The sequence below is a fragment of the Cibotium barometz genome, chromosome 9, assembly GCF_041138505.1.
Source record: "Cibotium barometz isolate CiBa-2024 chromosome 9, ASM4113850v1, whole genome shotgun sequence".
In the NCBI taxonomy this organism is placed as follows: Eukaryota; Viridiplantae; Streptophyta; class Polypodiopsida; order Cyatheales; family Cibotiaceae; genus Cibotium; species Cibotium barometz.
Genome location: NC_141054.1, coordinates 44185818 through 44329996, shown reverse-complemented (window position 1 = coordinate 44329996; position 144179 = coordinate 44185818). Strand labels below are relative to the sequence as shown.

At 39.0% G+C, this 144179-nt stretch overlaps 1 protein-coding gene across 2 annotated transcripts; it reads left to right on the top strand.

Moving 5' to 3' along the window:
- Positions 1-118437: 118437 nt before the first annotated feature.
- Positions 118438-121988, top strand: LOC147635611 (uncharacterized). Of its 2 annotated transcripts, none has more exons than XM_086802215.1 (4): positions 118438-119310; positions 119577-119753; positions 120252-120381; positions 120670-121988. In XM_086802215.1, exons 2-4 carry the CDS (start codon positions 119621-119623, stop codon positions 121883-121885), a joined length of 1479 nt encoding a protein of 492 aa, XP_086658341.1. In that variant the 5' UTR covers positions 118438-119310; positions 119577-119620; the 3' UTR covers positions 121886-121988. The 2 variants fall into 2 exon arrangements, with proteins under 2 accessions (XP_086658341.1, XP_086658342.1); XM_086802216.1 differs by having other exon boundaries at positions 118507-118838.
- Positions 121989-144179: the final 22191 nt, after the last annotated feature.

Genomic DNA, 144179 nt, shown 5'->3' with positions numbered 1-144179 from the left:
GAAAAAAATACTCAATTTGCAATAAACTAATAATGTCCACAAAATTGGTTACAATGAGAGGTCTTATGCCTCTTGTGTTAAATCTTTGACTTTCTCTAGAAGATTTTTTTTGGTTTGTTCTCGTAGATGACTCGACTTTTTCAAGGTAAAACCATAAACAAGAACTTCCACATCCTCCATGCTTAGGCTATCCACGCGACGTTGACTACGATTTGCTTTCTTTCCCTTTTTATCTACTCGAATCATCTCTGGATAATATTTTCTTGATAATGCATCATCTCCATTGACCTTGTACCAGTGGACCTCAATTGAGCTTACTTTTCCATTTTCCTCAAGGACTTTAAGTACCTTTGCCAACCAAAAAGGACATCCGCTTTCATCATCTGTTGCTAACACTGCAATCATTGCACCTATAGTGAGCTCCTCAATATTTCCTTCCCACATTTCCTTCTCTTGCAACCATCCTTGACTAGTCCTTCTAGCACCAACATATGCTTCGCGAGTCTCCCCATGCACCAATGTTTGCAATTCTTCAGGCAATTCTGTTTGTTGATTTGGAATTTGAATATTATCATCACGGTCTTCAAGTTATTGTACCCTCCAAAGAAAGGGCTCCAGATTCATCAGTGATCTTGAATTGCTTTGAACTTCCTCAATCAAGATTTCTTGCTCATGAAAAAATGTATTCCACCATCCAAGTGAGCAAGCTGGAAAATACACGTGCTGATTGTATGGTCTCTTTAATTTCTATCAAACATTGCTGATAATTGATGGCTCACTTTTCTTTTTGAGCTTTTGCTACTTCAATGCTTGATGCCAAAAGCATTTTTGCTGCCTGAAGAATTTTGTTTTCTGGGACACTGAGTAAAAGCTTCAAACCATCTTGAGGATGCCATGCCTCTGAGTTAGAGTACTTCTTACACCCCAAACGTGTTTCAGCTTCTTTTTCTTTTATTTTGAATTGATGTTGGAAACTATGGTCATTAAGCTGAGCGAATGCAGGGCTTGCAAAATCTCCACTTGTTGCTAAAATCATAGGTGCCTTTCAAAACATGAATTTTTGGCGCAAGATCATAAGCTTCTTTAAGAATTGTGCACACCTATGGAAGGTCAAATGCACTTTTCTTAGCAAGTTTGACTAAAAACCTGCTAAACATCTGATCAATTTGATCATGCGTGTGACCCACCAACAAAAATCCAAGTTTGACCTTTTTGAAAACTTTCTGCTGCACCAACATACTCAAATAAGCAAGCACTATTTGATTTTTGTTTTCCCTTGCCGTATTATCTAGCTGCACATAAAGTGTGTCAGGTAATTCTCCCTTGCCGTATTATCTAGCTGCACATAAAGTGTGTCAGGTAATTCTCCTTGCCATTCACTTACTATTTTTTGAATTATGGTTATGGTCAAGTGAGGGTCGTTATGTAAATTTTATAAAAACTTTTGACGTCATGATGTCGTTAAAGATGAGGGCTCCAACAACGTGTAGTTGTATGAAATTCTCTTCCTTCAAATTCTTTGGAGCACGCATAAAATGGGGTATCAACGTCTTCTTTTGATCCATTCCATCTATGACTACTCCCAAATACATTTCTTTCTGCTCAAGGCACTTCTTTCGATGCTTTGCTAGCTTTTGATGCTCTGTACTTTGTTGTTCTCGACGATGAGCTTTAAGTGCTTGTAGAATAGGACCTGAAAACTCAAACCAATGTAAAGCTAGTTTAAATTATACCACTTGGAATTCTCATTCTAAATTAAAACGTACAAAAAACACAAATCAAACATACCTTTTTCTTCAAATACATCTCTTTTGGCTTTGAGCTCTGCACAAATTTGACAAACCCCCATTCTAGTTTTCTTGGGAATTTTCACATCAGCAAAATATTGTCTCCAAACTCTAAGAAATGAAGTTAATGAAAGAAATGACATGTTCCTTCCTTTCAACATTTCCACGTAGAGGTTGTAAACTTCTCCCTTTGTAAAATTATTAGGCAAATGGGTGAATTTTGAATTTGGCATACGCTCACCATTGTAAGTGACAAATCGTTCCATCCAGCTCTTAAGAAAACACAGCTGAGGAGTGTCACGTGTACTAGTATCGTGAATCTTCTTCCACCCATTGCAACCGCTTTAAGATCTTTTGCATCCGTTGATTGCTTAAACAAAACACTTGAAGAAAACACTTTCGACACACAATCGTGCCGGAAACTGTATATTTTATCTTCTCTCCAGACCTTAATAAAAAACCATGTAATGCTGTATTCTGTTGAGCACGTTTTAAAGCAAAGAAGTTTTCACGTTCCTGCTTAATTTTTATGAATCCAAGTATCCTCAAGTAGTTTTTTTTACAGCAATACACCCTACATGCCTCTCTAATGCATTGCGATGCACAAACTTGTCTTTTCTTCTTCGAATAGGCTGAACTAATGATGGAGAAATTGGAACATCGGTATCAGAATTTGATAAATTAGCAAATAGTGGGCTTGTAACATCATCATCTCACTAATAGATTGGCTCAGACTTTTAGGAGTGAGTACGGATACAGGCACTTGAAAAGAGCAAAACGAGCTTGAGATAGAATTTTGTTGCCCTACCATGACTGCGAACTTCAAACCTCTAAGTTTCTCTAAAAAACAATGGTCTAAGCTACAAAGTGGAGTGTAATCTCAAATCCAATAACTTACTTTTAATGGTTGTATTCAAAAATAATAATATTAATTCAAATATTAAAAATTATTAATTATTATAAAAAATGGGACTTAAAAGATGAGAGGAAGTCCTTTTTAGACACACATTCCAAGGGTCTCCCGCTAAGAGAGCCACAAGAGCGTTTTTTTGAATTTGGAGCATTTTTCTTGAGTTTAATTATGTAAGGTATGCATTTTCTTGATTACTTTGTTATTTGCTACAATTTTGAATTTTTCTTTCATTGCCATTTGGTTCAAAGTTTGCTACGAGGAAATTATGGCTAGGAAGAAAAACAAAAACATTATCTAAGGAGGTAAGTGATTTCAAAAATAGACTTTTTTTAAAAAGATATTTTTTTGAAAGAATTGTTTGTCTTTTAAATACACAAAAATACCAAAAAGAAGATTTCATATGTAAATTAAGAAAAAAAGAGATTGAAAAAATAATATTTTATAAAATAAAGATTTAACCAATAATTTTTAAAAATTATAATGACTTCATTTTTTAAAAAGCTAATTCTTGTGTTGTATTCTGGAATACAACACAAAAATCGATAAGTTGCCATGTTTCTTGTGTATTAAGTAGTTTGTATTCTAAAATACAAAGCTTGAAGTCACATTTTTAAAAATTTAAACACTTATGCACTTTGAGGTTGTATTCCAGAATCCATTGCTTGTAGTACAAGTTGTATTTTGGAATACAACTTCTCTCAACACTTGAGTTGTATTCCAGAATATGAAGCTTTAACAAGCTGTATTCAAAAATACAATTTTTCTCTATACTTGAGATTGTATTCCAGAATACACAGCTTCAACAAGCTATATTCTAGAATACAACTTCTCTCTATGCACTTGAGTTATATTCCAGAATACACAGCTTCAGCAAGCTGTGTACTGGAATATAACTTCTCTCTACATTTGAGTTATATTCTAGAATACAGAGCTTCAATAAGCTATATTTTGGAATACAACTTCTTTCTACACGATTTGTATTCCAGAATACACAGCTTCATCAAGGTGTATTCTGGAATACAACTTCTCTCTACACTTGAGTTGTATTCCAGAATACACGGCTTCGGCAAGCTGTGTCCTACAATAACCCAAACTCAATGTAAACCATTAGAATAGACCTTCATGCAAAAAGGATTTGCTTTTTATCTAATTTTAGAAGACATGCAAAGAAAGCAAAAGCTCTCGAGTTTGCATCGCGGTAAAAAATAGCAAACTATAGTTTTAACATAAAAAATGGAGGAGGAGCGACCCGAGAGTATTTGGAACAAGTGTCCTAAGGTTTTACCCCCCTTTTGAAGCCAACGGAGCGGTGAGAATCTCCATCAGAGCAACATAGCAGAAGATAGATTTTGGGGGTAAATTTTTCTCAAATTGTGTTCAAGAAAGAGGTTCTGTAAGTACTTTGGTGATAAAAAGGGTCCTAATTGTTTTGGGTTTGATCTATTCATCTCTTAGTGCTTTCTCCTCTCTTTTATATCTCTGTATTGTGTTTTGAAGCTTCTTGTGAGTTGTATTCTGGAATACACAGCTCTAGAAAGTCATTTGTTGAAATTCAATTACAAAACACATCTTTGGAGGAAAACAACATGTTGTATTCTAGAATACATCTCTCTCTCCCTCTCTTTATCTCTAGTGTGCTGAGGAGCTCTCTCTCTTACATTCCTATCTCATGTTTGCTTACATAGCTAGGTCCGTTCTTGCATGGAGGTTAACACACACACTCTCTCTCTCTCTCTTTCTCTCTATGCCTATTTGTTCTCTTTCACTTTTTGTCTTTCTTGTTTGTTTGCCCTACACACACGTTTGCTAATCTTAAATGTTGTTTCACTTAACAAATCATATTTTTTCATGAGAAATATGATTTTGTCTCTGTTTGTTTATCTTAGCAATGAGATAATGATTTTTTATTGTCTTGTTTAGGATTAAGATGGCCTCACCAATACGTGATGCTCGAACTTGTAAGAAGCAAAAGAAAAGTAATCAAGCAACTACATCTGTCCCTGTGGGTGGCTCAGGACGTTCAGGAGTCTTGACACCTTCCTGAACTCAACCTGCTCCAATTAGTCCTCACTTTCAGGCACCTCGAGTGACTATGACTCTTCCAAACCCTGATAGGCATCCAAGTGAGCCAAGAAAACAACTTAAGCACCTCACCAGTTTTTCCAGAGTTACAAGATCAACCACCATCAAGCAGAATGGTTTTAGCTACTCATGGACTTCCTCCATCATCTCAAGGAAGTACACCTTTAACTCAATATCAACAGAAAAAGTCTTCAAGCACATCTAAGCTACAACTCTTTGGAGTAGTGCAAGAGGTAAAGCACGAGAAGGATTTGCTTGGACAATTCACTTTGGCATGGTAGGTAAGCACAAGACAATCGTTGAGCCAAACACACCTTTCCTTTCTATTTGCTGAAGAAAAAAGAGACTACTCTGAAAATACAAAGTATTTAACTTATGGTCGCATCGTTGAAGTCAAAGAAAGTATTTAACTTATGGTCGCATCATTGAAGTCAAAGAAAGTATATCTCGTGGGATCATTCATCATCTGGTAGACAACAACAAAGGGAAGTTTCTTGCAGTTAGAGTTTTCTCTGCAAATTTTCAGCTTGAAGAGATGAATCCTGTTTCTACCTAGCAAGAGTTTAAAGATGCAATGATTACTTGTAAACGGGTATGGATGTCTTTCTCTTGACCTTTTTTTTCATTAGTGTTAAAAAATTTTCTTATCTTTGTTGTGTATTCTGGAATATGTAGAGAGCTGTTATTCTTTTTCAAGTTTGTTTGAGTCATGTCTTTCCAGCTCATATATTGGAATATGTAGAGGTCTAGTCAACTCTAGTTTGCATGTATTCTAATATACATGAAGTTTGTCTAGTCTAGTTTGTATATATTCTAGTGTACGCGTAGTTCATAAAACTTCTTGTCTTTGTGTATTCTAGAATACGTTGAGAACTATTCTTTATTTTTTAGTCTATTTAATTATTATCTTTCTAGCTCATATCTTGAAACACTTAGAGGTCTAGTCAAGTCTAGTTTGCATGTATTCTAGTATACAAGAAGTTTGTCTACTCTAGTATATGCTAGAATGCATTCTAGTATACAAGAAGTTTGTCTTGTTTAGTTTGAATGAATTTTAGCAAGAAGGAAGTTTGGCTTACTTTTTATGTCTAGTTTAATGAGTTTACCATGTATTCTAGTATACAGAGAGATGGTTATAGTGTTCTTACTTTTGCATAAGTTACGCTTTGGTTCTTACTTTTAGGTTCACTCTATCAAGTCTTCAAATCCTCTTCTACTTAGAATGATTTTTTTTAAAAAATGTAGTCTTTTTCTGAAGCATTTCAAGAGCATCATGACAATTTGTACAATACAAACCACTCCACTGATGATTCTGATTATGAAGAGAATGAAGGTACAGACATAGATGACTCAGAGGAAGATGTTGAAGTTCTTGAAGAGACTTCTGGGTCAAAGTCTCAAGATGTGAGTGATACTTTGCTTTCTAGACCTGGAGCTCCAAAGTCTGATCCTTCAGAATCTTCTGGTCTTAATACCATAAGAAATAAAGCCAAAAGGTTTCATATGGTTGATGAGAGACCCTTAATTTTACTAGTGTCTAACATAGAACGTCCTCCATTGGATCCTGTTTCAAATAAGAGACCACTAGAAGTTCGAACCATTGTCCCTGGACATGTGAGTAATCTTAAAGTAATAAAATGAAGGAGAAACCAACAACAACAAATGTTTTACCCCTTCTTGTTCTTGTGGATAAGTCTTCTTGTGTTAACAAAATCAATCAATATAAATACTTTATCTTGGGGAGAACTCACTCTCTCATTGTTGCTAAAAAAGAGTTATATGCTGAGTATCCTCATGTAGAGAGCTATAAGACAGTCCTAGCATGGGGCTATGCTGGGTTAAGTGATGATGATGCAAAGCTACTTGCCCTTGATCACAACATTGATTTCGAGATGCGACTATCCATGTCTTTCTTACAAAAGATAAGATTTTTTCACACAACGAGTGGATCAATCATATTCAGCAAGGTCATAAAGTTGATGAAGATTTCAAAATCAAGCTTTGTGAGCAAGTTGGCCTTGTCACAAAGAAGTCAAGCAAAGCTGGACACTCTGGAAAAATAAATGTTCGAAGTCATGACAATTTCTTTCACTTGGCCTTTCGTGATGGAGAGATATGGGATCTACAAGAAGAAATTTTCAAGCTTTGGGAGGAAGGTAAAATTAAAGGGCAAAAAGTAAAGCTCCCACACCTAGAAGTCAAAAGGGCAAAGGAACAGGGAATGAGGACACTTTGAAGCCAATTCCTGAAGAAATGCGTATCACAAATTGGCGAGCAATGCAAGGAATATGAGAGAAAAATATTATCATACCCATCTTGGCACGAGTGAAAGGAGGTTCTTTGACACTCGATGAAATGGCAAAGGAATTAGAACAGTACGTTGCTAATTCTTCTTTTTTAATCTACTTATTTTATTTCATCTAAAGTTGTTTTTTCATTTTGTGTTTTTTTTGAAATAGGCAAAAGACTTTCTTGTACATGCAAAGAATCATGATTGAAAAACTTAATTGTAAGGATTGGAATGAGATTCAAATGTTTCATCCTATCACTAGTCAGCCACAAGCTCCTTAGAGCGTTTCATTTATCTTTTCAAAAATGCGGTAAGTAAACTACATATTTGAATAGATTTTTTTTAATTTGAGTATTTTTGAAGGTTTTGTAAAAATTTAGATCAAATATTTCAAAAAATTGATTTTGATTTTTGTAATCCAGTCAATGTGTATTCTAGAATACATTTAATGTTTACTTATTTTTATTTTAACAAGTCTCGAGCACCTCGTGCTCCCATAAAGAGCATTCCTCAGAGTTTAGCAACATTTGAGTCACGCAAGGGCAGAGCGGAAGAGATTAGAAGAGGCACAAACTTTGGAGACCATTCAAGAGGCAAATATTTTCATTTTTGATGATGTGTCTGCAGCAGAACCAGTTCAATATTTTGTTCATGAAGGCAAAGTAGAGAACATGGAATCGTTTGTGACTGCACAACATTTTACTTTAGCCATTGCTGATGCTCTGTATGGATTTAAGGCACCACACTCAATACACGACGAAGTAAAGTACGGTGTAAGTGCATATAAAAGAGTCATTGACACTTTCAAGAAGGTCACAATGGCTGAATCATGGGCATTGGTAATTTTTCATGCTCATGATCAAATCTCTGCTGCAGAGAAAGCATTCGTTGACAATCAAATGGTCCATCAGCTATGCATATGGTATGTTAAATTTCAAGGATTCTTTTGCAAGTTATAAAAGCTTAAGTTAAAGCCTAACTTTTTCTTTTGTAGGACAAAGCCTAACATCAAAGGCTATAAGCTTGATAGACTTTCTTTTGTAGGACAGAGCCTAACATCAAAGGCTATAAGCTTGATAGACTTTCTTTTGCTGCCGAGTTTGCTACCATTGGTTTCTGGTCTCCTGTGGGTTTTGAACAGTAAAGGAAATTTTAATTTTGCTTCAAAACCTAACCGAACAAATATTTTTGATAGACCAGGCGTGTGTCGAAAGCTTAGGGATCTTTCTGGTGATTCAAATGAGATCATGAATCCTTATCAAAAACCACAACTTTTGATGATGGATTTAATTGAGCTTCTATCTTTAAAAGGAGAGTGGATCATGGATCTTTTTGCGAGGACAGGTAATCATGCAACCTTAACTTTTTACATATTTTATATTGCTCATTTAAGTGAGCTTTACCATGTTGATTCTTTTTTTCTTAGGAACAATCACTATTAGTGCTCTTAAAAAAGGAAGGAATCTTGTTGCTGTTGTTGAGCTAGATCCAGTTCAAGTTCATTTTATTCAACAAACGAGTCACTGCAATGAAAGAATTACCGGATGAGTTTCAAGAGGTTGGAATGAAAAACATGGCAGCAAACCCAAGAGTGGTGGATGCGTCTGGAGAACCTCAGCCTCCCTTTGGACCTGATGATGAAATGCAGTTTGCAGATCTTGAGCCTTATGAAGATCCACATACTGTGGATATTGATATTCCTCTTACAGAGTCAACACCACTCATTGTAGGACGCGAGCAAATTGATGAAGAAGTTAGTCATGATGAAGAGGAGGAATTTCCTGTGCTAGAATAGATTTTGACACTTGTAGTTTCAAACAAATTTTGGTATTTAAATCCTTATTGGGGGTGTTCAAGGATTTCTAGGTTTTGAGAGTGTTTTGAACAACGTTTGTTTGTATTCAAAACTAGCATCACAAATCTTTTTGAGGAGCTTGCGTTTTGAGATTGGTTCAAAAAATTGGTCAAATGTTGTCACTATTGAATTATTTATAGGAATTGGAGTTGGGCAATCCATACTACGATGTCCAAATCCTTGACAGTTATAGCATTTCACTCTCTTGTTCAAGGGTGGAACTTTTGAAGTTGAAATCCAGGGGATTGAGTTTTGGGAAAAGGACATTTCTTCCATTCTGGAACTTCCCATATCTTGGGTTTGACCCTGATGTCGCTTAGGCAGAGGAAGGTTGGAATCATCTTCGGGGAATAAAAACCTTTTGGAAGGTGATGGTGCTAGCTTTGGAGGGACTTTGACATCAAAGGCTTTGGCGAAATCCTTCGCCATCCGAACTACTTCGGCCATGGAAATAGGTTTGGCATTCTTGACTAAAGTATCCAATGGCTCGTTCATTCCCCAAATGAACCTAGCCATTAGCTGCTCTTCATCCAATTGAGGGGAATATTTAAGGAGAAGAGCAAAAGCCTGATGGTACTCTTCAATTGTCCGGCTTTCCTGCTTTAGTTCCAAGAACTCATTCATCTTAGTTTCAAGAAAGCCTGGGGGACAAAACCTCTTTCTGAGGTAAGCCTTGAGATCGGTCCAGGTTTGGGTATTTTGGTTGAGATGGTTTGTCTCGCAGTGATTCCTCCACGCAACCTTGGCCGTTTCCACAATCTTTAACCTGGCGAGAGCCATCTTGCTTCTCTCATTGTAGCCAGTTACATCAAACTATTCCTCCATGGCCTCAATCCACTTTTCTACAACTTCACCTAACTGTTCCCCTTCACCCTTGAAGGGACCAGGCTGCAGAGTTTTACAAACATCAAGGTCGAGCTCTTCTTCATCGAGTTGGGGGTTAACATTTCTACCACGACGACCTCGATCCATGTTCCTATCAATACAAAAATTCTTGTTAAGTTTCTTTATTTATAATTCAATCCGATTTTTGATTCAACGGATTCTGGGGTTCTTTAAATAGGTCGGCTCCCCACATAATCATGGGGTAAAGATACTCATATAGAATGCATTATCAAATAACAATTCATTCAAAATATCTCATTCATGTCTTTAACACAATAATGGTCCATCAGACTGAATTTTTCCATCTGAACAGTCCTCCATGGGGATTTCAATTTTTTAGATTTTTAATTTATCAACCCTTAACTTGATCCACTGATCAAAAGTTAACAGTAGTAATCTGCCAGCACAATCCACTAATCTTCGTGACTTGCTGAAGTTATTAACCTCATTCCAGTTATGAACATCATCACAGGGACTCGTCCCATTCATCCTCATTGTGGTTTTGCTCGGCTTATTACATTTCAACCAAATTTTAGGAATCATCATTTTTCAATTAGAATCCAAATCAACTCATCAGTTCACAACCAGAATTTAAAAATCATATCAACCACATTCGAATTCATCATCTGGATAGTATTAATACTTATAATTTCAAGTCTTAGATTTACTCATATATATACTGTCATATATATATACTGCCAGTAAAGAGCTGCAGTTATACCCTCGTTATATACGGGTAGTCACGGTCCTTGGAATTATAAGGTAAAGACCATCATGTCTAGGCCAAGCAAGTCAGGGATTCCATGCAATTGTGGTACTTCCATCTGAAGACCCAATTACTAATTTATGAATTTCAGTTCAAATAACAATTATTATGAATTTCATCACACAATTCTGACCTTATACTGCTACTTCATAAATTTTTGACATTTTTGGCTTTTTGGTTGATCCTCATTAGCCAATTCGCTCTGATACCAATTGTAAGATCACTGTCCCCACCGCGCAACGGATTCGGGGTGCCAGCACAGCGGAAGTAGCACAGCTTGCGCGGGGCAGGGTCCCACACTCGGGGCCTCGTCTAACTACGCATATCCAGACAGGTGACTAATTCCTCGGTTCTGAACTCGGAAAAACTTCCCTTGCCCGAAAAGCACAGGCGATTCCTCCAGGATAAAATTTTACTCTAACGTAGTCAAGGTCATTACTGACCAAACTGATCCGACCGAACCTAAAGTCACTTGGTCAGATCAAGGAAGAACTTGAACTTGGATCATAGAGACCAACGCTTTTTTCCTCATTGAGAGGCACAGCCGTTGATTCTTTTCCATAGAATAATTTTGTCAGGAATTTACTTCATCTATCAAACTAAACAGAAATTGAGTCTCGATTTACGGATCCATCAGTCCAGCCTAACCCCATCCAGTCCCAAGGGTTAGCCAACCCCCCAACCACTGTAGCGATGGGATCCAATTAGGAATTTGGTTAGGTTTTATCCCGGGTACCAGGGAAAAGAGTTCCCAGGTCCCCGGATGTTCATGCAAACATAAAACTAGTCACACCACTTACACACCCAATATGAAATTGCCTTTTTCTCAGCATCAGCTATCTTTAAAACAATCCTTTAATGAAACCATTGTATCACTAATCACAATCCTCCAAAATATCCGGTTGAATCTTAATTTCCAATCATTCCTTCATCGGAGTATCTATGGCATCATTGGCAACCAGAACGCTACCACCTGTCCACTCAGGGGCCTTTTCAATAGTTCCTAGCTCATAGTACCCGGCAAAATAATCACTTATAAAATCAAAATGGAATCTCTGTTGAAGACCAGCAAGATCAACCAACAGATCCATATAAAAGAGCCATGGACTCATCCGTTGAGGACCAGCAAGGTCAATCAACCAGATCCATGCCCGGTTTCAGAAAACAACTCTTACTCCTTGTTCCAATATCTTCCACGACGCACGTGTGGGTATCTTTGGCGACCCATAGCCCGAGCACCGTATGGTCAGCACCCTCTAGGATTCTTCGTAGGTCACCTAGCGCTTCACTCATAGGCTGCTTCCTTGGTCCCTCATCCACCATACCGGCGGAAGCTCACCATTTAAATCGAACCGACGCTGGTTAAGACCTCGGCCGACCATGCTACGCGAGACGTCCTCCGTTGACTCTCCGTCAGTTGTTGCAACTTTATCAGTTAGGTCTCCACGACCTTAATCACAAGACGGTCAAAATGCTTCCCCAGCATTCTTGACATAAAACATTCATTTACAAACAGGTCACAAATACAGTTTCTATAATGAACTCTCGTCTTTCCACATTATCCCTCATCAGTCCACATTACTTATTCCCTATGTGTACTCATTCTCATCCAATCACATTCATTTACAAACAGGTCACAAATACAGTTTCTATAATGAACTCTCGTCTTTCCACATTATCCCTCATCAGTCCACATTACTTATTCCCTATGTGTACTCATTCTCATCCAATCACATTACTTATTCCCTATGTGTACTCATTCTCATCCAATCACATCAGTCCACATTACTTATTCCCTATGTGTACTCATTCTCATCAGTCCACATTACTTATTCCCTATGTGTACTCATTCTCATCCAATCACATCATTTTCCATCTCATCACATCAGATTCATTCATATCACATATCATTTATTCACATCCTAATTCACATGTCATCACATCTCATCCATTCACGCATATCGACGTCACATCATTTCACATACACATTCGCATTCATTATTCCATATACACATCCACATTCGTACATCCATATCCATACATCCACTTCCACATCCGCATTCATACATACACATCCATATCCACATCCATACATCCACATCCACATTCATACATCCACATCCAGATCCATACATCCATTTCCACATCCACATCCATATCCATACATCCATTTTCACATCCACATTCATACATCCATATCCACATCCACATTCATACATCCACATCCACATTCACATTCATACATCCATATCCACATTCACATTCATACATCCACATCCACATCTACATTCATACATCCACATCCACATTCACATTCATACATCCATATCCACATTCACATTCATACATCCACATCTACATTCATACATCCATTTTCATATCCACATTCATACATCCATATCCACATCCACATTCATATATCCACATCCCCATTCACATTCATCCATTTCCACATCCACATTCATACATCCATTTCCACATCCACATTCATACATCCATTTCCACATCCACATCTACATCCGTACATCCATATCCACATCATCGATTCATCCATCTACATCAACCCACATCATTCACACATCAAACCACATCATCCATACATCAATCTACATCAATCCACATCACTCACACATCAAACCACATCATCCATACATCCATCTACATTAATCTACATCATTCACACATCAAACCACATCATCCATACATCCATCTACATTAATCTACATCATTCTCACATCAAGCCACATCATCCATACATCTATCTACATTAATCTACATCATTCTCACATCAAGCCACATCATCCATACATTAATCTACATCATTCTCACATCAAGCCACACCATCCATACATCCATCTACATCATTCTCACATCAAGCCACATCATCCATACATCCATCTACGTTAATCTACATCATTAAACCACATCATCCATACATCCATCTACATTAATCCGATTCCTATCACATCTCATCACATCTATTTATAGAATGTAAGAGAATTCTAATTTTTTGATATAAAGATTCTTTACACATCTAATTAGGCATAAAGATAACTTTAGTAGGAATAACACTTTTATAAAAATCCTTTCATGCTGCATAAATTCAATTTTAAGGAAAATAACACTTTCGAATTAAAAATAAACCTTTTATGCATTTTACTATGCATAAATTCCATTTTAATGAGAATAACACTTTCAAAATAAAAATAAATATTTTATGCATCTATCTATGCATAAATTCAATTTCAATGAAAATAATTACTTTCAAAATAAAAATAAATCTTTTATGCATCTTTCTATGCATAAAATCAAAATTGATAAGAATAACTCTTTTAGAATAAAAATAAAATTCTTCATGCATCTATTTATGCATAAAATCAAAATTGATGAAAATAACTCTTTTGAATTAAAAATAAATTCTTTATGCATCTACTTATGCATAAAATCAAAATTGATGAAAATAACTCTTTTGAATTAAAAATAAATTCTTTATGCATATTTCTATTCATAAAATCAAAATTTATGAAAATAACTCTTTTGAATTAAAAATAAAATTCTTTATGCATCCTTCTATGCATAAAATCCAATTTTGATGAAAGTCACACTTTTATAATAAAACAATTTCTTTTATGCATCTAATTTATGCATAAAATCCATTTATGATGAAAATCACACTTTTAATATAAAAAAATCTTTTATGCATATGTTTATGCATACAAGTCATTTATGATAAAAATCACTCTTTTAATATAAAAGAATTTCTTTTATGCATCCATTTATGCATAAAAATCATTTATGATGAAAATCACACTTTAAATATAAAAAAATCTTTTATGCATATGCATACAAATCATTTATGATAAAATCACTCTTTTAATATAAAAAATCTTTTATGCATATGTTTATGCATACAAATCATTTATGATGAAAATCATTTATGCATACAAATCATTTATGATGAAAATCACTCTTTTAATATAAAAGAATTTCTTTTATGCATAAAAATCATTTATGATGAAAATCACTCTTTTATATAATCAAAATAATAATTTCAATATGCTTCCTTCTATGCATAGAATTTAATTCTAAAGAAAGTTTAATGAATATTTTTAGTATGCATTTTTCTATATTTAGGATGAAAAATAACACTTTAAGAATACATATACGATGGGAATTATTCTTTTTGAATAATGAAAGGTAAAACTTATTTTACATAATTTTTATAAAATTTCGCCATAACCTCCTTTGTATGGCTGACCATTTTTCAAATTTTAACTCTCTAAAATCAATTAGAATTTCACCAAGAGTATTTAAATCATTCTAATGTAAACATTTTCTACTTATTTAAGAGAAACATTATGAAAAACTTGATTTTATCCAATAATCATTTATCTAGGATAAAGAATGGTTGGATTTACTAAAGAAGTGTGAGATCCCATTGCCCCCCTCCGCGCATCGGCGGCGGCGGCTGACAGCGAAAGCAGCCCCCTCATGTGCGGGGCAGGGTTTCTCACTCGGGGCCTCGCCCACGAATGTGTGGGCACGAGACTAGGCTGGTGGTCACTCCGAAAACCGAAACTGGGAAAATTTCCCATGCCCGGAAAGCGAGGACGATTCCACCTTTTTGAATTTTCTTAACGAATTTTTCTAACGAGATCAAATCTAAACTATCCTTCACCTGAATAAACCAGATAGAAGGAAACTATCGCTGATATAGTTTGATCATTTGAGTAATTTCAACGCTTTTTTCTTAATCAAGATCAGGCACAGCCGTTGATCCACTCAATTAAGAAATTTATCAGGGAATTAACTAGCTACTTGAATCCTAGCGTAATCTTAAGATTTCTCAGTTTGATTATTAAAACTCCACTGATTCTAGCCTAACCCCATTCGGCCCATGGGTTAGCCACCACCCTGCCCCCACTGGAATCGGTAGATCCAAACAAGTACTCACCCACCCATAATTGAAGTGCCTTTCTTAACTTTAGCTTTAGAAAATAGATACGCACACACTCCTCTTTAAAACTTTAATATAAAAATAATCCATTGACAAAACAGATATGACCACAGATTTCATAATTCAAAATTTCCATTCAATCCCTTGTTTCACAAAAATAGTACCAATCTGGACTCTCCGTTGCAGCAATGAGATCCAGTAAACAGATTACAATAATCATTTCGTCAACATACATATATATATCTTCCTCGACATATGAATGGGTGTCCTAAGCACCGCGAGTCTGGTCAGAACCCTCTAGGATCCTCCTTAGGTGTCCTGGCACTTCACTCAGGGACCGCTTCGTCGGCCCGGCCCATCGTACCGGAAGCACACCATTTTTCACCATACCCAGGCTGGTCAAGACCTGGGCAGGTTTTTGCCGTGTGAGCTGTCCCTCGAACACTCCCCGCCAGCTGTTGCAACCGAACTTCCCTTAGATAAACATATATGCCAAATGCTCCCTCCACCAGCATTCTGGCGTAAGACAGTCCTTTAAGAAAACATGGTTTCTATGCAAGTTTTCAGTTTTGATTTTGTTTGAAAACTATGAATAATCTTAAATTCGTATCCAAATACTTCTAGATCCAGGTCTGAATTCCAAACAGAATTCCTTGAATTCTGTTAACTTGATCCTCAGATCAAAATCAAAAGTCTTAACTTAGTTTCAGATTCGGTGGGGGATTTGAGTACATTTTTCCTGAACTGGGCACATCGTCATTGATTGAATTTGACAAAGAAATTAGGTCTTGGTCAATAGTCTGAATCAGAGTTTGGGTCTAGAAAGGTTCTTCCTAAACTATCTTTCTCGAAATGTACTATTTCAATTTCTCTTTTTCTAAATTTCGTTCGACGAATTTTTGCTTACAGATTTCTAAAACATGAATTTCTTATGAGGAATAAAATAATCATTTATCTCAATCTCCGACTTCGATAGTTTATTTGAATTTTCTCATTACTATCTTAGTGAATATGAAACGGTAGTATTTCTTCTCATAGATTATCTACTTATTCATTTTTCTAATTTTTACGAAAAATAAACAGAGGATTAAGGAGAACCCTTATTTAATTTATAAAGATTCTATATGCATCTAATTATGCATAAAATCCAATTTTGATGATGAAAGTCACACTTTTATCATCATAAAAATCATTTATGATGAAAATCACTCTTTTAATATGAAAGAATTTCTTTTATGCATCCATTCATGCACAAAAATCATTTATGATGAAAATCACACTTTTAATATAAAAGGATAGGTTGAAGGTTGGGACTGCTTTGTGGTGGGAAGACTATGGTTCAGATGGGCCTGAGCTGCAACACTTGGCTATCCGCATTCTCAGCCAAGCTGTAAGCTCCTCTTGTTTGGAGTAGCTTTGGAGTTCTTACAACCATATTGCATCAAAGAAGAGGAACCCCCTTGGTGTAGAAAAGGCCAATGATCTTGTCTTTGTAAGTGAAAACTTGTGAATGCTTTGCAAGGATGTGACTGCAAAGGCAGATCCCTTTACTCAGTGGGAGATGGAGCGGGAGGAGGGAAATGCAGCCGTTGGATAGGGCGACTACCTTAGGAATGATGCGAATGAATGTGAATGGATGTAGGAGTGATGCGAATGAATGTCCATGTAGGAATGATGCGAATGAATGTGAATGTGAATGTGAATGGATGTAGGAATGATGCGAATGAATGCGAATGTGAATGTGAATGGATGCGAATGAATAATAATGATAAAAGTAACACTTTTATGATTAAAAATCTTTTATGCATCCTCTTATGCATAAAAATCAATAATGATAAAAGTAACACTTTTATAATAAAAATAAATTTCTTTTATGCATCCTCTTATGCATAAAAATCAATAAAGATAAAAGTAACACTTTTATAATAAAAATAAATTTCTTTTATGCATCCTTCTATGCATAAAAATCAATATAATGATAAAAGTAACACTTTTATAATAAAAATAAATATCTTTCATGCATCCTCTTATGCATAAAAATCAATAATGATAAAAGTGTTACTTTTATCATTATTGATTTTTATGCATAAGAGGATGCATAAAAGAAATTTTTTTATTATAAAAGTGTTACTTTTATCATATTTGATTTTCATGCATAAAAGTATGCATAAAAGATTATTTTTTTATTATACTTTTATCATTATTGATTTTTATGCATAAGAGGATGCATAAAAGAAATTTATTTTTATTACAAAAGTGTTACTTTTATCATTATTGATTTTTATGCATAAGAGGATGCATGAAAGAAATTTATTTTTATTATAAAAGTGTTAATGATAAAAGTAACACTTCTATAATAAAAAATATTCTTTTATGCATACTTTTATGCATAAAAATCAACGTGATGAAAGTAACTCTTTTGTAATAAACAAATATACTTTTATGCATTATTTTATGCATAAAAAGTCCATAATGAAGAAAGTAACACTTTCATAATAAAGAAATTATCAATAAGTATCTTTCCTAGAATTTAATTCTATTGAAAATCATTCTTTTATAAAAATTAATCAATATGCATCTTTCTATGCATGAATGAAAATAACACTTTTAGAATGCTCTAATGATGGGGATTACTCTTTTTGATTAATAAAAGATGAATTTTATTTCATAATTTTTCAAAAAATTTTGCCATAACCTCCTTTGTATGGCTGACCATTTTTTAATTTTTAACTCATTAAAACTAATTAGAAGTTCACCAAGAGTATTTAAACCATTCTAGTGTAGACATTTTCTACTTATTTAAGAGAACATTATGAAAAACTTGATTTTATCCAATAATCAATCATCTAGGATAAAGAATGGTTGGATTTACTAAACCATCTTTCTTTTTCTGAAAGAGAACTGGCGCACCCCAAGGTGAAACACCGGGTCTAACAAACCCTTGTTCTAACAGCTCCTTGAGTTCAATGGCTTCAGGAACTGGCATTTTGTACGTGTGCAGGGCTACTGGCTAAGCTCGGGGGTCAATTCAATCACATGATCTACTTTCCGAATTGGAGGCATTTCAGTTAGCTCTGCTGGGAATAGATCATCAAATTCATTTAACCATTTTGGTTCTTTAGCCTTAAGCTTTGAGTCTACTGGGTTCATTTTGACAACAAAAATTTGCTGCTTCTTTCTAAGTCCTTTCAGCAACCTAGAAGCTTTTACTAATTGAAGATCTGGGGATCCGAAAACTCCAGTTCCTTGAACTTTGTTCCCATGAAAGTCAGAAGGAAATGGTTCCATTGTGACAGTGTATGTCAGCTTGATTTTTATGGAGCCAATCCATTCCAAGGATCCCGTCAAAGACTCCCAGAGGTAAGACTTTGAACTGACAGTCAGTCACATTACCATCTAGATTGAACTGGATAAGATCTGTCTCATGGTGAGTGAAAAGAATCTTCCCACTGGCCAATTCAACTTGCATAGGTTTCCCTGATTTTTGTTCTAAGACTAGCTTATGCAAGCATCTAGGGGAAATGAATGAATGAGAACTACCTGAATCAATCAAAAGATTAAAAGGCTTACCCTGATACTCTGCTGGAGTATGGATGAGTGAGAACTGTTAGCTCCTTGGTTTTCAATTGCAGCATAGATCTGCCCTCTTTCCTCTTCTACTACATCTGAAATTGTGACTGCTCTGGCTATTGCAGTCTGAGGAGGAACTCTTTCTCTTTGGTTGCCCTAGTTCTGGGAAGGAGTTCTGAGGTAGCTCTGGACAGAGGCAGATGGCTGAGCTGGAGTTCTTCTGGGGTTTCCCTGGCTTGGGCGAGACGGACCCTGATTGGACTGGTATGAAGGGGTTGGTCTCTGAACTCGGGGTCCTTGACTTCCTTGTCCCCTTAACATGGCAGGGGTCGGGCAGTCTTTCAACTGGTGACCAAACCCTTGGCATCCAAAACATCGGTTTTCACTTCTGAGCATATCCCTCTGATTTCTTGAAAGAGGTGGGGCTCCTGAGAAAGTATTCTGGGGAAACGGTCTTCCTTCACTTCGAAATCTTCCTACATCCTGATTCTGATTCGGGCCTTGCTGTCTCTTCGAGGGTGGAAAGTTTGAAGTACTTCCCTAGGCTTGGAATCTTTTAAAGTTAGAGGGTGTAGGCTTTGGCGGGACCTTTACTACAAAGGCTTTGGCAAAATCCTTTGCCATTCTTACGGCTTCAGCCATGGACACTGGTTTGGCATTTTTGACTAGTGTGTCCAAGGGTTCATTCATTCCCCGAATGAACCTGGCCATGAGTTGCTCTTCATCTAGAGGTGGTGAATATTTGACTAGAAGAGCAAAGGCCTGGTGATATTCCTCGATGGTTCCATGTACCGCTTTTTACTCATCAATGTGAAAAATGTATGGCATAACATAAAATCAAATGAAGTTATAAAATGTAATAATATTGATAACACCTTCACAAATAAGCAATGTTTAAGATCATAAATCTACTTAAATCATAGCAAATGTCCACAATAGAAAAACTGAGATAATTTCCATAATGTTTGAAGCTGTAATAGTAAAAAGAGATTCTTAGTCATAATAAACAAAGCCAAGAAACCTAGAGTGATCATAACAAATGTCTACAATAATGAAACTCAGATAATGTCCATAATGTTCTAAGCTATAAGTGCAAGAGGAGCTTCTGAATCTAAATAAGCAAACACAAGAATCAAAACATGGAATGATGTTCCAAAGAAGAAGGCATCAATGGTATTCTAGGTTGTTTAACTTTGTTCTAAATCTGTAAAAGAAATATGTATGTTAGTTAGAGGAAGTTATATTTCAATGCACATTAGTGGGAATAACTTTACTTAAGCTTGGAAATACTTATGACCTTAGCAAAGTAGGGTTCTAGTAGGGGCTTGTAAATATGCTCATCCTTCTCTAACAATATCACATTGCGATTCATATATGCTATTGCAAGACAAGTGTCTGAGTTCCAGAGAAAAAATCCACAATAGTATTCCCATGCTTACTGAACAATGAAATGATATACTTGCAGAACGTATGGCCTCTCTGGCAACCATCTCTCCAAGAAGAGCCCTTTCTTTTGACCAAATCTTCAGGAGGAACTCTGGTGATACAATAAATTATCATTTAAAATAAAACTACATGATGAACATAAAGATAATGATAACTAAGTACATACATGTTGAAACGAATTCAAAATTAAACAAATACTTGACAGAAATAAAGATAATTGAAACTAAATACTTACATTTCATGAATGAGTTCATGCTTCACATCAAGTTCCTCGCTAAGGTTCAAGTCTTTAACTTGATCACTATGAATTGAGAATACATTTTTTGGTGAAGAAGAGTGTACAAATGCAGATAAGATAAGGCATGTCACCTGTGTTACACATTTATTAAGATAATGAAAATAAAGTATTATATGAAATTAGCTTATATGTAGACTTCTATGCAGAAAGGTTAGCTTTGTTGCCATTAGTCCCTTTTTTCTTCCCACCACTAGTGGTGTACACTTCACAACCTGGCAATGCATCACTACAAAACCTTGAATTGAGGCACAATGCTCCACCTTTGTAGCCTCCTCCATTGTGTATAGGCATGCAAAGAAGCCAGCATCATAGAGACAAAAATCAGCAAATTTAAAGGTCGAGGTATATAGACTATCATCAACTAGATTCCAAGATGGAATCTTATTTATGGAACAACCCTCTACAACAATGTTAGATGGGAAGTCACCAAATATTCGCTCAACACAATGATCCACCATCTTCCCTTTCACCTTGCCTTTAGTACAAATTATATTCAACGCTTACATAATTCCACTCATGATGGTGGAGTGTTGCTTCTAGTTATGAACATCCAAAGCAAGATCTACAATGATTGCAACATTAAAGGCAAATATAAGTCTTGTCATAATTTTAAATGTTAGCATTGCTAGGTCACGTAGGGATCTTCATTTGTGATATGTATGGAGAGTCAACTCACCTTTTGGTTCCAAAATGTCTATTGGTGGATCTCCAACGTTCTCAATCTCCTCTCCACCAATGCTACTACTCCCTGCTTGTCTTACTTCCCTCTTGCTTACCTACAAGGCTTGTTCTACAAGTTGTCTTCCTCCTAGGTTCATAGGTGGCGTGAGTAATGTGGTTGCCGATGTGAAGTAGATTGGGCATGGGATGTAATGGGAGTATTCTAAACATACAACACACATGAAAAACACATGTTACATCATGTAATTATATTATAGCACACAAAAGACAAACAATTCTCAATTACCTCATCTATAATCTCAAGTTGTGCTCGTAGAAGTAATACAAACTTATGTTGTTGATATAGATTCATCTCTTCATCTGGTGCTATATTTCTTTCCATGTCCAACCACCATGGACAATGATCTCTCTCAATGCTAGAAATAGCTTGTGTTTTGTTGAGATTCAAGCTCGATGTCGTGAGCCAGCTATGCTATGTGCTGGCATGTTAGGTAGGAACATCAGTGAGACATAAATGACCACGTCCAGCTGGTCATAGTGTGTGGACATTAGCTAGGGTTAGATGTGTGTGGACACAACTCATAGTGTGTTGTGTGTATTATGGATTATGGCTTTATGCATTGTGTGAGAAGGGAGATGGCTTCCCTCTATGGTTAGGGTTTGCAATATACATTCGGGTTTGCTCCTGTGTGTGTGTCTCCTCTCCCTCTACCGCTTTTTCAACATGGTATCAGAGCCTTGTGCTGTCTATTAGGGTTTAAGAGTGAGTGAGAGAAGAGGGAGAAGAAGAAGCTGTGAAGAGAAGCTGTGAAGCTTGCCATTGGAGTTGTGAAGCTTGGAGCACACCTATTACTATCAGATCTGAGAGCTTGGCCTACCGGGTAAGGTCTTCTAAACATCCTTGAGCGGATTGCAGGTGATTTAGGCAAAAACAAAGCAAACTAGAGCAAATCAAAGTAAAGAAAAATTCTGGTTTTTTGGAAGCTTTCCATTAAAGCTTGGAAGCACTGATGTATGGTGAAATAGATGTAAATCTGGCAAAAGACACATGTATCTGACAAGGAGGAATGTATTGGCAACTCCTATGCAAGCCCTACTGTGATTTTGGAGCAATTTACATGCATTTGAATGAGTGAAAAATTTTGGTTTTTGAGCTCTCACAAAACAGAGAAAAGCAACTCAAAAATTGATGCATTTGGAGCATGTTTTTGGAAAAAATCAAGGCATTGACTGGTTGCACACATACCTAAGTGTGTTGGGCACTTATTTAACTCATCAATTAGCAACTCAAGCACTCCCAAAACCCTCAGGAGCAGGCGGCACATTCTGGACAGTAGAAACAGGGCAGTTTTTGACTATTTTGCAAGGTGGAGGATCAAAATCAACTCCGGTGCTTGATATATTTCAAAATTGGTTTAGCAATTGGTTGCTACACACACTAGAGAAGAATGCTACATGGTTGGTTTGATCAATTATGCCTAATTGAGCTAGGAATGAGCTGATTGCAGAGAAACATAGTGATTTTAATCGAGCAATTAATCCTTGGTCTTAAACAATTGGACAAATTCCTCTTACATGGAGTTAGTGGACACTATTGCTAAGCTAATGAATGCCTGGTTTCTCAATTTGGACAAATATTGAAGAATTTAGAGCAAAATTACTACTGGTTTTTCTGGTTTTTCCCAAAACAGAGAAAGGGGTTTTCAAAAATTGATATGTACACATGTCAAATGTTGTTGATACTCTACATTGAGGTTGTTTAGGTGTCAATGCAAGTTACCCATACTTGATTGAACCACTACATTGTGATTTGGAGCCTTGGAAGGCGCATCAAATCAGGGTATCTTGGACTGTGTGAGCCAGTTCATTTTGGATGCATACAAGTTGATTTTCTACATCTTCATCTATGGCAGTACATCATGAGCTTGAGAGGGGCTGTTGAGATTCAAGCTCGATGTCAGTGTGAGCCAGCTATGCTATGTGCTGGCATGTTAGGTAGGAACATGTGTGAGACATAAATGACCGTGTCCAGCTGGTCATAGTGTGTGGACATTAGCTAGGGTTAGATGTGTGTGGACACAACTCATAGTGTGTTGTGTGTATTATGGATTATGGCTTTATGCATTGTGTGAGAAGGGAGATGGCTTCCCTCTATGGTTAGGGTTTGCAATATACATTAGGGTTTGCTCTTATGTGTGTGTCTCCTCTCCCTCTACCGCTTTTTCAACATGGTATCAGAGCCTTGTGCTGTCTATTAGGGTTTATGAGTGAGTGAGAGAAGAGGGAGAAGAAGAAGCTGTGAAGAGAAGCTGTGAAGCTTGCCATTGGAGCTGTGAAGCTTGGAGCACACTGATTACTATCAAATCTGAGAGCTTGGCCTATCGGGTAAGGTCTTCTAAACATCCTTGAGCGGATTGCAGGTGATTCAGGCAAAAACAAAGCAAACTAGAGCAAATCAAAGTAAAGAAAAATTCTGGTTTTTTGGAAGCTTTCCATTAAAGCTTGGAAGCACTGATGTATGGTGAAATAGATGTAAATCTGGCAAAAGACACATGTATCTGACAAGGAGGAATGTATTGGAAACTCCTATGCAAGCCCTACTGTGATTTTGGAGCAATTTACATGCATTTGAATGAGTGAAAAATTTTGGTTTTTGAGCTCTCACAAAACAGAGAAAAGCAATTGAAAAATTGATGCATTTGGAGCATGTTTTTGAAAAAAATCAAGGCATTGACTGGTTGCACACATACCTAAGTGTGTTGGGCAATTATTTAACTCATCAATTAGCAACTCAAGCACTCCCAAAACCCTCAGGAGCAGGCGGCGCATTCTGGATAGCAGAAACAGGGCAGTTTTTGACTATTTTGCAAGGTGGAGGATCAAAATCAACTCCGGTGCTTGATATATTTCAAAATTGGTTTAGCAATTGGTTGCTACACACACTAGAGAAGAATGCTACATGGTTGGTTTGATCAATTATGCCTAATTGAGCTAGGAATGAGCTGATTACAGAGAAACAGAGTGATTTTAATCGAGCAATTAATCCTTGGTCTTAAACAATTGGACAAATTCCTCTTACATGGAGTTAGTGGACACTATTGCTAAGCTAATGAATGCCTGGTTTCTCAATTTGGACAAATATTGAAGAATTTAGAGCAAAATTACTATTGGTTTTTTTGGTTTTTCCCAAAACAGAGAAAGGGGTTTTCAAAAATTGATATGTACACATGTCAGATGGTGTTGATACTCTACATTGAGGTTGTTTAGGTGTCAATGCAAGTTACCCATACTTGATTGAACCACTACATTGTGATTTGGAGCCTTGGAAGGCGCATCAAATCAGGGTATCTTGGACTGCATGAGCCAGTTCATTTTGGATGCATACAGGTTGATTTTCTACATCTTCATCTATGGCAGTACATCATGAGCTTGAGAGGGGCTATTGAGATTCAAGCTTGATGTCAATGTGAGCCAACTATGCTATGTGCTGGCATGTTAGGTAGGAACATGTGTGAGACATAAATGACCGCGTCCAGCTGGTCATAGTGTGTGGACATTAGCTAGGGTTAGATGTGTGTGGACACAACTCATAGTGTGTTGTGTGTATTATGGATTATGGCTTTATGCATTGTGTGAGAAGGGAGATGGCTTCCCTCTATGGTTAGGGTTTGCAATATACATTAGGATTTGCTCCTGTGTGTGTGTCTCCTCTCCCTCTACCGCTTTTTCAACATGTTTAGGTGTAACAAGAATGAGAAAAAGTTACAGTTGACTATGGTATTACAAGAACTCAAAGGATACACACTTACTCTTCCCAATTGCAAGTCTTTATACATATATGAATGGTGTATCATTGCAGGCCCATATGGTTTCTAGTAGAGGTATTCTCTCAATTGAACCCACACTTACAAGCTTAAGAAGCCACCTGCTGCTTATTACATAAGCTGATTTCAATAAGTGTCATTAATGATTAATTTAAGAGGTCAAAAAGTATATAGGAAGTAGTTCACCTATAAATAACACGTTGTGTAGCCTTGTGAATATTGGGTTGATGCTCGATGTCATTGTTGAATCTAATGCTTCCTTGATGGATCTTGAAAGCCTTTTTAAAGTAATTTCTTTGATTGGTAATGACATAATCTGTGTACACATTGTCATTAGGAAGCCTCACTCTATCTACATTATGTATGTCATGCACCAAAGATACCCCCAATTTGGAAATTTGAAGCCAATAAACAAACATGTGCAACCAATCTCGTATCTTCCTCTTGTCATTAGGTAAGTACTCCAAGGTGCGTTTAAGAGATTGGGAATTGTCAAGCATCCCCACAAGAAAGGATTTATCTTCATCTTTAATGCAAGCAGCAACAATCATGTTCAATTTCTCCTCTGTGGCAATGTGTTTGCTTGGTGAGAACCTAGACCAATAATTAAAATCTAGTTCAAGAAGGGTGATATGTTGGAGAAACAGGCTCCTAGGGGTTGCACCATTGAGGCTATGGTGGAAGCCTACTTTGCTTGGTTATCAGATTTCTTGGGCGAAAACATCTTTTGTATTTGAGGATGATATATGGGAGTTGATTTGTAACTTGCTTAACAGAGGGTGATAAATTAGCTGTTATTGGTAGCCTAGTGTAAGGCTGAAAGGATGTAATGCTTTTTAAGTTATATATATATATATATATATATATATATATATATATATATAAACCACAAGGTGAAGGGATAGAAGAAATCTTAGAATTGAAGAGAAAACGTCATTTTGCATTCTTCCATGGCAGTTGTTTCCCCTTATAAGCTCAAAATTTGGATCAGAGATGTTTTATATTGAAGATGTCAATAATAGGACCAGGCTCAGGGGTGGACATTGTGGATCAAGTGGATGCTGATGGTGATGGTGATTTGTGACACTCTTGGGTTTGCTTTGATCACGTTCATAGAATTGAGGGATGGCATACGATGGCCGCACATGTGTAGTATGACCCCTTGTGAGTACTTTCATTTTTAGCAACCTTCACTAATCAATAGTTTCCTTGCACACTTATCTCATATTTTAATTTATGGAGTCAGTAAACAAGCTATTCTAAGCCCTCTGGACTCTTTTTTGTTTTATATCGCTTGGTTCTGACCCCATTGTCATAATGTTTCTTGTGGGGTCAGTACCAAGCGATTCGAAGCCCTGTGGTGGTGATTAAAAAACAGGTAGAGGGAGAGGAGACACACACACAAGAGCAAACCCTAATGTATTAGTCAAACCTCAACCATAGAGGGAAGCCATGTCCCATCTCACACAATGCATTAAGCCATAATCCAAAAGCTACAACACACTACATGTGTTGTGTCCACACACACAGCTAACCCTAGCTACTGTCCACACTCTATGACCAGCTGGACGCGGTCATTTATGTCTCACACATGTTACTACCTAACATGCCAGCACATAGTGCAACTGGCACAAGCTGACATCGAGCTTGAATCTCAATAGCCCCTCTTAAGCTCATGATGTACTGTCATAGATGAAGATGTAGATGAGCTTGGGCTCTCAACACTCCCCCTCAAACTCATCCCATGTACTCCCAACAAACTACAGAAGTACTCAAACTTCTCCCTGCTAAGTGGCTTTGTAAATATGTCGGCCACCTGCTCTTCAGTCTTCACATACTGTAAATCCACTGTACCATTCTCTCTGACGACAAAATGATAGTGGACCTCTATATGTTTAGTCCGCGCATGAAAGGCTGGATTCTTGGCCAACTGTATGTTTCTCATGTTGTCACAACGAATGACAACCTTGCCATCAATAGGCTCACCCAAATTAGCCAAGAGACTCTTTAACCATAATCCTTCACATGTAGCTATGGCTGCACCCCTGTATTTAGCCTCTATACTAGATAAAGCAACAGTAGGTTGCTTCTTACTGCTCCAGCTCACCACTGCTTCCAAATGTAAAGGCATAACCACTAGTAGACCTCCTGTCATACAAGCTACCTGCCCAATATGCGTCTGTGTAGCCATGTACATCCAAGCCTTTACCATGCTCATAAAGAAGACCAGAATGTGCAGTGGTCTTTACATAGCGCATAATGCATCTCACTGCATCCAAATGAGGTTTTCTGGGGCTTTGCATAAATTGGCTTACTAGCCCCACAACATAACTGAGATCCATTCATGTGATAGTCATGTAAATAAGACTTCCAACCATCTTCCTATACATAGATGGATCATCCAACTCTTCACCAAAATCAGCCCACAGCTTCACATTCTGCTCCAAAGGTGTACTCATTGGCTTACACCCTGTCATCCCATATTTTGCCAACATATCCAATGCATGTTGGCGTTGCACTAACCATGTCCCTGCATGGTCTTTGATCACTTCAATGGCAAGAAAATATCTCAATTCACCCAGGTCTTTCATATCAAACTGCCCACTCAATGCCTTCTTGACATGCATAACATAGCATGATCTCCTGTGACAATCAAGTCATCCACATAGATGACAAGTAAGACAATCCCATGATCTGTTTTCTTCACATAGAGTGAAGAATCTGCTGAAGAAACCTGAAATCCAAGGGAGATAAGATATCGGCTTATCTTATCACTCCAAGCAAGAGGTGCTTGCTTCAAACCATATAATGCTTTCTTTAACCTGCATACATGAGTGGGGTACCTCGGGTGTACATATCCTTCTGGCTATGCCATATAAACTTCCTCTTGTAAATCACCATTTAGAAATGCATTTTTCACATCCATTTGATGCATTTCCCAACCATTTGCTGTAGCCATAGCGATGAATGCTCTCATTGTTCCCATCTTTGCAACTGGACTAAATGTTTTATCATAGTCCAAGCCTTGGGTTTGTGCATAACCCTTAGCTACTAGCCGCGCTTTATGGCGCTCAATGGAACCATCTGATTTGCATTTCACCTTATAAACCCATTTGCAACCAATGACATTTTTGCCTTGTGGTAAGGCAACCAAATCCCAAGTTTCATTATGGACCAATGCATCCATCTCAACATCCATTGCCTTCTCCCATATATGCTTTCCCAATAGCTTTTGTATAGCATGTAGGTTCCACAGGCAAAGAGGTCATATATGCATAATGCATAGCAAAGTCACAATATGTCAACCTGTCAACTGTATACCTGACCCTATCCGCAATGCATGCGGATCACTTTGAACACCTGTCACTCTAGCATGTGGAGGCACATATCTATCCTGCCTGTGCGTAAAACTGGTATGCCAAGTTCCTCATCCAAACTTTATGAACTTAACGACTCATAAACTTTAATTCCAATTCCTTCAACCTTCTTTTTCCCTTTATCCACAGCACTACTCCCAGTGCTCACACTCTCATGTCTCAAGTGTCCTATGACCATGGATGTATAGTACTACTCTCAAACTTTGGTGGCCCAGACATAGAAATAGAACTTGTTTGTGGCAAGTTCACTTGCATATCAGCATCAATGGAATCAATGACACCCTCATCCTTTGCCTTGTACCAACTAGGAAGTTCATCAAACACCATATCTCGTGAGATAACCACTTGCCTAGTATGTGGATTGTAACATTTATATGCCTTTTGCAATTGTTGGATATGATAACTAAGCTATGAAGATTGATCAAAACATACGCAAGGTGGATCAAAGATTGTACAAGACATCATAAATATGAGGAGAGACAAAAACTGGTATATGTAGAAAATTGCTTTGAGATTAACACAACAAGACTCTAATTATGATTAGACATGAACCAAACTTATATAATCACTTGATCACGACTTGTACCTTATTTAGAGACTCCTCTATCCTATTTTTAGTTGCATGAGTTGCATGAGTTGCATGAACAACATGCACCAACCATTTGTAGGCTTTACACACCAACCACCACTGACCACTAGCCTATCAACCACATATCAAATTGGACTAAGGAGTTGGGATTAAATTTATCCAACAATCCTCCCTTAAGACCAACTTCTTACAAGAACATGAACAAGACTAACATACCTCCTTGACACAATGAGTAAGAGTCCCCCCTTAACAACAACATAGGGTAGTGTACTCTCCTCTACAACTCGTCAAGTTGGAACAACATGTCTTGACTCAACCACATACATGACATAATTTAAAAAGCATACTCATCATCTACATCTTTTATACTATGACTAGAACAAAGATTTGTTTCTTCCTGTTGGTTGACTTCTTCAATCACATGTGCCTTTGCTAGCTTTTGATCTTTTTGGTAGCACTTTGAGGATGGATGATTCATCTTTCCACAATACTCACAAGGATGTTTGGAGAAACAATCCTTAGTAAGATGATTTGTACGACCACAAATAGTACACTTCTTCTTTGCCGATGTCGTAGTAGTAATAGCATATGCATAAGGATCTATCACATCCTTTGTAATCTTCTTGTCTTCATCCTGCAAAGAATTTATGATACTTTCCAAAGAAGGGACTAGTTCCTTCTCTTTAAGTACCGTCACAATTTGTCTAAAGCTTGAAGGTAAGCTTTTAAGCAGGATAGCAATAGCATCTTCTTCTGGAACAGGAGATTTAACATAAACCAATTGTGTCATTAAGCTCTTCAACATGTTAATCAAAGCTGCTAAATTTTCATTACTCTCCATGGTTAGATCAAAGAGTTGCATCTTCAAACTGATCTTGGAATGCTTTGCCTTTGCACCAAAAGTAAGTTCTAATAATTTCCAAGCTTTCATAGCTGACTCAACATCATCAATATAATGAATAAAATCATCTTCTCAAGCAGTAATGATAATACCAAGTGCTTGCTCATCTTTTGCTTGAAGTGCAGCCATTGTAGCTCTTGTAAAATTGCAGCAGAAATACCTGCTTCATCTTTGTGAGATCCCGGTCTCCACCACACAACAGATTCGGGGTACTAGCAGCGGAAGTAGCACATCGTGCGAGCGCGGGTAAGGGTCTCACACTCGGGGCCTCGCCCACGGATATCCGGACAAGAGACTAATCCGTCGGTTTGTCCAAAATCGAAACCGGAAAAACTCCCTTTACCCGGAAAGCACGGGCGATTCCACCAGATAACTTTGTACTCTAACGTAGTCAAGATCATTACCGATCACGCTGATCCGACTGCACCTATAAAGATACTCGGTCGGATCAAGGAAGAAACTTGCACTTGGATCATTGGGATCAACGCTTTTTTTCCCCATCAAGAGGCACAGCCGTTGATTCCTATCCATAGAACAATTACTATCCGAGATTTACTTTATCTATCGTAATAACAGAAATTAAAATCTCGATTTACGGATCCATCAGTCCAGCCTAACCCCATCCGATCCCATGGGTTAGCCAACCGCCCAACCACTGTAGTGATGGAATCCAATTTGGAATTTGGTTAGGTTTTGTCCCGGGTACCAAGGAAAAGAGTTCCAAGGCCCCCTAGCCGGAAGTTCATGCAAACATAAAACTAGTCATACCACTTACACACCCAATATGAAATTGCCTTTTTCTTAGCATCAACTAGCTTTAAAACAATCCTTTAATAAAACCATTATGTCACTGATGACAATCCTCAAAGTCTCTGGTTGAATCCTTATTTCCAGTCATTCTTTCATCAGTATACTTATGGCATCATTGGCAACCAGAACGCTCACCACCTGTTCTCTCAGGGGCCTTTTCCATGGTTCCTAGCTCATAGTAACAGGCAATATATTCATATAATAGAATGGAATCTCCGTGGAAGATCAGCAAGATCAACCCACAGATCCATATAAAAGAGCCATGGACTCATCTGTTGAGGACCAGCAAGGTCAATCAACCAGATCCATGCCCGGTTTCAGAAAACAACTCTTACTCCTTATTCCAATATCTTCCACGACGCACGTGTGGGTATCTTCGGCGACCCAGAGCCCGAGCACCGTATGGTCAGCACCCTCTAGGATCCTTCGCAGGTGACCTAGCGCTTCACTCATAGGCCGCTTCCTTGGTCCCTCATCCACCGTACCGGAAGCTCACCATTTAAATCGAGCCGAGGCTGGTCAAGACGTCGATCGACCTTGCTACGCGAGACGTCCTCCATTGACTCTCCGTCAGCAGTTGCAACTTTATCAGTTCAGTCTTCATGACCTTAATCCTCAAGACGGTCAAAATGCTTCTCCAGCATTCTTGACATAAAACAGTCATTTACAAACAGTCACAAATACAGTTTCTATAACGAACTCTTGTCTTTCCATATTATCCACTCTCGGACCACATTACTTATTCCACATTCCATTCAGTGTGTACTCGTTCTCATCCATTCACTCATATAGACTACATTATCTCACATACATCTTCATATTCATTATTCTACATAATATCCATGTTCGTACGTCCACATCATACATCCAATTTCACATTCATACATACGCATCTACATGCATACATCCACATCTACATTCATACATCCATACCTCCATTTCCACATCCACACATCCACATTCATATTCATACATCCACATTCACATGCATACATCCATTTTCACATCCTCATTCATACATCCACATTCACATACATACATCCACATCTGTATCTACATCCATACATTCACATCCACCTCTTCATTCACAATCACATCCATACATCCACATCTACATACATACATCCACATCTACATACATACATCCATACATCCACATCTACATACATACATCCATTTTCACATCCTCATTCATACATACACATCCACATACATACATACACATCCGTATCTACATCCATACATCCACATCCACATCAACATTCACATTCATACATATACATCTACATGTATACATCCACATCACATTCATACAACCATATTACATCCATTCTCATCCTAACACATCCCATATACATCTTAACACATCCTAACTCATCTTAACACATTCTATCACATCTCATACACATCTTATCACATCTTTTTACATCTCATACACCTCTTATAACATCCTATCACTTTCCATACGCATCTTATCAAATCTTATCACATCTCATACACATCTTATCACATCTTTTTACATCTCATACACCTCTTATCACATCCTATTACTTTCCATACGCATCTTATCAATTCTTATCACATCCCATACACCTCTTATCACATCCTATCACTTTCCATACGCATCTTATCAATTCTTATCACATCTCATACACCTCTTATCACATCTTATCACGTTTCATATCTTAAAAAAAAAAAAAAAGAGAATTCTTATATTTGATATAAGATTTCTCTACACATTTATTTATACATAAATTCCATTTAAGGAGACTAACACTTTCGAATTTAAAATCAATCTTTTATGCATCTTCTTATGCATAAATTCAATTTGGTAGGAAATTACACTTTTAGAATAAAAGAATTTCTCTTATGCATCTAAGTTAAGCATAAAATCCATTTATGAGGAAAATCACACTTTTAGTATAAAAAGAATATCTTTTATGCATACCTATATGCATGAAATCCAATATGATAAAAGTAACACTCTTACAATAAAATAATCAACTTTTATGCATACCTCTATGCATGAAATTCAATTATGATAAAAGTCACACTTTTATAATAAAATAATCAACTTTTATGCATACCTCTATGCATGAAATCCAATATGATAAAAGTAACACTTTTGATATAAAAATTTTCCTTTATGCATACTTCTATGCATGAAAATTAAAAATGATAAAAGTAACACTTTTGATATAAAAAATTTTCCTTTATGCATACTTCTATGCATGAAAATTAAAAATGATAAAAGTAACACTTTTGATATAAAAAATTTTCCTTTATGCATACTTCTATGCATGAAAATTAAAAATGATAAAAGTAACACTTTTGATATAAAATTTTTTCCTTTATGCATACTTCTATGCATGAAAATTAAAAATGATAAAAGTAACACTTTTGATATAAAAATTTATCCTTTATGCATACTTCTATGCATGAAAATAAAAATGATAAAAATAACACTTTTGATATAAAAATTTATCCTTTATGCATACTTCTATGCATGAAAATAAAAATGATAAAAATAACACTTTTGATATAAAAATTTATCCATTATGCATACTTCTATGCATGAAAATAAAAATGGTAAAAATAACACTTTTGATATAAAAATTTATCCTTTATGCATACTTCTATGCATGAAAATAAAAATGAAAAAAATAACACTTTTGATATAAAAATTTATCCATTATGCATACTTCTATGCATGAAAATAAAAATGGTAAAAATAACACTTTTGATATAAAAATTTATCCATTATGCATACTTCTATGCATGAAATAAAAATGGTAAAAATAACACTTTTGATATAAAAACTTATCCTTTATGCATGATATTAAAATTTAATTTCTCCATGATTGTAATGAAATTCTTTCAATTAATCTAGGATGATAATTCCTAGAATATGGTAGGAAGTCCTCTTTTTATGCTTTGAATGAGATTATTTTATGCATAATTTTTATAAAAATTTTGCCATAGCTCCGCTGCTATGACTGATAAATCTCAATTTTTCTAAGGGATAATGCTTATCAATAAGGAAATAATTAAAATGATCTCTAATTGGATTATTAATCCATAATGGATTGAATCATCAATATACATAAACTAAAAGCATAGAAAAAAGCCATTAATTTGGCCTTAAGTATAGCTTAATCTTGGGTTAAGGAAAAGCTTTATGAAAAGCTTGACTTGGATTGAGAACGGGTCATGAGTATGACCATTTCTTGAGTGAGAGAGAGAATTTACATAAAAATCATTAGAATTTAAACATAAATGAAAATTAACTTCAGTAGCATTTATTAAATTATGTAACTCTTCACTACTATTCAAACTTCAATAGCATTTAAAAAACCATACCAATTAAACTTCTCAAGCTTGAGAGGGGTTGAGAAGAGAGAAACATTGAGAAATTATAGAAAGATTAATATTCACTAATTACCTTACAACTTGCTTGATTCTTTGTTCACGGTAGAGGCCCCCAACCAATCAATTGGTTAAGTATGTTGATGGAGCCACTAATGGGGATTGAAGAAAGAGGGAAGCTCCAAAAACTAGTGAATTATTAAATGAATTCACAGTTCTTGGCTTAGGTGGAGTAGAGTAACGATGCATAAACACTATATCTTTTTCAACAAGGGGGAGGCTTCTATTTATAGGAAAAATTGAGCTCCTAACCAAACAAACTGATTCTAGAATTTTCTAAATCAGTTTGGTCAATATTTGACCATTTTTAGGTCAGTTAAGCTAACTTTTTGGAACTAGACTTAAATGAGGAGAGAGGAGAGATGAAATATCTCAATTTTTATGAGTTTAAAACTCATTCAAGCATGTGAAATATGCACCTCCTTTAAAGAACTCCCTTTCCTTACATATGTGTCATAATGGAATCATTTTAATATTGCTCATAGTTTTTTACTAATAAACCTTGTACATTTTCAACTCTTCATCTTATGTGAAATATGCACCTCCTTTAAAGAACTCCCCTTCCTTACATATGTGTCATAATGGAATCATTTTAATATTGCTCATAGTTTTTTACTAATAAACCTTGTACATTTTCAACTCTTCATCTTATGTGAAATATGCACCTCCTTTAAAGAACTCCCCTTCCTTACATATGTGTCATAATGGAATCATTTTAATATTGCTCATAGTTTTTTACTAATAAACCTTGTACATTTTCAACTCTTCATCTTATGTGAGCATTTACTCATTTTTGGGTATCTTCTTTTACAAATTGGATTTATCTTCTCCCTACACATGGATTGATGCTATTGGCCCATAGGAACCTTAATTGGACCATAATCCAAAAATTTCTGAAAATCTAGACCCTTAGGCTAAGGTCCTTTATACCCATTTTTAAAAATTTCTGAAAATCTAGACCCTTAGGCTAAGATCCTTTATACCCATTTCCAATTAATTCCAATTGCACATTGGAAAGTTCTTTTTGAATTTCTGTTTCAGGGGAACTTATTTTAATAAGATGAGATAATTTTCTATCCAAAAATATTAAAAATTTGAATATTCTCTCTCTAGGTTAAAACAGTTAGAAACAAGTCTTTTATATTTCTGAAGAGGGATTGATTACAGGGGAAGATGCTGGACATTTTGAGAGGCTGGGGAGGAATCTTACATTCTCTCCCACTTGAAAAACGCGAGATGCCCTCATCTCGCAAACTGGGGGTAATTTCGCAAGATGCACAAGTATGAGACTGAGAGAAAATTTTTTAATTAAGATTAACCACCAATAAAAAAAAAGTCTCAAGAGAGCAAGATTCAAGATAAGAACAAGATTTAAACTTTATTCATTCTCGGAACTTATACAGTAAAGATAGAAGAACTCTTTACACTTCCATAAGCCCGTCCATCATATGATCACAAAAGCAGCACTCACAAGCTGCACAAGTATAAGGTAACTCATCTATGGGAATAATTCTGTTGGTTATTGCCGCACCTATCTCAGTGGTATGAGGTGATCTAACAAAAGGACCTCTGAGAGGCAAGCCAAAAACGGGGTAAAGGCATATCTTCTCATGAGGAAGAAAACACGCCAGTAAGAAGACCCGCTCAGAAAACCCAAGATGCCTTGATCTCATGACGCAGTAGTATCGGGGACCCAAACCCAAAGCTTCAATAACCATGGCCAAGCGGACATTATTACGAAAGTGCTGCTGATCCCAGGGTGTTACCCTAGTTATGTCTTGATAGGTCCGCCATTTTGTCTGCGCTACAGAAGTTTCCAAGTGAGGGAAAAGTGAGCGCTCATACTGTTCTATAAAATCTTTTTTCACAGACTCCCTTGCGTCTTGAAGGTGAGAAATCATCATGGATAAAACTAATTCTTGTTGCCAAGCCATGAAGGAGATTAAGAAATAAAGAAGATCGATGGAAGTAAGATTACTGTGAACGACAAGTAAAAGTTACGACTTATATAAAGGAAGGAGCTAGCGTAACTTAGAAGCCAACGGTAACTTGCCACTGAAGTTTTACCGTCTTTCCATGATTTGGGTTTGGCACATTTTTCTATAGAAGGCATTCAGAACTTTGAGATGAGGAGATAAAAGAAGTTCGTAAGCTAAATCACCTGCTTTCTTTGGTCCACAATATCTGGGAGATAACTTCTTATACTTCCCAAGAGATAAAGAACTTCTTTTGGCCGTACTCGAGACCAAAACCTTGATATCCAAAACATCGATTCTCACTTCTGAACTCATTGTTCTGAATCCTTAAAACAGGTGGGACTCTTGAGAAGTATTCAGGAAAAAGGTTCTTCCTTTTTTAAACAGAATCTTTCTTTTATTTTAGAGAGAGAATAATTATAAGATCAGAAAGGGGGATTCTTACTCCTGTATACCTCTAAGGCTGGGGGAGGAATCTTACATTCTACCCCACTTAAAAGGTGCAAGATGTCCTCATCTCGTAAGTAGAGGACAACTCTTTTGCTTAAGATCCAATTTATTCTGGGGTTCCTTATATTCCGGTCAACCCAACAGAATATGGGGATAAATATCCCTTATATAGAACTCATCATTAAATAACAATTCATTCAGATCATATCATTCATATCTTTAACACGATAATGGTCCATTAGACCGAAAAATTTCCTTCTGAACATTCCTCCACAGAATTTAAGTTAAGCAAGTTCTCAATTTGTCATCCCTTAACTTGATCTACCGTCTCAAGTATTAACAGTAGCAATTTGACAGCACAATCCACTAATCTCATAGTGATTTGCTGAATCATTTTCATCATTTATCATTACAGGGACTCGTCCCAATCATCCACATTGTGGTTTCGCTCAGCTTTTTACATTTCAACCCATTTTCAGGGATCATCATTTTTCAATCAGAATCCAAATCAATTCATCAGTTCCCAAACAGAATTAAAAATCATATCAACCACATTCAAAATCATCATCTGGATAGCATTAATGCTTATAATTTCAAGTCTTAGATTTACTCGTATATACTGTCGGTAAAGAGCTGCAGTTATACCCTCGGTATATACGGATAGTCATGATACTCGAAACTATAAGGTAAATACCATCATGTCTAGGTCTCAAGCAAGTCAAGGTTCCATACACTTGCGGTACTTCCAATTGAAGACCCAATTACTAATTTACGAATTTCAATTTGAATTAACAATTTGTATGAATTATATGAAACAATTACAACCTTTTTGTGCGTCTTGATAAACTTTTGACATAATTGGCTCCTCAGTTGATCTTATTGGAGGTCTATGACTTAAGTCTGATAAATAGATTTTTCTTTATCCGATCGTCCGTAAAAAAAAACATTTGTATATTTATATACAAGTTGCAATAATTACATAGAGTGGCTCGGCTCCAAAATTCAAAATCTCTTCGAGAGACGCATAAGACGACGGTACTGGGCCATAGTCATGCCCTGTTACATAAGTTCTCTAACTGCGAAGGGAGTTATTATTTTCTCCTTAGGGATAAATCGACTAAGGAGTCTATAAATTCGACATGAAAGTCTGAAATTTCGAGGTGTCGAATGATATAGAATGACACCATGCACCATTTTCAGCTTTAACAGGATCATAGTCAATGAGAGATTCTGCCACAGCATTGTACGGCGGTTGCAATGGGCGTGGACATATTGCCCTGCAAACCACTTATGTTGTATTCTCTCCGCTGGGGTAGGAAAATATAAATCTGCGAAATGGCGTGCGAGTCTTGCTCGGCTTGTTTGAGTTGAAGCGGAAGAGATGAGATGCTCGAAGGCAAATGCAATCATATCTTGAGACTGGGTGAGGTCGGGAATACCAGATAAATGTGGAACTTCCATCTATAAAAATAATTTCTTTGATTAAAATTTCTTCATTAAAGAGCTTACGGAATGAAAATACATTATGAAAATGCTGTTTCTGAATTCTTATTACCAATTTCAGATAAGAATTTAATTATCTTTATTACCTTTCAAAAGTTGCTCTGATACCAACTGTGAGATCCCGGTCTCCACCACGCAACAGATTCGGGGTACTAGCAGCGGAAGTAGCACATCGTGCGAGCGCGGGTAAGGGTCTCACACTCGGGGCCTCGCCCACGGATATCCGGACAAGAGACTAATCCGTCGGTTTGTCCAAAATCGAAACCGGAAAAACTCCCTTTACCCGGAAAGCACGGGCGATTCCACTAGATAACTTTGTACTCTAACGTAGTCAAGATCATTACCGATCATGCTGATCCGACTGCACCTATAAAGATACTCGGTCGGATCAAGGAAGAAACTTGCACTTGGATCATTGGGATCAACGCTTTTTTTCCCCATCAAGAGGCACAGCCGTTGATTCCTATCCATAGAACAATTACTATCTGGGATTTACTTTATCTATCGTAATAACAGAAATTAAAATCTCGATTTACGGATCCATCAGTCCAGCCTAACCCCATCCGATCCCATGGGTTAGCCAACCGCCCAACCACTGTAGTGATGGAATCCAATTTGGAATTTGGTTAGGTTTTGTCCCGGGTACCAAGGAAAAGAGTTCCAAGGCCCCCTAGCCGGAAGTTCATGCAAACATAAAACTAGTCATACCACTTACACACCCAATATGAAATTGCCTTTTTCTTAGCATCAACTAGCTTTAAAACAATCCTTTAATAAAACCATTATGTCACTGATGACAATCCTCAAAGTCTCTGGTTGAATCCTTATTTCCAGTCATTCTTTCATCAGTATACTTATGGCATCATTGGCAACCAGAACGCTCACCACCTGTTCTCTCAGGGGCCTTTTCCATGGTTCCTAGCTCATAGTAACCGGCAATATATTCATATAATAGAATGGAATCTCCGTGGAAGATCAGCAAGATCAACCCACAGATCCATATAAAAGAGCCATGGACTCATCTGTTGAGGACCAGCAAGGTCAATCAACCAGATCCATGCCCGGTTTCAGAAAACAACTCTTACTCCTTATTCCAATATCTTCCACGACGCACGTGTGGGTATCTTCGGCGACCCAGAGCCCGAGCACCGTATGGTCAGCACCCTCTAGGATCCTTCGCAGGTGACCTAGCGCTTCACTCATAGGCCGCTTCCTTGGTCCCTCATCCACCGTACCGGAAGCTCACCATTTAAATCGAGCCGAGGCTGGTCAAGACGTCGATCGACCTTGCTACGCGAGACGTCCTCCATTGACTCTCCGTCAGCAGTTGCAACTTTATCAGTTCAGTCTTCATGACCTTAATCCTCAAGACGGTCAAAATGCTTCTCCAGCATTCTTGACATAAAACAGTCATTTACAAACAGTCACAAATACAGTTTCTATAACGAACTCTTGTCTTTCCATATTATCCACTCTCGGACCACATTACTTATTCCACATTCCATTCAGTGTGTACTCGTTCTCATCCATTCACTCATATAGACTACATTATCTCACATACATCTTCATATTCATTATTCTACATAATATCCATGTTCGTACGTCCACATCATACATCCAATTTCACATTCATACATACGCATCTACATGCATACATCCACATCTACATTCATACATCCATACCTCCATTTCCACATCCACACATCCACATTCATATTCATACATCCACATTCACATGCATACATCCATTTTCACATCCTCATTCATACATCCACATTCACATACATACATCCACATCTGTATCTACATCCATACATTCACATCCACCTCTTCATTCACAATCACATCCATATATCCACATCTACATACATACATCCACATCTACATACATACATCCATACATCCACATCTACATACATACATCCATTTTCACATCCTCATTCATACATACACATCCACATACATACATACACATCCGTATCTACATCCATACATCCACATCCACATCAACATTCACATTCATACATATACATCTACATGTATACATCCACATCACATTCATACAACCATATTACATCCATTCTCGTCCTAATACATCCCATATACATCTTAACACATCCTAACTCATCTTAACACATTCTATCACATCTCATACACATCTTATCACATCTTTTTACATCTCATACACCTCTTATCACATCCTATCACTTTCCATACGCATCTTATCAAATCTTATCACATCTCATACACATCTTATCACATATTTTTACATCTCATACACCTCTTATCACATCCTATCACTTTCCATATGCATCTTATCAATTCTTATCACATCCCATACACCTCTTATCACATCCTATCACTTTTCATACGCATCTTATCAATTCTTATCACATCTCATACACCTCTTATCACATCTTATCACATTTCATATCTTAAAAAAAAAAAAGAGAATTCTTATATTTGATATAAGATTTCTCTACACATTTATTTATACATAAATTCCATTTAACGAGACTAACACTTTCGAATTTAAAATCAATCTTTTATGTATCTTCTTATGCATAAATTCAATTTGGTAGGAAATTACACTTTTAGAATAAAAGAATTTCTCTTATGCATCTAAGTTAAGCATAAAATCCATTTATGAGGAAAATCACACTTTTAGTATAAAAAGAATATCTTTTATGCATACCTATATGCATGAAATCCAATATGATAAAAGTAACACTCTTACAATAAAATAATCAACTTTTATGCATACCTCTATGCATGAAATTCAATTATGATAAAAGTCACACTTTTATATTAAAATAATCAACTTTTATGCATACCTCTATGCATGAAATCCAATATGATAAAAGTAACACTTTTGATATAAAAATTTTCCTTTATGCATACTTCTATGCATGAAAATTAAAAATGATAAAAGTAACACTTTTGATATAAAAATTTTTCCTTTATGCATACTTCTATGCATGAAAATTAAAAATGATAAAAGTAACACTTTTGATATAAAAAATTTTCCTTTATGCATACTTCTATGCATGAAAGTTAAAAATGATAAAAGTAACACTTTTGATATAAAATTTTTTCCTTTATGCATACTTCTATGCATGAAAATTAAAAATGATAAAAGTAACACTTTTAATATAAAAATTTATCCTTTATGCATACTTCTATGCATGAAAATAAAAATGATAAAAATAACACTTTTGATATAAAAATTTATCCTTTATGCATACTTCTATGCATGAAAATAAAAATGATAAAAATAACACTTTTGATATAAAAATTTATCCATTATGCATACTTCTATGCATGAAAATAAAAATGGTAAAAATAACACTTTTGATATAAAAAATTATCCTTTATGCATACTTCTATGCATGAAAATAAAAATGATAAAAATAACACTTTTGATATAAAAATTTATCCATTATGCATACTTCTATGCATGAAAATAAAAATGGTAAAAATAACACTTTTGATATAAAAATTTATCCATTATGCATACTTCTATGCATGAAATAAAAATGGTAAAAATAACACTTTTGATATAAAAACTTATCCTTTATGCATGATATTAAAATTCAATTTCTCCATGATTGTAATGAAATTCTTTCAATTAATCTAGGATGATAATTCCTAGAATATGGTAGGAAGTCCTCTTTTTATGCTTTGAATGAGATTATTTTATGCATAATTTTTATAAAAATTTTGCCATAGCTCCGCTACTATGACTGATAAATCTCAAATTTTCTAAGGGATAATGCTTATCATTAAGGAAATAATTAAAATGATCTCTAATTGGATTATTAATCCATAATGGATTGAATCATCAATATACATAAACTAAAAGCATAGAAAAAAGCCATTAATTTGGCCTCAAGCATAGCTTAATCTTGGGTTAAGGAAAAGCTTTATGAAAAGCTTGACTTGGATTGAGAACGGGTCATGAGTATGACCATTTCTTGAGTGAGAGAGAGAATTTACATAAAAATCATTAGAATTTAAACATAAATAAAAATTAACTTCAATAGCATTTATTAAATTATGTAACTCTTCACTACTATTCAAACTTCAATAGCATTTAAAAAACCATACCAATTCAACTTCTCAAGCTTGAGAGGGGTTGAGAAGAGAGAAACATTGAGAAATTATAGAAAGATTAATATTCACTAATTACCTTACAACTTGCTTGATTCTTTGTTCACGGTAGAGGCCCCCAACCAATCAATTGGTTAAGTATGTTGATGGAGCCACTAATGGGGATTAAAGAAAGAGGGGAGCTCCAAAAACTAGTGAATTATTAAATGAATTCACAGTTCTTGGCTTAGGTGGAGTAGAGTAACGATGCATAAACACTATATCTTTTTCAACAAGGGGGAGGCTTCTATTTATAGGAAAAATTGAGCTCCTAACCAAACAAACTGATTCTAGAATTTTCTAAATCAGTTTGGTCAATATTTGACCATTTTTTAGGTCAGTTAAGCTAACTTTTTGGAACTAGACTTAAATGAGGAGAGAGGAGAGATGAAATATCTCAATTTTTATGAGTTTAAAACTCATTCAAGCATGTGAAATATGCACCTCCTTTAAAGAACTCCCTTTCCTTACATATGTGTCATAATGGAATCATTTTAATATTGCTCATAGTTTTTTACTAATAAACCTTGTACATTTTCAACTCTTCATCTTATGTGAAATATGCACCTCCTTTAAAGAACTCCCCTTCCTTACATATGTGTCATAATGGAATCATTTTAATATTGCTCATAGTTTTTTACTAATAAACCTTGTACATTTTCAACTCTTCATCTTATGTGAAATATGCACCTCCTTTAAAGAACTCCCCTTCCTTACATATGTGTCATAATGGAATCATTTTAATATTGCTCATAGTTTTTTACTAATAAACCTTGTACATTTTCAACTCTTCATCTTATGTGAGCATTTACTCATTTTTGGGTATCTTCTTTTACAAATTGGATTTATCTCCTCCCTACACATGGATTGATGCTATTGGCCCATAGGAACCTTAATTGGACCATAATCCAAAAATTTCTGAAAATCTAGACCCTTAGGCTAAGGTCCTTTATACCCATTTCCAATTAATTCCAATTGCACATTGGAAAGTTCTTTTTGAATTTCTGTTTCAGGGGAACTTATTTTAATAAGATGAGATAATTTTCTATCCAAAAATATTAAAAATTTGAATATTCTCTCTCTAGGTTAAAACAGTTAGAAACAAGTCTTTTATATTTCTGAAGAGGGATTGATTACAGGGGAAGATGCTGGACATTTTGAGAGGCTGGGGAGGAATCTTACAATCTTCAGTAAGTGGCTTGACCGTACTCCACAGATTTTTCTTCATGAGGTAGCCCTTCACCCTTGATTTGCCAGGTATGAAACCTAGTTCCATTGAATTTGTCGAGGAATTTGGAGCTCATGATGATGAAATATGATGATTGATGTTGAAAACTTACTCATATAGATGATTTAAGCCCAAATAATAAAAATATCATCAATATAAATCAAAATAGGTATCACCATGTTGTTGGAGTAAAAAAGGTAAAAAATAGGCAACTGGAAATCAGCTCCGTACATTAGCTACAGTGAACCAAATATCACAAGATTTGATATGCTGAATCCTTACTTGATGACCTTGAATCACCTCAGAGGAATTAGGCCAATTTGTAGCAACGACACGAATTGTTCAAATTAGCAGAAAACGACCTGCGTTAATGGCGATGGCGAATTTGTCAAATTGCGATGAAATTGGCATGTGAGCTTCGTTGTAGGGGATGCGTGGGACCAAGGCAAGAAGGCTATATCATAATTTCAAGGTATCATCACCTCAGGTGCAAGCACGGAAGCAAACTACAGCATGTGGTTCAAACAGAAAAAAACTGGCTATGGTAATTAAGAAATTGATTAGGGTTTTTGCTAATCAACTAAACCTAATTGGGTCAAGCTCTGATACCAAATGTTGGATATGATAACTAAGCTATGAATATTGATCAAAACATACTCAAGGTAGATCAAAGATTGTACAAGACATCATAAATATGAGGGACAAAAACTGGTATATGCAAAAAATTGCTTTGAGATTAACACAACAAGACTCTAATTATGATTAGACATGAACCAAACTTACATAATCACTTGATCATAACTTGTACCTTATTTAGAGACTCCTCTACCTTATTTTTAGTTGCATGAGTTGCATGAACAACATGCACCAACCATTTGTAGGCTTTACACACCAACCACTAACCACTAGCCTATCAACCATATATTAAATTGGACTAAGGAGTTGGGATTACATTTATCCAACAGCAATCCTGTGCATACCCAACAAAAACACACTTTTCTGCCTTAAGATCTAGCTTCTTCCTTCTCTCATCTGGCACATGCACATAAGGTATCATAGCTACTGTGTAGAAGCAGTTGAGTGGAGAACAAAAAGCTGCAGAAGAAGATGAGAGAATGGACAGTAACAAATGGATGCCTTCATTACGGATTAATGGTGGTCAGTGGGGCAGAAAGTGAAGGTGGCCTAGTTGATAGGCGACGGCTTACTGCAAGAAATAGTCAAGGAAAGCGGCGCAGATCCAAGGGGCAGAAGGGATGTGTCAAGCGAGGTGTATACAGAAGGCTGCTTTGCCATAGCTGGCCTTCCGAACGGGATGAAGCAGTGGTGCAGGAGAGAGAGAAGGTTCCGTGAAGCTCACCATGGAACCTGCAACCAACGGAGAGTTGAGGAGAATGGAGACCTAGTTGGTCCCATTTTAGCACACAATTACCAGAGCAGCTCGCAACCTTGTCACGTAGCAGAGTATAGTGCTGGCAGCCTTGTCTCGTAAACAGGGTGTTCAAACGCAACCTGCAGCATGTGCAGGTTTAAAGAGGGCACAGTCATCAAAAATATTTTTTTATTATTAAGGTCCACAACCTTTCAAAATCTCAAAGGGTCTATTTTCATAAAGCCCTTGTTCACATGCTTTTTAAGAAGCATGTACACACACACTTGGGTTTACTGCCCGGCTTTCGGCCAAAATGATTGTATTTTTTTCACCCAAATATGATGATGGCCAAATTGTCCATGAGCATGCGTGCTCAAAACAACAATTTTTTTGTAATCATCCATGGTATGAGGGTAACCATGCCCGAGCTCACCGAGAAGCTCAAAATGGTTGTTGTGATGTGTGCATGAGCGATGCACGTGTGAGGTGCATGTGCATGGGTTGGTTCCCACCCGAACTTCCATGTTCAAATCGGCGGACTCAGTGTTCCGCTGTGAGTGAGTTGGCACAAAATGGACTAGGTGTCTAAGATGGTAGACACGGGCACACATGTTTGGTTAATGGACACTCCAATGTATCATTGAGGGGGAGTGTTGAGAGGTAGCGATTGCATTTGTGCAATGCTACATTGATATGGGTGAGTTGTGGAACACCTCGATTAAGAGGGGGTGTTGAGAGATGGGTGAGTTGTGGAACACCTCGATTAAGAGGGGGTGTTGCGAGATATAATCGTGGTGTTGTGTTGTGTGGGAAAGCACCCTAGAGGTGCAAGATATTGTGGTGAGATAGGAATGCCACATGTAATATTGCATGGTGTGTGAGAGTTGACCAAAAGAATGGAAAAGGGAGTTTCACATGGATGATGATGTGTAAAGGGAGTTTCACATGGATGATGATGTGTAAAGTGGGATAAGGATAGAAAGCCTATATCATTGTATGGTTCACTTGAGATATGTAATAGAGCTATTGTTGAGTGTGCAATCTCCCTCTCTCTCATGGAGTTTTTAGTGTGGTTTAATCCACCTTAATCTTATGCTTAATCTATGTCCTTCACTATGATCAATCCCATTTCTAGGTTGTTAACACTTTCACATACACTTCTATAATCATTCTTTCACATACATCCACATCCATTCTCACATACACATTCACATCCATTCTTCACATACACATTCACATCCATTCTTCACATACACATCCATATCCATTCTTCACATACACATCCACATCCATTATCATCACATACATTCACTCACATCCCATATCATTCATTTACATCCTGATTCACATGACATCATATCTCATCTATTCATTCACATTTATCTGATTCACATCACATCTATTCACCTCACATCTCATAAGCTCTATTCACATCACATTCATCCATCCATTCATTAACATTTATCTGATTCACATCACCTCTATTCACCTCACATCTCATCACCTCTATTCACATCACATCCATCCACCATCCATTCACATCTATCTGATTCACATCACATCTCATCACATCTATTCACCTCACATCTTATCACCTCTATTCACATCACATCCATCCATCCATTCACATCTATCTGATTCACATCACATCTCATCACATGTATTCACCTCACATCTCATCACCTCTATTCACATCACATCCATCCATCCATCCATTCACATCTACCTGATTCACATCACATCTATTTACCTCATCACCTCTATTCACATCACATCCATCCATCCATTCACATCTATCTGATTCACATCACATCTATTCACCTCACATCTCATCACCTCTATTCACATCACATCCATTCATCCATTCACATCTATCTGATTCACATCACATCTATTCACCTCACATCTCATCACCTCTATTCACATCACATCCAATCATAGAATTTAAACATAGATTTTAGGAGGATTCTAATTTTGATATAAAAATTCTTTATGCATCTATTTATGCATAAAAATCAACTTTTAATGAGAATAACACTTATGAAATAAAAATAATTCTTTTATGCATCTTTCTATGCATAAAATCAATTTTAATGAGAATAACACTTGAAATAAAAATTCCTTTATGCATCTTTCTATGCATAAAATCGATTTTGATGAGAATAACACTGATGAAAAAGAGCCCTTAAGGCTTTTTAACAAATAAACATTCCTCCCTCTTTAATTTTTTAAATTTCAAACATTATCTCTTATTTCTTTTTGAAGATTTTAGGTCCAACCTCTCTCTTCTCTTTTGTCACATCAAGACAAGCTTTTTGGATCATCCATAACTGAACCTTTTTGCCTTTAGGCCCCCTTAAATTCTTGAATTTTAAAAAAATCAAGTGTGCCTCTTTAATCTTGGCCCTTAACTCCCCTCCTTGCCATCCCATCAAACTTGAGCTGTAGGGGGCTCAAAAATAGTGAATTTTTTATTTTTCACTTTGGCCATTATTTTAGCAAAAATCTACCCCAACCAATATGTACATGAAAAAGTGACTTTTTAAGACTATTTTCTCAATAAACTTCACTCAAACAAATCCCCTAGCTTCATTTCCACATTTAGACCAATCATTACTTACAACTCTCCTTACCTCCAAAAGCTCAAAGAATTCAAATTTTGAAATTACCCCCAAAAGGTAATTCTTTTCTTTCAAAGCTTATCCTTAATCATTCCATGATTAAAAAAGATTTTTCCAAGCCATACTATTCTCTCATACGCTCTCCATGGTTGTAGCAAAAACACTTTAAAAATCATCCAAAATAGTAAATGGTACAATGCGATGGGACTTACACCATTTATCATGGTGTTCGGGCTGGAAGCAATAGTGCCCATGGAATTCCTCACACAAAGCCTCAGAATAGCCATGGCAGAAAGATTATCTCCGAAAGAATCAAAAGTTCACAGACATTTTTTGGAGAATATTTTCTATAAAAAAAAATTTGTGAATATTTTCTTTCTTTAGAAAACTTATGAATATTTTATTTTTTAAAAATGGTTGGTGGAAGGAGGCCGCCTTACGATCACTTACGCGAGTTGCCAAACGATTCTAGCTGTGAATGAAACTACACCTTGCTCGAGACGTATGCCTTGCCCATTAGCTTTGCTTGCAGAAAATTCTGGCATTATCTTTGCATTGTAGAGTTATCATCTAATCTATGCTGATATGCCCTCTTTAGTGTTCAGGTCATGAATCCCTTGGATCAGCCATCACTACTTTCTTGATGGCCATTAACTTCCCTTGGATCAGCCATCACTACTTTCTTTTAAAAAAATGCCCAAAAGGAGGCCATGCTAGTGTGGCCTCCTTCCGGGCATTAAAAAAAAAAAGGAAATAGTTTTTTTTTGTGAAAAAAAGGAGTCATTATCATCTTCAAGCTCGACTGAAGGACGTCTTCGTCATCAGAAGGAAAGATTTTGAGCAACACATAGAACCCTTGGAAACCTCCGACATTAACACTTACACCTCGTTCACCTCCGAGCTTACTATTACTCTAAAGACTTGAACTCCTCTTACATGACTACATGCCCTGGGTAACTTGTTAGATCTTCTTCACGGTAATAAAGGGTTAGGGAAAACATCATTGGATTGGGACACACACGTGAGGATCGCAACTGGGGCGGCAAAAGGGGTAGCATTTTTGCATGAGCAAGGGGGAGGCAACAAGTTCACACACATGACTAGCTCCATCCTTTAGTCATAGACAGTAGCCTTGTGGACCACGCTCCTTGCACTCCCTCGGAGTAGTTTCCTCAAGATGATGGCTTATCTCCCTCCTCCTTGTATTTTTGGAATGAGTTTAGTCATACCTGAGTCAAATAAGAGTTAGTAGAGGATACTTGACATATTCAGTACGTCCTAAAGCTAGATATTTGAGGATTGAAGGACAAGAATCTGATAGAGGTCAGCAGAGCAGTTAGCTGAATGAGATTACAGTCACGTAGTGGTCAGCTAAGAGTCAGCTGGGGTCAGTTTAGGTTAGCAGGTTGTCGGAGAAGGTAAGCACAGGAGACTCAGTTGAAGATTAGGGTTGTTCACAGTCATATTTGACCTAAGAAGACATTTTAGAGGATCAGCTCATTCAAGTTGAGGAGAGTAAGGTGTCAGACTATATCAGTAGAGATTTAAAGGATAGTTGAAGGTCAGCTAAAGTGAGGTAAGAGATTGTAGTGTTCAATCTTTGTAGGATCTAAAGTGTTTGAAGGTATGCGAGTGTTAAAGGAAACAAAGGGATATCTGAATCATTTGAATTAGTTTAGTTAGACCTCAGTCAAATAAGAGTTAGTAGAGGACAACTGACATATTCAGTAGGATCCTAGATCTAGAGATTTGAGGATTAAATATCGCTAGTTCTAGAGGAAAATCTGAGAGTCTGGAGGATAAGAATCAGAGAGAGGTCACCAACAGTTAGCTGAATTAGATTATAGTCAGGTAGTGGTCAGTTGAGAGTCAATTGGGATTAGTTTAGGTCAGCAGGTTGTCAAAGAAGGTCAGCAGAGGAGATAGAGTTGAAGATCAAGGTTATTCAGAGTCATATATGAACTAAGAAGACATTTTAGAAGATCACCTGATTCAAGTTGAGGAGGGTAAGGTGTCGACTTCTATCAGCAGAGATTCACTGGGATAGTTGTAAATATCTTGTGTGCCCTGGGCTGGGTAACTCCTAACCATTTGTAGCGTATCTTTCTTATGAGCAGATGTAGTCTAAACAAAGTTCTATTGTAGTTTTGTTTGTTTGATGGTGGAGTGTTCCATTTTTGACATGCGATTGAGATATATTTCTAGCTTGCATAGGTCAAGGGTGACAATGAAGCCAAAGAGAAGATATTTTTGGATGCTTTGTTGATGGGAAAGTTGAGCTCTGCTAGTTTCTTGTATTGATGTAGAGGTAGCTAATGGGAAGAAAAATAGTTGTAGAGCTAGCACTGAAAATGTATGTCTTGATATCATCATTGGCAAATTCGTTCGCCAATTTTTTTTGCACTTGCTCAGAGATGCTTCCTACTCAATTTTTGTCACTCGAAGTGTGTTAATCCTCTAGAACTTTCAAGATTCTTCAAGTAGAAGCTTTTCATTCTCCCTCTGGGGGTCTTTTTTTTTTAGCCCTTTACCTCCACGTGCTCACCACCACCATTTCTCTCACCCTTATGTGTGTGTAAGGCAACATAGTGACTGCATGAATATGATTCTAGGATGTGCAAGCTCAATCTCCACATGCTCTCCCCATTTCTCTATTTGTCATGTGAGTACATAGTGAAGATGGTGTTCACGATTTGATGCAACATCACATTGATACAAAGCCACTTTGTTTGCAACCAAGGATGAGGTGCCATCCCAACCACAAAGAATTTTATCTAGTAGTTTCCTTAGGTAGGTTAATAAGTTGTACTATAAAACTAATAGGCATTAGTTTTTACTTGAGGATTTTAGGTGGGGGGCTCTTTAGACGATGAGGGAGGAGCCTATTCTATTGAGAAGAGGAGATATTGGAGACCTTCTTCCACATCAAGGGTCCTTATTCTAGATATCCTTTAGAGTTCAAATTCTTGAGAAATGATAGGGGAAAGGCTAGAGTCATTTCACAAGATCACAAGAGGAGCCTCTATTGGGGATTGACATCCCTCCATCCCCTAGAAGAGTAACTCCAGACAATTATAGGAAAACATTGAGATATGATAGTGCACATAGCCGTTGAAGCATGGAGAGACCCAAATAGTAGACCTTACATTTACCCCACCTTCTTCTCCTTTTTTAGTCTAGAAGGATAATGGGTTACTGTTATGAGGAGTTAATTCATGGGGGATGATAATTTTGCAAGCTTCTCATTTATAGCTTTTTGACATGTTGTAGAGCTTTTTAACTTAAGGGTGGAAATTTTTTATTGAGCACTATAAAAGGTGAGTATAGATGTATGAATAAGCCTTTCTTGGTGCTGACATCCTCATGGAAGATTGCATTGTTACATATTATATCAATATTCCTCTCTCATGAATATGAGCAACATGTGTTTTCTTACTATGTTCAATGAAGTTTTCAAACTAACATTAAACTACCATATGAAGACTTACAAGCATACAAATGACTCAAAAGTGTGTGTGTCTTACCCACATGGCCATACATATTTAGGGATTTAATTACAATTATAATCCACTTGCAAAGTGTAACTAGACAATCTAAAGCATACATATCTAGGTCTTTACTTACAATTATAATACAAACATTTTACTTCCATAATTAAGCATTCACTTACAAGCTACTTCCACATGCCATAGATATTTGAGCATGTACTAACCATCCACGAGTCGCATAATTAAAACCAGAACATCAATGTAAAGTGTATAAATCACTAGAAGAGTATCCCAAAAGCACAAATGCAGCATATCCATAATGCTGCACCAATACATATCTAGGTCCGAACTAAAACATAGACCAAAATGTTGCATGTCCTATGAATAATGCTACACCAAAACATAGCTATGTATAAACCAAAACATAGACCAAAACATCAAATATAAAGCATCGGAAGAGTATCCAAAAAACATAAAAGTACATAGATGTACGCCTAAACTGTATCACCCTAGGCAGGTGGGGTTCCCGTGATATTTGAGGTCCAAGAAATTAAATGGGAAAAAGAGGAATTTTTAGCATAATTCAAATTATGAGTATTTATCAAAAGTGGAATTTTGAGCATTATTGGGAAATATGGGTAGAATTGATTTTTGTAAATCCCATGAATCTTTTACTCAAAAGAAGAATATTGAATATATTTCAGTTGAGGAATTTGAGAAAGAATATGAAAATATTTGTCGAGAAAAAATACCTTTAACCAGACTAAACAATTGGTAGAAATTTAGAAAAGTCCCATCGGTATCAAAAATAGAAAATGTTACTAAATGTGAATAGATGTGAATAAGATGTGAATGAAGAGATGAGAATGAGATGTGAGGATATGTGAGATGGATGTGATGTAAATGGACGTGGATGTGGATGTGGATGTAAATGGACGTGGATGTGGATGTGAATGAAGAGATGAGAATGAGATGTGAGGATAGGTGATAGGATGTGATGTGATGTGAATGAATGTGGATATGGATGTGATAAGATGTGGTGTGATGCAAATGAATGTGGATATGGATGTGATAAGATCTGGTGTGATGCAAATGAATGTGGATGTGGCTGTGATAAGATGTGATGTGATGTAGATGGATGTGGATGTGAATGTGATGAGATGTGGATGAAATGTGATGTGATGTGAATATATGTGGATGTGGATGTGAATGTATGGATGGATGTGGATAGAGGTGCATGAGGATGACTAGATGAATGTGGATGAATGTGGATGAATGAGATGGAATGTGTATGGATGTGAAGAGATATGGACGGATGTGGATGTGATGTAATGTGGATGGAATGAATGAGATATGATGTGGATAGATGTGGATGTGATGTAAATAGATGTGAATGGATGAGATGTGATGTGAATGGATGTGATTTGATGTGAGATGGATGGATGTGGTGTGATGTGAATCGGGATAGATGTGAATGAATGAGATGTGAATCGGGATAGATGTGGATGGATGAGATGTGATGTGATGTGAATATGGGTAGATGAGAATGGATGAGATGTGATGAGGATAGATGTGGATAGATGTGATGGGATGTAATATAATGTGATTGGATGAGAATGGATGAAGGACGATGGGATGTAATATAATGTGATTGGATGAGAATGGATGAAGGACGATGGGAATACATATGATTGAATGTGGATTAAGCAATGTGAATTAATGTAGAAAAATGTGGAATAACGAGAAATGATGTGGAACAATGTGGAAAGAGGAGAGTTCATTAGAAACTGTATTTATGACCTGTTTTTAAAGGACTGTTTTAGGTCAAGAATGTTGGGGAAGCATTTTGACCATCTTGTGAATGAGGTCGTGGAGACCTAAGTGAGCAACAGCTGACGGAGAGTCAACGGAGGACGTCTCGCATAGCAAGGTTGGCCGAGGTCTTGATCAGCCTCGGTTGGATTTAAATGGTGAGCTTCCGGTGTACGGTGAATGAGGGACCAAGGAAGAAGCGGCCTATGAGTGAAGTGCTAGGTGACCTGCGAAGGATCCTAGAGGGTGTTGACCATACGGTGCTCGGGCTCTGGGTTGCCGAAGATACCCACGCATGCGCCGAGGAAGAAAATGGAACAAGGTGTTAGAGTTTTTGAGCTCGGGCATGGATCTGGTTGATTGACCTTGCTGGTCCACGGATGAGTCCATGGCTCTTTTATATGGATCTGTTGGTTGATCTTGCTGATCTTCAACGAAGAGTCCATATGGATTTTTATAAGTGAATATATTTTCGGGTGCTATGAGCTAGGAACTATTGAAAAGGCCCGGCCCCTGAGTGGACAGGTGGTGAGCGTTCTGGTTGCCAATGATGCCATAGGTACACCGATGAAAGAATGATTGGAAATTAGAATTCAACCGGATATTTTGGAGGATTATGATTAGTGATACTATGGTTTCATTAAAAGATTGTTTTAAAGATAGCCGAATCTATGAAACAGGCAATTTCATATTGGGTGTATAAGTGGTGTGACTATCTTGAAGTTTGCATGAAGCGCCGGCTAGGGGGCCTAGGAAATCTTTTCCCTGGTACCCGGGACAAAACATAACCAAATTCCTAAATGGATCCTATCACTACAGTGGTTGGGCAGTTGGATAACCCATGGGACTGGATGGGGTTTTGCTGGACTACTTCCGCTCTGCTAGCACCCCCGAATTCGTTGCGCGGAAGGGGCAGGGATCTTTCAACTGGTATCAGAGCAAATTGGCTAAAGTGGATCAACCAAGACACAAGAAATGTCAAAAATTTATGAAGTACCAGTAAAAGATTGTATTTGTGTGATGAAATTCATACAAATTGATATTCAAAATAAAAATTCATAAATTGGTAATTGGGTCTTCAGATGGAAGTACCGCAATTGTATGGAATCCCTGACTTGCTTGAGGCCTAGATATGATGGTATTTACCTTATAACTCCAAGGACCGTGACTACTCGTATATACCGTGGGTATAACTGCAGCTCTTTACTGACAATATATACGAGTAATTCTAAGACCTTGAAATTATAAGCAAAAATGCTATCAAGATGATGAATTCGAATGCTCGTTGATATGATTTTAGAATTCTGGTTGAGAATTGATGAGTTGATTTGGATTCTGATTGAAAGATAATGATTCTTGAATTCTAGTTGAAAGAAGATAAGTTTAACAAAGCCACAATGAGGATGAATAGGACGAATCCCAGTGATGATGATTGTGACTTCAGCAAATCACTATGAGATTAGTGGATTGTGCTGGCAGATTACTACTGTTGACCTTGACCCAGTAACTCTAATTAAGGGATGACAAATTGAGAACTTGCATAACTGAAATTCCAAGAATGTTCAGATGGAATTTTCCGTATGATGGACCATTACTATGTTAAGAATATAAATGAATTATTCTCTGATAATGAGTTCTGTATGTTCTTTTGTTAGAAGGGACCTTTATCCCAAGATTCTATGGGAGGCTGACCAATCTAAAGAACCCTAGAATCAGTTGGATCTAAAGTCAGATTTGAATTATAAATAAAGGGACTTAACAAGAATTTTCGTATTGATAGGATCATGGATCGAGGTTGTCTCGGTAGGAATGATAACCCCCAACTTGATGAGGAAGAGCTCGACTTGGATGTTTGTAAAACTCTTCCTAGATCGCAGCCTGGACCTTTCAAGGGTGAAGGGGAAGACTTGGGCAAGGTTGTGGAGAAGTGGATCGAAGCAATGGAAGAATACTTCGATGTCACCGGGTACAACGAGAAAAGTAAAATGGCTCTTGCAAGGCTGAAGATAGTAGAAACAACCAGAGTGGCATGGAGAAACCACTGCGAGACAAACCATCTGGATCGGAACTCCCAGACATGGAATGATCTCAAAATTTACCTAAGGAAGAGATTTTGTCCTCCTGGCTTTATGGCCCGGCTTTATGGAGACCAAGATGAATGAGTTCTTAGAGTTAACCCAGGGGAGCAGAACTATTGAAGTGTATCACCAAGCGTTCGCTCTTCTCCTCAAGTACTCGCCATCACTGGATGAAGAACAGCTAATGGCCAGGTTCATTTGGGGACTGAACGAACCTTTGAATATCCTAGTGAAGAATGCCAAGCCAGTTTCCATGGCCGAAGCAGTGCGGATGGCAAAGGATTTCGCCAAGGCGTTGGATGTCAAGGTTCCGCCAAAGCCAACACCATCATCTTTCAAAAGATTTCTAGTTCCAGAAGGTGATTCCAACCTTCCACCGCCTAAGAGACAACAAAGTAAAGCTCAGGATATGGAAAGTTCCAGAATGGAAGAAAGGTCCCTTTCCTGGAACTCAATCCCCTGGAATTCAACTTCAGAAGTTCCACCCTTGAATAAGGAAGTGAAATGCTATAACTGTCAAGGATTTTGACATCGCAGTATGGATTTCCCAACTCCTTTTGGATCAAGGTTTTCAAGGTAGGGAAATCAGGGACCAAGATTCCAGACTCTAGCTCCTTCCTTCCAGAGTAATCAAGTTCCTTTCCACCAAAATTAGGAAAATCCCAGAGGTAGACCCTCTAACCAACCGTCAATTTCAATCCAAAGTAATGCAAGACCTCCGCCTGAGAATAGGGGAAGTCAAAGAGAGTTGTCCCCAAATTGGCTGTCCACTTTCCAAGGCAGTAACGGTGGAAGAAATTGAAGAAGAAGAAGATGAAAGAGATTATACTCTACCTGCGAGATGAGGACATCTCGCGTTTTTTAAGTGGGGTAGGATGTAAGATTCCTCCCTCTAGCTTTTGAGGTGTAAAGGTGTAAGAATCTCCCCTTCTATTCTTGTAATTATTCCCTCTCTGCAATAAAAGAAAGATCTTGTAATTATTCCCTCTCTGCAATAAAAGAAAGATCTTGTTTTACCTTGTTTTGGCCTAGAGAGAGAAAATGTCTAGAGAGAGGTAATCCAAAATTGAGATATCTTTGGATATAAAAATCCTCCTAGTGTCTGAAATGGTTTCCCCTGAAACAGAAGTTCAAAATAAATTCTCCAAAGTGCATTAGGAATCAATTAAAAATGATTTAAGACCTTAGCCTAAGGGTCAAGATTTTCTAAAAATTTTGGATTATGGTCCAATTAAGGTTCCTATGGGCCAATAGGATTAATCCAAGTGTGGGGATGAGATAAATCCAAAGAATAAAATAAAATACCCAAAAATGAGTAAATGCTCACATAAGATGAAGAGTTGACTGAGCACAAGGTTTATTAGTTAAAAACTATGAGATATTACTAAAAAAATGAGATATTTTGGAATAATGATACATTTTTGACACCTTGGTAAGGAGGAGGGATACTTTAAGGTAGGTGCCTATTTCACACATGTGGATGAGTTTTTAAATAAAAAACATTGTGATATTTTTATCTCTCCTCTCTCCTGGATCAAACTGGATCAAAATGGGAGCTAAACTGGTACAAATCTTGTCCAAATTCAGCCAAACTGAAGCTGGAAAATTCTAGAACTTAGTTGAACTCAGTTAGTGGCCTCCCTCACTTATAAATAGATCCTCATTCTTTTGTATTCTCATCTGTGAACTAGACCATGCTAGTATTACATTAAAATAGGCATATTTTCTATTATCCCTTAAAAATCCTCTACTTTTGGAGAGAGTGGAGCTTCTCTCTCTCTTCAACAATCCTTGGGGCTTTCTTTTCAACATACTAAACCAATTGATTGGTTGGGGGATTACTTCTATAATAAAGAAGCAAGAAAAATCAAGAGGTAAGATATAATTTCATGGTTTTTCTCTACTATTCTCAATGTTTTCACTTCTCAACCCCTCTCAAGCTTGAGAAGTTTCTAATTAAGTGTTTATAATGCAAATCAAGCTTTTCTTAAGAGTTGTAATGATAATAATTAAGAAAAGTTTATATTTATGCTTAATTTAGGATGTTTTTTATGTATATCTCTCTCTCCCCAAAAGAATGGTCATTCCTATGACCAATTCTCTATTCAAATGATACTTCTCATTGATAAATTCTCAATTTAAAAATCAAACTCTAGGCTTGTGAAGCTAGAGGTTAAGAAAATGGCTTTTTATTCTTTTATACTAATAAAATTATGATAAACTTATGATTCAATTCCATAAATTGGATTTAGATCTAGCGATAGTTATTCTATCATAATTATATTACTAAGTCTTATTCTTTTCAAAAATATTAAAAAGTATCAGTAATAGCAGCGGAGCTATGGCAAAATTTTTAGAAATTAATACATAATTCATTTTTGTACATAATGTGAAAAGAGGACTTCCTACCATATTCTAGGATTAGTCATCCTATGCTAAAAGAATAATTTTCATTACATTCATGAAAAAATAATTTTTAGTATTTATACATAAATAATTAATTAGAGAAATGAGAAATTTTTGGTATTTCTATTTTTATGCAAAAAGAGGAATTCCCATGATAATGGAGATCCATGTAATTAAATGGAAAAAGAGAAGTTTTGGTATATTAAAATAATGAATATTTTATTTAAAGAGAAATTTTAGATAAATTTATTTTATGCATGAGAAATATTTAAATGATAAAAGAGGAATTCCCATGACATTTGGAATTCAATCATTTAAATAGAAAAAGTGGAATTCTTGGCATATTTGAATTAATGGATATTTTTATTTAAATTTAAAGAGGAATTTTAGATGAATTTAATTTATGCATGAGAAAATTTAAATGATAAAAGAGGAATTCCCATGACATTTGGAATTCAAGCATTTAAATGTAAAAAGAGGAATTCCCATGAGATCCAAGAAATTAAATGGAAAAAAGAGGAATTTTTAGCACAATTCAAATTATGAGTATTTATCAAAAGTGGAATTTTGAGCATTATTGGGAAATATGGGTAGAATGGATTTTTGTAAATCCCATGAATCTTTTACTCAAATGAAGAATATTGAATATATTTCAGTTGAGGAATTTGAGAAAGAATATGAAAATATCTGTCGAGAAAAAGTACCTTTAACGAGGCCAAACAATTGGTAGAAATGTAGAAAAGTCCCATCGGTATCAAAAATAAAAAATGTTACTAAATGTGAATAAGATGTGAATGAAGAGATGAGAATGAGATGTGAGGATAGGTGATAGAATGTGATGTGATGTAAATGAATGTGGATATGGATGTGATAAGATGTGGTGTGATGCAAATGAATGTGGATATGGATGTGATAAGATGTGGTGTGATGCAAATGAATGTGGATGTGGATGTGATAAGATGTGATGTGATGTAGATGGATGTGGATGTGAATGTGATGAGATGTGGATGAAATGTGATGTGATGTGAATATATGTGGATGTGGACGTGAATGTATGGATAGATGTGGATAGACGTGCATAAGAATGACTAAATGGATGTGGATCAATGAGATGGAATGTGTATGGATGTGAAGAGATATGGATGGATGTGATGTAATGTGGATGAAATGAATGAGATATGATGTGGATAGATATGGATGTGATGTAAATAGATGTGAGTGGATGAGATGTGATGTGAATGGATGTGACATGATGTGAAATAGATGTGATGTGATGTGCGATGCATGTGATGTGATGTGATGTGAATCGGGATAGATGTGAATGAATGAGATGTGAATCGGGATAGATGTGAATGGATGAGACGTAATGTGAATGGATGTGACGTGGATATGGGTAGATGAGAATGGATGAGATGTGATGAGGATAGATGTGGATATATGTGATGGGATGTAATATAATGTGATTGGATGAGAATGGATAAAGGACGATGGGAATACATATGATTGAATGTGGATTTAGCATTGTGAATTGATGTAGAAGAATGTGGAATAATGAGAAATGATGTGGAAAGATGAGAGTTCATTAGAAACTGTATTTATGACCTGTTTTTAAAGGACTGTTTTATGTCAAGAATGTTGGGGAAGCATTTTGACCATCTTGTGAAGAGGTCGTGGAGGCCTAAGTGATAAAGTTGCAATAGCTGACAGAGAGTCAATGGAGGACGTCTCGCGTAGCAAGGTCGCCCGAGGTCTTGACTAGCCTCGGTTCAATTTAAATGGTGAGCTTTCGGTACGGTGGATGAGGGACCAAGGAAGTGGCCTATGAGTGAAGCGCTAGGTGACCTACGAAGGATCCTAGAGGGTACTGACCATACGGTGCTCGGGCTTTGGGTTGCCAAAGATACCCATGCATGCGTTGAGGAAGAAAATGGAACAAGGTATTAGAGTTGTTTTTTGAACTCGGGCATGGATCTGGTTGATTGACCTTGCCGGTCCTCAACGGATGAGTCCATGGCTCTTTTATATGGATCTGTTGGTTGATCTTGCTGATCTTCAACGGAGAGTCCATCTAGATTTTTATAAGTGAATATATTTCCGGGTACTATGAGCTAGGAACTATTGAAAAGGCCCTTGAGTGGACAGGTGGTGAGCATTCTGGTTGCCAATGATGCCATAGGTACACCGATGAAAGAATGATTGAAAATAGAATTCAACCGGATATTTTGGAGGATTATGATCAGTGATACTATGGTTTCATTAAAAGATTGTTTTAAAAATAGCCGAATCTGTAAAACAACAGGCAATTTCATATTGGGTGTGTAAGTGGTGTGACTATCTTGAAGTTTACATGAAGCGCCGGCTAGGGGGACCTGGGAACTCTTTTTCCTGGTACCCGGGACCAAACATAACCAAATTCCTAAATGGATCCTATCACTACAGTGGTTGCTAACCCATGGAGCTGGATGGGGTTAGGCTGGACTGATGGATCCCTAAAATGAGACTCAGTTTTGTTATGGTACAATAGATGAAGCAAATCTCGGATAGTCTTGTTCTATGGAAAAGAATCAACGGCTGTGCCTCTCGATGAGGAAAAAAGTGTTGGTCTCTATGATCCAAGTGCAAGTTTCTTCCTTGATCTGACCATGTGACTTACGAGTTCAGTCGGATCAGTTTGGTTAGTTAAGGCTCTTGACTGCGTTAGAATAAAGATATCCTAGAGGAATCGCCCATGCTTTTTAGACGAGGGAAGTTTTTCTGGGTTCGGTTTTGGAAGAACTGAGGGATTAGTCTCTTGTCTGGATATCCGTGGTGGGCGAGGCCCCGAGTGAAGAGGCTTTGCCTCTTGCGCAAGAAGTGCTACTTCCGCTACTAGCACCCCCGAATTCGTTGCGCGGAAGGGATAGGGATCTTTCACGCATTATAAAATAGGCCAATGGTAAGATCAATGATCTACACATAAGAAAGTTTCCATGACATTGTAGCAAGAGCCCTTTGGATGAATCAAATTACTATATTGCAACATACACACCTACTTTAGAGTTTCTTGATACATGTAACCACCATGTAACCACCATCGCACATAAGAGTCCATGTATAATGGAGTCGCAACATACACACCTACTCTAGAGTTTCTTGATACATGTAACCACCATCGCACATAAGAGTCCATGTATAATGGAGTCGCAAGCCTGATTTACCGATATACTTCAATACCTTGCCAAAGTTCTCCTCAAGGCATAAAGTAACGAGGAATCCCTCATCTGCAAGATATGCATATGCAATGTTCATGGTCCCCTTGAATCATTGAGTGGAGAATACATTCCAATCTAGGATCTCTTATTCGAGACCCTCTATTCAAGAGGATGGAATAAGTTAATGAATCAAACCAATTGCATTCATTTATGAAGAGATATGTGACAAAGCACAAACATCAAAAATAATTTATATGTAATACATAATTAATTAAACAATCATGTAGATTTCTCAACATTTCAAACCAGTAACCTAAAGTTTACCTCATGATACTACATCAAACCCTTGGACCAACATAGAAGTGGGAAAAATGAGCCGAGCTACCTTCTTAGAGGATGCACAATGGTAGAGGTAAATAGATGTAGAGTTTCTTTGCAAAAACTCTTCAATACCGCAAATAGAGTGAAGATAATTATACATGCACTAACTAGAAGACAAATTTGCACCTTTCTCGTGTGAACTCATCAATGGCTATAATATCAACCAAAAGAGCATCCAAAGTAGTCACAAACTAAAAACCTTTATGAAAGTGAAGCTAACAAGATAAGGAAAGACAACGAAAAATCTTGTTACATTGTCATTCATATTGCATAACAATAAAATATAAGTATCCCTACCTAGCTGAAAAAGATAGGGCATCTCTTAGCCACCATAGATGACAAGCTCTTGTTTATTGTGGTCCTAAGAGATTTGTTTCCCTCCTTATTATATGTTGTCACTCACTCATTATATGTTGTTGCTCACTCTCCCACGGATCATCCTTCTCTATTACTTTTTTTCTCTTCTCTTTCTCCTTTGAGGTTTCTTTCTCTCCTTCATTTCCTTTAGTTGCCTCCATGGTCACATCATGTGAGGGCTCCCCCTTTTCCTTCCCACACTTTTTCTCTTTTTTATTTCTTTCCCCACCATTTCATTTATCTCATTTTGTGTGGGTGGTGAGGTGATGGTCACATTCAAATTTACTTCTGGGTTTTCTTCAATAAAACCTTACAAACAAACACATAAATAACATATGTACCACATAAATCACATAAATCTCCTTCCTTCCTCTCCTCTTTCACAAACACCTACACACAAAATATCTCTTCCACACACACACCGTTCACATAAACACATTCAATTTCATTACACACACATTTAATTTTAGTAACAGATTTGATTCATACAATGCTATTCACACACACACACACACACACATACACACACACACACACATTCAATTCACACAATTCTATGCATATTCTCACATAAGCATACATAGGCATGTGCGTGTGCACACACACATGCACACAATGCTACAAGTGATCACATAAAACCACACACACAATTTCACTCACCCACACACACACACACACACATTCAATTTCACTCACCCACAACACACACACACACACATTCAATTTCACTCACCCACAACACACACACATTCAATTTCACTAACATACACACAATTCACAGACACACATGAGATTTCACTAACACAAACACATACACATACACAAACACAATTAATTTCACTCACAAACACATTAGATTTCACTCACACACACATACACACTCTATTTCACAAACACAAAATTTTTGTCAAACTACATGTACAAACACACATTCCCAATCACAAAAATTCTCTCAAACTATGTGTACACACTCACACATTCCTGAAAACAATCTCAATTTTTAAAAGCTTACTAGCATGTAGCTCCTATTCTTGCTTATGGATTACCCCTATAGGGTACTCTATTCACCATGGACAATGGCTACACTCCCATGGGCTAGTACCCTTTTCCATCAATGCGGTAGAGAACATAGTGTTCTCACCTAAAATATCCTGCCACTCTCTAATGATCGCAAGCATCTTAGAAATTAATTCCCCCCCCAAAACAATAAAAAATCCATCTATAAAATAGCAAACCCACAACAATCAAATGATAAAAATAGTAAACCATATAGATAGCAAAAGTTTAAACATATCCAAATTTATACCTATATATTAGCCTCTTACTTTAGGGCACCAACTATGGCATATGCACACCATTCAAAGCACTCTTAATCTCAACCAAGAGGTGAGATTAAGCTTGTATATATGCATCCTTCTTTGAGCTTCAAATAAAGGCTCAAAGATTTGGGGCAATTCTAGTCCCTCCACCTCAATAATCCCAAATAAGTATGCAAGTCTCTAAATACATATGGGCTCAATAGATCTCCTTCCTCATATAGTTTCTAAATTTTTTGTAGTATACAAAATGAGAACCCTAAGGGTCTTTGGCCTTTGTCAATCTGATCATATGTAATATTTATTTTTTCCTATAAACTATAATGCACATGCTATTAGTTGACGTTATAAATGCACTACCCATAATCTTCTTTTTTACATTGAAAAATTAGAACCACCACATAAGTATTTTACATGCAAAAAAATAAATATAAATTGATAACCATTATTCATGAACCATAATACATGAAAGATCCCTGTCCCCTCAGCGGCGCAATGAATTCAGGGGTGCTAGCAGCGGAAGTAGCACTTCTTGCATGGGGCAGGATCCCTCACTCGGGGCCTCACCCACGTATATCTGGAAGGACAAGAGACTAATCCCTCGGTTCTTCCAAAACCAAACCCAAAAAAACTTCCCTCGCCCGGAAAGCACGGGCGATTCCTCCGATATTTTTACTCTAACGTAGTGAAGAGCCTTAACTAACTAAACTGATCTGACCAAACCCGTAAGTCCCATAGTCAGATCAAGGAAAATACTTGCACTTGGATCATAGAGACCAACACTTTTTTTCTCATTGAGAGGCACAGCTGTTGATTCTTTTCCATAGAACAATTTTTATCCGAGATTTACTTCATCTATCGTACCGTAACAGAATTGAGTCTCTTTTTAGGGATCCATCAGTCCAGCCTAGCCCCATCTAGTCCCGTGGGTTAGCCAACTGTCCAACCACTGTAGTGATGGAATCCATTTAAGAATTTGGTTAGGTTTTGTCCCAGGTACCACGGAAAAGAGTTCCCAGGCCCCCTAGCCGGATATTCATGCAAACTTAAAACTAGTCACACCACTTACACACCCAATATGAAATTGCCTTTTTCACAGATTCAGTTGTCTTTAAAACAATCTTATAATGAAACTATAGTATCACTGATCATAATCCTCCAAAATATCTGGTTGAATCCTAATTTTCAATTTTTCCTTCATCGGTGTACCTATGGCATCATTGGCAACCAGAACGCTCACCACCTGTCCACTCAGGGGCCTTTTTGATAGTTCCAAGCTCATAGTAACTGGCAATATTTTCACCTGTCCACTCAGTGGCCTTTTTGATAGTTCCAAGCTCATAGTAACCGGTAATATTTTCACTTATAAAAATCAAAATGGAATCTCCATTGAAGATCAACAAGATCAACCAACAGATCCATATAAAAGAGCCATGGACTCATCCGTTGAGGACCAGCAAGGTCAATCAACCAGATCCATGCCCGAATTCAGAAAACAACTCTTATTCCTTGTTCCAATATCTTCCCCGACGCACGTGTGGGTATCTTCGGCAACTGTATGGTCAGCACCCTCTAGGATCCTTCGCAGGTCACCTAGCGCTTCACTCATAGGCCGCTTCCTTGGTCCCTCATCCACCGTACTGAAAGCTCACCATTTAAATCAAACCGAGGCTGGTCAAGACCTCGGCCGACCTTGTTACGCGAGACGTCCTCCATTGACTCTCCGTCAGTGCTGTTGCAACTTTATTAGTTAGGTCTCCTCCACGACCTCATTCACAAGACGATCAAAATGCTTCCCCAGCATTCTTGACATAAAACAATCATTTAAAAACAGGTCATAAATACAGTTTCTATAACGAACTCTTATCTTTCCACATTGTTCCACATCAATCCACATTATTTAGTCCACATCCATTTCATATGTATTTCCATTCTCATAAAATCACATCATTTTCATCTCATCACATCTTTCCTCATTTATCCTCATCAGATCTCATCCACTCGCATCTACCCATATCCACATCAGATCTCATCCACTCGCATCTACCCATATCCACATCTCATCACATCACATTCACTCACATCTCATCCATTCATATCTACCCCGATCCACATCACATCACATCACATCCATTTCACCTCACATCTCATTCATTCACATCTATCCCGTTTCACATCACATCACATCACATTCATTCACATCACATATCATCCATTCACATCTTTCCCAATTTACATCACATCCATTTCACATCACATCTCATTCATTCACACCTGATTCACATCACATCACATCACATCTCATCCATTTACATCCCATATCATTCATTCACATCCCGATTCACATGATATCACATCTCATTCATTCACATCCCGATTCACATGACATCACATCTCATTCGTTCACATCCCGATTCACATCACATCTCATTCACTCACATCTATCCATTTCACATCACATCACCTCCATCCATTCACATCCATCACATCACATTCATTCATATCCATCACATTCATTCTCATCACCATCCCATCACATACTATCCACATAACATCACATCACATCTATCCACATCATATCTCATTTATACACATCTCATCTCATTCATCCACATCCATCCAATTGTTCAAATGTATGACTACCCACATCTATCCATACATTCATATCTATCACTTCACATCCACATATATTCATGTCACATCACATCTCTTTACATCACATCACATTCTTTCACATACACATCCACATCCATTCTTTCACATACACATCCACATCCATTCTTTCACATACATATCCACATCCATTCTTCACATTTACATCCACATCCATTCTTCACATACACATTCAAATCCATTCTTCACATACACATCACATCCATTTTCACATACACATCCACATCCATTCTTTCACATACATCCACATCCATTCTTTCACATACATATCCACATCCATTCTTTTACATACACATCCACATCCATTCTTTCACATACATCCACATCCATTCTTTTCATCACATATCATCCATTCACATCCCATATCATTCATTTACATCCCAATTCACATGACATCACATCTCATTCATTCACATCTATCTGATTCTCATCACATCTATTCACATCACATCTTATCACATCTATTCACATCACATCCCATCCATCCATCCATTCATATCTATCTGATTCACATGACATCTTATCACATCTATTCACATCACATCTATTCACATCCCATCCCATCCATCCATTCTGGCGTAAGACAATCCTTTAAGAAAACAGGGTTTTTATATGCAAGTTTTTAGTTTGATTTTCTTTTGAATACAAGGACTATTTCTTGAATTAGTTGTAACGTACCCATCTTCACTAATAAAGAAATGTCCATGTAATTATGAGTTTTTATGGTATAAATATCAATGATTTTATTATTTGAGTCATTTCTACTTAGAATCTTCAAATTCTGAGCTCAAATTTGGAATCTGCGCACGATTTTACCCTAATATAGGATTTTACAGCATCCAAAACGGACACCGGATCAAGCCTATACGCTAATTTCAATCATTTTAGTTAAAAAACGGCGACCTTTAAACCTTAATAAATGCACGACCGCACGTCCGATTGACGAACGGTCTGAACCCCTGCGACCAGGAGAACCTCCCGGACAAAAAAAAATTTCGCCCCCCGGGGCGGTCCAGCACGCAAATCGAGACGGGCGCCCCAAATTTGGGTACCCCGTCCCAAAATTTGGTCCGTACACACTTACTAGGGCGCCCGTACAATGGCCGCCCAAGAACGAAAGGACGGCCGTCCACTGTTTGGTCCACGCGTACCCTTAGGTGGACACCCAGACCGGATAAGGTACATGCGTACCACTCCTTTCCCAGACAACCGACACCGTACCTTTCCCGTAGACACATGCAGGCCACTGATCCATAGCCTTTGAAGGTACACCGTCCTTTCGTCCCTGCTTTGTGCAGCGCCCGTACCCTCACCCCTTAGCTATATAAACCCCCGGGGTGCTCCTCAGTCGGCACGCATCTCTGTGTAGCGTATGCCCTGTTGTGCCGCCGTTCGTACCGCCGTAGCGTACTTGCTGCAAGTACAGCCGCCCTTGCAGCCAACCCTCTCATACCCCCTCATTTGGCTCTTTTCAGATAAGCCAATTTTCCTCCATCCTCCTCTTGCCATGGACCAGTGTCCTTAACTCTTCTCCCCCCCCCCCCCCCCCCCCCCCACATTTGCGTAGACTTTAGTAAGGGATTTTTGACTCAAGCGAGGGTTCGTGCGCCATATTCTTTTGCTCATACGGTGAGCAAACGAGCTCGGAATTCAGATCCGACTGAAGCGTTTCGATTGCAGCAGCGAGCTCTACAAGGCGACGCCTAGGATGGCCTCATCCCGGAGACGGCAAAATATTGCCTCAAGAGGCGCACGTAACAACGAGATGGAGGGAGATGCGCCCAATGCGGCTCCAGTCCTCCCTTTTCAAGTCCCTCAAGGAAACGGTGGCCAGGTTAGCTTGGTTAATTTTCAAAAGAAGAGATTTTTCCTTAAATTAGTATTAATGAATGGTGTCTTTTTCTTTTAAAATGAGGACATAAAAGTTATATGAAATTACGAATTATGTGATGTTGTTTTCGATAAATTGCGTTGAAATTGCTATCTTCATGAATTGTGAATGCTATACTTAGAAAATTGCATTGAAGTTGTTATCTTTGGAATTCAAGATTTCTTTTGGCTTCAACGCTAACTCCGTTCCGTGCTTGTGTAGCCGGGCGGCGTCATTAGCAAAGCCCGGGAATGGCCCAAGGTATCCCTCATACCTTTGGGAGAATAAGGATCGCCGATTGAGGCGAGAGGTTATGAGGCTGCCTAGTTCTGAGGGCCCAGGCTAGTGCGGTAAATAAGCCCACCCTAGTGTGCAGACATCCCTCTGAGGGGCGGGAGGATCGAGCGATGGAGCCTGAGAGGGCGACAGGCCGGCTTGAGTCCTCGCCAGCGGCCGACGATGAGGTGTATGGTCCCGTAGGGTTTTGCCCAGCATATAGAGGCTGGAAGGCCGAATTCTAGATCATCGGCAGAATAAGAATAAGAGAGCCGGATTGGCTTGTATGGAAATGGATTCATGTATAAACTTTTTATATAATTGCATCTTGCCTTTGGTATGATGGTATTGTGTAAGAAGGCTGTTTTAACGAACCTTGTGAAGAAGGGCCCTAATTAAGGAATATGTTTATTTATGTCAAACAGTGTGGTAGTATTAATTAGAAAACAAATTGATGCGTGAGTAGGGTGGAAAGTGGGAGGATGGAATGCCCTGACGGCACCATCCTACGGACGGGTGGACCCGATTAGTCGGGTAGCTTTCCAACAAATTAAGTGAAAGCCCTACGTTAGATAGTTAGGTTCTTGGGCAACTCTATTCTAGAAGACTAGGTCAGCGGCTGTGCCTTGCATAAGATGAGGAAAAAAGCGTTGTCTCTAGACATCAAGTCTAGTAGTTGCCCAATTTTTGATCAATTGCCCTATGGGTGATTTGATGTTTAGGAAATCACGCTCCCCCTGCGGGATAGAGCTAGGTCATACCTATGAATCGTATCCTTGAATCTCTAGAGGGTCAAGGTGTCGATGAATAGGAAATTTTTCCCAAGATAAGACTTAGCGGACTATCTTAAGTGTTTCTCCCATTTTTAGAGGGAGGAACCTTACATTAGTATCCCAAAAACTTCTTGATCGAAATTCTGAATTTCGTACTAGAATTCCTCGAATTCTATAACCTTGATCCACAGATCAATTTGAAGGGTCTCAAACTTAGTTTCCGATTTGGCGGGAGTTTTGAATCTATTTTTTTAAGCTGGTCACATCTTCTTTCCTCAAAACTGACGAAAGAGTTTGGTCTTGGTCATAGTCTGATTCAAGGTTCGAGTCGGATAAGATTTTTCTGAACTATCTTTTTCGAAAAGGTTTGATAATTTAGTTACTATTTTACTGAATTTCTTTCTTTGAATATTCACTTAACTGATTTCTAAATTAGATACGAATTCCAATGAGGAATAAATTAACTGATTTCTAAATTAGATACGAATTCCAATGAGGAATAAATTAATCATTTATCTGAATATTTTGATCTCAATAGATTTCTTGAATTTTCTTCTTACAATCCGTGTGTGAATATAAAACAATAGAAATTTCTCTCTTAGAGTATTTAATTATTCATTTATCAAATACTCATAGAATTTAAACATAGAATTTAAGAAAAATCTAATTTTCATATAAAAATTCATTATGCATCTATTTATGCATAAAAATCAACTTCAATGGGAATAACACTTTTATAAAAAAAATCCTTCTATGCATCTATTTATGCATAAAATCAAATTTAATAGGAATAACACTTTTAAAATAAAAAGAATTTCTTTATGCATCTATTTATGCATAAAATTAATTTTTATACGAATAACGCTTTTATAATAAAAAAATTCCTTTATGCATCTTTCTATGCATAGAAATCAAATTTAATAAGAATAACACTTTTATAAAAAAAATTCCTTTATGTATCTTTCTATGCATAGAAATCAAATTTAATAATAATAACACTTTTATAATAAAAAAATTCCTCTATGCATCTTTCTATGCATAAAAATCAAATTTAATAAGAATAACACTTTTATAATAAAAAAATTCCTTACACATCTTTCTATGCATACAAATCAAATTTAATAAGAATAACACTTTTATAATAAAAAAATTTCCTTTATGCATCTTTCTATGCATAGAAATCAATTTTAATAATTAATATCACTGATATCCATGCATATTCATAGGTGAATATGTACATGGAGTAATTAGAATATTTCTTTTAGATGCAAAAATGGTGGAAATTGCTCTTTTGGAATAACATAAAAATAAACTTTCTTTTTCATAAAATTTTGGAAAATTTTACCATAACCTCCTTTGTATGGCTGACCATTTCTCACTCACCTACAACTTGGAACTCTTTACAAGAGCCCTAAATAAGAATGTCAAGTCTCTTGTTTTCCTGCTTCCATCTTTGTGTTGCATCCTTGCCTTGATCACCACTCGTCACGCAACATTCCCCCCCTTCCTATTTTGCGCACGTCCTCGAGCGCGTAGATGCCAAGGAAGAGTAGAATCTCCAGTGTGTACCTGCAAGCAAAATGATAGGTGGTTTGTGTGTTCTTTTTTTCTTTCTTTAAAAAAAAAAAAAGAAAACAAAAGTACTGACAGACAATAACAAAACAAGAAATTTTACTGTGAATAAGACATGGCATTAAACATCCAATTAGCTAGAGGAAGGGAACATTGAAGCAGTGTAGAGATTGAATAGGTTAGTTCAAGCCTTAATAATTACTACTTGCAGCTAACTAAAGTAAAGAATGTTTTATGCCAAATGTATTGCTCTTTTCCTAGAAGGCAAAAGACAACAGTTAATCGAGGGAATATCAAGTAGTATACTGACCTATGCTAAGTCAAAGATGTCGGTTCAACATTAATAAATCTAACATAATTATGTAGTGGCAGACTCTTGATATTGCTTAGTGTTAAGGTTTAATATTTTAAGCACAACGGCGACCATCCTCGATTAGACAAGCATTTCTCTTGGTGCCTTTCTGTCCTTTTTTTTTTGGACAGGGCTCTCTTCAAGAGTATGTTTGCGCACCTGCGGTATGGCTATTCCTTACTACACAAGGCATTGTTCTGGGAAAGGTATAGACCTCCCTCGCCTACCATGAATAACAAGGCAATAGGCCACAAACATATACACTTTTCTTTTATTTTTGTCATGCCAATTTTTGTTATGGAATGTTTATTAGATTGTCCCTAAGCAATGTCCTAGTAAGGGCAAGATATCCACTGATCGTCCTATGATTAATTTAGTCTCTTTGTCCTAGGTCTGGAACTCTACCTTTAGCACAAAACACTAATAACTTTGTATTGCTAAACGGGTAAAAACAATTACGGTCAAACTTACACTTTCAAGTCTAAAGCCACTATCAAGTCTAAAGCCACTAGAATGCTATCCCTACTCTAGACCAAAGGAGATGCATATTGCCATGCTTAGAAAACATTAAAGATTGGCATGAGTTCACCTGTTTCTGTTAAAGCGCTGGTTGGTGAAGAATTGTTTGCACTTGATTGTATGACTGTCAGTTGCGGTACTGAAGCGGAAGATGTAGTTTGGTGCTTGTATCTGTTTTATTCCAATAAAACAAACTAAAGAGAAAGAAAATTAAAAAGACAAAAAATAAAAAACATTGGTGCTAAACATCGGATTTGGCCGAGGGGAAAAACCCAATGGGAAAAAGTGCCTTGGCTTCTAGTTCTTATTAAGAGAGTACAAATGCTAGTCTTGTACTGGGGGTGGATGTATGTCTGCATTCTCAGGTGGGTGGACATCAATAGCTTCAAGATGTAAAGATAACCCAGAACATAATCCTACCCATGGAGAAGATGGCAAGGGAAGAAGTGCATCTTCACTAACATATGGTATGGGCACAGTAGGAAGGCTAAAGAGGCACCTATGGTTTTGAAACCGTTCTAAAGACTCACTCACATTGAGCCAAAACTGACATGTAGATTCATGGGGAAGAAAAACTTGCAAAATGGGAGGGGTTAGCAACAAAGGGTGTCCTCGCGCCATGTTTGAGCTCTTTCCTCTTCTGGGAGTCTTTGTTGGTTGGGTCCACGTTGCGGCATCATAATTGCCCAGAGATTATGTCGTTGAGGTGTGACCCCCATGATCTGCTACATCATACCAGTGCCATAGCGACGGAAGTATGTGCAACACTGCCAACATATATGGGAAGTATTCCCCAATACCATACGAGCACAGTCGCAGCAGTGTGGAAACGGATGATGTTGCTGGTAGTATAACTCCACAAATTGTCTTCCACAGCAATCCTCACCCACTGGGGCATAAAAATATCGGGAGTGCGTCTAAAAAGGTGCAATGCTGTAGCCCCCTTGATGGTCAGGGTGAGTGCTATCTAGGTCCAAAGATGGACTGCATGTGTCCAGCCAAGTCTCCATTTGGTTATTCTACACAACACACAAGGGAGTGTTCAGATTTTAATGCAAGTTGAACGAAGAATGCTAGTATGTACAGGCATGATGGAAATAGAGCTAATAGATTCGATAGATGAATTGCCAAAAAGTAGCTATTGTAGCATGATAGCTCTTTCAAAAATGATTTTGCTTTTGGATGTAACATTATGCAAACTATTTTTGGGGTGTTGACGTATGGCACAGGTTCCTTTTTGTTGGACTCTTTTTGGTACCCATTTCAGAGTATGTGCAAGAGATTGAAGTTTAGTCGGAGGTGAGATTTTAGCGATAGGCATAAGAAATGTATTGGGACAAATAGGAGGAGGTGTGAATGGAGATGTTTGAACACTTCTGAGCTTTGGCAACCATATGGCAGCTATGTTCTTGCCATCCCATTGGGCTTTCAAAATTTTCTTGGGTCTTCAGAGTGCCCAACTCTAACACCTATACTTATGGCTGGTAATATAATTTGATTAGGGAAAGAGTAGAATACCGACGACATTCCAAATAGTTGGAGTTGTAGGAAGAACGCTCTTTCCTTGATAGTCAGGGAGTCTACTTGTGTAGGAGCCTGATTGAAAGTTGTCGGCTTTGTAAGACAAACTTTGACATTGCTTGTGTTTTGAGGAATAGACTCTGAACTTGATTCGGTTGCAATATCCTCCTTCTGATGTGTTGCCTCTGAGATAGAAGTGAGTAAAGGTACCCACTTGCCTTTTTCTTCCCATGTCAGTTTGGAGTATCCCTTCCTGTTCGAGACCTTCTGATGATGTCCGATTGACTTGTCAGCTTGTGTTTCCACCTGGACTCTTTCAGGCTTGGTAAGGCGTGGTTTCCAGTATTGATTTGGTTTCTGTAAGTGAGGTGGTATTGACTGCTTTTGTTCTTGAGTAGATTCAGGAACATAATTATGTTTTGCTGCAGTAGTCCCTGCATTCTTTTTTGGTAGCCACAAGGTAGTAGCACCCTCGTAGTAGCCTTGTGCTTGCAGAACCTTCTTTGGGATCCACCGTTGTTGAGTGGTCTTGTTGGAGGTGGAACTGTTGGTTTTGGTGAACCTCCTCTTTAGCTTTGTATTCCTTGGATGTTCCTTGGCAGCATTGGGTCTTGCCTTGTGAGCTGCTTTAGGTAACCAGATTTGAATTCTAAGTGCTTCCCCCCTTCCGTAGCCTTGTGCATATAAGAGAGATGTTGGCACATGCCATCCTTGAGTATTGTCATTGTCATTATTCACCCAAATCATTGGATCTTTTGAGGATGTCTCTATCATAGTAGGGATGGTTTCCACCTTTTGAAAAGATGGGAGTGCCGAAGCACTTGATCCTGTAAGGTGAGTAGAATTTACCAACAAGGTGTATTGTCGTGAGTTCCAGTCTATACCGCATCTGGTGGTTCTAATCCATGATCTGCCTAGAACAACATCCACCATTGCTTGGCTCTTGTTAGCAACATAAAAAGTCACGTGCATAGATTGATCCTGAATGGACATATTAATACAACACTTGCCTAGGGCTGGGGTTTCATCACCAGAGAAACTCTGGAAGTTCAATGATGCATTGGTGAGCAAAGGTTGGCCTAATGATGTCCACGCTTCATAAGACAAAACATTGCAGTCGGCTCCCGAATCTACGCTGCAAAGATTGCTCTTTGAGTAGGGATCCTTACATCAATATGAAAGGGATCTACAAAGTCTTCATCATCATTCAAGTGGATGGCCATGATAGCTGCCTTGCGGTGCTCTCGTGCTAGTGCTACTCTAGCCTTAGCTTCTTCTTTTGCTTGACTTTGTAACAAAGCTTGAGCTTTTTTACGTGTCTGACTAGCATGTATGCGTATCAGCATATCATCTGTTAGAGGTTCTTCATAGCGCTTCAAGCGGCTACCATTGATGAAGTTAGTCATTGGCTCTCCGTCTAAGGTTTCCAACCTTACTGCACCACTCGCACTAAGCTCGTTGATCACAAATGGACCAAGTCCTCGCATTTTCAGCTTGCGTTTTTGTTTCTTCAATGTGTAAAGCAACACTAGATCACCTCTCCTGAAGCGACCTTTCTTCACATGCGTATCATGCCAATGCTTTTGGCGTCGTTTTTCAGCATACATGCCAATGACTGCCAATAGCCTGTCTTCATCTAGCCTCTCCAATTCATCGATCCGTGTAGAGAATTCATGATCCATCCACTCAAGTTGTTTTGCAACTCGAAGTGTAGGTATAATAAATTCTATCAAAAGGATAGCGTCCAATCCAAAACTAGATTGAAAGGTGTTGTGCCTATGGACGTTTTGTAAGCAATTCGGTAAGCCCATAGAACTGAGTGAAGTTTCTGTTCTCAATATGTTCTATGTCCCTCAACAATCTTTGTAAGCGCAGTACAAAGAGTCTTGTTTGTGCTCTCAGCTTGACCATTTGCTTGCGGGTGATAAGGCGCTGACCTCTTATGGATGACCATAAAGTCTTCCAAAAGAAAGGTAATGACTTCATTGATAAAATGCACACCTTGGTCACTCACAATCTCAATAGGTAAACCGTAGCGTGTAAACACATGTTCGTATAAAAACTTTGCAGTGGTCCTAGCATCGTTTTTTACTGTGGATTTTGCTTCTACCCACTTCGTAAGATAACCTGTGGCTACAATGATATACTCAGCATGTGTATGGCATGCTAGTGGTTTAATCGGTCCCACAAAATCAATTCCCCATTTGGCAAAAGCTCTAACCCCCATAATTGGTCTCAATGGCATGTCCTCATACTTGGTAGGAGGTTTGGCTCTTTGACATTGATCACATCATTTGACATACTCTGTTGCATCATGAAAAAGCGTAGGCCACCATAGTCCTGACCATAGTATAAGTTTGGCAGTTGTTTCTCCACAGAAATGTCCACCCCCAACTCCTGAATGTGCATGAGTTAATACGCTAAGGTAGTCACTCTCACAAACACAAGTCCGTAGGTTTCCATCTTTGCCCCTTTTGTACAGCTGGCCTTCAATAATCTGAAAACTCGCTGCTTCTACCTCTATGGCTCTCTTTCTATGCCTAGGCATCTTATCGTCCGTATGACCCTGCGTTGGGTGTTGTTGAAATATAAAATAGAGTCACATGAGAAATGGGTTTCCTTTGTTGACAAATTTTACAATTCTGTACGTACTCTTCTGTATCAGCATGAAGTGTTGGCCACCATTATCCTTCCCACAAAACTCTTTTAACCGTATCCTTTCCAGAGACATGTCTGCCTCCTAATCTCACGTGGACATATGAGATAATTTCATCATATTGATCAGGGTCAGGGCATAGACGAAGTATTCCATCTTTTCCTAATTTATACAATCGTCCAGAAAGAAGCTTATACGAAGCACAATGCTCTAAGGTCATTATCTTTTCATTGGTGGGACTAATGGAGTTAACAAATCCTGTCGTTAAAACTTGAATGATGGGTTCTGCCCATCTTGGTTCTGTCTCAACCAAGAATAGAGTAGCGTCAGGAATATCATCATCTATACCAATGGGTGCTTCTCTTGAAGTTATCCTAGAAAGATGATCAGCCCATTGATGCATTTTCCCTTCTTTACCGCTACTTCAAATTCAAATTCAAGTAGAATAACAAACCAGCGTACAATCCTTCCGGTTGCACATGGCTTGTTCACAAGGTAAAGCAAAGCTTGATGATCTACGAAGAATGTAAATTTGTTGGCCAAAAGGTAATGCCGAAACTTCTTCACAGCATAGATCATAGCTAAGCCTTCTCTTTCCGTGGTGGTGTAATTCTTTTCAGCACTATTCAACTGGCGGCTAGCATATGAGACTCGAAAGTCCATTTTGTTCTCGCCTGGTTGAGCTAAAATACAGCCAATTGCAAAAGCCGAAGCATCTATATGTACGTGGAATAAATTATCCCAATCCGGCGACCTGAGAATAGGTGCCGTCACTAATGCTTTCTTCAGCTTTTCAAAGGCTTCTTCACAATCCTCTGTCCATTCAAATACAACAAGGAGTGCATACAATGGCCGTGCTATTTCAGCGTACATGTAGATAAATCTACGATAGTAGCCGCAATGACCCATGAAAACTTGTACCTCTTTTGCATTGTAAGGTCTAGGTAGCTCAACAATAACAGCTATCTTTTCCACATCCGTGGATATACCATTCCTAGACACAATCTGGCCTAGAATCTTCCCTTGCCTAACCATAAACTTGCATTTATCAAGGTTAAGGCATATGCGATACACTCTGCATTTCTCAAAGATTTTTTTGAGATGCTCTATGTGTTCTTCTCTGTTTATGGAATGCACACACGTCATCCATGAATATTTCAAGCAATAATCACAGGTATTCTTTGAACGCATGGCTCATCAACCTTTGAAAGGTGGCTGGAGCGTTAGTCAAACCAAAAGGCATGACTCTATATGCAAACACTCCCCATTCTGTAGCAAATGCGGTTTTGTGTTGATCCTTGGGATCAATAGATACCTGGTTGTAGCTCGAAAATCCATCAAGAAAACTGTATGCCCTCTTACCAGCTACCCTCTCCAATACATGATCAGTGAGTGGAAGCGGATAGTGGTCCCGGACAGTAGCAGCATTTACTTTCTTTAGATTGACACATACTCGTAGTTTTCCATTCTTCTTAGGTACTACCACAATCGATGAAACCCATTCTGTATGTTCAATCTCATAAATAAATTCAGCCGCTAACAGCTTGTCAATCTCTTCTTTGATCTTTTTGGCAAAATTATCGTTATACGTGTAAGGACGCTGCTTGGACGGCTTGGCATCCTCTCGCATGGAAATTGTATGCTGGCAGATCTTTGGATCTACCCCCTTAAGGTCTTTGTAACTCCAAGCAAATATATCTCGATACTCTCTCAGAGTAGAGATTAGCAATTCTTCCTCCGCTTGGCTTAAGTCTGTGGCAATCCACACGTTACGTGGCTCTTCGCTTGGTTCTGCCAGGTCTATTTTCTTGGCGTCCTCAGGGCCATCATAGGAAACTCTTGGTTCCTCAGGTTGTTGCAAGACTATTTTTTGATCTTGTATGGTGAATTTCTTGAAGTTTGAGGGGACATTTGTGGTATCCTCTTCTTCCTTTGAGTCATCACTCATGGAAGACCATGCTGCTTTTAGCATTCTCTTCCTTTCTTGCACTAGAGCTTTACGCTCCACTCTCATCATGGTGCTTTGTTCAGTCTTGACTGAATGCACTGAAGCCTTAGATTTTAGCTTCGGTTTCCTTTTCCTCTTCTTCTTTGGGTTGTCACTCTCCTTCTCGTTTAGCTTTTGCACTAATTGAAAGCCGTACCTCCATTTCATCTCGTCTTTGATGCAATCATCAGCTCCCAAGTAGTACAAGTACTCGTTCTTACCTACAAAGGTTGGAGGTGGAATAAAGTCTTCTTTATCCACATCTTCTCTTTCTTTTTGTTGTTGTTGTCTCTTTTCCTTGACTTTCTGTTTGCGAAACTTCCGGTGACTCTTGCAAAACTTACGTTTCAGTTTGTCACTAGGAATACTCAGCAAGACCTCTCTGCCCTTTAACAACAATCTTATCTTCTCTAACTCTGATTCAGGGACTATTGCATCGTCATCAGAATCCTTCCCATCAGAGGATTCTAAGCATCTATCCTCATCTCCTTCGTCATTTGAGCTGTACTCAAGAGGGGATACTTCCTCTACAGATACCATATCTCCTAGCAATAATGATTTGTTTGCTTCATACCTAGGGGCTTCTTGAGGTTCCTCTACATAGATCGGTCTTAGCATTCTTACAGGAATAATGTCATACCCATCTGGATCACAGAACTGTGTTTGCCTTGGCAATGCACAAGCGTCTATGGTGGCTAAAACATGGTTCCATTCTAAGGGATCTATCAAGTTCTCAGGAAAAGGTACAGGGATATACGCCTCATCCGTCACACTTCTGTCTATGGTAACATTTCCAGGTTGCAAGTCTCGACAAGATGCTCCACAGATCCATAGATCAGCTCTTCCTTCAGACATAGTTGCTCCCGATGCTTCTAAAGAAGCGGAATCAAACTCATCCACAGGAGAGTGCGTCACATCTCGATAAGCATGGTTTTTCAGATTCACCCTCATGTGGTTACATTCTCATGTCTGAGGTACAAGTAATTGTAACCCCAGTCTTGAATCATTTTGAATTGGCGCATGAATGGCCTTCCTAGGATCACTTCATAATTTGTGTTCTTGCCAAAGTCTACAATAGCAAAGGTATGTCTGTACTCAATGCCACATGACTTGACTATAACGTTGTCAAGCAATCCTATGGGACTCTCTAGATTTCCGTCTGCCAATTGCAAACTCATCCTTGTACTTCTAATTGCAGGTTTTTCCCACATCTTGTTGATCTCCACAGGAAGCGTAGTATTTCCTTCATCGTCTTCACAATGCTTGCCAACTTTGTTCACAAGAACCGGAATTGTTTGCTTAAGCATTAGCTCAGAAGCCTTTGCCTTCAACAACTCCTTAACCTGGATGTTCTGGTTCCACAATCCTTGCTCAGTTAATTGTGTAGACACTTCTCCCCACAATCTTGGCCTAAGCTTTAAGAACTCTGCGAGTGGAATGGTACACGTAACTGGTGCCGACATTAAAGCTTGCAAATTCCCTATGTCTCGTTCCTAATGAGGTTGTCGTGTCATTGACGGTACTCGCATGATTTGGCTATGTGCTTCGTACAATCCTAAATATGAGGGCAGTGTCTTGCATGTGAGCTTGTTGCTCTGAGCTGAGACAACAGTCTGAGCATCATCTGGTAGAGATAAAGCATCTAATTCTTGAACCCTTTGATTCCAGAATTCTACTATAGAGAATGGTGGTGACTTGTCAGAAGATGCTAGATCCTCAACTTGTTTTTGCACCGCTTCCCACGTCTCCCTTGCTACTGCTTCCTCTATTTCAAGAATTTCATCTCCAAAATCCATGGTAGTCAATGGTTTTGACTCGTCTGCATTGGTATGAGGTAAATCATCTCCTTCAGGCATTTCTGGGAAATGTAGAGATACATCTTCACTTCCCTTTTCCATGCTTGGCGTGGCTTCTGGTATCGTCTCTAAGTTAGACTTCAGAGAAGCAGGTCCTCTTGCGTACATAGGTGGTGGGCCGTCTATTAGAGTCTGAGTATCCCTAATCAACTGCTTATGGATAGCCAAGTTGATTGTCTCTTCACGAGGGTTGGGATATTCTTGCAGCTTCTTAGGCAGCTCGGTCAGAGCTGTGATCCTACTGTTATACGCTTGAAGCGCTGCATCTAAAGGCTCGTACACCTTGTCCACAAGGACTGATCCTCTTGAGCTTTCCTCAGACTCAGATGCTTTTCCCTTTTGCTCATTTTGAGTTTTCTCTCCTATTTGTTTTGTTTTCAACATTCCTTCTAGCTCTTTTGGGATAGAATTTCCTCCATCAGAGCTCTTCTGCTCCTTCGACTTCTTACTCCTCTTGCTGCGTGGTTTACGTCGAGTTGATTTCTTTCTCTCTTTTCCATCTTTGGATAGAACCTTAATCTCAGAGGGTTTCTCAACAACCTCTTTGACATTCTTTTGCGCTTGGGCTCTAGTCACTACTCTTAGCGACACTAGTTCGTTCTCCTCCTTAGATGTTGTGGGTGATGGAATCACTTCAACATAGTTGAGGGATGCTTTAGCTTTTTGTGCTGCCGGATCCGCAGGCTTCAACAAGCAATCCTTTGGTAGATGGTCAATGCTACACCCTTGGCAAAACCTCTCTATAGGTGGAAACGTAGATGTTGTGCCTATGTTAGCTAAGAGGGGTCGTTTCTTGTTTGGACATTCTCTCGCCCAATGTGGTCCACCACATTCGTAGCATGGTCCTGTTTGTTGCGCGGGGTATAGTCTCTTTGTAGGATATGGTCCTGGATAACCTTGAGTCTTGGTTGGCTGAGATCCTATAAGCATCAAAGAGCTTGGGTCTCCATTAAAGTCATGAACTAGGCTTGGTCCGGTTGGGTTCTCAAAGTAGGGTTCGACAAGAGGATGCTCCATTTCGATGTAGTATGGTTGAGAGCTAACCATCTCCATTCCTAATTCAAGATTCTCATATTCCACATATCTAAAGGAAGCTGTGCCAGGTGGAGGAGGTTGAGCTCCTAGCACCGGCTGTGCTTGCTCTTGAGCAACTAAGGTTCTCTCATGGTTCACAACTTGCTGTCTAGGTGCAGAGTTGGCTGTTTGTTCCCTTTGTATCCTTGCAATGTGATTGCAGTCCGAAGTCACATGTGTGTAGTTCCATTTACAAAGTTGGCACCACTTCTTTGTTGGTTGATTGCCAACCAATGGTGAGAAGGTTGGGCACTACTCAGTTTTATGGCTAGCTCCACATCCTCCACAGACGTAGGGGCCTGTAGGTACCGTATGCATGTATGATGGTTGGGGTCGATAGGAAGGTCTGTAGTATTGCCCCATCTTTTTCAATACTATCTCGGCAATCTGATCTGGATTAACTAATGGCACACTAGAGTCAGAGCCCTTCCCAGAGCTACGTTTATCGTCCAGATGACTATCTTGGTTTCCCATGCCAGTCATGTCAAAGTTGTCATCGTAATCCATGGCATCCATGCAACACTCATTGAAGATGACATGCTTCTTTGCGTACAAGTGAGCGTGAAGCGTCTTGTTTCGTAAGCCTTCCAGGAAGATAGAAATTAATCTTCCTTGGCTTGGCTTCTCATCGTCAGGGCATCGATTGATGTACTGATTTAGCCTATTTACGCAATCCCGCACAGATTCTTGATCTTTTTGCTTAAAAGCGTAAATTTGAGCTACCGCATTGTGCTTAATTCCCATTTTTGAAAACGCAGCTATAAAGCTCTTTTCCAGCCCATCGAAAGATCGCTTTGCCTCAGGCTCTAAAGTCTGAAACCATGATAAAGACTTACTCTCTAGCATCAAGCCAAATCCTTCGATTTGCGTATGCATATCCGTGACTTGCTCCGCATGTATAGCTTGCTTAAAAGCTGCTATATGGTCATATGGGTCACCGGATCCGTCATACTTCTTGACAAGCTTTTGCAGCGCAGATGGTCTCACTTTTCTAGAATATTCATCCTCATGTCTCCTATATGAGTCTCGGCCTCTAACTCTAGGCTCTTCAAATGTCAGTTCACTTGGTCTATGGGGTTCTCTTGGAGGTACATATCCACTTGCTCGTGGTCTTTCTTCTCCCCTAGATTCTCTAATAGCCCCGGGTCTCCTCGTAGGATCAATCGTTGGAAAGACTGGTCCTCTAGCAGTTGTTCGCATGGAAGGTGCTGGTCAAGCCACACTTGGGGTTCTAGCCCATGGTGGTGCTAGTGTTTCTCCTCGAAAGGCAGATTCATCTGGACGTGCCGTGTCTAAGGTAGACACCTCAGTGAAAAGGGGCCTTCTTTTCCATGTCATTTCCCTAACCTCTGGCCATTCAAGGGTTCTAAAGTCGTTCCCCCATCTATCATGAACACGCTTAGTGAAACCTTCTAGATGCTCTACAGTTATTGTATGCGTGACTGGAAGCTCTAAGCTCGGGTGCTTAGTGGTTGCATAGTAGGTTTCTACCACATCCCTATACACCTCTTTAATTGGGTCGTCTTGATAGATTTTAACTACTGGAATTTCTTTTACTATGTCCCATGGGTTTTTCTTGGTCTCTTTTTCTTTTCCCGTTCTTTCTCTATCCTCCCAATTCCTATTAGAAAACAATTCTTCAAGTAAAGAAATGGGCGTGCCAGGTCTGCACGATGTTCCTGGCACATTTGGGTCCGATGGAAGCTCCTTCTTCTGCTTTGCTTGTGTGCTAGGTTGAAGTACACCCAAAGCATCCACCACTTGTTCAGGATTTTTGGTGACCTCGTAGCGTACTCCATTTCTACCCATGTACATATCATCTTGGTAGTTTACCCATGGTGTTGGTTCAAACGCAGAATAAATGTCTGCAATTTTAACAACAAACCGGCTCATTGGATCTTTGTAGATCTCACCGCCATGCGCGTTTGTATACAAGAAATGGAGTCTCATGTTGTCAATCAACTCCCCATCTGGGATTTCAAATGGATTAGCAGAATCTACCATACCAATGGGTGTGGATGGTCTATTCATGCCAAATGACTCGTTTATGTCCATTGAAATATCACTCTCGGTTCTTGAGAGGCTCTCTGTTTGAGACTTCGAAGATGTCTCGAGAATGCTCTCCAAGTTGCCAACAACCGATTGAGTGCCGCTCCCTTGAGTGGTTACCCTAGATGGTGCACTAGTGTTACGTCCCCCTAGTATTGTTCCCGAGCGTAGATGCATACGCTATTTTTAGCATGTTGCAGTGTCCAGTTTTTAAATTATATATATATATATATATATAAACCCTACCTTACCACTAAATGCAACTAACATGAATATGTGTGTAAATACATATTTTATTTTATTTTTTTTAATAATTACATAAAAATACGAATTATGCTAATTATACTAATTATGCAGATTACACTAATTATACAAAAAATTACAAAAATTTAAAAAAATACAGAATATGCAAAAAATGTGGACTCCAAAGAAAACACATAATTTATAGAATTGTTTTATTTTTATTTTTATTTTTTAATTATTTTTATTTTTATATTATTTTTTAAAAAAATGCAAAAAACATGAAAATTGGTATGTGGAAATTACAGATTTTGAAAAATTAAAGATTAACAAAAAAAATAAAAAAAATAAAAAATAAAATACTAACCTGGCACCTTATCGCTTCCGCTATTTGCGCCGGCCACCTTATCCGGCCTCTTTCTCTTTGCTGCGGCCACGTCCGCTCTCCTCCTCTTTGCGCCTTATCCAGTCGCCTCCTCTGCTGCGTTCAGCTCAGGCCTTCGCTCTCCTTTGTTGCATTCAGCGGTGTAGCCCTTCGGCGCCCTTCGCCTCCTCACCTTCTCGTTCCCGGCCCCTTCGGCCAGATCTTCCGCCTCGACAACTTCGTGTTCGTGAGACAACAACCACAGCCGGCAGATGAACGCCACGCACAACACCCGCCAACTACCGGCGGTGCAAAGAAACCACATAGCCAAGGCCGACAGCGCGCAACTGGCGGATATCACAGACACGCGCAAAACAGCAGCCCTGTCAGAGTAAACTCTCTCTCCTTCTTTGACACAGTCGACGAAATTTTTAGCCTTGCCGGCCTGAACGAAGCGCTGCAGAGATGGCCACGATAATAGAGCCGGCCAAGCTATTAAGAAAAAAGAGAGAAACAAAAAGCATTGGCTAGCCAACGGTGTTGCACACGCAGGCCATCCTTGTTTTCCTTGTTCCAGCGTCGTCCTCAACAAAACGGGCATATACAATCGCCATACACAGCAACAACAGTGCTATTAAAAGCGCACGCCAGCCGGTCAAGATTTTTGAGAATATATATATATATATATATATATATATCTAAATAAAACAAAGACTGTTGTGTCCAACCATGGAGAGTACAGAGAAACAACGCTTCTATTTCTCTGTCTTTGCACTCTTGGACAGACCCTCAGGTTCTGTACACGTTGGGTCTCGCTGAATGTTTAGAATGTAATGGCTGCTAAGGATCCTCAACCAGCCGTAGGTCGTATCCCCGGCAGCGACGCCAATGGAAAGACGGTCGTCTCCCTACGTTTGCAATATAGGCAAGTAGACTACACTCCTAGCTCACCAATGGAATGATAAACACTCCTTTCATCGCTAGGGGATTCAACCCGGTTAGGTGCATGGAAGCTTATCCGTTTCGGGTGAGAATGCTATGAACACCACTACCTTGACATAGACTTTACACACACAAGCTCAATCTTGCCATAGCTCATTCACTCATCATCCCACTCATTCATACATCCAATACAAGAAGAAAGCTAAGCTAATGCACACACAAGCTCACTCATAAGCACACAAGCTCAAAGCACACTTCATTCTCAAGCACTTACTTCCCTAGCATGCACACAAACCTTGAAGCTTAATGGAACTTGAAATAATCATGCATTCTCATTCACTACTCAAGCAATGCCTTGCCCATGGATAAGCTACAAGCTATGGAGAAGCTTAAGCTTGAATCCACTACCACACAAAGCCTAATAGAGAATCCACAAGCATCAACAAAGAAGCATGCACACTAGAGAATAGAGATGAGAAGAGAGAAAAACATCATCTCATTGCATTGAATTAGAAGAGCATTGCTCATACAATAGTGTAGATGGGGAGAGAGAAGAGCTTGCACCTCTATGAACAAGAGGGAGAGCTAGTCTTAAGAGAGCTCAAGCATGAGTTTAGCCCAATGTGTCCATGAGTTCTCAAATGAGCCACTATTTATACTAAAACTCCTAAAACTCCCAAAACTTCCCATGTGGGATTATTCTCAAGCCCACTCCCACACTCACCTACAACTTGAAACTCTTTACAAGAGCCCTAAATAAGAATGTCAAGTCTCTTGTTTTCCTGCTTCCATCTTTGTGTTGCATCCTTGCCTTGATCACCACTCGTCACGCAGGTCACCTAGCGCTTCACTCATAGACCGCTTCCTTGGTCCCTCGTCCACTGTACCGGAAGCTCACCATTTAAATCAAACCGAGGCTGGTCAAGACCTCAGCCGAGACCTTGCTACGCGAGACGTTCCCATAGAAGAAAAGGGTAGCAAGCAGCTTAAGGAGGACTAGGTTGACATTGGCAAGTCTATCCTGTCATAGTAGCTAGAGTAGTATAGCAGGAGGCTGCGACCACCATAAACTTGTAGGAGAGGACTGCCAAGGAAGACAACAATGGGGAAATAGAAGAAAAGGGTAGCAAGCAACTTAAGGAGGACTTGGCTGACATTGGCAAGTCTATCCTGTCATAGCAGCTAGAGCAGCAGCGCGCAGGAGGCTACAACCACCACAAGCTTGTAGCTTGAACAAGCATCTGACCCTCTGCAACCAGTTCTATAAATTTTCCAAATGTCACAGACTGGGTGCAGGGAGCTCTCAACTATCTCCAATGCTACATGACAAATGGATTAAAAGAAATGACCAAGCTGCTGCTGCAGGCTGTAATTAGGAAAAAGGACACTGCAATCCAAATGGTGAGGATCCAACAAAAGAACCCCTACAAGAGGAGCTATGCAGGAGGAGGATGCAAGCGGGCCACCTGGACAAAATGCAAAAGCAAATCCAAGAGATCCAAAAGGCCAACGGTGAGATCCAAAGGGAAATAGAGAATATGAAGAAGGTAATGGCCCCAAAGGAACATATGAATGCGCAACTGCAAATTGAATTGTACAGGGCGGCCAAGGAAAGCCAAGCGATAACACAGGGCCAAGTCACCTTGATCAAAGAGGAGCACCTCAAGGTCATAAAGAAATTTTCAGAGGTCCACAAGTTGGAGGCAGAGAAGATGGAGCAATGGTGGGAAGGGCACACAATTGAGGACCTAAAGGAGGTGTGGGAAGAATACCTAAACAAATTAATAGCTGTAATTATGCAAGCCCCCATACCTTCCTGTAGGCAGATGGTGCCTACCATTCATAGGATGAAAATCTGGAGGGAGGATATGAAAATCCAAATCCAACCCAACTAACATGGCCGGAACCAATAAAAGTTGTGGAAGCACTTGTACCCAGCCAAGCGGGCAAGGAGGCCGGCACCAGTGGGGGAGGCACCAGCAAAATGAGCAGCTAAAGTCTAAATTAGAAGTCTAGAAAAGGAGGTTCACCCTCCTGAAGGGATACGAAAAAGAATCTAGCCATGCATTCAGAAGGGAAGGGGAAGGAACTTGTTATATATGAGTTTTACACGACACCAAGTGAATAAAACTGTGCAAGCCCAAAACTCGAGCGACTGCAAAAAACATATAGCTCTAGGTGATATGGTCTAGACCTTGATGTCAATGTCATGTTGGAGATATGGTGTTTTGGTTATGGTGGTTATGATGTTTTGATTGAGATTGCTAAGAAGATCAATTGTGAGTGATGTCTAAGCTAGTTTCGGGAGCTGGGACTGACTAGGGACAGGGTCAGCTGAGGGTCAAGAGTGGTTAGTTAGTGTCAGGATAGGTCAGTTGAAAGTGTAGAAGGGTAGAAATAAGACTTTTGGGCTGAGAGGAAGCCATTTAGGGTCAAAACTGAGAGGAATCCATTTAGGGTCAAATCTGATAGCCAAACATCTATCAAAGTCAGATAGAGTTTTGTAACCTGGAGGATGTCAAAAAGGGTCAGTTGGAGGTCACTGATGTTAGATAAGGGAATGTAGTGCTGAATCATTATGGGATGTAAGGTGTTTGAGGGTTTGTAAGTGCCAGAGGACACTAAAGTTGAAAGGTCTAAAGTCAGCATCAGACAGGAGTCAGTATAGGCAGTCACACAGCAAAGGGGTGTTGACCCCTCCTTTGAGTCCTCCTCTACTAACCCCTCCTCCTCTAACCCCTCCTTTAAGTCCTCCCCTCCTTTAAGTCCTCCCCTCCTTTGACTCCTCTGACTCCCCTCCTCTGACTCCTCTATTCTACCTCCTCTGATTCCTCCTCTGAGTCCTCTATTTTACCTCCTCTGAACCCTTCTCTAAGTCCTCCAATCCTCTAAGTCCTCCTTTGATTCCTCCTCTGATTCCTCCTCTAACTTCTCCTCTCACTCCTACTTCTATGACCCCTCTTCTTGGGATTGAACTTGTTGTGTGGATGGTTGAGTTTTGTGTCAGAGGACAGATAAGTGGGAAGGTTTGAAGTCAGTTGAGTCAAGGCTAAATCAGACAGGAGTCATTAGGTAGTTAGCAGAGTGGGTGTTGACATGGTCAACAATGTTCTACAGTAAGGGATTTGAGGGTCTAACCCCTTCTCTAAGTCCTGCCCTCCTCTGACGCCTCTAACTCCTCATCTGACCCCTCCTCCTCTTGGGTTTGAACTTGTTGTGTGGATGGTTGAGTTTTGTGTCAAAGGACACAAAGGACACATGAGTGGGAAGGTTTGAAGTGAGCTGAGTCAAGCCTGAATAAGATAGGAGTCAGTAGGCAGTCAGCAGAGGGGTGTTGACATGATCAGTAGGGTTTTGGAGCAAGGGATTTGAGGGTTGTTGGTTCTAGAGGAAAATCAAGGAGTCTAGAGGACTAGAAGCTACTAGAAAGTCCTTAGGAATAAGAAGGGATAAGGTAGGTGGTCAACAACAATCAACTAGGGTTAGATAAGGTTAAGCAGCTAATCAGAGGAAGTCGGCTAAGGTGTTAGGACCAAAGATCAGGGTTGTTGAGCATCAGATGTGACCTAGGTGGACATTTTGGTGGGTTAGGAGATTTATACTGAGGGAGTGCATCAGCAAAGGGTTAGAGGATAGTTGTAAGGCTACTAGGTATCTTGAGCTAGGTGTTTTGAGTGATTTGGATGCTATAGAGGTTGAATTCTTTTTTCTCTTTCCATATATTGGTGCCCCCACTAAGGAGATCCACTAAGGATCTAATTGGATTTTTGGCTGAGGTTCTCCTAAAGTCAGCTCAAGCCTCGTTGTTGCAACAGTTTAAGCCATGTCATTATGCAACTCAGCTTGGTGGAGTTTTTAGGGAAGGAGGATGAAGATGTGGATCACTTTCTCAAAATGCTGGTACTGGCTACATATAAGGATACTGATCAAGATAAGTTGAGATTGCTGGATTTGTTGATAGCTTTTATAGCTCTCGAGATGCCAAGGTGCTGCCAAAAGTTTTTCCCACACACTTTAAAAATCAACCAAGCTTTGCATATTGCCTTCTTGCATTGCAGCACAAGTATACATGATTTCCACCTCCCAAGTGAAACCTTCATCATTGCTTACATGATTGAATTGTCCTTTTCTCATTTACTTTTATCCACTTATATGATTGAATTCTTCTTTTCACCATTTACTTTTACCCACTTACATCTTCTAATATAATTGATAGTCTTTGGCTGAATCAACCCTTTGATTGAATTCTCCTTTTCACCATTTACTTTTACATCTTCTAATATAATTGATAGTCTTTGGCTGAATCAACCCTTTGAGTTTCAACCATATACACACTAATAAAAAAACATGCTCTCCCTCTGTCCACAAAAAGATTACAAGATAATATCTCAACAATCAACTTTAATAACGTAGTTATCAAAGGTCAAATTTGAATTATGGCATGTTTTTCCACAAGAATTTGAAGTGGAGCTTACCATTTACCTTAACAAATTTCAGGCAACAAATATGATGTCAATGAGCTCATTTTTTTATCAAACTTTATTATAAATATCTTGTGAGTTAGTTGCATTAGTAGATTAGTATATATTATCCCCGAGGTGGTCAAGCTTCAAGAGATGTCCATATCACATGCGTTCAAGCCCCTATATATAAACCCCCTTTTTACATTTTTTTTTTGTTTTTAAAGGAACCCCTATTGTATACAAACTCCTTTTTATAAAGGGTCTAATGTATGTATTTATACATGTATCCTTCCATATTTTTTCATGGCAATTTCACTCACCCATTTCCATATTAGATTGTGAATCTTTAAATAGCCAAGGACAGGCATCGATCCATTTTTTAGGATGTCGATGTTTTGACACCACTCATATGTTCTTAGCACTGCAAGAATCTCGCGTATGGCCATCATCATGTAACTACCACCAATGCTAGCAAAAACAAAAACACTCCCATGCTCTCCATGATACAAAATGTTGATCCATCATCACATGGCCATGATACAACAAGCAACACTATGCTCTCCATGATACCACAAGCAACACAATGTTCAAGCAACACTATTGGCCATGGCCAATAGTGTTGGGAAGCAACACTATTGGCCATGGCCAATAGTGTTGGGAAGCAACCTGTGTTGACGCGGGTTGCTTCCCAACACCATTAGCCATGGCTTGGCCATGAAAGGCATTGTAATTTTGCTCATGCATAGTATATATACATATAGACCCCATAGATTTTGCTTATGCTATCATGCATGGAATACACACATATTGTACCCATAATATAATCAATACATGTCCATGATTGTTCAAGCAACACTATTGGCCATGGCTTGGCAAAGGCTTTGCCATCATGCATTATATATATACATATAGACCCCATAGATTTTGCTTATGCCATCATGCATGGAATACATACATATTGGACCCATAATACAATCATCCTTGCACACATAACCACCAGTGGTAGCAAAAAGGAAAGCACTCCCATTCTCTCCATGATATAGAATGTAGATCCATCATCACATATTGGAAAGAAACACACTTCAAGGGACACTATTGGCCATGATTGACGAGAAACACTTCAAACAATAGTATTGGCCCACTCAGACCTTAAAGAGCTTCTGGATGTAGTGACTCCACTTTCTGGGAAGAGGAGGATTCAAAAGTGTGTAGAGGATGCAAAGAGAGCAAGTTCGTTAGTTCAAAGGGATTGGATGCATTGTTGGATCTAAAAAATAGATGTAGATATCCATTTATTCATAGCATTTTGTTTCCTAATCAACTAGAGACCTCACACCAACCGCATGTTTTTAAAATGTTCACTATTGGACCAAGGAGTAGCTTGGTCCTTGTGAACATTTATTCATAGCATTTTGTTTCCTAATCAATGGAGAATGTATGTTTTGATATCATCATTGGCAAAATCATTGATCAGATTTTTTTGCACTCACTCAGAGATGCTTCCTACTCGATTTCGGTTGCTCGGAGTGTGTTAATCCTCTTATATATAAAGGGTCATCAATGGACCTAATCCCTAATGAGGAGCTGAAAGAACATGCGTGGGCAACTATAAAGAAACTAGAGGAGAAGGAAAATGTGAGGCTATGCTAAGAGGCTAGATCGAAGACCTGGAGGCACTCGTTGAAGAATTCAAAAAGCAATAGAGATAGGACAGGCATATGATAAATTTCGTCAAAAAGGATGTAGAGGCCAAGGGTGACAAGAGGAAGAAGAAAAATGATAGTAAATGAGCTGAATGTCGTATTGACAACAGCACACACTGACCTCCAAAAAAGAAAAGAACAAATGGATGCCATGAGAAAGGTACATGCAAAAGAAGTGCGAGCAGCCCATGCTGACCTCAAGAAAAGACAAGAGCAACTGGACGTCATAGGGAGGGTACACGTGGAGGAAGTGCGAGCAAAGGAAAAGATGATAGAGGACTTCCAAGGCTAGGAAAAAAGGAAAAAGGAGGCAAAAGAAGACCTACAGAAAAGAGTCCAGGAAGAAATGGGCCAAAGGAGCATGGGCATCTAGAAGGAAACTGCTCTGAAATACATGCAAAATTTAATCCAGATAGCTCAGTAGCAACAAGTGCCCTGAGACCTTTTAATTGGGAAGAAATTAAAAAATTCATGAACCAATTGGAAGCATCAAAGACAAAGAGACAAGGCCAAAGCAGCTCTCAGGTAGGAGCATCAGGATAGGGAAGAATCCCCTCCCCTGGATCCAAAGCAGGGCATGGTAGGACAGCGGGCTCTTATGACTCGCAGATGTGAGTGAGGAGGCTACAACTCATTTAAAGAGGAATATCGCCCTATGGGTGGAAATGGAGTTGAGGCAAGAAAAAAAGGCCAAAGGACCTTGAGCAGACTGTCTTAGAAGAAGATGTCATCACCCGAGAGCAAACACAGCCCCATGCCTTCGTAGAGGCATGGTTGTGGAAACAATGAAGAGGGCAAGGGCAAGGTATCTAGAGGCGCAGCCCATTGATGTTGTGCAATTCCAAAGGGCCGAGGAGAGGATGGGCATTGGGCATGCCTGGGCAAGTAGCAAGAAGAAGGCATACGAGCCAAGATATGCCCAAGATCACCCCATCAAGCTCATCTCAGGGGCATTACAACAAAGGAGGTACCAGACGAAGGAGGCTAAAATAGGCCATAAGGAGTCTGGACGGGAGGATCTAGACTCAGAGGCAATCCAAACGACACATAATTTTTTTTTAACAACAACTTTGGGCTTTGTGATTGCCAGGTGGTGCTGGCAGCCAATCAACCCGTTTGGTTGCCGCCCATATCGCCACCCAGACTGACCTGTTGTGCAACAAACCGAGTCTTTTTGTTTTGTAACAAACTTGTAACAGCTTCTTAAAAAACGGGTAGTATCCATGTAGTTGTAAAGGAAAATGAGAATTAGTCGAATAAGGGTATAGAGAGTTTGGGGAAGACTGGGTCTACCCAACTGAGATTGTAGGAAAGGAGTGCATTACCGTCTAGATAGTCCAAGAACGATGCGGGGTCTACTTGGGCCCAAAGGCGAGGAACAATACTGAATAGGAAGACAGGAGAGTTGAGTGAGCAATTCATGAGTAGAGATCACGGCTAAGGTATTGTATTGTATTGTTATTCCTCAAGAATGACTCATGGGTTGATCTTTGTCTAACTTTTGTTTATTTTACATATCTCTGTCTATTAAACATTCAATCTTATGTTAAGTGTAGTCCCGTCTAGATGCAGATGTCTAGATGCAGACCACTGTCTAGATTCAGGACAAACTTAGAAACTAACCTGATTTGTAGTCATAATAAATCTCCCTGCATTGAGGCGGACAAGTAGCTCAACATCCCAACATCATTGACTTATTGCATTAGGCACAGCTGCATTAGTCACACTGCTCCTGCGAAGCTGACTAGGTGGCCCGGAGATATGTAAGTGCCAAGTCTTGACTCGACTTTGACATGGCAGGACAAAATAGTACATTTTTTAACAATTCTAATGTTTTTTAAATAATATAAAAAATAGAAAAATACATCAAAAATTACTCAATAAATCAAGTTAAGCTCTATGTTATGACATGCCAGCTTATAGGAAGCAATTATTTGGATAGGTAGGCCCAAGCCTTCCTATGAAAACCTAACCTGAATTTTTGATATACAAAGTGGGAAATCATATGAGTAATAATGTAAACATTATAAGCAAATTACTCACATTTAATATACCTGTCCAAACCTAGGACAGAGCCGGTATATAATTTTTGTGCCCAAACAAAAGGGGCTTAGCAATTATTGGATATTCGATTGAATTATAGTTTTAGCTACCCAACTTTACATGTGATGTTTCATCTCAAAAGACCTTGAAGTGAAACTCCTTGGGCTAACTAGGAGAGATTGGTTGTTTACCTGTTTTCAGGCTAAACCCAAGGGCGCCCACTAAACAAAACTAGATAATCTCATCTTATAACTACCCTAATACTCATAAGAATAGGATTTTTAATATATGTACTTATCAAAGTATAAACTCATACATGTATATGTATCATAAAAGAAAGGGATTGTTTTAATGAATTTTGAAATATATGTAAGGAATTCATATCAAAGTAGATTGATATTTCCTAAAGATTTTACTACAGACTTTTGACTTAATAAATAAGAGTTTCAAATTTTATTTTAGCACATTAATGATAATAGCTCTTCTAGACTTTGTGGCTTTGATTCACCCCTAGATTTGGTAACCAAGATTTGTAAACAATCATTGTATATACAAACATAGGCTGAAAGCATGAGCGTCTTTGATGTCTCTTTCCAAGTAGGAAAAATAACGTGAAAGTTTGTAACTTTACACATCTGTAAAAAAAAATTATGTTTCTTTCTTATGTGGTCAGTTCAGTAGGTGGAGGGTTCTTGTTGCCAACGCTCCATTTTGCCTGCTTCTTGCTTCTTGCGCTCATCCGCACCCAGTCACACACTCTCGAGATTGAGAGAGGAGCATGGAGCGGTGTCTCGAGAGAGAAAAGATTATGCCGGCTATGTAGTCTGGGAGCAGTGGAGACAGAGGAGCATGTTCTTTTAACATGCCCACAATATCAGCACATTAGGAGAGATTTTAGCACCACATTAGAAGGATACACCGACTTAGTGAATTTGCTCTCGCATGGCCAACTTGCTGCCCTTGGCATATACTTCATCAAAATTCTCAAGCACTGTGACTACCTTGGAACGCAATTGGCCACACACTAGTTCCCTCCCATGAAAGGAGGAGGCTTTGTTTACAGCTTTTGTACTTACTTCGTGGGGGTCCCATGGGCCATTTTTTTGGCCTCCCGAGGACGATAATATATTCTTCTTCTTCTTCTTCTTCCCTCTCTCTCTCTCTCTCTCTCTCTCTCTCTCTCTCTCTCTCTCCTCCTATCTTCTTCTTCTTCTTCTTCTTCTTCTTCTTCTTCTTCTTTCTCTCTCTCTCTCTCTCTCTCTCTCTCTCTCTCTCTCTCTCTCTCTCTCTCTCTCTCTCTCTCTCTCTCTCTCTCTCTCTCTCTCTCTCTCTCTATATATATATATATATATATATATATATATATATATATATATATATGTCAGGGAAGAGATATATGCCCAATTGAAGGGAGAAATGCAAGCCCAAGTTTGTAATTTTACACATCTATAAAAAAAATTATGTTTCTTTCTTATGTGGTCAGTTCACTAGGTGGAGGATTCTTGCCAACGCTCCATTTTGCCTGCTTCTTGCTCTCCCTCTCCCTCTCTCTCTCTCTCTCTCTCTCTCTCTCTCTCTCTCTCTCTCTCTCTCTCTCTCTCTCTATATATATATATATATATATATATATATATATATATATATATATATATATATATATATATATCAAGGAAGAGATATATGCCCAATTGAAGGGAGAAATGCAAGCCCAAGTACGGGTTGAGATGGAACTAGCCCAAGCCTTGATGCACACGAAAATTAAAAAAGAGATGCATAAATGGAAGGATGGCATGCTCCAGAAGATTGGCACAACGGTTGCATCGTAGGAAGGCACCTTGAAGACATGTATGGCAGCTGACCATAAAAAAGACATAACATAAATGCAGAACACTTTGGAATCATGTAAGGCAAAAGTGGCTGTGGGGAAGAAGGAAATGCATTCATGGGCTAAAGTTGCTAGTGCCACAAAAAAACAAATTGAGGAAGTCAGCCCATGGATTGAAGTAGTAAAAAAGCATAAGGATACACCAGTCAATAAAGTAGAGGTGATGAATGCTACATTGAAAGAGGGAGCCAAGAGACGAGCACGTGCCTTACATGTATGCATAGTTGGTTGGGAAGATAAGGGAAATCCCCAAGAGGATGCAAAAGCTCTTGCAACAAAAATTGGAGCCACTGATATACCCATTATTGGAGCATGGCGAGTAGGCAGAGATGAAACCAGGGTGAAGGTATTGATCATTAGGTTTGGTGACTTGGAGAAGAAGAAGGCTTCCTCTCCAAAAGGATGGCCCTTAAGGGGGAAAAGATTTATTTGGATGAGGACCTTACACTAGCACAGATAACACACCAGAAGGAACACATGCCGCATGTGCTTGAGGCAAGGAAAGAGGGGAAATGGGCAGTCTACAAAGATGGCCAAGTCATCATTACAGAGAGGAGGCCCGCTTGACGGTGCACAGCCTATGAGACCTTGCGATTCACGGTGTGGAATTGCAATGGGGCCCTTAGAACAGATGCAAGATATTTTGAGGATACTTTCAGACACAGTGATATTACTATGTATATGGAGACCCATAAGTGCACAAACAAGAGGCTTCCTGACGTAACAAGGTTATAGATGGGAATCAGTGTTCCGCCGCCCTTAGCCACGCACAGTGGGAGGCACCAAAGGATCTGGGAGGAGTGGCAATACTTTTCAGGGGAGGAGCTTCATGACAAAATACATGTGGTACATAGAGATGTAGATGCAAGGTACATGTGGGTCCGAACGAATATGTAGAGAGGGGCTCCGTGAGCTATATGTGCGGTATGCTACTTTCCCCCAGCCCACTCCAGGTTTGCACCATCAGGAGAGTCGCCATATACACCGCTATATGATGATATCATGAGGTTTGCCAGCATGGGAGACATATTACTATTGGGAGACTTTAATGCACGTGCAGGCATAAAGCAGACAGAGTTGTATGATACTCAGGAGGCTATGTACTGGGAGATCACGATAGAGGATGTAGGGTTGCAGAGATCAGCATAGGATGAGGGGGAGGTTACAGATTATGGTAGCCATTTTATCACACTCGAGAGTGCACATGGGTAGGTCATATACAATGGCCTATCGAGATGGCAAGGATCAGGTGAACACAGAGGACTACTTGATGGGATCTCCTTCATTGATACCTGATGTGCGGGGTTTCATGATTTCTAGTTGTGTTTCCCTGCACAATGATCCCTTCCACCCCCCCTCGATGGAAGCACTGCCCCACAGAACAGTTGGTATGATGATGAGTGTCGTGAGACACGGGCATAGCTACAACGTGAGATTTCCATTAGGACTCACATGCATAGAGAGGCCAAGATGATCTTTCGGCTCCTTGTGCAGAGGAAGAAACGAGCCTACCTGGCTAAGTTAGAGGAGGAGATCTACCAACTCTTCCTGGGAGGAAGGACAACAAGAGGGCATGGAAGATGTTTCAAGAGAGACATCCTGGTACTCCGATTACTGCACCTAAGGCATGGCATGCTTATGCTAGAGAGCTATATGATGCACCAAGATATCCCCCCAAGGAGCTAGACTGGAGAATAGCAACACCTTTTTTACTATGTGGATGGTGCTAGATGCGATAGACAAGTTACAGAATGGAAAGGCACAGGATCATGATGGGCTACTTGGAGAGCACTTCTTATATGCACGCGACACTTTGGCTCCGCTGATCGTACATGTGTTTAATCGTGCCATTTGTGAGGGTTTCCCTACAAGCTAGATAGATCATATCATTGTACCACTCTTTAAGAGTGGGGACCCCATGGTACCAAGCAACTATAGGACAATCATGATTGGTCTTTACTTGGCCAAACTATATGGCTCTATATTAGAGTCAGAGATCTGAGCCTCTAGGTAGAGAGACATGGTCATCGAGCACAGGGACAAGCTGGCTTCAGGAGAGGATTTACTACCTTGGATCACATACTAACACTTCGGGCACTTATTGAAGAGGGCAAGGCTTTGTGGACTTCTGCAAAGCCTTCGATACCATACCACGTGCCAAGCTTATGCACAGATTGCATGACATTGAGGTACTTGAGGATATGCAGTGGGGGATATATGCTTTGTATGACTATCCGATATGGTGACTACGAAACCATACCATGTGCCAAGCTTATGCACAGATTGCATGACATTGAGGTACTTGAGGATATGCAGTGGGGGATATATGCTTTGTATGTACTTGAGGATATGCAGTGGGGGATATATACTTTGTACTTGAGGATATGCAGTGGGGGATATATGCTTTGTATGAGTCTGTGATAGGAAAAGTCCCAGGACTATCCGATATGGTGACTAGCATGATAGGGGTGAAGCAGGGATGCCCGCTATCGCGCCCACCCTCTTTGGACTGTACATTGATGTGGTCTCCGATTATGTAGACAGATTGGGAGGCCTGTTGCAATTTAAGCAAGGTGAGAAGCTCTGTTTGGTACCCACATCCTACAAAGTGTGAGAAAGAAGAGATGAGAGAAGAGACAATGTACTCAAGAACTCATCAATGAACCACTAGCCAACTTCATTAACTAGCCAACTTCATTAGAAATGAACTACAATGCCTCATATATATAGGAAAGTTCCTCCACCCTTTCCTCCACCCAAAAATGTGTGTAAATAGGAAAAAAATGAAAATGAATGCTATAAATCCCAAAAATGCCTAGAGGCTAAAGAGTGTGCCACTAGTGTGACACCATCTGGAGATAACACCTATCCAACACCTCCTCTTCAGGTCCAGATGGGAGGACCAACGCCAACGCGCTGAAGAAGATAATCCAAGGTAGGTCGAGGAAGAGGCTTAGTAAACAAATCAGCAACATTATCTTTGGTAGGACAATACTCAAGCTGCATGCGACCTTCAGAAATCCAATCACGAATAAAATGAAAATGAACATCAATGTGTTTGGATCGTCCTCGAATAACTGGATTTTTGGCTAAAGCAATAGCACTCTGTGAATCTGAGTAGATGAGTGTCGTAGTAGATGAACATCTAAGGTGATTCAAAATTTAAGAAAGAGCATCAAACTTCTTAGGTAAGAAATAAACCCATGATTTGCGAGAGAAGTCATCCACAAGAAGCATGTAATACTTGGATCCACCAAGCGATTGTACTTCCATAGGTCCTGCAAGATCAGCATGAATAAGCTCAAGTATGCGTGTGGCCCTATGAGTAGCCTCCTCTGGAAAAGAAGCCCGATGTTGCTTTCCTTGAGCACAAGAAGAACAAATATGATGGCGAGGTTTCTGAAGCTTTGGTAGACCTGTAACCATGTCATGTGAGACAAGATGTTGCAAAGTAGCAAGAGAAACATGGCCAAAGCGGAAATGCCATAGATCACTATCTTCATTAGAAACAAGTGCTTTAGGAGAAGCAAATAATTGATGAAGATGAGACTCATGTGGTGGCAACTGTGCTGTAAAAGAGCTTATATGATAAAGCCCAGCATTTTGATAACCATGTGCCACACAAGAAAGTGACTGTCTATCAATGATTTCAATCACTTCATCATCAAAGTAAACCCCAAGACCTTTAGAAGTAGCCTTAGAGATAGAAAATAAGTTGGCAGACATCTTAGGCACATGCAAAACATCATGTAAGATAGCATCTCCAAAAGAAACATCACCAATACCAATCACTGGGAGAGACGAAGCATCACCAATGTGTACTGATGAATAGATAGACTTATAGTTTTCCAATAAGGAAGAACTATTCGTCATGTGAAAGGTAGCATCACTATCGGCAATCCACTCATCCGCAGTATGCGTATCAAGATCTTTGATTACCACAAGTGATGTGTCACATGAAGAAGTAGAAGACATAGCAACATATGCAATCTTGGCGTTACCGTCTTCCTTCTTGTCTTTGTTTTTGTCGTGAGAAGATGTTGATGTAGAAGAACCCTTAGATTTGGATTCAAGTTCAGCTTTTACCTTCTTGGATGCCGCCTTCTTAGCAAAACAACGATCCTCCGTATGGCCACTACGACCACAGAAAGTGCACTCCTTGGAAGAATCCTTTGATTTGTCCTTGTCACCTTTGGTTGAAGAATCTTTAGCATTGGAATTAGAGCCTTTGCGTTGATCATTCCCCTTGCCTTTGCCTTTGCCCTTGCCTTGGCTTACAAAAGCCGAGTCCTTTTTGTTTTGCTTGCGAGTAAGGCACTTATCATGAAGAAGACCCATAGTCTCTTCAAAGGAAGGGAAAGGAACTCGAAGAAAGATGTTATCTTTGAACGATTCAAAAGAAGAAGGTAATTTTCCAAGTAGCTTGTGGACCAGATTGCTTACCAATGTACCGAACTCTTCAAGTTGCCGCTTGATTCGATTGAATTCTCCAAGCTTCTCCACTATGTTGTCGGATTCGGAGATAGAAAGCTTATCCAAATCTTCTTCCAACTTAGCCATCTTAACCGTTGAAAGTCTTCCATATTGCATTTGTATAGCGTGCCATAATTGTTGAGCCGTACTCCTTGTAGAGAGAAATTGAGACACAACCGATGTAGACATGCCATGCACAAGTAAAGCTTTGGCCCGTGCATCCATATAGATTTGATATTGAGAAGGCACCATATGAGGAGAAGTGATTATAGACCACACCCCGGCGCTTTCCAAAAGAAGTTGCATAAACAAGGACCAAGTGTGGTAGTTGTTTGGGGTAAGCTTTTGTGAATCGAAAAGACTGGGAAGGCTCAAAGATTGAGTGAATGGGTTAAAGGGCTGATATGATTGAGGGGGGAGAGGAGTAGTAGTGGAAGTAGTAGAAGAAGGAATCATAGTAGATGAAGTTGCCATAAAAGGCATAGATGATGTAGGGGGATATACCATAGAGGGTATAGAAGTATGTGGATAGGAAGGCATAAAGGACAAAGAAGAAAGAGTGTATGGATCCGTAGAAGGTAATGGATACGACGGAAAAGAGAAAGTAGAAGCACCTACCGAAGAAGGAATTGCACCAACTTCCGTTGTAGTAGTTGCCGGTCCAACCGTCGTAGGAGATGTAGGATCCATAGTATCTTCAAGTTTGCCTTTGTCTTTTGGAGTAGAGGACTTCCGAGATCCCATAGGGAGTGGAGGGTGGGAAAACACAAGGGAAAAAGTGTCGTACCACCAAAAAACGCAGCCAATAGATGGGCTGTCCACCAAGGAAGTATCTCCAAAATATGCACAAAGATAGTGCAAAAACGCAGCCGATATATGAACCAATAGACTCCGTAGAAAACACCAAAAGAGGGCTGAGAATGTAGCCTTAGGTAGAAGGAGTATGGAGGAGTTGATTGTCCACAAAAACGCAAACACAAAGTGTGTAGCAAAGTGGAATTTTCAGCCGGTAGAAAGGTGTAGAAAAGAGGATGAATATGTATCTCAAAACACCATGAAGAGGGCTGAAGTTGATGATGAAAACGCAGCCAAGAAATCTCTCCACAAGAAGCCTCCAAAAAAACGCTACCGCATGTAGGGAAAACTAGTTGGCAATGTTTTCACCGCAAGTAGAGTTGTAGGACTCGGATTGAAGTGCTTTAAAAACACACTTGTAGAGGATGATAAGGGACTGGTTTGAAGCCTCTTGCATCATTGAATGAGTGCAAGGATGATGAGTAAGGGCTTCTGCAAAAACGCAAGCAGAAATTCTGCATGCAGGCAGTCTACGAAGAATAACTCAAAAAACGGTGAGGAATTTGCGAAAACTTTCTTCTGCAAAGTTGTAGACCACGATGATTCCAGTAGGTTTCACAGGCACAATCCTCAAAAACGCATCCGTTTAGCAGATAATCAAGCATGTAAGTGCTTTTGCAAAAAACGCAAGCAAAAATTCTGCATGCAGGCAGTCTGCGAAGAATAACTCAAAAATGGTGAGGATTTTGTGAAAACTTTCTTCTGCAAAGTTATAGACCACGATGATTCCAATAGGTTAAGCGGGCACAATCCTCAAAAATGCATCCGTTTAGCAGATAATCAAGAATGGAAAAACGCAATTGAAAGCAGGGTTGTTGAAGAGGACTAGAGGTAGAGAGGAAGAAGGATAAGGAGGCTCTATGTGCGCTACCACCTTGCTCTGATACCATGTGAGAAAGAAGAGATAAGAGAAGAGACAATCTACTCAAGAACTCATCAATGAACCACTAGCCAACTTCATTAGAAATGAACTACAATGCCTCATATGTATAGGAAAGTTCCTCCACCCTTTCCTCCACCCAAAAATGTGTGTAAATAGGAAAAAATAGAAATGAATGCTATAAATCCCAAAAATGCCTAGAGGCTAAAGAGTGTGCCACTAGTGTGACACCATCTGGAGATGACACCTATCCAACACAAAGCACCAAAAGATGAAGAGGCCACAATCAAGGTGGCATGCAACTATGATGGGTGTGGAGATCCATTGGCTGCTACAAATGTAACTGGTATATACATGCTAGCTTGCAAACACAAATACCATCCTTTATGCTTTGCAAGTGTGATTTCCTCGAGTTTTTTTTGTGTGGGTCTTGGCTGCAATGAGACCATCCCAGATAATGTACGATCGTTGCTTCTTGGGCTTGTCTTTCAAATATCTGACTACCAAATCCTGTTGTTTCTTCTTGTTTCCTTCTTAATCACAGTGTCATGACTCAATGTCTTCAAAGACCTTGACTGAAAGTAGAAGATCATCATTGCACATTTTATTAGGACATAGCGTAAACCTACTTGTGCCACAATCATTGCACTCTCAGCAAACACGACTTCGCATGGAACTCTGAAGATGTTGGATTTGGAGAAAGTACTGACTCCCAAAGATCTGTGATATTATGATGTGTATGCTGAGTAGCTCTACATAAAGTGGGAGCTGCCTCTGGGCTACATACCAGATACCTACATGTACAAGAAGGGCCATGAAGACCAAATGATTAATGGCACATGTGATTTAATGCATCTCTTAAAAACAACATTTGCACATGAGTAATACAACAACAAGTATAACGATCTTTTAGTTTTCGCACAAAGAAAGGCTTCAGCCCCTTAAAACTTCTCAGAGAGATCTGTAAATGTGCTTTTGCTGGTCTTGAAATCTTTTAGAAAACTCCACTTGCCAGGCATAAATATTTATAATTAGGTATAAGTGCTTCATACTACTACAAACTACTTTTGAATTAATTTTAAACTAGTTTTGAATTATCTGTAAACTACTTTTAAATTAACTACAAAACTAGTTTTGAAAGTACTATAAATTACTTGCAAATTATAAAATTCCATGACCTTGCTAAAAGTTTTTTCTCTAGTACTTGTATAGAAGTTTGGACTATTTTCAAGGCACTATCAACTACTTCAAAAGGTGCAAGACACACATTTAAAACTTTGGACTACTTATAACGTAGTTTTTATAAGAACTTTATACTTCAGCTAAGTCATGTGGATAATTTCAAGGCAATGTGAGCATTATTTAGAGTATTTTACAATACTTTTGGGATAATTCTAAGGCTCACAAACTACTTAAAAGTCATTTGCACGTTTTTTGAAGTACTTTGGACTCATGCTAAAGTATTGTTGACTACTTTTTAGATACTATAGACTATTCTACAGTAGTCCAACTATACTTTTGACCACCTTGAACATGTGGAGATACCACTTAGACACTTTTTAGCGTTCAAACTACTTTCAACATTTGATCAAGAACTTTGAAGATTTTGCAAGATATGTACCTGGGGTTTGTTAAGAAAATGTATAGGATGTTGCGTGATAGATTTTCTCCCCAGTCGCTTTTGGCAAACATCCTTTTTGCTAGGTAAGATGCGGGTCCCAGACATCCAAAAGGCAAAAACAAGGTCCTTGACCTCATCTGTGAGGATACTACTTTGAGGTGGCTATCTTGGGCATGTTTGCAAGGACAAGGTGCCATCATCTGCAACCTGTAAAAGCGAGAATTTTCTACACTAAGATTTCTACAATGGATGCCTAATAGCTTTGCTGCTTGTGAAAAATTGACACATTTTGAGTTGCTACCCTCACTATTCAACATCATCATACATGCTGATCTCTTGAGGAAAAGCTAATCTCCTGATTGGGGGACCTTCACTTGCATCAAAGTGTTCTGTATGTTTGAAAAAATAATTGTTCCAAGGCCTGGACTTGAAGGTTGTAGATTCTTAAAAGTAGGATGGAGAAGGAGCTGTTGAAAAATCTCCCTCTGAGTAGTGATGCCAATTTCTTTGGTGGCCTCTTGTCTAAATTTGCAACAACCCTATAGATCTTCTTTCATTGAAATTGTGCGATTGCAACATTCTCCCCAAAGCTCTGCTTAATGGCCTTCTTCTATGTTGATTCCTCCCTCTTCTTTAAATCGTGGTGCTCCCTGGTTGCCCTTGTAGCAACATGGCAATTTTCCATGCTTTTTCTAGCTATATTTTTGCCTTCTGTAGCCATATTTGCACCCTCTCTAGCCCCAATATGCTGTGGTTGTACATCCATGTACTATGTGTGCCAAAAGCTGTGTATTCGTATTCTCACTGAAGTATTCCATGTTCGCTGCACAAGAGAGAGAGAGAGAGAGAGAGAGAGAGAGAGAGAGAGAGAGAGAGAGAGATTAACATCTCTAAGAGACCATAATGGCCTATGAGACCAAAACTGAGAGTACATATAAAGTTGGTGTCTCATCAAAGAGAACAACTAAATGAAACTGAAAAGTACAATAAACTAATTGTCTTACAGTAAGAACTGTAAGTAAGACTCTTAGATGATACTTATTGAGTAGAAAATACTTGAAAATGTATATCAAGTAGATCCATGTATGCTGATCAGTTGAAGAAGTGCTGCCCTCTCCTCAGATCAAATAGCTCCACCATGGGGTTGTCTAGAATGGAGAAGTTGTAGAAGCGAGGTAGGCACTTTTGATGCCAAACAACAATGGCTCTGATTTGGTGATGGTGGTGAGGATGTCGTGGTTGGGATCGTGGTGGGCATGGCCGACGAGCACGACATAAGATGATCGCTCTATTAGTGGTGACTCACTGGAGTGTGGCTGGTGCCCTAATGGCCCAATGGAGGAGGTATCAGGAGGTGTGTGGGCTGGGTTGCTGGTGCCGGTGCTGCCAAAGAAATCTGTCAGGATCCTCTGTCTAGGTACATCATGGCTCGGTCTCCTGTTTGCCAAGAGGGTCTCTCTATGTCTCCTAAGCTCAAGTAGGAATAATCCCAGGCATGTCTGATCCTCAAACTCCATGACCCTGCATAACGGCCCGAAACCCTCTCGGAAGAGGTTTCTCGGAAGAGGTAGTGATATCTCCCTCAGATCTCATAATAGAATGTGCATCATCAAATGTAGTGCTCCTCTGCCTTTGCCTCCTGGCAGCATAGATGACAAATGCAGTCATCCAAGATCTGATGCACATATTGCTTTGTCTCAATCCGTAGCTGGTGTGATGAGGTCCGGATCTGTCCAATGGCACAACGTATTCGATGTGATAGGTGTACATCCATGTATGCAAGGTGGGTGATAAAATCATCTGGTGTGAGAGGTGTAGAAAATGGCTCTTGTAAATGAGCCATTTTCATGCCTAAGGGCTCAAGGAGACTAGTCCATGTCCTCTTTGTGTCCACTCTGACGATATCCATCCTAATCACGTGGTTTTGCTCTGAGTCGGTGAGATCCAAAAATGGACAATCCAGGCTGTACTGAAAGGGTGGTAGTGCCTCTATCCGCAAACCATGTAGCCTAGTAGGTCAAACCATGATCTCATCTAAGCATAATACTAGTAATGAGTATCTCCATACTCTGCCAAATGTATGGATGAGGTCAATGCCAATCGGGAGTACCTCTACTGAGCAAGGATTTCATATTCACGTGATCACAGCCTTTTTTCTTGTGATCACAGCTATTGTTCACAAATCTCAATGTTCACAAAATTCACAGTTCTCAAATCCTAGAGGGTGGGATGACCTGGTAACCCACAATTGGCCCACCGGGCTACAAGTCTAGACCGCCGGGCCCGTCGGGCGCGCAGAAGCCCGCCGGGCCCGCCTCCCGACCCGGCGGGCTATATTGTAGTATAAAAGGGTGGTCCAGGGGGTCACTGTTCACAGAATCTTCCTTGTACTTGGTGTCAGTGATGCTAGTGTGATCAATTTGAGGTAATTTTTAAGTTGAAAGTGTTGGTGTCATTTAATTTTTTGCATACGCTTAAGTTTAACGTTGTTTGTGATGCATGTGCATGTGTCGTTAAATGTTAAGAGGCCCGCTGCAGATGGCCGAGCGATTGGCTAGGTCTGCTGATGTGCACTCTTAATATTTAACTTATGTAGAAGTTTCGTTGTGGCACGGTATCTGCAAATGGTCGGTTTACTGACTAGGTTTGCAGTTACCAAGTTACAATGCGGCTTTGTTTTTGTTAAATGCTTTGAGAGCCCGCTGCAGATGGCCGGTTTACTGGCTAGGTCTGCTGATGTGCGCTCGTAGCATTTGACATGTGTGATGCTTTGCTACTTAGTACGGTATCTACAGATGGTCGGTTTACTGACTAGGTCTGCTGACACCAAGCTATGTGGTGAAGTTTGTTTTTGTTATTTGGTTTGATAGTCATCTGCAGATGGTTGGTATACTGACTAGGTCTGCTGACGATGTGTCAAAGCATTTAACTTGTGCCATAGTTTTCATCTTAATGCGATATCTGCAGATGGTCGGTATACTGACTAGGTCTGCTAACGTCAAGTTAAGTCGTAAACTTGTGTTTTGTGTTTGTTTTTGATGATGAATGTGATTATTTAGTTTGCATGACATGAGTCATAAGTGTGTTGGATGTAGAAATCTCTTAGTTAGCTTACAAATAGCATTTTTTGTGGTTATAAATGTTGCAACTATTTGTCAATTATATTGTGCAGATTGATGGCGACGCTTGCACTTACTCTTGAAATCAAGAAATCAATTCGTATCAAACTCGTTACCTTCATTAGTTGCTTGTCACCTAATCACATCGAGGGTATTGTGTCTGATAGGAATCGATTTGAGCAAATATTAGGTGAGGTTGTCCGCGCAGTGAAAAATATCCATGTGGGTGCTGATGGAGCAGCCATCAAGCATTTTGTTACTAGCATTGTGGGCAACATGCCTAGATGCGCTGTTGACCTAGGTGACGACAGACCAGCGGAAACAAATAAATCCAAGCTGGAGCACTTCCACACAAAATGGAAGGTAGAGAAAGAGAGGTCCAAGCGTGCAAAGGCCATAGACACCCAAGCTATCCTGAGCAAGAGAGCTTGCAAAGAGCTGGACCGGCCTGCTGATGAACAAGAAGATTTATCATCTGGTGCACGTGAGGGTCTCTAAAGGCACCCACTTGCAGCGCACAAAGCATAATACTAACTGCAGCATGACAATTGGGTTGCCTGCAGAGGCCATCATCACAGAAAAGAAGATGGGCTCTGGATCGTACGGCGTTGTACATAAATGCCATATTCAAGGTGTCTCCTGGTTTCCAGAAGGCATTTCTTATTGTGCAAAGCAATTCCTTGGTAGTCGAAGGCTCAATTGAAGTCTTTTGCTCAGGAGGCTTCAATCGACCTAACCCACAGGGGCATAGTGCGCGCCATTGGGCACACAAGGAAGGAGCCATGGATACTGCTCTTCCCCTCTTTAATGGGGGAAGTCTTGGAGATATAATGGAGTGTGTTCCGCCTCCTAAGGGGACCCTCAGTTCCATGCTTGCTGCAGGCAAAGGCAACAGATACAAGAAAAAACAAGTGGCTCCTCATGAAATGGAGCGATAAAAGTCTTTGATTTTTCATGCTCCCAAGCTTATCTGTGCCCTTGTGAATACCATGGCCTTTGCACATGCTGAAGGGATCATCCACAATGATTGCCACCCCTGGAATATAATGATAGATTTCACCAAAGAAGGGGTGCCACGGGTAGGCATCATTGACTAGGGTCTTGCATTGAGGGATGGGATTGAGTTCCAAACCCACAAATATCGCCAACAAAGCAGAGCACAATCAACGCCCCTGGAGAGCCCCTGAACACGCAGATGTAAGGTCCCCTTGTCCATGGAGCAATGCATCAGATGTCTTCTACTTTGGCTTGGGTGATTGAAAAGTTTACATTATTTTGTGCTGAGTTTGCAGAAATGACCAAAGTGCCGTGGGTGGGTAAAACTGCCATCCACACAAATTTGATTAAGGAATGGACGGCTGCCTATATGACGCCATCAAAGGAAGATAGGAAGACCATGGCAGATTTTGAGGAGCAATTGAAGAATTTGGAAGTGTCACCTGCTGCATGCTTACGTCCACTATCTGAGATGACCCCACACTTATTTTAAAGCCCTCTTGTAAATGATATGTTTTGGTTGGCTATCTATTCCATGACCTGCCTTTAATCGACTGACACTATTTTGGTTCCAATTGTTAAATATTATTTTGATCCCAATTCTCTCTCTCTCTCTCTCTCTCTCTCTCTCTCTCTCTCTCTCTCTCTCTCTCTCTCTCTCTCTCTCTCTCTCTCTCTGAGTATTAGAAATAAACAAGTTTGCAGTAAATAAACATTGATTTTATAAACTTATACCTAACATCTGAAAATAACTTTAAAGCTATTCCTAAATTAACATTGATTCTATAAACTTAAAGTGTATACATACTTTTTCTCAGATGGCTGATAATAATGAAGCCGCAAAGAAGGCATTTGAACGCTTAAAGCAAATCACGGGCACTGGCACTGTGAATGATGCGGCACGTATTGCCGGACGCACCTCCAAATGGGCACCGGCCCATGGATTACAGTATGCCCAAGTAAATAAGAATGTGTCCAAAGAGGATGGTCAAGAGCATCTGGCCTGACGTCTCCAATGATGCCATAAAAAAGGGCGCTTGAAGCTAACACAATGTAGTGTTCCTTTAATTATCGAGCATGCGGAGCGCATTTTTGTGGATGTCATGGCCCAACCCATGCATCACGGTGACTGTCCCCTCTGGTTTGCTAAAATGCTATATGCACAATTTGTGCAGAATTCAGTTGTAGACTTTAGCTCTCGACCTCCTCATCTACATGTGGAAGACATTCGGAGTGAGTCAATCACTATGCCTCGAGATGAGTTGCAACTGCCATTCTTGGAGCCTCAATGGAAGTTCATCACACGGTTGATGAGCTTCAAACTCAAATCAACCAAATTAGAGGCACCCAAGGCCCTCAACAGACGGAAGCAGCACCAGAGCGCGGGCAAGCACCTGAAAGTTCAAGCGCTAGAGATATACTAAGAGAGAACAAGCTCTTGAAGAGACGCATAATGCAAATGGAGGAGCAAGGCCATGCAAACTCTCCTATGACGGCATTTGAACATCCGAATAGTTTGGAGCAACCACCTCTACATGGGCACGAAAGTGGCGGACCCATGCCCTATTTGTTATAGTTTCTTTCACTCATGGTCTGGCCACTACACTGTCCCATGTGGGCACATGTACCACTTGACCTGTCTTTTGCAACACATGGTCAACAGTACTACGTGTGCTTTGTGCGGCAAAGAATTTCACAAAAATTTGTATATATGTTTTAAATTGGGTGCCAACTATGATCGGTTGACCAATGCACGACACATGCACGAGTTAGAGCCGCATTTAAACTTATCTCTCTCTTAAATGCACCCTGGAATTTAACAAGATTCGGCAACTTTGTTCAAAAGATTTCCAATGCTCTCTCTCTATCTCTCTCTCTCTCTCTCTCTCTCTCGCACACACACAAACACATGCACACAGATTACTTTGGAGTGTGTCAAAACTAACATGATTTCGTATTCTAAGTTTAACATGACATGACTAAAAACCATACTCTCTAAATTGACACTAACATGTTTGATATCCAGTTGTTGCAAGACGGATTACTTTGGAGTGTCCTCAAAACTAACATGATTTTGTATTCTAAGTTTAACATGACATGACTAAAAACCATACTCTCTAAATTGATCACCAACATGTTTGATATCCAGTTGTTGCAAGACGGATTACATTGGAGTGTGTCAAAACTAACATGATTTCGTATTCTAAGTTTAACATGACATGACTAAAACCATTCTCTCTAAATTGACACTAACATGTTTGATATCCAGTTGTTGCAAGACGGATTACTTTGGAGTGTCTCAAACTAACATGATTTCGTATTCTAAGTTTAACATGACATGACTAAAAACCATACTCTCTAAATTGATCACCAACATGTTTGATATCCAGTTGTTGCAAGACGGATTACATTGGAGTGTGTCAAAACTAACATGATTTCGTATTCTAAGTTTAACATGATATGACTAAAAACCATTCTCTCTAAAATGTTCACCAACATGTTTGATATCCAGTTGTTGCAAGACGGATTACATTGGAGTGTGTCAAAACTAACATGATTTCGTATTCTAAGTTTAACATGACATGACTAAAAACCATTCTCTCTAAAATGTTCACCAACATGTTTGATATCCAGTTGTTGCAAGACGGATTACATTGGAGTGTGTCAAAACTAACATGATTACATCAAACGTGAGGAGCGTCTGCGGGTGGCTTTACTAACACCAAAATCGGGTTGCAAGTTTTCTTCTATCTCTTCAATAAAGCACAAGTTATCGCTCATATGTGGGACATTAGGCTCTACATCTCCATTCTCTTCTGCATCATACTCATCCTGAGTAATGTCATATGTCCACTTAGGCATCTCTTCGTTGTAATCATCTGACTCAATTGACTTCACCAATTTATCATTACAATACATATACACCAACTTCTCAGCTCTATCACTCAATAAACGATTTCTGCTAATAGAATGCACATACTTGTAACTGCTCCAATTACGTTCAGAACTAGAATTTGAAGCACATTGCGCAAGCACTCTCACAGCTAAGCGTCGCAAAGTTGGAACACTTCCCCCATTCAACATCCACCATTTCCAAGCAGGCTGTTCCTTAGCAAGCTTTTGCACAAACTCCAAGGCAAATCTACCTTCTTTCAATTTATACTTGGTTAGCTCAATTACCGCTGTTGCTTGCTCATCTGGATCTTCATAAAATCGCTCCACAACATCATAGAAATCATCGATTACCTCCTCATCTAGGGCATTCACGTCCATATGCCAGTATTCTGGGTCAAGACAATATGCAACACTATGCAATGGACTATGTGCTCCTACCCACCGAGCGCTTACATACTTGGCCAAGATATTTCTCCTTGCTCTGGTGAATGGAGGACTCCAATGCTTGACAACAGTTTTAGTGGGCTCCTCTGGGTTTGCGAGGCTTTTTTGAATGGACCACCATGCCATCCAAACCTTCCTGATATTTGGCAATCTAGAATCCAACTGGCGCAAAGCAAGCATAACTGGCATCATAACATGATAACAATCTGCTGCTTCCTCCCATAAACTACGATCCGATATCAAAGATCGCATGTACCTCACCTTTTCTTTAACCTTTTCGGACTGGTCAGCCTCCCACTCAAAGAAGCCAGCACACACAAAGGTTTCCATGACTGCATTCCTATTTCTTAGGAGAGATTGAAGCATATAAAAATTAGTGCAAAATCTGGTTTCACAAGGCAACTTTAGCATAGTTTCCATGCGTTGACGATACATATCTAAAACACGTTGCCGTTTGAGCACAAATTTGACAATCTTACTTGCACTATCGATAATCTCCTTGAACCACTCTGTATCAGCATTTTTGTACCAATCTTGTAACACCAAGTTAAGGCTATGAGTGTTACAACCAAATGTATAGATATTGGAAAATCGAGATTCCAACATACGACCTGCTGCTCGACAATTAGCTGCATTATCCATAATCACTTGAAGCACATTTTCAGACCCAACTTGGTCGATAGCATCACCAATGATATCGGCAATAAATTGACCAGATTTAATTTCCCCGGAGCTATCAACAGCTTTGATAAAGCATTCCCCACGAGGACATACCAACATTACATTTATCAATGGACGTCTTTGGGCATTCGACCAACCATCACTGACAATTGTGCATCCAGACTGATTTGTGGTGTCAATTATGAGTCTTTGAACGCTTTCCCATGTGTTGTCATAGCACTTGTCAAGTAATTGATTTCGCATGTGGTGATAAGTTGGTGGACAAAACCCAGGTCCATATTCTCCAATCTTCTTCCAAGCCATCTTCCATGAATCTTTCGTGACCATAGACAATGAAGAACCAGTAAAGAAGATCGCTTTCGCTAAAGCAAGTTGAGCATCCTCTAAAGCAGTGGCACGAAAGCTGTCAACTAGATTAGTTTGTCTGGTACGAGACATACCCACCTGAAACTCAGGAGATGCATCCATCAGTATTGAGACATCTGGACCTTGGGTGTCATTTTGGCAAGTAGTATGTGTTGGAGTCACTCCTTGGTTGGAGATCCCTCCACTTGATGCTGCCAAATTCGGCGATTGGTGATTTCTTGCACAGAGATTGGGCCTCTTGTTTTGTGATGCTTGTTTACTTATCAAAGCTCTAAGCCGCTTTGCAGCATCATCAGCTCCTGCACCCTTGCATTTACCTCCGGGATTTTTTGTGCTAGTGCCAAGCAAATGCTCCCTTATTCTGGGAGCACCCCCAGATTTTACCAAGCCACAAAAATTACACTTCCATTCGACAAATCTAGAAAGATTGGAAGCAAATTGCCATTCAGGTCCCGGTGATTTTCCTCCGCTCCTCCTCTTGCCACTTTGAGACGCAACATTCAAAGTTTGTGCTGTCATATCTCGTTGCAAGGAAACTCCACTAGTTTCTAATGGTCTGTTGCTTCGTTGGGTTGATGTGCCGCAATTAGAAGCAACCATTGTAACACCTAAACAACAATCATGCAAGATTTGAGATCCAAAACAGCCTGAGTAAAACTAAAATATGCAATCATAAAGTCTAAAACCCACTTCTTGCCAATGCAACCGAACGTTTGGTGAGATGCATTTGAGGCAATCCATCCCTAAATAGAGATGATGTCCCGAACATCTCACCACCTATATCCTCCTCTAGAGAAGCTCCTACCCAGACCAAATGGCACTCGAGTAGACCACCCAAGAGGAGGTATTGCTAGTCGACCTAAAGAAACCAAACGTTTGGTGAGATGCATTTGAGACAATCCATCCCTAAATAGAGATGATGTCCCGAACATCTCACCACCTATATCCTCCTCTAGAGAAGCTTCTACCCAGACCAAATGGCACTCGAGTAGACCACCCAAGAGGAGGTATTGCTAGTCGACCTAAAGAAACCAAACGTTTGGTGAGATGCATTTGAGGCAATCCATCCCTAGATAGAGATGATGTCCCGAACATCTCACCACCTATACCCTCCTCTAGGGAAGCTCCTACCCAGACCAATTGGCACTCGAGTAGACCACCCAAGAGGAGACATTGCTAGTCCACGTAACAAATACGATAAACCATTTACAATCAAAATCTTATAAAATACAAAATATTATTAACAAGCTTCAAACAAAAATCCAGAATATTTATACTCACCTCTTGTGTCTTTTAGCCTGAGGTGAGCCACCCAAGTGCTTTGGTAAAGCACATTTGGAAGTGAGGGGAAACCCTTTATATAGGTCCCTCCAAAACAGCCAAGTTTTTGGCGCAAAAAAAAAGGCCCCGGGGCCCGCCGGGCTAGATAAGTAACCCGCCGGGCTAAACAGTGGCCCGCCGGGCCAAGCTAGTAGCCCGCCGGGAAAACCGGGATAGCAAGTTTCTCCCGGTTGTGTGAATATCTATGATATTAACAAGTGTGTGAGAGTGTTATTAACTAGTGTTATTACCACTTCGCGGTTAACGTGATCACGTGAATGAAATCCCTGCTACTGAGGGAGCTCCCATAGCCGCTTGTAAAAAGATAACTACCTAGAATAGGGCCTCGGTCACTACTGGTGCGGCACCTGGCTCAGCCCAAACAATCTCATGTGGTATCGATTATTTGCTCCGAATCATGCAGGCAATCATCATAATCAATGGTCTCTCCATTTGCCTCCATCCCTCATCCGTTCCTCTCTGAGATCTGTGATGTATGCTGGGCCCTCAAATTGGAGCTCCATACAGGAAGGTCGGTGTGACAAGTGTATCAAATAGCCACAATTTGATGCGCGGCTCCTCAAACTATATGTGTGCACACAAGTGCCCCAAGGCTGCTGATGTACTCTCCTCGAAAAGTGAATTGAGGCTTTGATCTTGTAACCCATGCCTGTGTGGTGTTAAACACCATAACCTTCATTTTCCCAAGGTTTACTGTCAGATCTCTATCCGCACACAGAATGCCTGTAATGCATCCAGATGTCTCTATAATCCCTCCGAAGAGTCTAAGATTAGAACAATATCATCAGCATATAACAAGATGGGTATTAACACCCCTACCAGGCATGCCCTTCTATCTACAATTGTTCTAGCTCAACCTCCTGTACAATCTCACAAAAAGACATAGCATAATAAGTCAGAAGATGTAAGGATAATCTAAAAAGATATAAGGACATTCTAAAAGAACCTTTTTGTGTGCTAAACTACTTTTAGATATTGTTAACAATCTAAAAAGAACTTTTAAAGAAATAAAAACTAGCTAAAAGTATTGTGTTGGCACTAAACTACTTCTAGGTTCTGTTCACAATGTGAAATATACTTTTAAAAGAATAAAAACTACCTGAAAAGTAATTTTTGGGTACTAAACTAACTCTAGGCTCTATTCACAATATGAAATCTACTTTTAAAGGAATAAAAACTACCTGAAAAGTATTTTTGGGCACTAAACTAGTTCTAGGTTCTATTCACAATCTGAAATCTACTTTCAAAGGAATAAAAACTACTTGAAAAGTATTTTTTGTGCACTAAACTATTTCTAGGTTCTGTTCACAATCTGAAATTTAAAGGAATAAAAACTACTAGAAAAGTTATTTTGGGCACTAAACTAATTCTAGGTTGTGTTCACAATCTGAAATCTACTTTTAAAGAAATAAAAACAACGTGAAGTATTTTTTGGGTACTAAACTACTTCTAGGTTTTGTTCACAATTTGAACTCTACTTTAAAAGAAGTTTAAATTACTTTGGGGCTTTGAACATTTTGCAAAATATTTTGTGGATACTAAACTACTTCTCAATGTAAAAACTAATTTTAAAGGAATAAAAACTATCTTAAAGAGCAGAACATTATAGAAGGTTTACTTTTATGGATACTAAACTATATCTAGGTGCTAGTCAATATCTTAAAACTACTTTAGAAGAAATAAAAACTACTTGGAGGAGATAAACATTCTATAAAGTAAGTACTTCTTATTCAACTAGGGACTTGTTCAACTAGGGAAAAGGACACATACCTCTAATAATGTGGTGTCCCCCTTCATGTTCAATATTGCCTCATTCACTCCTAGCAACTAGAGCAATCTAGAGCAAGATTCAATTTGAAGCTCACGTTTACACATTTGCTCCAGGGTCTACCTCCAACTCTTCCAGCTGTTGCTTGTGACCTTCCATGTCTACTATCAAGAGAGTTGCAGCAAATGATGTGCCTTTATTGTTGCAAAGTAACATGTGATCCCTCTTCTTATTGAAATCTGTTGTTCTACAGGCAAGCTCATGTGTCTTTTCGGACAGCCTCTCATTGGCCTTGGCGCCATGGAATCCTCCAAGTACTGATCTTTTTATGTAGGCCTCCTGGCGCTGAGCTTTACAAGTTTCCAAGACACTCTCCCCAAATGTCGCCCATGCAATTTGGTGACCTTCGGGATCACTTTTCGCTGATTTACACTTTTCGTATGCGAAACACTTAGCAAACTTGTGACCAATCTCGTTGTTCGAGGGCACAGCTTGGTACACCTTTGATAAAGCAAGCGGCACTCATCCACAAACTCTGACCACAACATATGCAAGAAGATTTTGGAGTTCTTCTCACACCGTGTTCTAAAAACACTCAGTCAATCTGCCTCTAGCAAGCCTTCTTTTGATAAATGCTTCAGAAGCTTCCCCTCCATTCTCAAACCATATTCCTCATGGATCTGCTCTTTTGTTAGGCAAAACCGCTGAAGCGTTGGGTATATATGTTTAACTTTACCAGTACCTATATCAAGAATCCAACTCTAGTCATGAATTTGAAACTACATAGATTTAGCAAATCTCTCTCTCTCTCTCTCTCTCTCTCTCTCTCTCTCTCTCTCTCTCTCTCTCTCTCTCTCTCTCTCTCTCTCTCTCTCTCTCTCTCTCTCTCGCTCACACACACACACACACACACAAAAGCACACATTGTTTCTTGCTAAAAGAACGAGAGCTTTACCAGTACCTATAGTAAGAATCTAACTCTAGTCATCAATTTCAAGCTACATAGATTTTGCAAATCTCTCTCTCTCTCTCTCTCTCTCTCTCTCTCTCTCTCTCTCTCTCTCTCTCTCTCTCTCTCTCTCTCTCTCTCTCTCTCTCACACACACACACACACACACACAAAAACACACATTCTTTGTTGTTGAAAGAAAGAGAGGAACAATCAAGCCATGAAAGCATAGACATACCTTTAGAAGAGGATTTCATCTTTAATATAAACTCCTCTTGTGTGCTACTGGGTGTCTGCAATGGCGGGGTTTCTTCAACCGGCTTCTTGTGGGTGGGAGTCCTTCCCATGTTGCCCTCAAAGAAGACTATTCCTAAGCTGAAGATGTTGAGGATAGGGCTCTGTTTAGAGAAAATTTATAGAGACACGGATGGCATAACAAGCATGCAGGTTGTAGAGAAAAGATTGGGCGAGCGATAACGTAGACTTTTTTTTTTCAAAACTGAGAAAGGTTTCTAGATAGAGAAGGGGATTTGTTGCATGATGAAAATGATGAGGGGGGAAATTCTACCTTTCACACATGTGAGATTTTAAACATCAAGAAGTGGCTCCAGGCAATAATCTTTGATTCTCATGAAATAATTTACTTTTTATTCTCATGCAGAATTATCTTTCATTCCAATTCCCGCCCCAAAACTACCATTTCTTGAACCACCAAAAAAGTGAAATTTCTGTACCACCTATCCATGCTTTCACACCATATGCTTATAACACTAATACTGATCACAAGTAAGGAAGGTCTTTAAATACATGTGATTAAATTTTTGAGGTAAGTGAAAATTCTAGACACAAACCACACATATTTTAGAGTGTAGCACACCCAATCAATGGATATAAGTAAAGTGTTAGCATGCTTAAACATAATGGATATAAAATTTCCACACTTAAGTCTCACTCATTTGTTTTCTAAATAGAATGACCTTCTTGAATGTAATATAAAATATTTAATTATATAATCTAATTTAATAGAATTTTTTTATTTTATTCTCTAGTTATCATTTGTGCAATTAGCCCAGTTGTGATAATATAGAACCTCTACATGCCATCTTTTGTGTACAATACATTCATGAGATCTTCATTATATTATATTTTGTGGTGTACATAGCTCAATATGGATGCATATGTTTCAATTGTAGTTTATTTTAGCAATCTTCCTTTGCAAGATTTCATTATGCTAAAAAAATGTTTATTTATTTATTTTTGAGTATCTACATAATATTAAGGCCATCATTCGAGTATCTACATGCTATTAACTCCATCATTCAAGTAAGGTATTGTTCTCGATGTCTAGATCCACACACTTCTCTATAACAAAGTTAACAAAAAGAATTATTTTTACATTGAAGTCTACTCACATCAGACTTCAATGTATAAGAAATGCTTTTACTTTTAAGTGCTTATGAGAAAGTTATATAAGAAAAACATTGATTGGATGACCTTATTGACTTATGTATAAAAAATCCTCCAAACAAGGTTACTTATTAGTCACAAAAGTGTAAAAGTGCTCTTCTTGATAAGAAAAAGGCCATTGAATTGCTTGTTTTGTTAGTGAAGAATTACTTCAAATAACTTTTTTAGTTCTTATTATTCAATAATTATCCATCAAAGGTTCGTCTCATCCCATAGCAAGTGTTGAAGTACAACTTTTATTATTAATAAATGAAAAGCACTCCTTATTATTAATAAATTTTTTATTAAATATTTTTTCTTTTAATATGTATTGAATCTATGAAAAGATCACACTACATATTTTTCATCAAATCATGAAGAATGTAATGGCATTTGTCTATTAAATAGTAAGTTTGACTATGTTAATTGCTTGTTATTTTAATAATATTTTTATTGCACATATGCAATCAAAGATTTTGAAGATAATTACTTTATAACCTCAATTAAAGTTGAAAAATAGTATCTTACACATGTAGCAAGGCTTTTTTATATCTCTACATAGAAATAGTGTACCTAAAGAGCTAAAGTCATCGAGAAGTGTTTAAGTATGTGTGTGGACACACACATACATGCACGTATGCATGCATAGACACACACCTGTGTGCATGTGTGCACACGTGTGCACATACACATAATTTTCCCATGGCTAGATGTAGTCCCTTTGGGTAATTTTGAATAAGGAAAATTATATTTTAAAAAAAGAACAGTATGGTCATTGATTCATGAAAACAAACGTTTAAGAGATAATTTTGAAAGTGAAACTTACAAGGAACTCTTTAAGTAGTGATACGAGTTTATAAACTTTTTGTTTCAAATATCCATCTTCTTACTTTGGCTTACTTTATATAATACAAGTCACATACTGAAGAATGACATGCAAACTTATCCTTTGGCATGGTCCTATAAAACATCACTTGTGAGGATAAGGGTCATGATAGTAACTTGTATGATCACCATATCTTGTAACACATTAGTGTTTAATAAACTATAAATAGGACATTGTTTAACTTGTATGATTATCATATCTTGTAACACATTAGTGTTTAATAAACTATAAATAGGACATTGTTTTTAACTTTTGGCCCAAGTGGTTTTAAAAAAACAAAGTGTCCCCACATCACATTATTAACTTAGTGGTTGTAATCCAATTTGATTTTCATAACCATAATGTCATTCACACAAATAAATGAACCAAGTAAGGTTATTTTCCCATGTAGAGAGACATATAATTGATACATACAAAGGTAGATAGATGTATAGGAAGAAAAGGATATGGGAAGGGAGCTAGGGGTGCAATGTAACTTGCCCCCCAAAAAATCAAGGTTAAAGAGATGGATAATATTTGCATCTATCTAAATCACAAAGATGAGAGAGAGAGAGAGAGAGAGAGAGAGAGAGAGAGAGAGAGAGAGAGAGAGAGAGAGAGAGAGAGAGAGAGAGAGAGAGACATCCACGACAAATATGAAACATGGGACCAAAACATGATATTGGCTAGTAGCAGCCTTAATTTCTTAAAAAATAAAAAAAAACTAATACGATGTGTACTTTTTGGCAAATTAAGGTCTCATGTAAAAGAAATAAACATGGTATTTTCTTGTCTTGGGGGAGAAAAACTCCTAGATGATATCCCTTCCCTCCTTGTAGACTTTCCACTTGTCCAATTTATGGGTTGCATAGGCTTTTTCTCCCTTTGTTTGAGTTGGGTGTGTGTGTGTGTGTGTGTGTCTCTGTGTGTGTGTGTGTGCGTGCATGCGTGTGTTTGTGCACGTGTACATGAGAGAGAGAGAGAGAGAGAGAGAGAGAGGGAGGGAGGGAGGGAGGGAGAAAGAGAGAGAGAGAGAGAGGGGGGGGGGATCTATCTCCTTATAGACTACCCACTTGCCCAATTTATGGGTTGCACATGCTTTTTCTCCTTTTGTTTGAGTTGTGTAAATGTGTGTGTGTGTGTGTGTGTGTATACATGAGAGAGAGAGAGAGATCAAAATTTGCAAAAGGTCAAAATGACCTCTAAGATGAGTTTGAGACCAAATATGTAGCATGAAGGACATGCAGGTCTTAGGCCAAATCTATGGTTTAGCACATAAAAAGAAAACACAAAAAATACCTGTCAATTAGGGGATGTGCAATGCTAGGCACTAGATACATTCATTTCAACTAAAAGTAGAATCGTTTTGGTTTGTGGAAATCCTCAATGAGGGATTTGACCTCATGAATGTGTGTGTGTGTGTGCATGCGTGCGTGCGTGAGTGTGTGCGTGTGTGCATGCGTGTGTGCGTGCGTGCATGCGTGCGTGCATGCGTGTGAGGGTGTGTGTGTGTGTGTGTGTGTGTGTGTGTGTGTGTGTGTGTGTGTGTGTGTGTGTGAGAGAGAGAGAGAGAGAGAGAGAGAGAGAGAGAGAGAAATGTGTCATGTGTTGGCATGAAAATCACTTTTCACTTGTTGCATTTTTTTGTTCCAATATAGCACTTGTTTATCTCACAATTATAATTGCAAGGAGTGCAGCCACATGATGTGTAATAAGGAAGCTAATGAAAGTACCTAATTATTACTATTCCATGAGGCATGTATTAGTAATCAACGACTATGATCAATCAAAGGCACTTTTGAATAAACTCACTTTGCTTATTATTGTATCCCTTCAACAATGGAAGTACTTAAAGAGATGGAAAACTCTATGTATGGAAAGGTGTGGGCATGTAGTGATGGTTACTTCATAAAGAAATGGTTGTAGACCTCTATATTAATTTTAACATACATGGCATTTAGTTTTTGGTGATTGAAAGCTTTCCAACGCACTCACTCCGACGCTTAAGTAGCTGTCACATTGTATTATCAAAGTGGTCTCCTTATTTACAATGTGTGGCATACTTTAGTAATAGTGTAGTTGAAGATTCATATAGGAAAAGACCCTTATAAGTTGTAATAATGTGAATAAATAATGAATATGATTTGGGTTTAGGGAATATGGAAGTGCCATAAAGGGGAAGCCTTATATAGAAGAAATTGAGAAATGGTCATGGTGATGGCATGTGTTTAAGACTTAATTAGAGAATGTGATTTGGGTTTAGGGAATATGGAAGTGCCATAAAGGGGAAGCCTTCTAGAGAAGAAAATGAGAAATGGTGGCGATGGCATGTGTTTAAAGACTTAATTAGAGGTTAATCTGGCACTTAATGGTGATGGCATGTGTTTAAGACATGATTAAAGACTTAATTAGAGGTTAATTTGGCACTTAATGGGGGCATGTGTTCAAGACATGATTAGAGGTTAATCTGGCACTTAATTAGAAAATTTGGGCAGTTTGATAGGCCATGAAGATGATTAGAAGCTCAGCTTTAAAGGTATTGTCATTTCTTTGTGTATGTTAATGAGTTAATTTTCACTTGTTTCTTTTGCTTTCCGTAAGCACGGCTTCTCGCTTCCATTTGCCACATCCCTCTAAGTCAAATCCACCACTTTATTATTGAGCTCAAGAGTGTAAAGATGAAGTACAAGACTATTCTACCCTTTTACACTCTCTGATCCAGAGGGCAACCTGGGCACTCCATTCTTGCTTAGGTTGTTTTAGGTACTAAATTTACCTTCTAATCTAAGCCTAATCTCCAAAACTGTACATCCATTTGTTGCTTTATAAGTCCTTCATTGCTGGTTTGAGTACCTTCTTTCATGTTGTCTAGTTATCTTAAGCATTATTGATCCATCAAAGCCTTTATGCTCTGGTCTTCCTTACACTTCAGCTTATGTGCACATGATTTTGCCAATAATCTTGCCTCCATGGATGCAACCAAGTGATGATCAGCCTCCTTAACTACTGTGAGTGAGCTGATAACAAACAGACATAGTGTGTTTTCGTACACTGTGATGTGAAGATTAAACAGTATGCTTAGGTAGTACTGGAGGTTATTATGTTTGTATTAATGAGATTAAAATCAATAGGTTGTTATTCTGAATTTCGTAGGATTCTGGGTTTATTAATCAAGAGTAATAATGTTATAGGTTGTGCTGTTTTCTTTATAGAAATAGGATTAATGCTGTTATTCAGAATTCTTCATATGTTAATATGACATTGTTTGTTGCAGGCAATAATTAGTCAATTTTAATCTTCACTAAATTAAGCTGCAACATGGGGCGTTCTCCTTGTTGTGAGAAGGTAGGATTAAAGAGGGGCCCATGGACTTCTGCAGAAGACAGGCGTTTGATACACTACGTTCAAACACATGGTGAAGGTGGCTGGCGAGCTCTACCCAAAGCTGCAGGTAAAAGGCCAACTAATCAATCTTCATTAAGTACTAATCATATCCAATTATTAGCTACATAGAAATAGTTATGTTTCATGTATCATACTTTAATCTCCTTCTTGGTATCGACCATGCTTGCTATGAGCACTATGTCGCATTTTGCCTAACCTACTCCTAATTATCTTCGTTAAGAAGTAACCTGCTAAGTGCGCTAATTTGTTGCTGGCTGGCTCTAGTTTTGTACTTTTACACAATCAGAGTAAACCATATTCGTGTAGACAGCTATCATTTGTCACAATTATTAGCTAGAATTTCTTAATGATTAGCTATTGATTGATGATTAATTGGATATTAACCACAGCTAGTAGCTAGAATTTCTTAATGATCAGCTATTGATCGATGATTAACTGGATATTAACCAGAGCTAGGAGTCCACGATTCTTAAATGTTGATCATATGGGCATGTCATGATTAGTTTTTGACTTGTTGGATTAATATGGTTTGCGCATTTTGCAGGGCTTCTTAGATGCGGCAAAAGCTGTAGATTACGGTGGTTTAATTACCTTCGGCCGGATCTTAAACGAGGAAATATATCGGAAGAGGAAGAGAAGCTGATCATCAAGCTGCACTCTCTACTCGGTAACAGGTATATATTTATTTTACCAAATCTATTTAATCACTCGAAACAATTCTTCATCAATTTCTGGCAATGAACAAGAAGTGAAGATAGTTTCTAATTTTCTAATTTCATTATTCTATTGAATCTACTGCAGATGAAGATGGTAATTAATAGAAGTGCTGCTGTGTTGGGTTGTTGAATTTTAAGCCTGTAAACAAAATACATAATTATTATTATTTTTTGTTGATTTTACCTCTAATCAGTAGTGGGTTATCTGTCGTAATCTAAAGTCAGCGTTAATACTGGGCGGCGCAGGTGGGCGCTAATTGCAAGCAAACTACCGGGGCGCACGGATAATGAGATAAAAAACCATTGGAATGCCCACATTAAGAAGAGATTACGTGCGATCGGCATTGATCCGGAGACGCACAAGCCCATGATAATGAGCAGCAAAGATGGATTAACGAGATCAGAGATGGGGGGGGCCATGCAGAGCGCCTGTCCTACAGGGATTAAGACCAGGATTGATAATTGCATGCAAACAAGGAGTGATAATCTCATGCAATTAGCGACTACGAGGGCTGATTGTAGTATGCAATTAGGGCTCCAGAGGGGTGATTATGGCATGCAGTTAGGAATCAAGGGGAGTGGTGATTATTGCATGCAGCTAGGGATCAAGGGGGGTGATTATTGCATGCAATTAGGGATCAAGGAGGCTGATTATTGCATGCAATTAGTAGAGTCTAGAGGTGAATTAAAGCCCAATTATCCATTACAGCCCAATAATACAGCAGAATTGAAGTATCCTACTATGGAGCTTGTGATTGGCCAAGAAGACCATCTCATGAGTGGCTTGGAAAGGCAAATGGGCACAATGGTGCACTACAAAAGAGCCAATGCCATGAAAGGCAATGACGCTAATGCAAGTGAAGTACCATCAAGGCTGCCAACACTGAACTCCATTGAAAAACAATACATATTGGCCATGCCTGGATTTGCAGAAGAAACTACAAAAGAAAGCTTGGATGTGTACATGCCCATGTCTGACATTATCACCGCATATGACCATATCTCTACTTTGCCAGATTCACCTCCTAATCCAGGCACACCTTTGGTACCACAAGAAGATTTTATGGTACCTTCTAGGACCTCTCATGATATTGGAGGAGATGCTGAAGTTGGCCAAGGTGAATGCTATTCCCAAGTAGATTCCCAACTAGATCACTACAATAGTAACATTTATGCCCATGAAGGAGAATATCATGACAATAGCAATAACTTTGATATACCATCAATGGTCATGTCATCAAATATTGAGGAAGAAGATGCAAAAAATACTTGGAATGTATTAGAGGGAGACTTTGTTTGGCACCAAGGAGGCATGCAGGTCCATGCAAACATGGACCCTGAAAAATTAGTTGGATCCCCTCTTGCTGGGGATTCTACCCTATTGTGGGGTACATTTGAGGACAATATGCTTGTTTGTACAAGACCAAGTAGCCCACCTTGGCTAGACTTTTTATGCTCATAATATGCTTTACAGCATCTTGGTTTGAGCTATTCTTTGTAAAAGCTATATGGGAAGGTGTACTGTAATTGTGATTTATCATCAATTTTTGTGGATCTTTAGCCTATTTGATGCTCAATTTATTAGGTAAAGGAGGTTTAGTCTAAAAGCATCTTTTTAAAGCAATAGTGACGTTTTGTCCATTTTGCATCGTTAACCTATGTGATGCCTATTTATTCGGCTAGAGACTCATAGGGTTTCCTTCACACACAAAAAAAAAGTGTACCTTTTAAAAATGTTTCATCTTTAGCCTATGTAATGCGCCAATTATTCCATGAAGATTAACCTTTCAAGAGAAGTTAATAGGCATGTTTGTGAAAAGATCTAAGGACAACTTTTTGTTGAGGGGTCTTGCTCAAGTTGGTTCCCACCCTACCCAAGAGGTCGTGAGTTTGAACTCCTAGAGCTCCTTGAAAAAAAAAAGGGGGGGGGGGGGGGGGGGGGGGGCAACTTTGGGGGGGGGGGGGGGGAGGGCAACTTTTTAACAAATGTTTCACTTTTTCAGTCAAAAAAAAATATCTCAATTGTCTCAAAAGCCATTTTGAAACATCACAAAAGCCATTTCTAAATATCTCAATCGTCTCAAAAGCCATCTTTAACTCTGTCAAGTGTCCCAATAGCCATCTCTACCTCAAATTATATCCCGTGCCACCTTACTTGGTTGTAATGTGCCATTAAACTCACTCAATCTAGCTAGTTATATGTGAGATTAATTGTACGTTTAAATAAGCCATCCCCAATGGTCATGGATAATTGACATCATGCAATTGCAACATGACAAATTAAAAGAGAAGCAAGCTACCAAATGATTATCAATTGAAAGCATGCCTTATCAATCTTATTAGTGACATGAATTGCTCCACTTTAGTCATGTGGCATGTCCCATCGTGACGGTTCCTACCCATTGTTTTGAGTGCCAAGGCAACACAATATTTGAGCATTACGTGGTTGGTGACATACCATGCAAGGATGTGATCAAAGAGCTTTAATAAATGGTGGGGAGGGACGTGTCAGAAATAAACTTTTTTTCTAACCAGTGAAAAATAAGGATGAACTGCAAGCCGAGCCAAGTGTTATTGAAAAAAAATGCACATTTTAATCGGTTTTCTAACGAAAAACTTCAAAATGTTGAATTTGTAAATTCGAGGCTAGGCAAATATGATAACTGGGTTTTCTCAATTTGAGCTGTGAAAATCACACGAAAGAAAGGTTTTTTTCTAACAGTGTTTGGGGGGGGAGGGGGGGTGTAGCAGTGTTCACAGAAAACCGACAAACCCTTACAACGCACTTGCAAAATTCATGATCTCACTTATAAATTTTATTTTTGTAATTTTAAAGATCGACAAATGTTTAAGAATTTTAGTTATATTTCAGTGGAAAAACTTGTAAATATTGAAGAAAAACTTATAAATTTTAAAATTGCAAGCTCTAAGATCTGAGAAGAAAAATGTTATCGGTGAACACTAGTGTGTGTGTGTGGGGGGGAGGGGAGGGGAGGGGAGGGGAGGGGTGTCCAGTCAAATAATGAATACGAGTAATCCATATGGGGGGGGGGGGGGGTGTCCAGTCAAATAATGAACAAGAGTAATCCAGTCCAGAAGCATTTGGGTTTGAATGTGTGTACATGAAAAGCTGAATCCGATTCGAGGCGTGTTGTGTTGAGATGTGCGGATTTGATCCGACAGCTCTTGTCGTGGACGTGCACGTGCACGTGCACGTGGTGGGGGGAATAAAAACGACGAGTGTGAATGCGAGGGGGGGGAGGACTCGTGAGTCGGGAGGCGACGGTTTCTGTCATTGGGATGTGACGTCCACCAAGGCGCATCCACGTAAAATCAAAGCTTCCGTGTCCCCTCCAACACTAACACTCTAGTGTGTGTGTGTGCGCGCGCTCTCTTTTTGTTTTTTTTGTGACTAATATGCTCTACCTTAGTTGCGCTTAATCAATTCCAATTCCCTCTCTTTCGCCCCCACTCAAACCAAGCATATGGGAAAACTACCCATCATTAGATGTATATTCACTCGCATCCAAGCATTCACCCACTCTCCTCTGCTCTCACACCAATTATGGGCTCCACACCAAGGTAGTAGTAACACACTCAATTACATCCTAACTTTACTCTCTCTATTATTGTCAAAGCTCACAATCAAAACCTTGCACATTAACATTTGAGATATTACAAAAAGACATTATATATGTCTTTCTGGAACCAAGGACATCATTTCTCATTAATAAGAGAATGCGCCTTTCTTAAACTAAGCCCAAATTTAAATTCTACTATATGCATACTAGTAGCCTTCACAAAATCCATCTCATTTGGCCCCTACAATATGGTCGGAACTGTCCATGATTTTCAGCTAGGTGGCATGCCATGTCTCCTTCTAGTGTGAAAGTTTATCGATTAATATCCTATTTATGAAGTTTTCACCAAGCTTTTTTTCTCTTGTGTTCCGAGCTTAGGATATCAAAGTACTCTCTCAAATTGTTCCTCTAATTGAAACTTCATAAAGAAATAACTGTAAGATCCCCGTCCCCACCGCACAACGGATTCGGGGTGCTAGCAGGCAGAAGTAGCACATCTTGCGCGGGGCAGGGTCCCACACTCAGGGCCTCGCCCACGGATATCCGGACAGGTGACTAATTCCTCGGTTCTTCCAAAACCGAACTTGGAAAAAAACTTCCCTTGCCCGGAAAGCACAGGTGATTCCTGCAGGATCAAATTTTACTCTAACGTAGTCAAAGTCATTACTGACCAAACTAATCCGATCGAGCCTAAAGTCACTTGGTCAGATCAAGGAAGAAACTTGCACTTGGATCATAGAGATCAACGCTTTTTTCCCCATCGAGAGGCACAGTCGTTGATTCCTTTTTCCATAGAACAATTACTATCCGGGATTTACTTCATCTAGCGTACTACAATAGAAATTGAGTCTCATTTTACGGATCCATCAGTCCAGCCTAACCCCATGGGTTAGCCAACCGCCCAACCACTGTGGTGATGGGATCCAATTAAGAATTTGGTTAGGTTTTGTCCCGGGTACCAGGGAAAAGAGTTCCCAGGCCCCCTAGCTGGATTTTCAAGCAAATTTAACTCCAGCCATACCACTTACACACCCAATATGAAATTGCCTTTTTCCCATATTCAACTGTATTTAAATCAGTCATTTAATGAATTCAAGTGTTACTGATCATAAACTTCCAAGTATCTGGTTGAATCTTAATTTCCAATCATTCCTTCATCAGAGTATCTATGGCATCATTGGCAACCAAAACGCTCACCACCTGTTCACTCAGGGGCCTTTTCAATAGTTCCTAGCTCATAGTACCCGGTAAATATTCACTTATAAAAACCAAAATGGAATCCTCATTGAAGATCAGCAAGATCAACCAACAGATCCATATAAGAGAGCTATGGACTCATTGGCTGAGGACCAGCAAGGTTAATCAACCAGATCCATACTCGGTTTCAGAAAACAACTCTTACTCCTTGTTCCAATATCTTCCACGACGCACGTGTGGGTATCTTCAGTGACCCAGAGCCCGAGCACTGTATGGTCAGCACCCTCTAGGATCCTTCGCAGGTCACCTAGCACTTCACTCATAGGCCGCTTTCTTGGTCCCTCATACACTGTACCGAAAGCTCACCATTTAAATCAAACCGAGGCTGGTCAAGACCTCGGCCGACCTTGCTACGCGAGACGTCCTCTGTTGACTCTCCGTCATAGTTGTTGCAACTTTATCAGGTAGGTCTCCACGACCACATTCTCAAGACAGTCAAAATGCTTCCCCAACATTCTTGACATAAAACAGTCATTTACAAACAGTTCACAAATACAGTTTCTATAATGATCTTTCGTCTTTCCAAATTGTTCCATATCAATCCATATTACTTAACCCAAATCCAATTCATATGCGTATCCATTCTTAACCAGATACATCATTTTCCATCCCATCACATCATATTCATTCACTTCACATAACATCCATTCCTAACTTTCTTAAATTACATTACGTCACATCACATCCATTTCTCATTACATCTCATTCATTCACATCTTATATCATTCATTCACATTCTGATTCACATGACATCTCATCTCATCCATTCGCTCATTTCGATGTCATATCCATTCACATACATATTCGCATTCATTATTCCACATTCGTACATCCACATCCACATCTACATCCATACATCCATTTTCACATCTACATTCATACATCCACATCCACATCTACATCCATACATCCATTTTCACATCCACATTCATACATCCACATCCACATCCATACATGCACATCCATACATCAACATTCATACATCCACATCCACATTCATTGGCATCCACATCCACATCCACATCCATACATCCACATTCACATTTACATCCATACATCCATTTCCACATCCACATTCATATATCCATATCCACATCCACATCCATACATCCACATCCATATATCCACATCCACATCCACATCCATACATCCACATTCACATCTACATCAATACATCCATTTTCACATCCACATTCATGCATCCACATCCACATCCATACATCCACATTCATATATCCACATCCACATCCACATTCATACATCCACACATCCACATCCATACTTATCACATACACATACATCTTTTCTTTCACACATACATCTACATCCATTCTTTCACATACATATATCTACATCCATTCTTTCACATACATACATCTCCATCCATTCTTCGTTCAATTTCATCTATCTGATTCATTTCACATCCTCATATCTATTTATAGAATACAAGAGAATTTCTTATTTTTGATATAAGATTTCTTTACGCATCTATTTATGCATAAATTCCATTTTAAGGAGAATAACACTTTTGAAATAAAAATCAATCTTTTATGCATCTTCCTATGCATAAATTCATTTTAAATGAGAATGACACTTTTGAATTAAAATTCAATCTTTTATGCATCTTCTTATGCATAAAATCAAAATTGATGAAAATAACTCTTTTGAACTAAAAATAGATTTCTTTATGCATCATTCTATGCATAAAATCAAAATTCATGTAAATAACTCTTTTGAACTAAAAATAGATTTCTTTATGCATCATTCTATGCATAAAATCAAAATTGATGAAAATAACTCTTTTGGATTAAAATAAATTCTTTATGCATCTTTTCATGCATAAATCCAATTTAGTAGGAATTACACTTTTAGAATAAAAGAATTTCTCTTATGCATCTAATTTATGCATAAAATCCATTTATGATGAAAATCTCACTTTTAATATAAAAAAATCTTTTATGCATATGTTTATGCATACAAATAATTTACGATGAAAATCACTCTTTTAATATAAAAGAATTTCTTTTATACATCCAATTTATGCATAAAATCCATTTATGATGAAAATCACGCTTTTAATATAAAAAAATCTTTTATGCATATGTTTATGCATACAAAACATTTATGATGAAAATCACTCTTTTAATATAAAATAATTTCTTTTATGCATCCATTTATGCATAAAAATCATTTATAATGAAAATAACACTTTTCTAATCAAAATAACAATTTTAATATGCTTCCTTCTATGCATAGAATTTAATTCTAAAGAAAGTAACACTTTTTTAATAAAATATTTTTAGTATGCATTTTTCTATACCTAGGATGAAAAATAACACTTTAAGAATACATATACGATGGGAATTACTCTTTTTGAATTAAAAAAAGTAAAACTTATTTTACACAATTTTAGAAAAATTTTGCCATAACCTCCTTTGTATGGCTGACCATTTTTCAATTTTAACTCTCTAAAATTAATTAGAATTTCACCAAGAGTATTTAAATCATTCTAATGTAAACATTTTCTACTTATTTAAGAGAAACATTATGAAAAACTTGATTTTATCCATTAATCATTCATCTAGGATAAAGAATGGTTGGATTTACTAAAGAAGAGAGGGGAATGCCTTTTTTTCAATGAGGCATAACATCATAATCATTTTAGAGAAGACAAAATTCATAAAAACCATTAAAATTAAGCATAAAGGAGAATTTATGTATTTCTTTACTACCATTCATCAATTAACTTCAATAGCATTAAAAAGCCATTCCAATTAAGCTTCTCAAGCTTGAAACGGGTTGAGAAGAGAGAAACATTGAGAAATTATAGAAAAGATCAAAATTCACCATTTACCTTACAAATTGCTTGATTCTTTAATCACGGTAGAGGCCCCCAACCAATCAATTGGTTTGGTATGTTGATGGAGCCACCAATGGAGATTGAAGAAGGAGGGAAGCTCCAATTTCTTCAATTTAGAAAGAATTTTAGAGAATAGTAAAAATTATCATTATTTCAGCATAATTCTAACAGTGTATAATTCTCCTATTTTTTTACAAAGGGCTCAGGTTCTATTTATAAGAGAGGGAGGCTCTAACCAAGACCAAATGATTTCTAGAATTTTCCAAATTTAGTTTGGTTGAATTTGGACTAGATTTGGACCTAGTTTGGTTCTTTTTTTATTCGGTTTGATCCAAGAGAGAGGAGAGATAAAAATATCACATTATTTTTTAGTTTAAAACTCATTTAAGCATGTGAAGTAGGCGCCTCCTTGAAGGGACTCCCCTTCCTTACACATGTGTCAAAATGGAATCATTATACCCAAAATATCTCATTTTTTAGTAATACTCATAGTTTTTCACTAATAACCCTTGTACATAGTCAACTCTTCATCTTATGTGAGAATTTACTCATTTTTGGTTATTTTCCTTTTACAAATTGGATTTATCTCCTCCCCACACATGGATTGATCTTATTGGCCCATAAGAACCTTAATTTAAAATTTCAAAAAAATCTTGACCCTTAGGATAAGACCTCTTGAACAGATTATACTTGATTTCTAATACACCTTTTGAAAATCTTTTTGAACTTCTATTTCGGGGGAACTTATTTTAATAAGAAGAGATATTTTTCCATCTAAAAATATTTAAAAACTGAATTATCACTCTCTAGAAGATTTTCTCTCTCTAGGCCAAAACTGGTAGAAACAAGATCTTTTATATTTCTGAAGAGGGATTTGACTACAGGGAAAGATACTGGACATCCTGAGAGGCTGGGGAGGAATCTTACATTCTACCCCACTTAAAAAACGCGAGATGTCCTCATCTCGGAGGTAAAGTATGATCTCTTTCCTCTTCCTCTTCTTCTTCCATCACTTCCAGCGTTACTGCCTTGAAAGTGGACAGCCGATTTGGGAACAACTCTCTTTGACCTCCCCTATTCTCTGAGGTGGAGGTCTTGCGTTACTTTGGATTGAAACTGCAGGTTGGATAGAGGGTCTATCTCTAGGATTTCCCTAATTTTGGCAGATAAAATCATGATTACTCTGGACGAAAGGGGCTAGAGTCTGGAATCTTGATCCCTGATTTTCCTGCCCTGAAAATCTTGATCCAAAAAGAGTTGGGAAATCCATGTTGCGATGTCTAAACCCTTGACAATTATAGCATTTCACTCTCTTGTTCAAGGGTGGAACTTCTGAAGTTGAAATCCAGGGGATTGAGTTTCGAAAAAAGGACATTTCTTCCATTCTGGAACTTCCCATATCCTGGGTTTGACCCTAATGTCTCTTAGGCGGAGGAGGTTGGAATCATCTTCTGGAAATAAAAACCTTTTGAAAGGTGATGGTGCTGGCTTTGGCGGGACTTTGACATCAAAGGCTTTGGCGAAATCCTTCGCCATCCGAACTGCTTCGGCCATGGAAACTGGCTTGGCATTCTTCACAAGGATATTCAAAGGTTCGTTCAGTCCTCGAATGAGCCTGGTCATCAGCTATTCTTCATCCACCAGTGGAGACGAGTATCTGAGGAGGAGGGAGAATGCTTGGTGATATGCTTCAATAGTTGTACTCCCCTGGGTTAACTCTAAGAATTCGTTCATCTTTGTTTCTAAAAATCTTGGAGGACAGAACCTCGTCCTTAGGTAAATTTTGAGATCAGTCCAGGTTTGGGTATTTCGGTTGAGACGGTTTGTCTCGCAGTGGTTTCTTCATGCCACTCTAGCTGTCTCCACTATCTTCAGCCTTGCAAGAGCCATTTTGCTCTTCTCATTATACCCGGTGACATCAAAGTATTCTTCCATTGATTCGATCCACTTCTCCACAGCAGGGATTTCATATTCACGTGATCACAGCCTTTTTTCTTGTGATCACAGCTATTGTTCACAAATCTCAATGTTCACAAAATTCACAGTTCTCAAATCCTAGAGGGTGGGATGACCTGGTAACCCACAATTGGCCCGCCGGGCTACAAGTCTGGACCGCCGGGCCCGCCGGGCGCGCAGAAGCCCGCCGGGCCCGCCTCCCGACCCGGCGGGCTATATTGTAGTATAAAAGGGTGGTCCAGGGGGTCACTGTTCACAGAATCTTCCTTGTACTTGGTGTCAGTGGTGCTAGTGTGATCAATTTGAGGTAATTTTTAAGTTGAAAGTGTTGGTGTCATTTAATTTTTTGCATACGCTTAAGTTTAACGTTGTTTGTGATGCATGTGCATGTGTCATTAAATGTTAAGAGGCCTGCTGTAGATGGCCGAGCGATTGGCTAGGTCTGCTGATGTGCACTCTTAATATTTAACTTATGTAGAAGTTTTCGTTGTGGCACGGTATCTGCAAATGGTCGGTTTACTGACTAGGTTTGCAGTTACCAAGTTACAATGCGGCTTTGTTTTTGTTAAATGCTTTGAGAGCCCGCTCTGCAGATGGCCGGTTTACTGGCTAGGTCTGCTGATGTGCGCTCGTAGCATTTGACATGTGTGATGCTTTGCTACTTAGTACGGTATCTGCAGATGGTCGGTTTACTGACTAGGTCTGCTGACACCAAGCTATGTGGTGAAGTTTGTTTTTGTTATTTGGTTTGATAGTCATCTGCAGATGGTCGGTATACTGACTAGGTCTGCTGACGATGTGTCAAAGCATTTAACTTGTGCCATAGTTTTCATCTTAATGCGATATCTGCAGATGGTCGGTATACTGACTAGGTCTGCTGACGTCAAGTTAAGTCGTAAACTTGTGTTTTGTGTTTGTTTTTGACGATGAATGTGATTATTTAGTTTGCATGACCTGAGTCATAAGTGTGTTGGACGTAGAAATCTCTTAGTTAGCTTACAAATAGCATTTTTTGTGGTTATAAATGTTGCAACTATTTGTCAATTATATTGTGCAGATTGATGGCGACGCTTGCACTTACTCCTGAAATCAAGAAATCAATTCGTATCAAACTCGTTACCTTCATTAGTTGCTTGTCACCTAATCACATCGAGGGTATTGTGTCTGATAGGAATCGATTTGAGCAAATATTAGGTGAGGTTGTCCGCGCAGTGAAAAATATCCATGTGGGTGCTGATGGAGCAGCCATCAAGCATTTTGTTACTAGCATTGTGGGCAACATGCCTAGATGCACTGTTGACCTAGGTGACGACAGACCAGCGGAAACAAATGAATCCAAGCTGGAGCACTTCCACACAAAATGGAAGGTAGAGAAAGAGAGGTCCAAGCGTGCAAAGGCCATAGACACCCAAGCTATCCTGAGCAAGAGAGCTCACAAAGAGCTGGACCGGCCTGCTGATGAACAAGAAGATTTATCATCTGGTGCACGTGAGGTCTCTAAAGGCACCCACTTGCAGCGCACAAAGCATAATACTAACTGTAGCATGACAATTGGGTTGCCTGCAGAGGCCATCATCACAGAAAAGAAGATGGGCTCTGGATCGTACGGCGTTGTACATAAATGCCATATTCAAGGTGTCTCCTGGTTTCCAGAAGGCATTTCTTATTGTGCAAAGCAATTCCTTGGTAGTCGAAGGGCTCAATTGAAGTCTTTTGCTCAGGAGGCTTCAATCGACCTAACCCACAGGGGCATAGTGCGCGCCATTGGAAACACAAGGAAGGAGCCATGGATACTGCTCTTCCCCCTCTTTAATGGGGGAAGTCTTGGAGATATAATGGAGTGTGTTCCGCCTCCTAAGGGGACCCTCAGTTCCATGCTTGCTGCTGCAGGCAAAGGCAACAGATACAAGAAAAAACAAGTGGCTCCTCATGAAATGGAGCGATACAAGTCTTTGATTTTTCATGCTCCCGAGCTTATCTGTGCCCTTGTGAATACCATGGCCTTTGCACATGCTGAAGGGATCATCCACAATGATTGCCACCCCTGGAATATAATGATAGATTTCACCAAAGAAGGGGTGCCACGGGTAGGCATCATTGACTGGGGTCTTGCATTGAGGGATGGGATTGAGTTCAAACCCACAAATATCGCCAACAAAGCAGAGCACGATCAACGCCCCTGGAGAGCCCCTGAGCTCGCAGATGTAAGGTCCCCTTGTCCATGGAGCAATGCATCAGATGTCTTCTGCTTGGCTTGGGTGATTGAAAAGTTTACATTATTTTGTGCTGAGTTTGCAGAAATGACCAAAGTGCCGTGGGTGGGTAAAACTGCCATCCACACAAATTTGATTAAGGAATGGACGGCTGCCTATATGACGCCATCAAAGGAAGATAGGAAGACCATGGCAGATTTTGAGGAGCAATTGAAGAATTTGGAAGTGTCACCTGCTGCATGCTTACGTCCACTATCTGAGATGACACCACACTTATTTTAAAGCCTCTTGTAAATGATATGTTTTGGTTGGCTATCTATTCCATGACCTGCCTTTAATCGACTGACACTATTTTGGTCCCAATTGTTAAATATTATTTTGATCCCAATTCTCTCTCTCTCTCTCTCTCTCTCTCTCTCTCTCTCTCTCTCTCTCTCTCTCTCTCTCTCTCTCTCTCTAAGTATTTGAAAATAACAAGTTTGCAGTAAATAAACATTGATTTTATAAACTTATACCTAACATCTGAAAATAACTTTAAAGCTATTCCTAAATTAACATTGATTCTATAAACTTAAAGTGTATACATACTTTTTCTCAGATGGCTGATAATAATGAAGCCGCAAAGAAGGCATTTGAACGCTTAAAGCAAATCTCGGGCACTGGCACTGTGAATGATGCGGCACGTATTGCCGGACGCACCTCCAAATGGGCACCGGCCCATGGATTACAGTATGCCCAAGTAAATAAGAATGTGTCCAAAGAGATGGTCAAGAGCATCTGGCCTGACGTCTCCAATGATGCCATAAAAAAAGGGCGCTTGAAGCTAACACAATGTAGTGTTCCTTTAATTATCGAGCATGCGGAGCGCATTTTTGTGGATGTCATGGCCCAACCCATGCATCACGGTGACTGTCCCCTCTGGTTTGCTAAAATGCTATATGCACAATTTGTGCAGAATTCAGTTGTAGACTTTAGCTCTCGACCTCCTCATCTACATGTGGAAGACATTCGGAGTGAGTCAATCACTATGCCTCGAGATGAGTTGCAACTGGCCATTCTTGGAGCCTCAATGGAAGTTCATCACACGGTTGATGAGCTTCAAACTCAAATCAACCAAATTAGAGGCACCCAAGGCCCTCAACAGACGGAAGCAGCACCAGAGCGCGGGCAAGCACCTGAAAGTTCAAGCGCTAGAGATATACTAAGAGAGAACAAGCTCTTGAAGAGACGCATAACGCAAATGGAGGAGCAAGGCCATGCAAACTCTCCTATGACGGCATTTGAACACCCGAATAGTTTGGAGCAACCACCTCTACATGGGCACGAAAGTGGCGGACCATGCCCTATTTGTTATAGTTTCTTTCACTCATGGTCTGGCCACTACACTGTCCCATGTGGGCACATGTACCACTTGACCTGTCTTTTGCAACACATGGTCAACAGTACTACGTGTGCTTTGTGCGGCAAAGAATTTCACAAAAATTTGTATATATGTTTTAAATTGGGTGCCGACTATGATCGGTTGACCAATGCACGACACATGGACGAGTTAGAGCCGCATTTAAACTTATCTCTCTCTTAAATGCAACCCTGGAATTTAACAAGATTCGGCAACTTTGTTCAAAAGATTTCCAATGCTCTCTCTCTATCTCTCTCTCTCTCTCTCTCTCTCTCTCTCTCTCTCTCTCGCACACACACAAACACATGCACACAGATTACTTTGGAGTGTGTCAAAACTAACATGATTTCGTATTCTAAGTTTAACATGACATGACTAAAAACCATACTCTCTAAATTGACACTAACATGTTTGATATCCAGTTGTTGCAAGACGGATTACTTTGGAGTGTCTCAAAACTAACATGATTTCGTATTCTAAGTTTAACATGACATGACTAAAAACCATACTCTCTAAATTGATCACCAACATGTTTGATATCCAGTTGTTGCAAGACGGATTACATTGGAGTGTGTCAAAACTAACATGATTTCGTATTCTAAGTTTAACATGACATGACTAAAAACCATTCTCTCTAAATTGACACTAACATGTTTGATATCCAGTTGTTGCAAGACGGATTACTTTGGAGTGTCTCAAAACTAACATGATTTCGTATTCTAAGTTTAACATGACATGACTAAAAACCATACTCTCTAAATTGATCACCAACATGTTTGATATCCAGTTGTTGCAAGACGGATTACATTGGAGTGTGTCAAAACTAACATGATTTCGTATTCTAAGTTTAACATGACATGACTAAAAACCATTCTCTCTAAAATGTTCACCAACATGTTTGATATCCAGTTGTTGCAAGACGGATTACATTGGAGTGTGTCAAAACTAACATGATTTCGTATTCTAAGTTTAACATGACATGACTAAAAACCATTCTCTCTAAAATGTTCACCAACATGTTTGATATCCAGTTGTTGCAAGACGGATTACATTGGAGTGTGTCAAAACTAACATGATTACATCAAACGTGAGGAGCGTCTGCGGGTGGCTTTACTAACACCAAAATCGGGTTGCAAGTTTTCTTCTATCCCTTCAATAAAGCACAAGTTATCGCTCGTATGTGGGACATTAGGCTCTACATCTCCATTCTCTTCTGCATCATACTCATCCTGAGTAATGTCATATGTCCACTTAGGCATCTCTTCGTTGTAATCATCTGACTCAATTGACTTCACCAATTTATCATTACAATACATATACACCAACTTCTCAGCTCTATCACTCAATAAACGATTTTTGCTAATAGAATGCACATACTTGTAACTACTCCAATTACGTTCAGAACTAGAATTTGAAGCACATTGCGCAAGCACTCTCACAGCTAAGCGTCGCAAAGTTGGAACACTTCCCCCATTCAACATCCACCATTTCCAAGCAGGCTGTTCCTTAGCAAGCTTTTGCACAAACTCCAAGGCAAATCTACCTTCTTTCAATTTATACTTGGTTAGCTCAATTACCGCTGTTGCTTGCTCATCTGGATCTTCATAAAATCGCTCCACAACATCATAGAAATCATCGATTACCTCCTCATCTAGGGCATTCACGTCCATATGCCAGTATTCTGGGTCAAGACAATATGCAACACTATGCAATGGACTATGTGCTCCTACCCACCGAGCGCTTACATACTTGGCCAAGATATTTCTCCTTGCTCTGGTGAATGGAGGACTCCAATGCTTGACAACAGTTTTAGTGGGCTCCTCTGGGTTTGCGAGGCTTTCTTGAATGGACCACCACGCCATCCAAACCTTCCCGATATTTGGCAATCTAGAATCCAACTGGCGCAAAGCAAGCATAACTGGCATCATAACATGATAACAATCTGCTGCTTCCTCCCATAAACTACGATCCGATATCAAAGATCGCATGTACCTCACCTTTTCTTTAACCTTTTCGGACTGGTCAGCCTCCCACTCAGAGAAGCCAGCACACACAAAGGTTTCCATGACTGCATTCCTATTTCTTAGGAGAGATTGAAGCATATAAAAATTAGTGCAAAATCTGGTTTCACAAGGCAACTTTAGCATAGTTTCCATGCGTTGACGATACATATCTAAAACATGTTGCCGTTTGAGCACAAATTTGACAATCTTACTTGCACTATCGATAATCTCCTTGAACCACTCTGTATCAGCATTTTTGTACCAATCTTGTAACACCAAGTTAAGGCTATGAGTGTTACAACCAAATGTATAGATATTGGAAAATCGAGATTCCAACATACGACCTGCTGCTCGACAATTAGCTGCATTATCCATAATCACTTGAAGCACATTTTCAGACCCAACTTGGTCGATAGCATCACCAATGATATCGGCGATAAATTGAGCAGATTTAATTTCCCCGGAGCTATCAACAGCTTTGATAAAGCATTCCCCACGAGGACATACCAACATTACATTTATCAATGGACGTCTTTGGGCATTCGACCAACCATCACTGACAATTGTGCATCCAGACTGATTTGTGGTGTCAATTATGAGTCTTTGAACGCTTTCCCGTGTGTTGTCATAGCACTTGTCAAGTAATTGATTTCGCATGTGGTGATAAGTTGGTGGACAAAACCCAGGTCCATATTCTCCAATCTTCTTCCAAGCCATCTTCCATGAATCTTTCGTGACCAGCAAGTTGAGCATCCTCTAAAGCAGTGGCACGAAAGCTGTCAACTAGATTAGTTTGTCTGGTACGAGACATACCCACCTGAAACTCAGGAGATGCATCCATCGGTATTGAGACATCTGGACCTTGGGTGTCATTTTGGCAAGTAGTATGTGTTGGAGTCACTCCTTGGTTGGAGATCCCTCCACTTGATGCTGCCAAATTCGGCGATTGGTGATTTCTTGCACAAAGATTGGGCTTCTTGTTTTGTGATGCTTGTTTACTTATCAAAGCTCTAAGGCGCTTTGCAGCATCATCAGCTCCTGCACCCTTGCATTTACCTTCGGGATTTTTTGTGCTAGTGCCAAGCAAATGCTCCCTTATTCTGGGAGCACCCCCAGATTTTACCAAGCCACAAAAATTACACTTCCATTCCACAAATCTAGAAAGATTGGAAGCAAATTGCCATTCAGGTCCTGGTGATTTTCCTCCGCTCCTCCTCTTGCCACTTTGAGACGCAACATTCAAAGTTTGTGCTGTCATATCTCGTTGCAAGGAAACTCCACTAGTTTCTAATGGTCTGTTGCTTCGTTGGGTTGATGTGCCGCAATTAGAAGCAACCATTGTAACACCTAAACAACAATCATGCAAGATTTGAGATCCAAAACAGCCTGAGTAAAACTAAAATATGCAATTATAAAGTCTAAAACCCACTTCTTGCCAATGCAACCGAACGTTTGGTGAGATGCATTTGAGGCAATCCATCCCTAAATAGAGATGATGTCCCGAACATCTCACCACCTATATCCTCCTCTAGAGAAGCTCCTACCCAGACCAAATGGCACTCGAGTAGACCACCCAAGAGGAGGTATTGCTAGTCGACCTAAAGAAACCAAACGTTTGGTGAGATGCATTTGAGACAATCCATCCCTAAATAGAGATGATGTCCCGAACATCTCACCACCTATATCCTCCTCTAGAGAAGCTTCTACCCAGACCAAATGGCACTCGAGTAGACCACCCAAGAGGAGGTATTGCTAGTCGACCTAAAGAAACCAAACGTTTGGTGAGATGCATTTGAGGCAATCCATCCCTAGATAGAGATGATGTCCCGAACATCTCACCACCTATACCCTCCTCTAGGGAAGCTCCTACCCAGACCAATTGGCACTCGAGTAGACCACCCAAGAGGAGACATTGCTAGTCCACGTAACAAATACGATAAACCATTTACAATCAAAATCTTATAAAATACAAAATATTATTAACAAGCTTCAAACAAAAATCCAGAATATTTATACTCACCTCTTGTGTCTTTTAGCCTGAGGTGAGCCACCCAAGTGCTTTGGTAAAGCACATTTGGAAGTGAGGGGAAACCCTTTATATAGGTCCCTCCAAAACAGCCAAGTTTTTGGCGCAAAAAAAAAGGCCCCGGGGCCCGTCGGGCTAGATAAGTAACCCGCCGAGCTAAACAGTGGCCCGCCGGGCCAAGCTAGTAGCCCGCCGGGAAAACCGGGATAGCAAGTTTCTCCCGGTTGTGTGAATATCTATGATATTAACAAGTGTGTGAGAGTGTTATTAACTAGTGTTATTACCACTTCGCGGTTAACGTGATCACGTGAATGAAATCCCTGCTCCACAGCCTCGCCCAAGTTTTTCCCTTCACCCTTGAAAGGTCCAGGCTGCAAACTATGAAGAGTTTTATGAACATTCAGGTCGAGCTCTTCTTCATCGAGTTAGGGGTTAACATTTCTACCATGACAACCTCGATCCATGTTCCTATCAATACAAAAATTCTTGTTAAGTCTCTTTATTTATGATTCAATCCGATTTTTGATTCAACTGATTCCGAGGTTCTCTAAATAGGTCGGCGGCTCCCCACAGAATCAAGGGATAAAGATACTCATATAGAACGCATTATCAGTTAATAATTCATTCAAAATATCTCATTCATATCTTTCACACAATAATGGTCCATTAGACTAATTTTTTCCATCTGAACAGTCCTCCATGGGGATTTCAATTTTTCATATTTTTAATTTATCATCCCTTAACTTGATCCACTGGACAAAAGTTAATAGTAGCAATCTGCCAGCACAATCCACTAATCTCATAGTGATTGGCTGAAGTCATTAACGTCATTCCAGTTAAGAACATCATCACAGGGACTCGTCCCATTCATCCTCATTGCGGTTTCGCTCAGCTTATTACATTTCAACCAATTTCAGGGATCATCATTTTTTAATCAGAATCCAAATCAACTCATCAGTTCTCAACCAGAATTTAAAAATCATATCATCCACATTCGAATTCATCATCTGGATATAGCATTAATGCTTATAATTTCAAGTCTTAGATTTACTCGTATATACTGCCAGTAAAGAGCTGCAGTTATACCCTCGGTATATACGGGTAGTCATGGTTCTTGGGACTATAAGGTAAATACCATCATGTCTAGGCCTCAAGCAAGTCAGGGATTCCATACAATTGCGGTACTTCCATCTGAAGACCCAATTACTAATTTACGAATTTCAGTTTGAATATCAAATTGTATGAATTTTATCACACAATTACAACCTTTTAGTGCTTCTTGATAAATTCTTGATATATTTGGCTTCTCGGTTGATCCACTTTAGCCAATTCGCTCTGATACCAACTCTAAGATCCCCGTCCCCACCGCGCAATGGATTCGGGGTGCTAGCAGCGAAAGTAGCACATCTTGCGTGGGGCAGGGTCCCATACTCAGGGCCTTGCCCACGGATATCCGGACAGGTGACTAATTCCTCGGTTCTTCCAAAATCTAACTTGGAGAAAACTTCCCTTGCCCGGAAAGCACAGGCGATTCCTCCAGGATCAAATTTTACTCTAACAACGTAGTCAAAGTCATTACTGACCAAACTGATCCGACCGAACCTAAAGTCACTTGGTCAGATCAAGGAAGAAACTTGAACTTGGATCATAGAGATTAATGCTTTTTTCCCCATCGAGAGGCACAGCCGTTGATTCCTTTTTCCATAGAACAATTACTATCCGGGATTTACTTCATCTAGCGTACTACAATAGAAATTGAGTCTCATTTTACGGATCCATCAGTCCAGCCTAACCCCATCCAGTCCCATGGGTTAGCCAACCACCCAACCACTGTAGTAATGGGATCCAATTTAGAATTTGGTTAGGTTTTGTCCCGAGTACCAGGGAAAAGAGTTCCCAGGTCCCCTAGCTGGATTTTCAAGCAAAATTAACTCCAGTCACACCACTTACACACCCAATATGAAATTGCCTTTTTTCCATATTCAACTGTATTTAAATCAGTCATTTAATGAATTCAAGTGTTACTGATCATAAACTTCCAAGTATCTGGTTGAATCTTAATTTCCAATCATTCTTTCATCCGAGTATCTATGGCATCATTGGCAACCAGAACGCTCACCACCTGTTCACTCAGGGGCCTTTTCGATAGTTCCTAGCTCATAGTACCCGAAAAATATTCACTTATAAAAATCAAAATGGAATCCTCATTGAAGATCAGCAAGATCAACCAACAGATCCATATAAGAGAGCTATGGACTCATCAGCTGAGGACCAGCAAGGTCAATCAACCAGATCCATACTCGGTTTCAAAAAACAACTCTTACTCCTTGTTCCAATATCTTCCACAACGCACGTGTGGGTATCTTCGGTGACCAAGAGCCCGAGCACCATATGGTCAGCACCCTCTAGGATCCTTTGCAGGTCACTTAGCGCTTCACTCATAGGCCGCTTCCTTGGTCCCTCATCCACCGTACCGGAAGCTCACCATTTAAATCAAACTGAGGCTGGTCAAGACCTCGGCCAACCTTGCTACGCGAGACGTCCTTCGTTGACTCTCCGTCTCAAAGCTGTTGCAACTTTATCAGGTAGGTCTCCACGACCACATTCTCAAGACAATCAAAATGATTCCCCAACATTCTTGACATAAAACAGTCATTTACAAATAGTTCACAAATACAGTTTCTATAATGAACTCTCGTCTTTCCATTGTTCCACATCAATCCATATTACTTAACCCAAATCCAATTCATATGCGTATCCATTCTTAACCAGATACATCATTTTCCATCCCATCACATCAGATTCATTCACTTCACATAACATCCATTCCTAACTTTCTTAAATTACATTACATCACATCACATCCATTTCTCATTACATCTCATTCATTCACATCTTATATCATTCATTCACATTCTGATTCACATGACATCTCATCTCATCCATTCGCTCATTTCGCCACATTCGTACATCCACATCCACATCTACATCCATACATCCATTTTCACATCCACATCCACATCTACATCCATGCATCCATTTCTACATCCATACATCCATTTTCACATCCACATTCATACATCCACATCCACATCCACATTCTTGTAATCACCCTTTGTTATGGTCCAATAGTCCTTCTCTATCATGGCCATTTGCATTTTTATGGACCATGTGTGATACTTTGTACCATCAAATCTATCACTCTTTTCAAAGAAGTCCTTCCCCATCACTAAGATTTTAAAGAGAAAGATTAAGCAAAATCAAACAACTTTGGCTATTTAGAAATAATTGAAAGATTAATACAAGTCAAATGATAAAACCAATGTTTTGGAATCCATCACCACAGTCACATTAGGAGAAATGTGGACTCAATTTTGGGCCCTGTAAGAAGTGGCAACTCAGCTTAGAGAGAGAAAATAAAAAAGGTTTAAAACATTTCCAAATTTGCAATGCGGCTCATTTTTTTACTATTATAATCGTAAGTTTAAATATATTGAAATATACATATTCTTTCAATGAGGTTTCATCATGAGGTGGCATTCTTTGTTGGATGCACGTAAAACTTGTCAACAGAACCAAGATTTCATAGATTTGAGGTAGTTATGCATTTAATAGATTCGAGGAAAGCTTTAATCATGATCTCGACCGTGGGGGTTTTCCTACTGAAACTTAAAACAAACGTCCTTACTAATCGACTTAATTCTTGTTTCAATTCTTTAATATGTTTTATGATGACAGAAAATACTAGCTTTGCAAATGAGAACATTAATCCAAATTTGGGGATTCCAATTAATCCACCTTCAACAACACATGGAGACACTCAAATTCTCAATAACAGTAGTAGAAATGGTGCATGTAAAAGAACATATGATACTTACCATCTTCATGTGGACATACAATCTGAGTACTAGCCTTTGAAGAAATGAAATAAGAGATTTTTTTAATGTTATGAGCAAAAAGAGAAAAGGAGGAATAATGGAGAGCATCATTTGGACTTGTGGACGATGGGTCAATGTATCCCAAGGATCCATTTACAAATGCACCACCTCCATTTTACAACATTACAAACTTACTACATTTCACGGTTGATGGTAGACAAGGTTTGCTGGGTTATGCCCAACACTTGGAAACAAAAGCGATGGTTGCAGAACAGCAGAGGGATTTTCTACAGATAGAGAACACTGAAATAAAAAAACTAAATGGGTTGTATGCAGAGAAGCTTATGGCAAACAAAGAAACAATTTAAGACTTGGAGAAAAAGATTGATGCTTTAAGGAGAAAAAGGACACAGCACTAGGGCCACGTAAAAGAAGAAGGCAACTTTGCAACAACATAGAGAAAATGAAAGTTGGAAGTGGAGGGATGAAGAAGTGAGTACAGGCTGTAAAAGTAATGTTAACTCTTGTTTCATATATATTTCTCTTTTTAGATTAGGTTCTTTGTTTGAAACTAGACATAAGTAATCAGATTTAATGTTATTCTATTTTTAGATCTTTACTTCATCCAGATTCGAAGGTACATTCCGGAGCTAGAGTGCATTACAGTCATTTGGTACCAAAAGGAATAGTGGAAGAGATGTTGTATCAAAAGAAGTTTCAAAAAATCAATGAGAAGCATGTGTCCTCTTTTATGAACAAGAACCAGCTCGATGCAAAGGTGCAAGCAATGCTGGATGAGACTCGCATCTCTCAGAAAGCATATAGTATACTATTTAAGGCACTAGCATAGAAATGTCAAAGTAAGAAGCATAAAGGTTCGTTACTTCCAAAACCAATGCAAGTAAAGTCTACACGCCAACATGTGAACTAAGAGGTGTTTAAGAAGCTTGGTTCACCAGTACATATTGAAGCAACATTTGTTGCTAAAGGCAAAGAGGTACTCTTTAACCAACACAACAATATTTTCTTTGATCTCTTGAAGCTTTGCAAAGGCACTGCAGAGTGATTTTCCCATGTGGTGTAATGACCTGTCTTCTGATGAGAGTTCCCTGGAAGGATTGGGCGTAAGGGCCCAAGAAGTTGCTCCTTAGCTTGCTGGCACTCTGGGACCCTGTGGCACTGTTGGCTTGTGTTGGAGGTGGTTGCTCCTCCCAGGACTCAAATTCAGACATAGACATCTGTACAAAAATATATTGTCAATCGAATGACTGGTGGAAGCCACCCCCCTTTTTTTTAAAGTGTTAGTATGTTAGTGAAAGATTCGTGATGGCCTTCCCATATAGTAAAATGTGTGAATTTTAAGGTGTGAAAGGTTTCCGTGAAGTTGCAGACTCGGGGACGTGAAGTTCTCTCGTGAAGGTCTAGGACATGAAGTTCTCCCGTGAAGTCGCAAACTTGGGGACATGAAGTTCACCCATGAAGTTGCAGACTTGGGAATGTGAAGTACTCCCGTGAAGGTCTCCCGTGAAGGTCTAGGGACGTGAAGTTCCTCTGAAGTTCTGGGATGTGAAGTTCTCCCCATGAAGGTCTCCCGTGTTCTCCTGTGAAGGTATGGGACGTGAAGTTCTCCCGTGAAGTTGTAGACTTGGGGACGTGAAGTTCTCCCATGAAGGTCTCCCGTGAAGTTCCCCCATGAAGGTCTCCCGTGAAGTTCTGGGATGTGAAGTTCTCCCGTGAAGTTGCAAACTTGGGGACGTGAAGTTCTCCCGTGAAGGTCTCTCGTGAAGTTCCCCTGTGAAGTTCTCCCGTGAAGTTGCAAACTTGGGGACGTGAAGTTCTCCCGTGAAGGTCTCTCGTGAAGTTCCCCTGTGAAGGTCTCTCGTGAAGTTCCCCTGTGAAGGTCTCCCATGAAGTTGCAGTCTTGGGAATGTGAAGTACTCCCGTGAAGTTGCAGACTTGGGGACATGAAGTTCTCCTGTGAAGCTCCCCCATGAAGGTCTCCCGTGAAGTCGCAAACTTGGGAACATGAAGTACTCCTGTGAAGGTCTCCCCCGTGAAGTTGCAGACTTGGGAACGTGAAGTACTCACGTGAAGTTGCAGACTTTTACATATTTACGTGACAATGAAGCTTGTTTTTATTTGTTTTCTATACCTTATGTTTTCATGCAGTTTTTTCGTGGAAGGTGGATTTTCATTTTATGTTTTCATTTGTTTATCAGTCCATGAATCGACAAAAAGAGATATACTTTAAACACCCATCCCAAAAACTTTATACATTTAAAAGAAACAACAACGAAAATAAAAGATCAAAAAGGAAGGGTATAGCTCCCACCTTGAGAAGTTGGGAAGGCGATGTCGAGAGCAAAGAGTCAAAAGCACGCAAGGAATCGATGAAAGAAAATGCATAATCACAAGTGAAAGAGACAAAATCAAGAAAACAATCACTTTTATAGCGTAGCCATCGGACAAGGCGGCTACATGGTTGACTTTTGAACTGGGTTCTCTTATGAGAACATTCATCATTCATTGGTTCCTTCTTCTCAGGTTGACCCTTGGGTACCCATTTGTATATACTCTTGTATG

What these genes read in the sequence shown, in the direction of transcription:
- LOC147635611 (XM_086802215.1), top strand. Translation starts at nt 119,621, where the DNA reads ATGGGGCGTTCTCCTTGTTGTGAGAAGGTAGGATTAAAGAGGGGCCCA. An exon ending in AGCTCTACCCAAAGCTGCAG is followed by an intron (nt 119,754 to 120,251) that starts GTAAAAGGCCAA and finishes CGCATTTTGCAG; the next exon opens with GGCTTCTTAGATGCGGCAAA. An exon ending in CACTCTCTACTCGGTAACAG is followed by an intron (nt 120,382 to 120,669) that starts GTATATATTTAT and finishes TGGGCGGCGCAG; the next exon opens with GTGGGCGCTAATTGCAAGCA.